A 144179-nucleotide genomic window follows, 5' to 3' on the forward strand; every position below is an offset into this window, starting at 1 on the left:
GATTCAATCCCTGTCACTGACTGAGGATCAATCCCTGTCACTGACTGAGGTTCAATCCCTGTCACTGACTAAGATTCAATCCCTGTCACTGACTGAGGATCAATCCCTGTCACTGACTGAGGGCCGATCCCTGACACTGACTGAGATTCAATCCCTGTCAGTGACTGAGATTCAATCCCTGTCACTAACTGAGGTTCAATCCCTGTCACTGACTGAGATTCAATCCCTGTCACTGACTGAGGATCAATCCCTGTCACTGACTGAGGGTTTATCCCTGACACTGACTGAGATTCAATTCCTGTCACTGACTGAGAATCAATCCCTGTCACTGACTGAGATTCAATCCCTGTCACTAACTGAGGTTCAATCCCTGTCACAGACTGAGATTCAATCCCTGTCACCGACTGAGGTTCAATCCCTGTCACTGACTGAGGCTCAATCCCGGACACTGACTGAGATTGAATCTCTGTCACAAACTGAGGTTCAATCCCTGTCACAGACTGAGATTCAATCCCTGTCACCGACTGAGGTTCAATCCCTGTCACTGACTGAGGCTCAATCCCTGTCACTGACTGAGGTTCAATCCCTGTCACTGACTGAGGTTCAATCCCTTTCTCTGACTGAGTTTCAATCCCTGTCACTGACTGAGATTCAATCTCTTTCACTGACTGAGGATCAATCCCTTTCACTGAATGAGGATCAATCCCTGTCACTGACTGAGGCTAAATCCCTGTCACTGTCTGAGGGTCAATCCCTGTCACTGACTGAGATTCAATCCCAGTCACTGAGAGTGGTTCAGTCCCTGTCACTGACTGCGGTTCAATACCTGTCACTGACTGAGATTCAATCCCTGTCACTGACAGACATTCAATCCCTGTCACTGACTGAGGGTCAATCCCTGTCACTGACTGAGATTCAATCCCTGTCACTGACTGAGATTCAATCCCTGTCACTGACTGCGATTCATTCCCTCTCACTGACTGAGGGTCAATCCCTGTCACTGACTGAGATTCATTCCCTGTCACTGACTGAAGCTCAATCCCTGTCACTGTCTGAGTTTCAATCCCTGTCATTGACTGAGGTTCAATCCCTGTTACTGACTGAGGTTCAATCCCTGTCACTGACTGAGATTGAGTCTCTGTCACAAACTGAGTTTCAATCCCTGTCACAGACTGAGATTCAGTCCCTGTCACCGACTGAGGTACAATCCCTGTCACTGACTGAGGCTCAATCCCTGTCAATGACTGAGGCCCAATCCCTGTCAATGACTGAGGCTCAATCCCTGTCACTGACTGAGGTTCAATCCCTTTCTCTGAGTGAGATTCAATGCCTGTCACTGACTGCGGTACATTCCCTGTCACTGACTGAGGGTCAATCCCTGTCACTGACTGAGGGTCAATCCCTGTCACCGACTGAGAGTCAATCCCTGTCACTGACTGAGGGACAATCCCTGTCACTGACTGAGGTTCAATCCCTGTCACTGACTGATGGTCAACCCCTGTTACTGACTGAGGTTTAATCCCTGTCACTGACTGAGATTCAATCACTGTCACTGACTGAGGGCCGATCGATGTCACTGAATGAGATTCATTTCCTGTCACTGACTGAGGGTCAATCCCTGTCACTGACTGAGATTCAATCCCTGTCACTGACTGAGGATCAATCCCTGTCACTGAATGAGGTTCAATCCCTGTCACTGACTAAGATTCAATCCCTGTCACTGACTGAGGATCAATCCCTGTCACTGACTGAGGGCCGATCCCTGACACTGACTGAGATTCAATCCCTGTCAGTGACTGAGATTCAATCCCTGTCACTAACTGAGGTTCAATCCCTGTCACTGATTGAGATTCAAACCCTGTCACTGACTGAGGGTCAATCCCTGTCACTGACTGAGGGTCAATCCCTGTCACCGACTGAGAGTCAATCCCTGTCACTGACTGAGGGACAATCCCTGTCACTGACTGAGGTTCAATCCCTGTCACTGACTGAGGGTCAACCCCTGTTACTGACTGAGGTTTAATCCCTGTCACTGACTGAGATTCAATCACTGTCACTGACTGAGGGCCAATCGATATCACTGAATGAGATTCATTTCCTGTCACTGACTGAGGGTCAATCCCTGTCACTGACTGAGATTCAATCCCTGTCACTGACTGAGGATCAATCCCTGTCACTGACTGAGGTTCAATCCCTGTCACTGACTAAGATTCAATCCCTGTCACTGACTGAGGATCAATCCCTGTCACTGACTGAGGGCCGATCCCTGACACTGACTGAGATTCAATCCCTGTCAGTGACTGAGATTCAATCCCTGTCACTAACTGAGGTTCAATCCCTGTCACTGACTGAGATTCAATCCCTGTCACTGACTGAGGACCAATCCCTGTCACTGACTGAGGGTTTATCCCTGACACTGACTGAGATTCAATTCCTGTCACTGACTGAGAATCAATCCCTGTCACTGACTGAGATTCAATCCCTGTCACTAACTGAGATTCAATCCCTGTCACTGACTGAGGGTCAATCCCTGTCACTGACTGAGATTCAATCCCTCTCACTGACTGAGATTCAATCCCTGTCACTGACTGAGATTCATTTCCTGTCACTGACTGAAGCTCAATCCCTGTCACTGTCTGAGGTTCAATCCTTGTCATTGACTTAGGTTCAATCCCTGTTCCTGACTGAGGTTCAATCCCTGTCACTGACTGAGATTGAGTCTCTGTCACAAACTGAGGTTCAATACTTGTCACAGAATGAGATTCAGTCCCTGTCACCGACTGAGGTTCAATCCCTGTCAATGACTGAGGCTCAATCCCTGTCAATGACTGAGGCTCAATCCCTGTCAATGACTGAGGGTCAATCCCTGTCACTGACTGAGGTTCAATCCCTTTCTCTGAGTGAGATTAAATGCCTGTCACTGACTGCGGTTCAATCCGTGTCACTGACTGAGATTCAATCCCATTCACTGACTGAGGATCAATCCCTTTCACTGAATGAGGGTCGATCCCTGTCACTGACGGAGATTCAATCCCTGTCACTGACTGAGATTCAATCCCTGTCACTAACTGAGGTTCAATCCCTGTCACTGACTGAGATTCAATCCCTGTCACTGACTGAGAATCAATCCCTGTCACTGACTGAGGGTCAATCCCTGTCACTGACTGAGGAACAATCCCTGTCACTGACTGAGATGCAATCCCTGTCACTGACTGAGTCTCAATCCCTGTCACTGACTGAGGGTCAATCACTGTCACTGACTGAGATTCAATCCCAGTCACTGACAGAGATTCAGTCCCTGTCACTGACTGCGCTTCAATACCTGTCACTGACTGAGATTTAATCCCTGTCACTGACAGAGATTCAATCCCTGTCACTGACTGAAGCTCAATCCCTGTCACTGACTGAGGTTCAATCCCTGTCACTGACTGCGTTTCAATCTCTCTCGCAGTCTGAGGGTCAATCCCTGTCACTGACAGAGATTCATTCCCTGTCACTGACTGAAGCTCAATCCCTGTCACTGTCTGAGGTTCAATTCCTGTCACTGACTGAGATTGAATCTCTGTCACAAACTGAGGTTCAATCCCTGTCACAGACTGAGATTCAATCCCTGTCACCGACTGAGGTTCAATCCCTGTCACTGACTGAGCGTCAATCCCTGTCACTGACTGAGATTCATTCCCTGTCACTGACTGAAGCTCAATCCCAGTCACTGACTGAGGCTCAATCCCTGTCACTGACTGAGATTGAATCTCTGTCACAAACTGAGGTTCAATCCCTGTCACAGACTGAGATTCAATCCCTGTCACCGACTGAGGTTCAATCCCTGTCACTGACTGAGGCTCAATCCCTGTCACTGACTGAGGTTCAATCCCTGTCACTGACTGAGGTTCAATCCCTTTCTCTGACTGAGATTCAATCCCTGTCACTGACTGAGGTTCAATCCCTGTCACTGACTGAGGCTCAATCCCTGTCACTGACTGAGATTCAGTCCCTGTCACTGACTGAGGGTCAATCCCTGTCACTGACTGAGAGTCAATCCCTGTCACTGACTGAGGGTCTATCCCTGTCACTGACTGAGATTCAATCCCTGTCACTGACTGGGGTTCAATCCCTGTCACTGACTGAGGTCAACCCCTGTTACTGACTGAGGTTTAGTCCCTGTCACTGATTGAGATTCAATCCCTGTCAATGCTGAGATTCAATACCTGTCACTGACTGAGATTCAATCCCAGTCACTAACTGAGGTTAAATCCCGGTCACTGAATGAGATTCAATCCCTGTCACTGACTGAGGATCAATCCCTGTCACTGACTCAGAGTCAATCCCTGTCACTGACTGAGGGTTTATTTCTGACACTGACTGAGATTCAATCCCTGTCACTGACTGAGATTCAATCCCACTCACTAACTGAGGTTAAATCCCGGTCACTGACTGAGATTCAATCCCTGTCACTAACTGAGGTTCAATCCCTGTCACTGACTGAGATTCAATCCCTGTCACCGACTGAGGATCAATCCCTGTCACTGACTGAGGTTCAATCCCTGTCACTGACTGAGATTCAATCCCTTTCACTGACTGAGGATCAATCCCTTTCACTGAATGAGGGTCGATCCCTGTCACTGACTGAGATTCAATCCCTGTCACTGACTGAGATTAAATCCCTGTCACTAACTGAGGTTCAATCCCTGTCACTGATTGACATTCAATCCCTGTCACTGACTGAGATTCAATCCCAGTCACTGACTGAGGTTCAATCCCTGTCACTGACTGAGGGTCAACCCCTGTTACTGACTGAGGTTTAATCCCTGTCACTGACTGAGATTCAATCACTGTCACTGACTGAGGGCCAATCGATATCACTGAATGAGATTCATTTCCTGTCACTGACTGAGGGTCAATCCCTGTCACTGACTGAGATTCAATCCCTGTCACTGACTGAGGATCAATCCCTGTCACTGACTGAGGTTCAATCCCTGTCACTGACTAAGATTCAATCCCTGTCACTGACTGAGGATCAATCCCTGTCACTGACTGAGGGCCGATCCCTGACACTGACTGAGATTCAATCCCTGTTAGTGACTGAGATTCAATCCCTGTCACTGACTGAGGGTCAATCCCTGTCACTGACTGAGGGTCAATCCCTGTCACCGACTGAGAGTCAATCCCTGTCACTGACTGAGGGACAATCCCTGTCACTGACTGAGGTTCAATTCCTGTCACTGACTGAGGGTCAACCCCTGTTACTGACTGAGGTTTAATCCCTGTCACTGACTGAGATTCAATCACTGTCACTCACTGAGGGCCGATCGATATCACTGAATGAGATTCATTTCCTGTCACTGACTGAGGGTCAATCCCTGTCACTGACTGAGATTCAATCCCTGTCACTGACTGAGGATCAATCCCTGTCACTGACTGAGGTTCAATCCCTGTCACTGACTAAGATTCAATCCCTGTCACTGACTGAGGATCAATCCCTGTCACTGACTGAGGGCCGATCCCTGACACTGACTGAGATTCAATCCCTGTCAGTGACTGAGATTCAATCCCTGTCACTAACTGAGGTTCCATCCCTGTCACTGACTGAGATTCAATCCCTGTCACTGACTGAGGACCAATCCCTGTCACTGACTGAGGGTTTATCCCTGACACTGACTGAGATTCAATTCCTGTCACTGACTGAGAATCAATCCCTGTCACTGACTGAGATCCAATCCCTGTCACTAACTGAGATTCAATCCCTGTCACTGACTGAGGGTCAATCCCTGTCACTGACTGAGATTCAATCCCTCTCACTGACTGAGATTCAATCCCTGTCACTGACTGAGATTCATTTCCTGTCACTGACTGAAGCTCAATCCCTGTCACTGTCTGAGGTTCAATCCTTGTCATTGACTGAGGTTCAATCCCTGTTCCTGACTGAGGTTCAATCCCTGTCACTGACTGAGATTGAGTCTCTGTCACAAACTGAGGTTCAATACTTGTCACAGAATGAGATTCAGTCCCTGTCACCGACTGAGGTTCAATCCCTGTCAATGACTGAGGCTCAATCCCTGTCAATGACTGAGGCTCAATCCCTGTCAATGACTGAGGGTCAATCCCTGTCACTGACTGAGGTTCAATCCCTTTCTCTGAGTGAGATTAAATGCCTGTCACTGACTGCGGTTCAATCCGTGTCACTGACTGAGATTCAATCCCATTCACTGACTGAGGATCAATCCCTTTCACTGAATGAGGGTCGATCCCTGTCACTGACGGAGATTCAATCCCTGTCACTGACTGAGATTCAATCCCTGTCACTAACTGAGGTTCAATCCCTGTCACTGACTGAGATTCAATCCCTGTCACTGACTGAGAATCAATCCCTGTCACTGACTGAGGGTCAATCCCTGTCACTGACTGTGGAACAATCCCTGTCACTGACTGAGATGCAATCCCTGTCACTGACTGAGTCTCAATCCCTGTCACTGACTGAGGGTCAATCACTGTCACTGACTGAGATTCAATCCCAGTCACTGACAGAGATTCAGTCCCTGTCACTGACTGCGCTTCAATACCTGTCACTGACTGAGATTTAATCCCTGTCACTGACAGAGATTCAATCCCTGTCACTGACTGAAGCTCAATCCCTGTCACTGACTGAGGTTCAATCCCTGTCACTGACTGCGATTCAATCTCTCTCGCAGTCTGAGGGTCAATCCCTGTCACTGACAGAGATTCATTCCCTGTCACTGACTGAAGCTCAATCCCTGTCACTGTCTGAGGTTCAATTCCTGTCACTGACTGAGATTGAATCTCTGTCACAAACTGAGGTTCAATCCCTGTCACAGACTGAGATTCAATCCCTGTCACCGACTGAGGTTCAATCCCTGTCACTGACTGAGCGTCAATCCCTGTCACTGACTGAGATTCATTCCCTGTCACTGACTGAAGCTCAATCCCAGTCACTGACTGAGGCTCAATCCCTGTCACTGACTGAGATTGAATCTCTGTCACAAACTGAGGTTCAATCCCTGTCACAGACTGAGATTCAATCCCTGTCACCGACTGAGGTTCAATCCCTGTCACTGACTGAGGCTCAATCCCTGTCACTGACTGAGGTGCAATCCCTGTCACTGACTGAGGTTCAATCCCTTTCTCTGACTGAGATTCAATCCCTGTCACTGACTGAGGTTCAATCCCTGTCACTGACTGAGGCTCAATCCCTGTCACTGACTGAGATTCAGTCCCTGTCACTGACTGAGGGTCAATCCCTGTCACTGACTGAGAGTCAATCCCTGTCACTGACTGAGGGTCTATCCCTGTCACTGACTGAGATTCAATCCCTGTCACTGACTGGGGTTCAATCCCTGTCACTGACTGAGGTCAACCCCTGTTACTGACTGAGGTTTAGTCCCTGTCACTGATTGAGATTCAATCCCTGTCAATGCTGAGATTCAATACCTGTCACTGACTGAGATTCAATCCCAGTCACTAACTGAGGTTAAATCCCGGTCACTGACTGAGATTCAATCCCTGTCACTGACTGAGGATCAATCCCTGTCACTGACTCAGAGTCAATCCCTGTCACTGACTGAGGGTTTATTTCTGACACTGACTGAGATTCAATCCCTGTCACTGACTGAGATTCAATCCCACTCACTAACTGAGGTTAAATCCCGGTCACTGACTGAGATTCAATCCCTGTCACTAACTGAGGTTCAATCCCTGTCACTGACTGAGATTCAATCCCTGTCACCGACTGAGGATCAATCCCTGTCACTGACTGAGGGTCAATCCCTGTCACATACTGAGGATCAATCCCTGTCACTGACTGAGGTTCAATCCCTGTCACTGACTGAGATTCAATCCCTTTCACTGACTGAGGATCAATCCCTTTCACTGAATGAGGGTCGATCCCTGTCACTGACTGAGATTCAATCCCTGTCACTGACTGAGATTAAATCCCTGTCACTAACTGAGGTTCAATCCCTGTCACTGATTGACATTCAATCCCTGTCACTGACTGAGATTCAATCCCAGTCACTGACTGAGGGTCAATCGCTGTCACTGACTGAGATTCATTCCCTGTCACTGACTGAGGGTCAATCCCTGTCACTGACTGAGATTCAATCCCTGTGACTGACTGAGGATCAATCCCTGTCTCTGACTGAGGGCCGATCCCTGACACTGACAGAGGGTCAATCCCTGTCACTGACACAGGTTCAATCCCTGTCACTGATTGAGATTCAGTCCCTGTCACTGACTGAGGATCAATCCCTGTCAATGCTGAGATTCAATCCCTGTCATTGACTGAGGTTCAAGACCTGTCACTGACGGAGATTCCATCCCAGTCATTGACTGAGGTTCAAGTCCTGTCACTGACTGAGATTCAATCCCTGTCACTGACTGAGATTCAATCCAAGTCACTAACTGAGGTTAAATCCCGGTCACTGACTGAGATTCAATCCCTGTCACTGACTGAGGATCAATCCCTGTCACTGACTCAGAGTCAATCTCTGTCACTGACTGAGGGTTTATTTCTGACACTGACTGAGATTCAATCCCTGTCACTGACTGAGATTCAATCCCACTCACTAACTGAGGTTAAATCCCGGTCACTGACTGAGATTCAATCCCTGTCACTAACTGAGGTTCAAACCCTGTCACTGACTGAGATTCAATCCCTGTCACCGACTGAGGATCAATCCCTGTCACTGACGGAGGGTCAATCCCTGTCACATACTGAGGTTCAATCCCTGTCACTGACTGAGTTTCAATCCCTGTCACTGACTGAGATTCAATCCCTTTCACTGAATGAGGGTCGATCCCTGTCACTGACTGAGATTCAATCCCTGTCACTGACTGAGATTAAATCCCTGTCACTAACTGAGGTTCAATCCCTGTCTCTGACTGAGATTCAATCCCTGTCACTGACTGAGTTTCAATCCCTGTCACTGACTGAGATTCAATCCCTTTCACTGAATGAGGGTCAATCCCTGTCTCTGACTGAGATTCAATCCCTGTCACTGACTGAGGAACAATCCCTGTCACTGAATGAGATCCAATCCTTGCCACTGACTGAGGATCAATCCCTGTCACTGACTGAGGCTCAATCCCTGTCACTGACTGAGGGTCAATCCCTGTCACTGACTGAGGGCCGATCCCTGACACTGAGAGAGGGTCAATCCCTGTCACTGACACAGGTTCAGTCCCTGTCACTGACTGCGGTTCAATACCTGTCACTGACTGAGATTTAATCCCTGTCACTGACAGAGATTCAATCCCTGTCACTGACTGAAGCTCAGTCCCTGTCACTGACTGAGGTTCAATCCCTGTCACTGACTGAGATTCAATCCCTGTCACTGACTGAGGATCAATCCCTGTCTCTGACTGAGGGCCGATCCCTGACACTGAGAGAGGGTCAATCCCTGTCACTGACACAGGTTCAATCCCTGTCACTAACTGAGGTTCAATCCCTGTCACTGATTGAGATTCAGTCCCTGTCACTGACTGAGGATCAATCCCTGTCAATGCTGAGATTCAATCCCTGTCATTGACTGAGGTTCAAGAACTGTCACTGACGGAGATTCCATCCCAGTCATTGACTGAGGTTCAAGCCCTGTCACTGACTGAGATTCAATCCCTGTCACTGACTGAGATTCAATCCCAGTCACTAACTGAGGTTAAATCCCGGTCACTGACTGAGATTCAATCGCTGTCACTGACTGAGGATCAATCCCTGTCACTGACTCAGAGTCAATCCCTGTCACTGACTGAGGGTTTATTTCTGACACTGACTGAGATTCAATCCCTGTCACTGACTGAGATTCAATCCCACTCACTAACTGAGGTTAAATCCCGGTCACTGACTGAGATTCAATCCCTGTCACTAACTGAGGTTCAAACCCTGTCACTGACTGAGATTCAATCGCTGTCACTGACTGAGTTTCATTCGCTGTCACTATCTAAGGTTCAATCCCTGTCACTGACTGAGATTCAATCCCTGTCACCGACTGAGGATCAATCCCTGTCACTGACTGAGGGTCAATCCCTGTCACATACTGAGGATCAATCCCTGTCACTGACTGAGATTCAATCCCTGTCACTGACTGAGATTCAATCCCTTTCACTGACTGAGGATCAATCCCTTTCACTGAATGAGGGTCGATCCCTGTCACTGACTGAGATTCAATCCCTGTCACTGACTGAGATTCAATACCTGTCAATAACTGAGGTTCAATCCCTGTCTCTGACTGAGATTCAATCCCTGTCACTGAGTGAGGTTCAATCCCTGTCACTGACTGCGATTCAATCCCTCTCACAGACTGAGGGTCAATCCCTTTCACTGACTGAGATTCATTCCCTGTCACTGACTGAAGCTCAATCCCTGTCACTGTCTGAGGTTCAATTCCTGTCACTGACTGAGATTGAATCTCTGTCACAAACTGAGGTTCAATCCCTGTCACTGACTGAGGCTCAATCCCTGTCACTGACTGAGGTTCAATCCCTGTCACTGACTGAGGTTCAATCCCTGTCTCTGAGTGAGATTCAATCCCTGTCATTGACTGCGGTTCAATGCGTGTCACTGACTGAGGGTCAATCCCTGTCACTGACTGAGGGTCAATCACTGTCACTGACTGAGGTTCAATCCCTGTCACTGACTGAGATTCAACCCCTGTTACTGACTGAGGTTTAGTACGTGACACTGACTGAGATTCAATCCCTGTTACTGACTGAGATTCAATCCCAGTCACTGACTGAGGGTCAATCGCTGTCACTGACTGAGATTCATTCCCTGTCACTGACTGAGGGTCAATCCCTGTCACTGACTGAGATTCAATCCCTGTCACTGACTGAGGATCAAGCCCTGTCTCTGACTGAGGGCCGATCCCTGACACTGACTGAGGGTCAATCCCTGTCACTGACACAGGTTCAATCCCTGTCACTAACTGAGGTTCAATCCATGTCACTGATTGAGATTCATTCCCTGTCACTGACTGAGGATCAATCCCTGTCAATGCTGAGATTCAATCCCTGTCATTGACTGAGGTTCAAGACCTGTCCCTGACGGAGATTCCATCCCAGTCATTGAGTGAGGTTCAAGCCCTATCACTGACTGAGATTCAATCCGTGTCACTGACTGAGATTCAATCCCAGTCACCAACTGAGGTTAAATCCCGGTCACTGACTGAGATTCAATCCCTGTCACTGACTGAGGATCAATCCCTGTCACTGACTCAGAGTCAATCCCTGTCACTGACTGAGGGTTTATTTCTGACACTGACTGATATTCAATCCCTGTCACTGACTGAGATTCAATCCCACTCACTAACTGAGGTTAAATCCCGGTCACTGACTGAGATTCAATCCCTGTGACTGACTGAGGATCAATCCCTGTCACTGACTCAGAGTCAATCTCTGTCACTGACTGAGGCTTAATCCCTCTCACTGACTGAGGGTCGATCCCTGGCACTGACTGAGATTCAATCCCTGTCACTGACTGAGTTTCAATCCCTGTCACTAACTGAGGTTCAATCCCTGTCACTGACTGAGGATCAATCCCTTTCAATGACTGAGATTCAATTCCTGTCATTGACTGACGTTCAAGCCCTGTCACTGACTGAGATTCAATCCCTGCCATTGACTGAGGTTCAAGTCCAAACACTGACTGAGATTCAATCCCTGTCACTGACTAAGGTTCAATCCTGTCACTGACTGAGGTTCAGTTCCTGTCATTGACTGAGATTCAATCCCTGTCACTGACTGAGGGTCAATCCCTGTCACTGACTGAGGGTCGATACCTGACACTGACTGAGAGTCAATCCCTGTCACTGACTGAGATTCAATCCCTGTCACTAACTGAGGTTCAAACCCTGTCACTGACTGAGATTTAATCGCTGTCACTGACTGAGTTTCATTCGCTGTCACTATCTAAGGTTCAATCCCTGTCACTGACTGAGATTCAATCCTTGCCACTGACTGAGGATCAATCCCTGTCACTGACTGAGGGTCAATCCCTGTCACTGACTGAGGGTCAATCCCTGTCACTGACTGAGATTCAATCCCAGTCACTGACAGAGATTCAGTCCCTGTCACTGACTGCGGTTCAATACCTGTCACTGACTGAGATTTAATCCCTGTCACTGACAGAGATTCAATCCCTGTCACTGACTGTGATTCAATCCCTGTCACTAACAGAGGTACAATCCCTGTCTCTTCCTGAGGATCAATCCCTGTCAATGACTGAGATTCAATCCCTGTCATTGACTGAGGTTCAAGCCCTGTCACTGACTGAGATTCAATCCCTGTCACTGACTGAGGTTCAATCCTGTCACTGACTGAGGTTCAGTCCCTGTCATTGAATGAGATTAAATCCCTGTCACTGACTGAGGCTCAATCCCTGTCACTGACTGAGGGTCGATCCCTGACACTGACTGAGATTCAATCCCTGTCACTGACTGAGGATCAATCCCTGTCACTGACTGCGATTCAATCCCTGTCACTGACTGAGGGTCAATCCCTGTCACTGACTGATATTCATTGCCTGTCACTGACTGAAGGTCAATCCTTATCACTGTCTGAGGTTCAATCCCTGTCACTGACTGAGATTCAATCCCTGTCACTGACTGAGTTTCAATCCTTGTCACTGACTGCGGTTCAATCCGTGTCACTGACTGAGGGTCAATCCCTGTCAATATCTGAGTGTCAATCCTGTCAGTGACTGAGAGTCAATCCCTGTCACTGACTGAGGGTCAATCCCTGTCACTGACTGAGGTTCAATCCCTGACACTGACAGAGGTTCAACCCCTGTTACTGACTGAGGTTTAGTCCCTGTCACTGATTGAGATTCAATCCCTGTCACTGACTGAGATTCAATCCCTGTCACTGACTGAGGGTCAATCGCTGTCACTGACTGAGATTCATTCCCTGTCACTGACTGAGGGTCAATCCCTGTCACTGACTGAGATTCAATCCCTGTGACTGACTGAGGTTCAGTCATTGTCACTGACAGAGATTGAATCCCTGTCACTGACAGAGATTCAGTCCCTGTCACTGACTGCGGTTCAATACCTGTCACTGACTGAGATTTAATCCCTGTCACTGACAGAGATTCAATCCCTGTCACTGACTGTGATTCAATCCCTGTCACTAACAGAGGTACAATCCCTGTCTCTTCCTGAGGATCAATCCCTGTCAATGACTGAGATTCAATCCCTGTCATTGACTGAGGTTCAAGCCCTGTCACTGACTGAGATTCAATCCCTGTCACTGACTGAGGTTCAATCCTGTCACTGACTGAGGTTCAAGCCCTGTCACTGACTGAGAATCAATCGCTGTCACTGACTGAGTTTCAATCCTTGTCACTGACTGAGGTTCAAGCCCTGTCACTGACTGAGATTCAATCCCTGTAACTGACTGAGGATCAATCCCTGTCACTGACTGCGATTCAATCCCTGTCACTGACTGAGGGTCAATCCCTGTCACTGACTGATATTCATTGCCTGTCACTGACTGAAGGTCAATCCTTATCACTGTCTGAGGTTCAATCCCTGTCACTGACTGAGATTCAATCCTTGTCACTGACTGCGGTTCAATCCGTGTCACTGACTGAGGGTCAATCCCTGTCAATATCTGAGTGTCAATCCTGTCAGTGACTGAGAGTCAATCCCTGTCACTGACTGAGGGTCAATCCCTGTCACTGACTGAGGTTCAATCCCTGACACTGACAGAGGTTCAACCCCTGTTACTGACTGAGGTTTAGTCCCTGTCACTGATTGAGATTCAATCCCTGTCACTGACTGAGATTCAATCCCTGTCACTGACTGAGATTCAATCCCTGTCACTGACTGAGATTCAATCCCTGTCACTGACTGAGGGTCAATCGCTGTCACTGACTGAGATTCATTCCCTGTCACTGACTGAGGGTCAATCCCTGTCACTGACTGAGATTCAATCCCTGTGACTGACTGAGGTTCAGTCATTGTCACTGACAGAGATTGAATCCCTGTCACTGACTGAGATTCATTCCCTGTCTCTGACTGAGGCTCAATCCCTGTCACTGACTGAGATTCAATCCCTGCAACTGACTGAGATTCATTCCCTGTCTCTGACTGAGGCTCAATCCCTGTCATTGACTGAGATTCAATCCCTCTCACTGACTGAGATTGAATCGCTGTCACTGACTGAGATGCAATACCTGTCACTGACTGAGGGTCAATCCCTGTCACTGACTGAGATTGAATCACTGTCTCTGACTGTGTCTCAATCCCTGTCACTGACTGAGGTTCAGTCCCTGTCACTGACTGAGGTTCAATCCCTGTCACTGACTGAGGTTCAATCCCTGTCACTGACTGAGGGTCAATCGCTGTCTTTGACTGATATTCAATCCCTGTCACTGACTGAGATTCAATCCCTCTCACTGACTGAGATTCAATCCCTGTCACTGACTGAAGCTCAATCCCTGTCACTCATTGAGATTCCATCCCTGTCACTGGCTGAGGGTCAATCCCTGTCTCTGACTGTGTCTCAATCCCTGTCACTGACTGAGATTCAATCCCTGTCACTGAATGAAGCTCAATCCCTGTCACTGACTGAGGGTCAATCCCTGTCACTGACTGATGCTCAATCCCTGTCACTGGCTGGGGGTCAATCCCAGACACTGACTGAGATTCAATCCCAGTCACTGACTGAGATTCATCCCTGTCACAGACTTAATGTCAATCCGTGTCACTGACTGAGGATCAATCCCTGTCACTGACTGAGGGTCAATCCCTGTCACTGACTGAGATTCAATCCCTGTCTCTGACTGTGTCTCAATCACTGTCACTGACTGAGATTCAATCCCTGTCACTGACTGAAGCTCAATCCCTGTCACTCATTGAGATTCCATCCCTGTCACTGACTGAGGGTCAATCCCCGTCACTGACAGAGATTCAATCCCTGTCATTGACTGAGAGTCAATCCCTGTCACTGACGGAGATTCAATCCCTGTCACTGACTGAGGTTCAATCCCTGTCACTAACTGAGGTTTAATCCCTGTCACTGACTGAGGGTCAATCCCTGTCACTGACTGAGATTCAATCCCTGTCTCTGACTGTGTCTCAATCACTGTCACTGACTGAGATTCAATCCCTGTCACTGACTGAAGCTCAATCCCTGTCACTCATTGAGATTCCATCCCTGTCACTGACTGAGGGTCAATCCCCGTCACTGACTGAGGTTCAATCCCTGTCACTGACTGAGGCTCAATCCCTGTCACTGACAGTGTCAATCCCTTTCACTGACTGAGATTCAATCCCTGTCACTGACTGATGGTCAATACCTGTCACTGACTGAGTGTCAATCCCTGTCACTGACTGAGGTTCAATCCCTGACACTGACAGAGGTTCAACCCCTGTTACTGACTGAGGTTTAGTCCCAGTCACTGACTGAGATTCAATCCCTGGCAGTGACTGACGGTCAATCGCTGTCACTGACTGAGATTCATTCCCTGTCACTGACTGAGGGTCAATCCCTGTCACTGACTGAGATTCAATCCCTGTGACTGACTGAGGATCAGTCATTGTCACTGACAGAGATTGAATCCCTGTCACTGACTGAGATTCATTCCCTGTCTCTGACTGAGGCTCAATTCCTGTCACTGACTGAGATTCAATCCCTGCCACTGACTGAGATTCATTCCCTGTCTCTGACTGAGGCTCAATCCCTGTCATTGACTGAGATTCAGTCCCTCTCACTGACAGAGATTGAATCGCTGTCACTGACTGAGATTCAATCCCTGTCACTGACTGAGGTTCAATCCCTGTCACTGACTGAATTTCAATCCCTGTCACTGACTGAGATTGAATCTCTGTCACAAACTGAGGTCCAATCCCTGTCACTGACAGGGTCAATCCCTTTCTCGAAGTGAGATGCAATCCCTGTCACTGACTGAGGTTCAATCCCGTGTCTCTAACTAAGGTTCAATCCCTGTCACTGACTGAGATTCAATCCCTGTCAGTGACTGAAGCTCAATCCCTGTCACTGACTTCGATTCAATCCCTGTCTCTGACTGTGTCTCAATCCCTGTCACTGACTGAGATTCAATCCCTGTCACTGAATGAAGCTAAATCCCTGTCACTGACTGATGCTCAATCCCTGTCACTTTTTTAGGTTCAATCCCTGTCACTGACTGAGGGTCAATCCCTGTCACTGACTGAGATTCAATCCCTGTCACTGACTGAGGTTCAGTCCCTGTCACTGGCTGAGGTTCAATCCCTGTCACTGACAGTGTCAATCCCTTTCACTGACTGAGATTCAATCCCTGTCACTGACTGATGGTCAATACCTGTCACTGACTGAGGTTCAATCCCTGTCACTGACTGAGGGTCAATCCCTGTCACTGACTGAGATTCAATCCCTCTCACTGACTGAGATTCAATCCCTGTCACTGACTGAAGCTCAATCCCTGTCACTGACTGAGATTCAATCCCTGTCTCTGACTGTGGTTCAATCCCTGTCACTAACTGAGGGTCAATCCCTGTCACTGATTGAGATTCAATCCCTGTCACTGATTGAGATTCAATCCCTGTCACTGACTGAGATTCAATCACTGTCACTGACTGAATTTCAATCCCTGTCACTGACTGAGATTGAATCTCTGTCACAAACTGAGGTTCAATCCCTGTCACTGACTGAGGTTCAACCCCGTGTCACTAACTAAGGTTCAATCCCTGTCACTGACTGAGATTCAATCCCTGTCACTGACTGAAGCTCAATCCCTGTCACTGACTGAGATTCAATCCCTGTCTCTGACTGTGTCTCAATCCCTGTCACTGACTGAGATTCAATCCCTGTCACTGAATGAAGCTCAATCCCTGTCACTGACTGAGATTCAATCCCTGTCACTGAATGAAGCTCAATCCCTGTCACTGACTGTGGTTCAATCCCTGTCACTAACTGAGGGTCAATCCCTGTCTTTGACTGATATTCAATCCCTGTCACTGACTGAGATTCAATCCCTCTCACTGACTGAGATTCAATCCCTGTCACTGACTGAAGCTCAATCCCTGTCACTGATTGAGATTCCATCCCTGTCACTGACTGAGGGTCAATCCCTGTCTCTGACTGTGTCTCAATCCCTGTCACTGACTGAGATTCAATCCCTGTCACTGAATGAAGCTCAATCCCTGTCACTGACTGATGCTCAATCCCTGTCACTTTTTTCGGTTCAATCCCTGTCACTGACTGAGGGTCAATCCCTGTCACTGACTGAGATTCAATCCCTGTCACTGACTGAGGTTCAGTCCCTGTCACTGACTGAGGTTCAATCCCTGTCACTGACTGAGGCTCAATCCCTGTCACTGACAGTGTCAATCCCTTTCACTGACTGAGATTCAATCCCTGTCACTGACTGATGGTCAATACCTGTCACTGACTGAGTGTCAATCCCTGTCACTGACTGAGGTTCAATCCCTGACACTGACAGAGGTTCAACCCCTGTTACTGACTGAGGTTTAGTCCCAGTCACTGACTGAGATTCAATCCCTGGCAGTGACTGACGGTCAATCGCTGTCACTGACTGAGATTCATTCCCTGTCACTGACTGAGGGTCAATCCCTGTCACTGACTGAGATTCAATCCCTGTGACTGACTGAGGATCAGTCATTGTCACTGACAGAGATTGAATCCCTGTCACTGACTGAGATTCATTCCCTGTCTCTGACTGAGGCTCAATTCCTGTCACTGACTGAGATTCAATCCCTGCCACTGACTGAGATTCATTCCCTGTCTCTGACTGAGGCTCAATCCCTGTCATTGACTGAGATTCAGTCCCTCTCACTGACAGAGATTGAATCGCTGTCACTGACTGAGATTCAATCCCTGTCACTGACTGAGGTTCAATCCCTGTCACTGACTGAATTTCAATCCCTGTCACTGACTGAGATTGAATCTCTGTCACAAACTGAGGTCCAATCCCTGTCACTGACAGGGTCAATCCCTTTCTCGAAGTGAGATGCAATCCCTGTCACTGACTGAGGTTCAATCCCGTGTCTCTAACTAAGGTTCAATCCCTGTCACTGACTGAGATTCAATCCCTGTCAGTGACTGAAGCTCAATCCCTGTCACTGACTTCGATTCAATCCCTGTCTCTGACTGTGTCTCAATCCCTGTCACTGACTGAGATTCAATCCCTGTCACTGAATGAAGCTAAATCCCTGTCACTGACTGATGCTCAATCCCTGTCACTTTTTTAGGTTCAATCCCTGTCACTGACTGAGGGTCAATCCCTGTCACTGACTGAGATTCAATCCCTGTCACTGACTGAGGTTCAGTCCCTGTCACTGGCTGAGGTTCAATCCCTGTCACTGACTGAGGCTCAATCCCTGTCACTGACAGTGTCAATCCCTTTCACTGACTGAGATTCAATCCCTGTCACTGACTGATGGTCAATACCTGTCACTGACTGAGGTTCAATCCCTGTCACTGACTGAGGGTCAATCCCTGTCACTGACTGAGATTCAATCCCTCTCACTGACTGAGATTCAATCCCTGTCACTGACTGAAGCTCAATCCCTGTCACTGATTGAGATTCCATCCCTGTCTCTGACTGTGTCTCAATCCCTGTCACTGACTTAAGCTCAATCCCTGTCACTGACTGAGATTCAATCCCTGTCACTAACTAAGGATCAATCCCTGTCACTGACTGAGAGTCAAACCCTGTCACTGACTGAGATTCAATCCCTGTCACTGACTGAGATTCCATCCCTGTCACTGATTGAGATTCAATCCCTGTCTCTAACTAAGGTTCAATCCCTTTCACTGACTGCGGTTCAATCCGTGTCACTGACTGAGGGTCAATCCGTGTCACTGACTGAGATTCAATCCCTGTCACTGACTGAGGGTCAATCACTGTCACTGACAGAGATTCAATCCCTGTCATTGACCGAGATTCAATCCCTGTCACTGACGGAGATTCAATCCCTGTCACTGACTGAGGTTCAATCCCTGTCACTAACTAAGGATCAATACCTGTCACTGACTGAGAATCAATCCCTGTCACTGACTGAGAATCAATCCCTGTCACTGACTGAGATTCAATCCCTGTCATTGACTGAGATTCAATCCCTGTCACTGACGGAGATTCAATCCTGTCACTGACTGTGGTTCAATCCCTGTCACTGACTGTGAGTCAATCCCTGTCACTGACTGAGATTCAATCCCTGTCACTGACTGAGATTCAATCCCTGTCTCTAACTAAGATTCAATCCCTTTCACTGACTGCGGTTCAATCCGTGTCACTGACTGAGGGTCAATCCGTGTCACTGACTGGGATTCAATCCCTGTCACTGACTGAGGCTCAATCCCTGTCAATGACTGAAGCTCAATCCCTGTCACTGACTGGGGTTCAATCCCTGTCACTGACAGGGTCAATCCCTTTCTCTGAGTGAGATTCAATCCCTGTCACTGACTGAGTTTCAATCCCTGTCACTGACTGCGGTTCAATCCGTGTCACTGACTGAGGGTCAATCCCTGTCAATATCTGAGTGTCAATCCTGTCAGTGACTGAGAGTCAATCCCTGTCACTGACTGAGGGTCAATCCCTGTCACTGACTGAGGTTCAATCCCTGACACTGACAGAGGTTCAACCCCTGTTACTGACTGAGGTTTAGTCCCTGTCACTGACTGAGATTCAATCCCTGTCACTGACTGAGATTCAATCCCTGTCACTGACTGAGGGTCAATCGCTGTCACTGACTGAGATTCATTCCCTGTCTCTGACTGAGGCTCAATCCCTGTCACTGACTGAGATTCAATCCCTGCAACTGACTGAGATTCATTCCCTGTCTCTGACTGAGGCTCAATCCCTGTCATTGACTGAGATTCAATCCCTCTCACTGACTGAGATTGAATCGCTGACACTGAATGAGATGCAATACCTGTCACTGACTGAGGGTCAATCCCTGTTACTGACTGAGATTGAATCCCTGTCTCTGACTGTGTCTCAATCCCTGTCACTGACTGAGGTTCAGTCCCTGTAACTGACTGAGGTTCAATCCCTGTCACTGACTGAGGCTCAATCCCTGTCACTGACAGTGTCAACCCCTTTCACTGACTGAGATTCAATCCCTGTCACTGACTGATGGTCAATACCTGTCACTGACTGAGGTTCAATCCCTGTCACTGACTGAGGGTCAATCCCTGTCTTTGACTGATATTCAATCCCTGTCACTGACTGAGATTCAATCCCTCTCACTGACTGAGATTCAATCCCTGTCACTGACTGAAGCTCAATCCCTGTCACTGATTGAGATTCCATTCCTGTCACTGGCTGAGGGTCAATCCCTGTCTCTGACTGTGTCTCAATCCCTGTCACTGACTGAGATTCAATCCCTGTCACTGAATGAAGCTCAATCCCTGTCACTGACTGAGGGTCAATCCCTGTCACTGACTGATGCTCAATCCCTGTCACTGGCTGGGGGTCAATCCCAGACACTGACTGAGATTCAATCCCTGTCACTGACTGAGATTCATCCCTGTCACAGACTTAATGTCAATCCGTGTCACTGACTGAGGATCAATCCCTGTCACTGACTGAGGGTCAATCCCTGTCACTGACTGAGATTCAATCCCTGTCTCTGACTGTGTCTCAATCCCTGTCACTGACTGAGATTCAATCCCTGTCACTGACTGAGGGTCAATCCCCATCACTGACAGAGATTCAATCCCTGTCATTGACTGAGAGTCAATCCCTGTCACTGACGGAGATTCAATCCCTGTCACTGACTGAGGTTCAATCCCTGTCACTAACTAAGGATCAATCCCTGTCACTGACTGAGGCTCAATCCCTGTCAATGACTGAAGCTCAATCCCTGTCACTGGCTGGGGTTCAATCCCTGTCACTGACTGCGGTTCAATCCGTGTCACTGACTGAGGGTCAATCCCTGTCAATATCTGAGTGTCAATCCTGTCACTGACTGAGAGTCAATCCCTGTCACTGACTGAGGGTCAATCCATGTCACTGACTGAGGTTCAATCCCTGACACTGACAGAGGTTCAACCCCTGTTTCTGACTGAGGTTTAGTCCCTGTCACTGACTGAGATTCAATCCCTGTCACTGACTGAGATTCAATCCCTGTCACTGACTGAGGGTCAATCGCTGTCTCTGAATGAGATTCATTCCCTGTCACTGTCTGAGGGTCAATCCCTGTCACTGACTGAGATTCAATCCCTGTGACTGACCGAGGTTCAGTCATTGTCACTGACAGAGATTGAATCCCTGTCACTGACTGAGATTCATTCCCTGTCTCTGACTGAGGCTCAATCCCTGTCACTGACTGATATTCAATCCCTGCAACTGACTGAGATTCATTCCCTGTCTCTGACTGAGGCTCAATCCCTGTCATTGACTGAGATTCAGTCCCTCTCACTGACTGAGATTGAATCGCTGCCACTGACTGCGATTCAATACCTGTCACTGACTGAGGGTCAATCCCTGTCACTGACTGAGATTGAATCCCTGTCTCTGACTGTGTCTCAATCCCTGTCACTGACTGAGATTCAATCCCTGTCACTGATTGAGATTCAATCCCTGTCACTGATTGAGATTCAATCCCTGTCACTGACTGAGATTCAATCACTGTCACTGACTGAATTTCAATCCCAGTCACTGACTGAGATTGAATCTCTGTCACAAACTGAGGTTCAATCCCTGTCACTGACTGAGGTTCAATCCCGTGTCACTAACTAAGGTTCAATCCCTGTCACTGACTGAGATTCAATCCCTGTCACTGACTGAAGCTCAATCCCTGTCACTGACTGAGATTCAATCCCTGTCTCTGACTGTGTCTCAATCCCTGTCACTGACTGAGATTCAATCCCTGTCACTGAATGAAGCTCAATCCCTGTCACTGACTGTGGTTCAATCCCTGTCACTGACTGAGGGTCAATCCCTGTCTTTGACTGATATTCAATCCCTGTCACTGACTGAGATTCAATCCCTCTCACTGACTGAGATTCAATCCCTGTCACTGACTGAAGCTCAATCCCTGTCACTGATTGAGATTCAATCCCTGTCACTGACTGAGGGTCAATCCCTGTCTCTGACTGTGTCTCAATCCCTGTCACTGACTGAGATTCAATCCCTGTCACTGAATGAAGCTCAATCCCTGTCACTGACTGATGCTCAATCCCTGTCACTTTTTTCGGTTCAATCCCTGTCACTGACTGAGGGTCAATCCCTGTCACTGACTGAGATTCAATCCCTATCACTGACTGAGGTTCAGTCCCTGTCACTGACTGAGGTTCAATCCCTGTCACTGACTGAGGCTCAATCCCTGTCACTGACAGTGTCAATCCCTTTCACTGACTGAGATTCAATCCCTGTCACTGACTGATGGTCAATACCTGTCACTGACTGAGTGTCAATCCCTGTCACTGACTGAGGTTCAATCCCTGACACTGACAGAGGTTCAACACCTGTTACTGACTGAGGTTTAGTCCCTGTCACTGACTGAGATTCAATCCCTGGCAGTGACTGAGGGTCAATCGCTGTCACTGACTGAGATTCATTCCCTGTCACTGACTGAGGGTCAATCCCTGTCACTGACTGAGATTCAATCCCTGTGACTGACTGAGGATCAGTCATTGTCACTGACAGAGATTGAATCCCTGTCACTGACTGAGATTCATTCCCTGTCTCTGACTGAGGCTCAATTCCTGTCACTGACTGAGATTCATTCCCTGCCACTGACTGAGATACATTCCCTGTCTCTGACTGAGGCTCAATCCCTGTCATTGACTGAGATTCAGTCCCTCTCACTGACAGAGATTGAATCGCTGTCACTGACTGAGATTCAATCCCTGTCACTGACTGAGGTTCAATTCCTGTCACTGACTGAATTTCAATCCCTGTCACTGACTGAGATTGAATCTCTGTCACAAACTGAGGTCCAATCCCTGTCACTGACAGGGTCAATCCCTTTCTCGAAGTGAGATGCAATCCCTGTCACTGACTGAGGTTCAATCCCTGTCAGTGACTGAAGCTCAATCCCTGTCACTGACTGCGATTCAATCCCTGTCTCTGACTGTGACTCAATCCCTGTCACTGACTGAGATTCAATCCCTGTCACTGAATGAAGCTAAATCCCTGTCACTGACTGATGCTCAATCCCTGTCACTTTTTTCGGTTCAATCCCTGTCACTGACTGAGGGTCAATCCCTGTCACTGACTGAGATTCAATCCCTGTCACTGACTGAGGTTCAGTCCCTGTCACTGACTGAGGTTCAATCCCTGTCACTGACTGAGGCTCAATCCCTGTCACTGACAGTGTCAATCCCTTTCACTGACTGAGATTCAATCCCTGTCACTGACTGATGGTCAATACCTGTCACTGACTGAGGTTCAATCCCTGTCACTGACTGAGGGTCAATCCCTGTCTTTGACTGATATTCAATCCCTGTCACTGACTGAGATTCAATCCCTGTCACTGACTGAAGCTCAATCCCTGTCACTGATTGAGATTCCATCCCTGTCTCTGACTGTGTCTCAATCCCTGTCACTGACTTAAGCTCAATCCCTGTCACTGACTGAGATTCAATCCCTGTCACTAACTAAGGATCAATCCCTGTCACTGACTGAGAGTCAAACCCTGTCACTGACTGAGATTCAATCCCTGTCACTGACTGAGATTCCATCCCTGTCACTGATTGAGATTCAATCCCAGTAACTAACTAAGGTTCAATCCCTTTCACTGACTGCGGTTCAATCCGTGTCACTGACTGAGGGTCAATCCGTGTCACTGACTGAGATTCAATCCCTGTCACTGACTGAGGGTCAATCACTGTCACTGACTGAGATTCAATCCCTGTCATTGACCGAGATTCAATCCCTGTCACTGACTGAGGTTCAATCCCTGTCACTAACTAAGGATCAATACCTGTCACTGACTGAGAATCAATCCCTGTCACTGACTGAGAATCAATCCCTGTCACTGACTGAGATTCAATCCCTGTCATTGACTGAGATTCAATCCCTGTCACTGACGGAGATTCAATCCTGTCACTGACTGTGGTTCAATCCCTGTCACTGACTGTGAGTCAATCCCTGTCACTGACTGAGATTCAATCCCTGTCACTGACTGAGATTCCATCCCTGTCACTGACTGAGATTCAATCCCTGTCTCTAACTAAGATTCAATCCCTTTCACTGACTGGGATTCAATCCCTGTCACTGACTGAGGCTCAATCGCTGTCAATGACTGAAGCTCAATCCCTGTCACTGACTGGGGTTCAATCCCTGTCACTGACAGGATCAATCCCTTTCTCTGAGTGAGATTCAATCCCTGTCACTGACTGAGTTTCAATCCCTGTCACTGACTGCGGTTCAATCCGTGTCACTGACTGAGGGTCAATCCCTGTCAATATCTGAGTGTCAATCCTGTCAGTGACTGAGAGTCAATCCCTGTCACTGACTGAGGGTCAATCCCTGTCACTGACTGAGGTTCAATCCCTGACACTGACAGAGGTTCAACCCCTGTTACTGACTGAGGTTTAGTCCCTGTCACTGACTGAGATTCAATCCCTGTCACTGACTGAGATTCAATCCCTGTCACTGACTGAGGGTCAATCGCTGTCACTGACTGAGATTCATTCCCTGTCACTGACTGAGGGTCAATCCCTGTCACTGACTGAGATTCAATCCCTGTGACTGACTGAGGTTCAGTCATTGTCACTGACAGAGATTGAATCCCTGTCACTGACTGAGATTCATTCCCTGTCTCTGACTGAGGCTCAATCCCTGTCACTGACTGAGATTCAATCCCTGTCACTGACTGAGATTCATTCCCTGTCTCTGACTGAGATTCAATCCCTCTCACTGACTGAGATTGAATCGCTGTCACTGACTGAGATGCAATACCTGTCACTGACTGAGGGTCAATCCCTGTTACTGACTGAGATTGAATCCCTGTCTCTGACTGTGTCTCAATCCCTGTCACTGACTGAGGTTCAGTCCCTGTAACTGACTGAGGTTCAATCCCTGTCACTGACTGAGGCTCAATCCCTGTCACTGACAGTGTCAACCCCTTTCACTGACTGAGATTCAATCCCTGTCACTGACTGATAGTCAATACCTGTCACTGACTGAGGTTCAATCCCTGTCACTGACTGAGGGTCAATCCCTGTCTTTGACTGATATTCAATCCCTGTCACTGACTGAGATTCAATCCCTCTCACTGACTGAGATTCAATCCCTGTCACTGACTGAAGCTCAATCCCTGTCACTGATTGAGATTCCATCCCTGTCACTGGCTGAGGGTCAATCCCTGTCTCTGACTGTGTCTCAATCCCTGTCACTGACTGAGATTCAATCCCTGTCACTGAATGAAGCTCAATCCCTGTCACTGACTGAGGGTCAATCCCTGTCACTGACTGATGCTCAATCCCTGTCACTGGCTGGGGGTCAATCCCAGACACTGAGTGAGATTCAATCCCTGTCACTGACTGAGATTCATCCCTGTCACAGACTTAATGTCAATCCGTGTCACTGACTGAGGATCAATCCCTGTCACTGACTGAGGGTCAATCCCTGTCACTGACTGAGATTCAATCCCTGTCTCTGACTGTGTCTCAATCCCTGTCACTGACTGAGATTCAATCCCTGTCACTGACTGAGGGTCAATCCCCGTCACTGACAGAGATTCAATCCCTGTCATTGACTGAGAGTCAATCCCTGTCACTGACGGAGATTCAATCCCTGTCACTGACTGAGGTTCAATCCCTGTCACTAACTAAGGATCAATCCCTGTCACTGACTGAGAGTCAAACCCTGTCACTGACTGAGATTCAATCCCTGTCACTGACTGAGATTCAATCCCTGTCTCTGACTGTGTCTCAATCCCTGTCACTGACTGAGATTCAATCCCTGTCACTGAATGAAGCTCAATCCCTGTCACTGACTGTGGTTCAATCCCTGTCACTGACTGAGGGTCAATCCCTGTCTTTGACTGATATTCAACCCCTGTCACTGACTGAGATTCAATCCCTCTCACTGACTGAGATTCAATCCCTGTCACTGACTGAAGCTCAATCCCTGTCACTGATTGAGATTCCATCCCTGTCACTGACTGAGGGTCAATCCCTGTCTCTGACTGTGTCTCAATCCCTGTCACTGACTGAGATTCAATCCCTGTCACTGAATGAAGCTCAATCCCTGTCACTGACTGATGCTCAATCCCTGTCACTTTTTTCGGTTCAATCCCTGTCACTGACTGAGGGTCAATCCCTGTCACTGACTGAGATTCAATCCCTGTCACTGACTGAGGTTCAGTCCCTGTCACTGACTGAGGTTCAATCCCTGTCACTGACTGAGGCTCAATCCCTGTCACTGAGAGTGTCAATCCCTTTCACTGACTGAGATTCAATCCCTGTCACTGACTGATGGTCAATACCTGTCACTGACTGAGTGTCAATCCCTGTCACTGACTGAGGTTCAATCCCTGACACTGACAGAGGTTCAACCCCTGTTACTGACTGAGGTTTAGTCCCTGTCACTGACTGAGATTCAATCCCTGGCAGTGACTGAGGGTCAATCGCTGTCACTGACTGAGATTCATTCCCTGTCACTGACTGAGGGTCAATCCCTGTCACGGACTGAGATTCAATCCCTGTGACTGACTGAGGATCAGTCATTGTCACTGACAGAGATTGAATCCCTGTCACTGACTGAGATTCATTCCCTGTCTCTGACTGAGGCTCAATTCCTGTCACTGACTGAGATTCAATCCCTGTCTCTGACTGTGTCTCTATCCCTGTCACTGACTGAGATTCAATCCCTGTCACTGACTGAGGGTCAATCCCCGTCACTGACTGAGATTCAATCCCTGTCTCTGACTGTGTCTCAATCCCTGTCACTGACTGAGATTCAATCCCTGTCACTGACTGAGGGTCAATCCCTGTCACTGACTGAGATTCAATCCTGTCACTGACTGTGGTTCAATCCCTGTCACTAACTAAGGATCAATCCCTGTCACTGACTGTGAGTCAATCCCTGTCACTGACTGAGATTCAATCCCTGTCACTGACTGAGATTCCATCCCTGTCACTGACTGAGATTCAATCCATGTCTCTAACTAAGGTTCAATCCCTTTCACTGACTGCGGTTCAATCCGTGTCACTGACTGAGGGTCAATCCGTGTCACTGACTGGGATTCAATCCCTGTCACTGACTGAGGCTCAATCACTGTCAATGACTGAAGCTCAATCCCTGTCACTGACTGGGGTTCAATCCCTGTCACTGACAGGGTCAATCCCTTTCTCTGAGTGAGATTCAATCCCTGTCACTGACTGAGTTTCAATCCCTGTCACTGACTGCGGTTCAATCCGTGTCACTGACTGAGGGTCAATCCCTGTCAATATCTGAGTGTCAATCCTGTCAGTGACTGAGAGTCAATCCCTGTCACTGACTGAGGGTCAATCCCTGTCACTGACTGAGGTTCAATCCCTGACACTGACAGAGGTTCAACCCCTGTTATTGACTGAGGTTTAGTCCCTGTCACTGACTGAGATTCAATCCCTGTCACTGACTGAGATTCAATCCCTGTCACTGACTGAGGGTCAATCGCTGTCACTGACTGAGATTCATTCCCTGTCACTGACTGAGGGTCAATCCCTGTCACTGACTGAGATTCAATCCCTGTGACTGACTGAGGTTCAGTCATTGTCACTGACAGAGATTGAATCCCTGTCACTGACTGAGATTCATTCCCTGTCTCTGACTGAGGCTCAATCCCTGTCACTGACTGAGATTCAATCCCTGTCACTGACTGAGATTCATTCCCTGTCTCTGACTGAGGCTCAATCCCTGTCATTGACTGAGATTCAATCCCTCTCACTGACTGAGATTGAATCGCTGTCACTGACTGAGATGCAATACCTGTCACTGACTGAGGGTCAATCCCTGTTACTGACTGAGATTGAATCCCTGTCTCTGACTGTGTCTCAATCCCTGTCACTGACTGAGGTTCAGTCCCTGTAACTGACTGAGGTTCAATCCCTGTCACTGACTGAGGCTCAATCCCTGTCACTGACAGTGTCAACCCCTTTCACTGACTGAGATTCAATCCCTGTCACTGACTGATGGTCAATCCCTGTCACTGACTGGGGTTCAATCCCTGTCACTGACAGGGTCAATCCCTTTCTCTGAGTGAGATTCAATCCCTGTCACTGACTGAGTTTCAATCCCTGTCACTGACTGCGGTTCAATCCGTGTCACTGACTGAGGGTCAATCCCTGTCAATATCTGAGTGTCAATCCTGTCAGTGACTGAGAGTCAATCCCTGTCACTGACTGAGGGTCAATCCCTGTCACTGACTGAGGTTCAATCCCTGACACTGACAGAGGTTCAACCCCTGTTACTGACTGAGGTTTAGTCCCTGTCACTGACTGAGATTCAATCCCTGTCACTGACTGAGATTCAATCCCTGTCACTGACTGAGGGTCAATCGCTGTCACTGACTGAGATTCATTCCCTGTCACTGACTGAGGGTCAATCCCTGTCACTGACTGAGATTCAATCCCTGTGACTGACTGAGGTTCAGTCATTGTCACTGACAGAGATTGAATCCCTGTCACTGACTGAGATTCATTCCCTATCTCTGACTGAGGCTCAATCCCTGTCACTGACTGAGATTCAATCCCTGCAACTGACTGAGATTCATTCCCTGTCTCTGACTGAGGCTCAATCCCTGTCATTGACTGAGATTCAATCCCTCTCACTGACTGAGATTGAATCCCTGTCACTGACTGAGATGCAATACCTGTCACTGACTGAGGGTCAATCCCTGTTACTGACTGAGATTGAATTCCTATCTCTGACTGTGTCTCAATCCCTGTCACTGACTGAGGTTCAGTCCCTGTAACTGACTGAGGTTCAATCCCTGTCACTGACTGAGGCTCAATCCCTGTCACTGACAGTGTCAACCCCTTTCACTGACTGAGATTCAATCCCTGTCACTGACTGATGGTCAATACCTGTCACTGACTGAGGTTCAATCCCTGTCACTGACTGAGGGTCAATCCCTGTCTTTGACTGAGATTCAATCCCTGTCACTGACTGAAGCTCAATCCCTGTCACTGATTGAGATTCCATCCCTGTCACTGGCTGAGGGTCAATCCCTGTCTCTGACTGTGTCTCAATCCCTGTCACTGACTGAGATTCAATCCCTGTCACTGAATGAAGCTCAATCCCTGTCACTGACTGAGGGTCAATCCCTGTCACTGACTGATGCTCAATCCCTGTCACTGGCTGGGGGTCAATCCCAGACACTGACTGAGATTCAATCCCTGTCACTGACTGAGATTCATCCCTGTCACAGACTTAATGTCAATCCGTGTCACTGACTGAGGATCAATCCCTGTCACTGACTGAGGGTCAATCCCTGTCACTGACTGAGATTCAATCCCTGTCTCTGACTGCGTCTCAATCCCTGTCACTGACTGAGATTCAATCCCTGTCACTGACTGAGCGTCAATCCCCGTCACTGACAGAGATTCAATCCCTGTCATTGACTGAGAGTCAATCCCTGTCACTGACGGAGATTCAATCCCTGTCACTGACTGAGGTTCAATCCCTGTCACTAACTAAGGATCAATCCCTGTCACTGACTGAGAGTCAAACCCTGTCACTGACTGAGATTCAATCCCTGTCACTGACTGAGATTCAATCCCTGTCTCTGACTGTGTCTCAATCCCTGTCACTGACTGAGATTCAATCCCTGTCACTGAATGAAGCTCAATCCCTGTCACTGACTGTGGTTCAATCCCTGTCACTGACTGAGGGTCAATCCCTGTCTTTGACTGATATTCAATCCCTGTCACTGACTGAGATTCAATCCCTCTCACTGACTGAGATTCAATCCCTGTCACTGACTGAAGCTCAATCCCTGTCACTGATTGAGATTCCATCCCTGTCACTGACTGAGGGTCAATCCCTGTCTCTGACTGTGTCTCAATCCCTGTCACTGACTGAGATTCAATCCCTGTCACTGAATGAAGCTCAATCCCTGTCACTGACTGATGCTCAATCCCTGTCACTTTTTTCGGTTCAATCCCTGTCACTGACTGAGGGTCAATCCCTGTCACTGACTGAGATTCAATCCCTGTCACTGATTCATTCCCTGTCTCTGACTGAGGCTCAATTCCTGTCACTGACTGAGATTCAATCCCTGCCACTGACTGAGATTCATTCCCTGTCTCTGACTGAGGCTCAATCCCTGTCATTGACTGAGATTCAGTCCCTCTCACTGACAGAGATTGAATCGCTGTCACTGACTGAGATTCAATCCCTGTCACTGACTGAGATTCAATCCCTGTCACTGACTGAATTTCAATCCCTGTCACTGACTGAGATTGAATCTCTGTCACAAACTGAGGTCCAATCCCTGTCACTGACAGGGTCAATCCCTTTCTCGAAGTGAGATGCAATCCCTGTCACTGACTGAGGTTCAATCCCGTGTCACTAACTAAGGTTCAATCCCTGTCACTGACTGAGATTCAATCCCTGTCAGTGACTGAAGCTCAATCCCTGTCACTGACTGCGATTCAATCCCTGTCTCTGACTGTGTCTCAATCCCTGTCACTGACTGAGATTCAATCCCTGTCACTGAATGAAGCTAAATCCCTGTCACTGACTGAGATTCAATCCCTGTCTCAGACTGTGTCTCAATCCCTGTCACTGACTGAGATTCAATCCCTGTCACTGACTGATGGTCAATCCTGGTCACTGACAGAGATTCAATCCCTGTCATTGACTGAGATTCAATCCCTGTCACTGACTGAGATTCAATCCCTGTCACTGACTGAGGTTCAATCCCTGTCACTAACTAAGGTTCAATCCCTGTCACTGACTGATATTCAATCCCTGTCATTGACTGAGATTCAATCCCTGTCACTGACTGAGATTCCATCCCTGTCACTGACAAAGCTCAATCCCTGTCACTGATTGAGATTCAATCCCTGTCACTGGCTGAGGGTCAATCCCTGTCACTGACTGAGATTCAATCCCTGTCACTGACTGAGATTCATTCCTGTCACAGACTGAGGGTCAATCCGTGTCACTGACTGATGATCAATCCCTGTCACTGACTGATGGCTGATCCCTGACACTGACTGAGATTCAATCCCTGTCACTGACTGAGATTCAATCCCTGTCACGAACTAAGGATCAATCCCTGTCACTGACTGAGAGTCAATCCCTGTCACTGACTGAGATTCAATCCCTGTCACTGACTGTGATTCAATCCCTGTCACTGACTGATGCTAAATTCCTGTCACTGACTGAGGTTCAATCCCTGTCACTGACTGAGATTCAATCAGTTTCACTGACTGAAGCTGAATCCCTGTCACTGATTTTGGTTCAATCCCTGTCACTGACTGAGGGTCAATCCCTGTCACTGACAGAGATTCAATCCCTGTCACTGACTGAGATTCAATCCCTATCACTGACTGAGATTCCATCCCTGTCACTGAATGAAGCTCAATCCCTGTCACTGACTGGGGGTCAATCCCTGTCACTGACTGATGCTCAATTCCTGTCACTGACTGAGGTTCAATCCCTGTCACTGACTGAGATTCAATCCCTGTCACTGACTGAAGCTGAATCCCTGTCACTGATTTAGGTTCAATCCCTGTCACTGACTGAGGGTCAATCACTGTCACTGACAGAGATTCAATCCCTGTCACTGACTGAGATTCAATCCCTATCACTGAATGAGATTCAATCCCTGTCACTGAATGAAGCTCAATCCCTGTCACTGACTGGGGGTCAATCCCTGTCACTGACTGAGGACCAATCCCTGTCACTGAATGAAGCTCAATCCCTATCACTGACTGGGGGTCAATCCCTGTCACTGACTGATGCTCAATCCCTATCACTGATTGAAGCTCAATCCCTGTCACTGTTTTAGGTTCAATCCCTATCACTGACTGCGATTCAATAACTGTCACTGACTTAGTTTGAATCCCTGTCATTGACTGATGCTCAATCCCTGTCACTGACTGAGGTTCAATCCCTGTCAGTGACTGAGATTCAATCCCGGTCAATGACTGAGGGTCAATCCCTGTCAGTGACTGAAATTCAATCCCTGTCACTGACTGAGGCTCAATCCCATTCGCTGACAGAGGGTCAATCCCAGTCACTAACTCAGGGTCAATCGCTGTCACTGACTGAGGGTCAATCCCTGTCACTGATTGATGCTCAATCCCTGTCACTAACTAAGGATCAATCCCTGTCACTGACTCAGAGTCAATCCCTGTCACTGACTGAGATTCAATCCCTGTCACTGACTGAGATTCCATCCCTGTCACTGACTAAGATTCAATCCCTGTCACTAACTAAGGTTCAATCCCTTTCACTGACTCAGGGTCAATCCCTATCACTGACTGAGGGTCAATCCCTGTCACTGACTGTGATTCAATCCCTTTCAATGTCTGATGCTCAAACTCTGTCACTGACTGAGGTTCAATCCCTGTCACTGATTGAGGTTCAATCCGTGTCACTGACTGAGGGTCAATCCGTGTCACTGACTGAGATTCAATCCCTGTCACTGACTGAGGGTCAATCCCTGTCACTGACCGAGATTCATCCCTGTCACAGACTTAGTGTCAATCCGTGTCACTGACTGAGGATCAATCCCTGTCACTGATTGAGGCTCAATCCCTGTAACTGACTGAGATTCAATCCCTGTCTCAGACTGTGTCTCAATCCCTGTCACTGACTGAGATTCAATCCCTGTCACTGACTGTGTCTCAATCCCTGTCACTGACTGAGATTCAATCCCTGTCACTGACTGATGGTCAACCCCTGAAACTGACAGAGATTCAATCCCTGTCATTGACTGAGATTCAATCCCTGTCACTGACTGAGATTCAATCCCTGTCACTGACTGAGGATCAATCCCTGTCACTGACTGAGATTCAATCCCTGTCACTGCCTGAGGGTCAATCCCTGTCACTGACTGATGCTCAATCCCTGTCACTGGCTGAGGTTCGATCCCTGTCACTGACTGAGATTCAATCCCTGTCTCTGACTGAGGTTCAACACCTGTCACTGACTGAGGGTCAATCCCTGACATTGACTGATATTCAATCCCTGTCACTGACTGAGATTCAATCCCTCTCAGTGAATGAGATTCAATCCCTGTCACTGACTGAAGCTCAATCCCTCTCACTGATTGAGATTACATCCCTGTCACTGGCTGAGGGTCAATCCCTGTCACTGACTGATGGTCAATCCCTGTCACTGGCTGAGGTTCAATCCCTGTCACTGACTGAGATTCAATCCCTGTCACTGACTGAGATTCATCCCTGTCACAGACTTAGTGACAATCCGTGTCACTGACTGAGGATCAATCCCTGTCACTGACTGAGGCTCAATCCCTGTAACTGACTGAGATTCAATCCCTGTCTCAGACTGTGTCTCAATCCCTGTCACTGACTGAGATTCAATCCCTGTCACTGACTGATGGTCAATCCTGGTCACTGACAGAGATTCAATCCCTGTCATTGACTGAGATTCAATCCCTGTCACTGACTGAGATTCAATCCCTGTCACTGACTGAGGTTCAATCCCTGTCACTAACTAAGGTTCAATCCCTGTCACTGACTGATATTCAATCCCTGTCATTGACTGAGATTCAATCCCTGTCACTGACTGAGATTCCATCCCTGTCACTGACAAAGCTCAATCCCTGTCACTGATTGAGATTCAATCCCTGTCACTGGCTGAGGGTCAATCCCTGTCACTGACTGAGATTCAATCCCTGTCACTGACTATGATTCATTCCTGTCACAGACTGAGGGTCAATCCGTGTCACTGACTGATGATCAATCCCTGTCACTGACTGATGGCCGATCCCTGACACTGACTGAGATTCAATCCCTGTCACTGACTGAGATTCAATCCCTGTCACGAACTAAGGATCAATCCCTGTCACTGACTGAGAGTCAATCCCTGTCACTGACTGAGATTCAATCCCTGTCACGAACTAAGGATCAATCCCTGTCACTGACTGATGCTAAATTCCTGTCACTGACTGAGGTTCAATCCCTGTCACTGACTGAGATTCAATCACTGTCACTGACTGAAGCTGAATCCCTGTCACTGATTTTGGTTCAATCCCTGTCACTGACTGAGGGTCAATCCCTGTCTCTGACAGAGATTCAATCCCTGTCACTGACTGAGATTCAATCCGTATCACTGACTGAGATTCCATCCCTGTCACTGAATGAAGCTCAATCCCTGTCACTGACTGGGGGTCAATCCCTGTCACTGACTGATGCTCAATTCCTGTCACTGACTGAGGTTCAATCCCTGTCACTGACTGAGATTCAATCCCTGTCACTGACTGAAGCTGAATCCCTGTCACTGATTTAGGTTCAATCCCTGTCACTGACTGAGGGTCAATCACTGTCACTGACAGAGATTCAATCCCTGTCACTGACTGAGATTCAATCCCTATCACTGAATGAGATTCAATCCCTGTCACTGAATGAAGCTCAATCCCTGTCACTGACTGGGGGTCAATCCCTGTCACTGACTGAGGACCAATCCCTGTCACTGAATGAAGCTCAATCCCTATCACTGACTGGGGGTCAATCCCTGTCACTGACTGATGCTCAATCCCTATCAGTGATTGAAGCTCAATCCCTGTCACTGTTTTAGGTTCAATCCCTATCACTGACTGCGATTCAACAACTGTCACTGACTTAGTTTGAATCCCTGTCATTGACTGATGCTCAATCCCTGTCACTGACTGAGGTTCAATCCCTGTCAGTGACTGAGATTCAATCCCGGTCACTGACTGAGGGTCAATCCCTGTCAGTGACTGAAATTCAATCCCTGTCACTGACTGAGGCTCAATCCCATTCGCTGACAGAGGGTCAATCCCAGTCACTAACTCAGGGTCAATCCCTGTCACTGACTGAGGGTCAATCCCTGTCACTGATTGATGCTCAATCCCTGTCACTAACTAAGGATCAATCCCTGTCACTGACTCAGAGTCAATCCCTGTCACTGACTGAGATTCAATCCCTGTCACTGACTGAGATTCCATCCCTGTCACTGACTAAGATTCAATCCCTGTCACTAACTAAGGTTCAATCCCTTTCACTGACTCAGGGTCAATCCCTATCACTGACTGAGGGTCAATCCCTGTCACTGACTGTGATTCAATCCCTTTCAATGTCTGATGCTCAAACTCTGTCACTGACTGAGGTTCAATCCCTGTCACTGATTGAGGTTCAATCCGTGTCACTGACTGAGGGTCAATCCGTGTCACTGACTGAGATTCAATCCCTGTCACTGACTGAGGGTCAATCCCTGTCACTGACTGAGATTCAATCCCTGTCACTGACTGAGATTCAATCCCTCTCACTGACTGAGATTCATTCCCTGTCACTGACTGAAGCTCAATCCCTGTCACTGTCTGAGTTTCAATCCCTGTCATTGACTGAGGTTCAATCCCTGTTACTGACTGAGTTTCAATCCCTGTCACTGACTGAGATTGAGTCTCTGTCACAAACTGAGGTTCAATCCCTGTCACAGACTGAGATTCAGTCCCTGTCACCGACTGAGGTACAATCCCTGTCACTGACTGAGGCTCAATCCCTGTCAATGACTGAGGCCCAATCACTGTCAATGACTGAGGCTCAATCCCTGTCACTGACTGAGGTTCAATCCCTTTCTCTGAGTGAGATTCAATGCCTGTCACTGACTGCGGTACATTCCCTGTCACTGACTGAGGGTCAATCCCTGTCACTGACTGAGGGTCAATCCCTGTCACCGACTGAGAGTCAATCCCTGTCACTGACTGAGGTTCAATCCCTGTCACTGACTGATGGTCAACCCCTGTTACTGACTGAGGTTTAATCCCTGTCACTGACTGAGATTCAATCACTGTCACTGACTGAGGGCCGATCGATGTCACTGAATGAGATTCATTTCCTGTCACTGACTGAGGGTCAATCCCTGTCACTGACTGAGATTCAATCCCTGTCACTGACTGAGGATCAATCCCTGTCACTGACTGAGGTTCAATCCCTGTCACTGACTAAGATTCAATCCCTGTCACTGACTGAGGATCAATCCCTGTCACTGACTGAGGGCCGATCCCTGACACTGACTGAGATTCAATCCCTGTCAGTGACTGAGATTCAATCCCTGTCACTAACTGAGGTTCAATCCCTGTCACTGATTGAGATTCAAACCCTGTCACTGACTGAGGGTCAATCCCTGTCACTGACTGAGGGTCAATCCCTGTCACCGACTGAGAGTCAATCCCTGTCACTGACTGAGGGACAATCCCTGTCACTGACTGAGGTTCAATCCCTGTCACTGACTGAGGGTCAACCCCTGTTACTGACTGAGGTTTAATCTCTGTCACTGACTGAGATTCAATCACTGTCACTGACTGAGGGCCAATCGATATCACTGAATGAGATTCATTTCCTGTCACTGACTGAGGGTCAATCCCTGTCACTGACTGAGATTCAATCCCTGTCACTGACTAAGATTCAATCCCTGTCACTGACTGAGGATCAATCCCTGTCACTGACTGAGGTTCAATCCCTGTCACTGACTAAGATTCAATCCCTGTCACTGACTGAGGATCAATCCCTGTCACTGACTGAGGGCCGATCCCTGACACTGACTGAGATTCAATCCCTGTCAGTGACTGAGATTCAATCCCTGTCACTGACTGAGGGTCAATCCCTGTCACTGACTGGGGGTCAATCCCTGTCACCGACTGAGAGTCAATCCCTGTCACTGACTGAGGGACAATCCCTGTCACTGACTGAGGTTCAATTCCTGTCACTGACTGAGGGTCAACCCCTGTTACTGACTGAGGTTTAATCCCTGTCACTGACTGAGATTCAATCACTGTCACTCACTGAGGGTCAATCCCTGTCACTGACTGAGATTCAATCCCTCTCACTGACTGAGATTCAATCCCTGTCACTGACTGAGATTCATTTCCTGTCACTGACTGAAGCTCAATCCCTGTCACTGTCTGAGGTTCAATCCTTGTCATTGACTGAGGTTCAATCCCTGTTCCTGACTGAGGTTCAATCCCTGTCACTGACTGAGATTGAGTCTCTGTCACAAACTGAGGTTCAATCCTTGTCACAGAATGAGATTCAGTCCCTGTCACCGACTGAGGTTCAATCCCTGTCAATGACTGAGGCTCAATCCCTGTCAATGACTGAGGCTCAATCCCTGTCAATGACTGAGGCTCAATCCCTGTCACTGACTGAGGTTCAATCCCTTTCTCTGAGTGAGATTAAATGCCTGTCACTGACTGCGGTTCAATCCGTGTCACTGACTGAGATTCAATCCCATTCACTGACTGAGGATCAATCCCTTTCACTGAATGAGGGTCGATCCCTGTCACTGACGGAGATTCAATCCCTGTCACTGACTGAGATTCAATCCCTGTCACTAACTGAGGTTCAATCCCTGTCACTGACTGAGATTCAATCCCTGTCACTGACTGAGAATCAATCCCTGTCACTGACTGAGGGTCAATCCCTGTCACTGACTGACCAACAATCCCTGTCACTGACTGAGATGCAATCCCTGTCACTGACTGAGGCTCAATCCCTGTCACTGACTGAGGGTCAATCACTGTCACTGACTGAGATTCAATCCCAGTCACTGACAGAGATTCAGTCCTGGTCACTGACTGCGCTTCAATACCTGTCACTGACTGAGATTTAATCCCTGTCACTGACAGAGATTCAATCCCTGTCACTGACTGAAGCTCAATCCCTGTCACTGACTGAGGTTCAATCCCTGTCACTGACTGCGATTCAATCTCTCTCGCAGTCTGAGGGTCAATCCCTGTCACTGACTGAGGGTCAACCCCTGTTACTGACTGAGGTTTAATCCCTGTCACTGACTGAGATTCAATCACTGTCACTGACTGAGGGCCGATCGATATCACTGAATGAGATTCATTTCCTGTCACTGACTGAGGGTCAATCCCTGTCACTGACTGAGATTCAATCCCTGTCACTGACTGAGGATCAATCCCTGTCACTGACTGAGGTTCAATCCCTGTCACTGACTAAGATTCAATCCCTGTCACTGACTGAGGATCAATCCCTGTCACTGACTGAGGGCCGATCCCTGACACTGACTGAGATTCAATCCCTGTCAGTGACTGAGATTCAATCCCTGTCACTAACTGAGGTTCAATCCCTGTCACTGACTGAGATTCAATCCCTGTCACTGACTGAGGATCAATCCCTGTCACTGACTGAGGGTTTATCCCTGACACTGACTGAGATTCAATTCCTGTCACTGACTGAGAATCAATCCCTGTCACTGACTGAGATTCAATCCCTGTCACTAACTGAGGTTCAATCCCTGTCACAGACTGAGATTCAATCCCTGTCACCGACTGAGGTTCAATCCCTGTCACTGACTGAGGCTCAATCCCGGACACTGACTGAGATTGAATCTCTGTCACAAACTGAGGTTCAATCCCTGTCACAGACTGAGATTCAATCCCTGTCACCGACTGAGGTTCAATCCCTGTCACTGACTGAGGCTCAATCCCTGTCACTGACTGAGGTTCAATCCCTGTCACTGACTGAGGTTCAATCCCTTTCTCTGACTGAGTTTCAATCCCTGTCACTGACTGAGATTCAATCCCTTTCACTGACTGAGGATCAATCCCTTTCACTGAATGAGGATCAATCCCTGTCACTGACTGAGGCTAAATCCCTGTCACTGTCTGAGGGTCAATCCCTGTCACTGACTGAGATTCAATCCCAGTCACTGAGAGTGGTTCAGTCCCTGTCACTGACTGCGGTTCAATACCTGTCACTGACTGAGATTCAATCCCTGTCACTGACAGACATTCAATCCCTGTCACTGACTGAGGGTCAATCCCTGTCACTGACTGAGATTCAATCCCTGTCACTGACTGAGATTCAATCCCTGTCACTGACTGCGATTCATTCCCTCTCACTGACTGAGGGTCAATCCCTGTCACTGACTGAGATTCATTCCCTGTCACTGACTGAAGCTCAATCCCTGTCACTGTCTGAGTTTCAATCCCTGTCATTGACTGAGGTTCAATCCCTGTTACTGACTGAGGTTCAATCCCTGTCACTGACTGAGATTGAGTCTCTGTCACAAACTGAGGTTCAATCCCTGTCACAGACTGAGATTCAGTCCCTGTCACCGACTGAGGTACAATCCCTGTCACTGACTGAGGCTCAATCCCTGTCAATGACTGAGGCCCAATCCCTGTCAATGACTGAGGCTCAATCCCTGTCACTGACTGAGGTTCAATCCCTTTCTCTGAGTGAGATTCAATGCCTGTCACTGACTGCGGTACATTCCCTGTCACTGACTGAGGGTCAATCCCTGTCACTGACTGAGGGTCAATCCCTGTCACCGACTGAGAGTCAATCCCTGTCACTGACTGAGGGACAATCCCTGTCACTGACTGAGGTTCAATCCCTGTCACTGACTGATGGTCAACCCCTGTTACTGACTGAGGTTTAATCCCTGTCACTGACTGAGATTCAATCACTGTCACTGACTGAGGGCCGATCGATGTCACTGAATGAGATTCATTTCCTGTCACTGACTGAGGGTCAATCCCTGTCACTGACTGAGATTCAATCCCTGTCACTGACTGAGGATCAATCCCTGTCACTGAATGAGGTTCAATCCCTGTCACTGACTAAGATTCAATCCCTGTCACTGACTGAGGATCAATCCCTGTCACTGACTGAGGGCCGATCCCTGACACTGACTGAGATTCAATCCCTGTCAGTGACTGAGATTCAATCCCTGTCACTAACTGAGGTTCAATCCCTGTCACTGATTGAGATTCAAACCCTGTCACTGACTGAGGGTCAATCCCTGTCACTGACTGAGGGTCAATCCCTGTCACCGACTGAGAGTCAATCCCTGTCACTGACTGAGGGACAATCCCTGTCACTGACTGAGGTTCAATCCCTGTCACTGACTGAGGGTCAACCCCTGTTACTGACTGAGGTTTAATCCCTGTCACTGACTGAGATTCAATCACTGTCACTGACTGAGGGCCAATCGATATCACTGAATGAGATTCATTTCCTGTCACTGACTGAGGGTCAATCCCTGTCACTGACTGAGATTCAATCCCTGTCACTGACTGAGGATCAATCCCTGTCACTGACTGAGGTTCAATCCCTGTCACTGACTAAGATTCAATCCCTGTCACTGACTGAGGATCAATCCCTGTCACTGACTGAGGGCCGATCCCTGACACTGACTGAGATTCAATCCCTGTCAGTGACTGAGATTCAATCCCTGTCACTGACTGAGGGTCAATCCCTGTCACTGACTGAGGGTCAATCCCTGTCACCGACTGAGAGTCAATCCCTGTCACTGACTGAGGGACAATCCCTGTCACTGACTGAGGTTCAATTCCTGTCACTGACTGAGGGTCAACCCCTGTTACTGACTGAGGTTTAATCCCTGTCACTGACTGAGATTCAATCACTGTCACTCACTGAGGGCCGATCGATATCACTGAATGAGATTCATTTCCTGTCACTGACTGAGGGTCAATCCCTGTCACTGACTGAGATTCAATCCCTGTCACTGACTGAGGATCAATCCCTGTCACTGACTGAGGTTCAATCCCTGTCACTGACTAAGATTCAATCCCTGTCACTGACTGAGGATCAATCCCTGTCACTGACTGAGGGCCGATCCCTGACACTGACTGAGATTCAATCCCTGTCAGTGACTGAGATTCAATCCCTGTCACTAACTGAGGTTCAATCCCTGTCACTGACTGAGATTCAATCCCTGTCACTGACTGAGGACCAATCCCTGTCACTGACTGAGGGTTTATCCCTGACACTGACTGAGATTCAATTCCTGTCACTGACTGAGAATCAATCCCTGTCACTGACTGAGATTCAATCCCTGTCACTAACTGAGATTCAATCCCTGTCACTGACTGAGGGTCAATCCCTGTCACTGACTGAGATTCAATCCCTCTCACTGACTGAGATTCAATCCCTGTCACTGACTGAGATTCATTTCCTGTCACTGACTGAAGCTCAATCCCTGTCACTGTCTGAGGTTCAATCCTTGTCATTGACTGAGGTTCAATCCCTGTTCCTGACTGAGGTTCAATCCCTGTCACTGACTGAGATTGAGTCTCTGTCACAAACTGAGGTTCAATACTTGTCACAGAATGAGATTCAGTCCCTGTCACCGACTGAGGTTCAATCCCTGTCAATGACTGAGGCTCAATCCCTGTCAATGACTGAGGCTCAATCCCTGTCAATGACTGAGGGTCAATCCCTGTCACTGACTGAGGTTCAATCCCTTTCTCTGAGTGAGATTAAATGCCTGTCACTGACTGCGGTTCAATCCGTGTCACTGACTGAGATTCAATCCCATTCACTGACTGAGGATCAATCCCTTTCACTGAATGAGGGTCGATCCCTGTCACTGACGGAGATTCAATCCCTGTCACTGACTGAGATTCAATCCCTGTCACTAACTGAGGTTCAATCCCTGTCACTGACTGAGATTCAATCCCTGTCACTGACTGAGAATCAATCCCTGTCACTGACTGAGGGTCAATCCCTGTCACTGACTGAGGAACAATCCCTGTCACTGACTGAGATGCAATCCCTGTCACTGACTGAGTCTCAATCCCTGTCACTGACTGAGGGTCAATCACTGTCACTGACTGAGATTCAATCCCAGTCACTGACAGAGATTCAGTCCCTGTCACTGACTGCGCTTCAATACCTGTCACTGACTGAGATTTAATCCCTGTCACTGACAGAGATTCAATCCCTGTCACTGACTGAAGCTCAATCCCTGTCACTGACTGAGGTTCAATCCCTGTCACTGACTGCGTTTCAATCTCTCTCGCAGTCTGAGGGTCAATCCCTGTCACTGACAGAGATTCATTCCCTGTCACTGACTGAAGCTCAATCCCTGTCACTGTCTGAGGTTCAATTCCTGTCACTGACTGAGATTGAATCTCTGTCACAAACTGAGGTTCAATCCCTGTCACAGACTGAGATTCAATCCCTGTCACCGACTGAGGTTCAATCCCTGTCACTGACTGAGCGTCAATCCCTGTCACTGACTGAGATTCATTCCCTGTCACTGACTGAAGCTCAATCCCAGTCACTGACTGAGGCTCAATCCCTGTCACTGACTGAGATTGAATCTCTGTCACAAACTGAGGTTCAATCCCTGTCACAGACTGAGATTCAATCCCTGTCACTAACTGAGGTTCAATCCCTGTCACTGACTGAGATTCAATCCCTGTCACCGACTGAGAGTCAATCCCTGTCACTGACTGAGGGTCTATCCCTGTCACTGACTGAGATTCAATCCCTGTCACTGACTGAGGTTCAATCCCTGTCACTGACTGAGGCTCAATCCCTGTCACTGACTGAGATTCAGTCCCTGTCACTGACTGAGGGTCAATCCCTGTCACTGACTGAGAGTCAATCCCTGTCACTGACTGAGGGTCTATCCCTGTCACTGACTGAGATTCAATCCCTGTCACTGACTGGGGTTCAATCCCTGTCACTGACTGAGGTCAACCCCTGTTACTGACTGAGGTTTAGTCCCTGTCACTGATTGAGATTCAATCCCTGTCAATGCTGAGATTCAATACCTGTCACTGACTGAGATTCAATCCCAGTCACTAACTGAGGTTAAATCCCGGTCACTGACTGAGATTCAATCCCTGTCACTGACTGAGGATCAATCCCTGTCACTGACTCAGAGTCAATCCCTGTCACTGACTGAGGGTTTATTTCTGACACTGACTGAGATTCAATCCCTGTCACTGACTGAGATTCAATCCCACTCACTAACTGAGGTTAAATCCCGGTCACTGACTGAGATTCAATCCCTGTCACTAACTGAGGTTCAATCCCTGTCACTGACTGAGATTCAATCCCTGTCACCGACTGAGGATCAATCCCTGTCACTGACTGAGGGTCAATCCCTGTCACATACTGAGGATCAATCCCTGTCACTGACTGAGGTTCAATCCCTGTCACTGACTGAGATTCAATCCCTTTCACTGACTGAGGATCAATCCCTTTCACTGAATGAGGGTCGATCCCTGTCACTGACTGAGATTCAATCCCTGTCACTGACTGAGATTAAATCCCTGTCACTAACTGAGGTTCAATCCCTGTCACTGATTGACATTCAATCCCTGTCACTGACTGAGATTCAATCCCAGTCACTGACTGAGGTTCAATCCCTGTCACTGACTGAGGGTCAACCCCTGTTACTGACTGAGGTTTAATCCCTGTCACTGACTGAGATTCAATCACTGTCACTGACTGAGGGCCAATCGATATCACTGAATGAGATTCATTTCCTGTCACTGACTGAGGGTCAATCCCTGTCACTGACTGAGATTCAATCCCTGTCACTGACTGAGGATCAATCCCTGTCACTGACTGAGGTTCAATCCCTGTCACTGACTAAGATTCAATCCCTGTCACTGACTGAGGATCAATCCCTGTCACTGACTGAGGGCCGATCCCTGACACTGACTGAGATTCAATCCCTGTTAGTGACTGAGATTCAATCCCTGTCACTGACTGAGGGTCAATCCCTGTCACTGACTGAGGGTCAATCCCTGTCACCGACTGAGAGTCAATCCCTGTCACTGACTGAGGGACAATCCCTGTCACTGACTGAGGTTCAATTCCTGTCACTGACTGAGGGTCAACCCCTGTTACTGACTGAGGTTTAATCCCTGTCACTGACTGAGATTCAATCACTGTCACTCACTGAGGGCCGATCGATATCACTGAATGAGATTCATTTCCTGTCACTGACTGAGGGTCAATCCCTGTCACTGACTGAGATTCAATCCCTGTCACTGACTGAGGATCAATCCCTGTCACTGACTGAGGTTCAATCCCTGTCACTGACTAAGATTCAATCCCTGTCACTGACTGAGGATCAATCCCTGTCACTGACTGAGGGCCGATCCCTGACACTGACTGAGATTCAATCCCTGTCAGTGACTGAGATTCAATCCCTGTCACTAACTGAGGTTCCATCCCTGTCACTGACTGAGATTCAATCCCTGTCACTGACTGAGGACCAATCCCTGTCACTGACTGAGGGTTTATCCCTGACACTGACTGAGATTCAATTCCTGTCACTGACTGAGAATCAATCCCTGTCACTGACTGAGATTCAATCCCTGTCACTAACTGAGATTCAATCCCTGTCACTGACTGAGGGTCAATCCCTGTCACTGACTGAGATTCAATCCCTCTCACTGACTGAGATTCAATCCCTGTCACTGACTGAGATTCATTTCCTGTCACTGACTGAAGCTCAATCCCTGTCACTGTCTGAGGTTCAATCCTTGTCATTGACTGAGGTTCAATCCCTGTTCCTGACTGAGGTTCAATCCCTGTCACTGACTGAGATTGAGTCTCTGTCACAAACTGAGGTTCAATACTTGTCACAGAATGAGATTCAGTCCCTGTCACCGACTGAGGTTCAATCCCTGTCAATGACTGAGGCTCAATCCCTGTCAATGACTGAGGCTCAATCCCTGTCAATGACTGAGGGTCAATCCCTGTCACTGACTGAGGTTCAATCCCTTTCTCTGAGTGAGATTAAATGCCTGTCACTGACTGCGGTTCAATCCGTGTCACTGACTGAGATTCAATCCCATTCACTGACTGAGGATCAATCCCTTTCACTGAATGAGGGTCGATCCCTGTCACTGACGGAGATTCAATCCCTGTCACTGACTGAGATTCAATCCCTGTCACTAACTGAGGTTCAATCCCTGTCACTGACTGAGATTCAATCCCTGTCACTGACTGAGAATCAATCCCTGTCACTGACTGAGGGTCAATCCCTGTCACTGACTGTGGAACAATCCCTGTCACTGACTGAGATGCAATCCCTGTCACTGACTGAGTCTCAATCCCTGTCACTGACTGAGGGTCAATCACTGTCACTGACTGAGATTCAATCCCAGTCACTGACAGAGATTCAGTCCCTGTCACTGACTGCGCTTCAATACCTGTCACTGACTGAGATTTAATCCCTGTCACTGACAGAGATTCAATCCCTGTCACTGACTGAAGCTCAATCCCTGTCACTGACTGAGGTTCAATCCCTGTCACTGACTGCGATTCAATCTCTCTCGCAGTCTGAGGGTCAATCCCTGTCACTGACAGAGATTCATTCCCTGTCACTGACTGAAGCTCAATCCCTGTCACTGTCTGAGGTTCAATTCCTGTCACTGACTGAGATTGAATCTCTGTCACAAACTGAGGTTCAATCCCTGTCACAGACTGAGATTCAATCCCTGTCACCGACTGAGGTTCAATCCCTGTCACTGACTGAGCGTCAATCCCTGTCACTGACTGAGATTCATTCCCTGTCACTGACTGAAGCTCAATCCCAGTCACTGACTGAGGCTCAATCCCTGTCACTGACTGAGATTGAATCTCTGTCACAAACTGAGGTTCAATCCCTGTCACAGACTGAGATTCAATCCCTGTCACCGACTGAGGTTCAATCCCTGTCACTGACTGAGGCTCAATCCCTGTCACTGACTGAGGTTCAATCCCTGTCACTGACTGAGGTTCAATCCCTTTCTCTGACTGAGATTCAATCCCTGTCACTGACTGAGGTTCAATCCCTGTCACTGACTGAGGCTCAATCCCTGTCACTGACTGAGATTCAGTCCCTGTCACTGACTGAGGGTCAATCCCTGTCACTGACTGAGAGTCAATCCCTGTCACTGACTGAGGGTCTATCCCTGTCACTGACTGAGATTCAATCCCTGTCACTGACTGGGGTTCAATCCCTGTCACTGACTGAGGTCAACCCCTGTTACTGACTGAGGTTTAGTCCCTGTCACTGATTGAGATTCAATCCCTGTCAATGCTGAGATTCAATACCTGTCACTGACTGAGATTCAATCCCAGTCACTAACTGAGGTTAAATCCCGGTCACTGACTGAGATTCAATCCCTGTCACTGACTGAGGATCAATCCCTGTCACTGACTCAGAGTCAATCCCTGTCACTGACTGAGGGTTTATTTCTGACACTGACTGAGATTCAATCCCTGTCACTGACTGAGATTCAATCCCACTCACTAACTGAGGTTAAATCCCGGTCACTGACTGAGATTCAATCCCTGTCACTAACTGAGGTTCAATCCCTGTCACTGACTGAGATTCAATCCCTGTCACCGACTGAGGATCAATCCCTGTCACTGACTGAGGGTCAATCCCTGTCACATACTGAGGATCAATCCCTGTCACTGACTGAGGTTCAATCCCTGTCACTGACTGAGATTCAATCCCTTTCACTGACTGAGGATCAATCCCTTTCACTGAATGAGGGTCGATCCCTGTCACTGACTGAGATTCAATCCCTGTCACTGACTGAGATTAAATCCCTGTCACTAACTGAGGTTCAATCCCTGTCACTGATTGACATTCAATCCCTGTCACTGACTGAGATTCAATCCCAGTCACTGACTGAGGGTCAATCGCTGTCACTGACTGAGATTCATTCCCTGTCACTGACTGAGGGTCAATCCCTGTCACTGACTGAGATTCAATCCCTGTGACTGACTGAGGATCAATCCCTGTCTCTGACTGAGGGCCGATCCCTGACACTGACAGAGGGTCAATCCCTGTCACTGACACAGGTTCAATCCCTGTCACTGATTGAGATTCAGTCCCTGTCACTGACTGAGGATCAATCCCTGTCAATGCTGAGATTCAATCCCTGTCATTGACTGAGGTTCAAGACCTGTCACTGACGGAGATTCCATCCCAGTCATTGACTGAGGTTCAAGTCCTGTCACTGACTGAGATTCAATCCCTGTCACTGACTGAGATTCAATCCAAGTCACTAACTGAGGTTAAATCCCGGTCACTGACTGAGATTCAATCCCTGTCACTGACTGAGGATCAATCCCTGTCACTGACTCAGAGTCAATCTCTGTCACTGACTGAGGGTTTATTTCTGACACTGACTGAGATTCAATCCCTGTCACTGACTGAGATTCAATCCCACTCACTAACTGAGGTTAAATCCCGGTCACTGACTGAGATTCAATCCCTGTCACTAACTGAGGTTCATACCCTGTCACTGACTGAGATTCAATCCCTGTCACCGACTGAGGATCAATCCCTGTCACTGACGGAGGGTCAATCCCTGTCACATACTGAGGTTCAATCCCTGTCACTGACTGAGTTTCAATCCCTGTCACTGACTGAGATTCAATCCCTTTCACTGAATGAGGGTCGATCCCTGTCACTGACTGAGATTCAATCCCTGTCACTGACTGAGATTAAATCCCTGTCACTAACTGAGGTTCAATCCCTGTCTCTGACTGAGATTCAATCCCTGTCACTGACTGAGTTTCAATCCCTGTCACTGACTGAGATTCAATCCCTTTCACTGAATGAGGGTCAATCCCTGTCTCTGACTGAGATTCAATCCCTGTCACTGACTGAGGAACAATCCCTGTCACTGAATGAGATCCAATCCTTGCCACTGACTGAGGATCAATCCCTGTCACTGACTGAGGCTCAATCCCTGTCACTGACTGAGGGTCAATCCCTGTCACTGACTGAGGGCCGATCCCAGTCACTGACAGAGATTCAGTCCCTGTCACTGACTGCGGTTCAATACCTGTCACTGACTGAGATTTAATCCCTGTCACTGACAGAGATTCAATCCCTGTCACTGACTGAAGCTCAGTCCCTGTCACTGACTGAGGTTCAATCCCTGTCACTGACTGAGATTCAATCCCTGTCACTGACTGAGGATCAATCCCTGTCTCTGACTGAGGGCCGATCCCTGACACTGAGAGAGGGTCAATCCCTGTCACTGACACAGGTTCAATCCCTGTCACTAACTGAGGTTCAATCCCTGTCACTGATTGAGATTCAGTCCCTGTCACTGACTGAGGATCAATCCCTGTCAATGCTGAGATTCAATCCCTGTCATTGACTGAGGTTCAAGAACTGTCACTGACGGAGATTCCATCCCAGTCATTGACTGAGGTTCAAGCCCTGTCACTGACTGAGATTCAATCCCTGTCACTGACTGAGATTCAATCCCAGTCACTAACTGAGGTTAAATCCCGGTCACTGACTGAGATTCAATCGCTGTCACTGACTGAGGATCAATCCCTGTCACTGACTCAGAGTCAATCCCTGTCACTGACTGAGGGTTTATTTCTGACACTGACTGAGATTCAATCCCTGTCACTGACTGAGATTCAATCCCACTCACTAACTGAGGTTAAATCCCGGTCACTGACTGAGTCTCAATCCCTGTCACTGACTGAGGGTCAATCACTGTCACTGACTGAGATTCAATCCCAGTCACTGACAGAGATTCAGTCCCTGTCACTGACTGCGCTTCAATACCTGTCACTGACTGAGATTTAATCCCTGTCACTGACAGAGATTCAATCCCTGTCACTGACTGAAGCTCAATCCCTGTCACTGACTGAGGTTCAATCCCTGTCACTGACTGCGATTCAATCTCTCTCGCAGTCTGAGGGTCAATCCCTGTCACTGACAGAGATTCATTCCCTGTCACTGACTGAAGCTCAATCCCTGTCACTGTCTGAGGTTCAATTCCTGTCACTGACTGAGATTGAATCTCTGTCACAAACTGAGGTTCAATCCCTGTCACAGACTGAGATTCAATCCCTGTCACCGACTGAGGTTCAATCCCTGTCACTGACTGAGGATCAATCCCTGTCACTGACTGAGGGTCAATCCCTGTCACATACTGAGGATCAATCCCTGTCACTGACTGAGGTTCAATCCCTGTCACTGACTGAGATTCAATCCCTGTCACTAACTGAGGTTCAATCCCTGTCACTGACTGAGATTCAATCCCTGTCACCGACTGAGGATCAATCCCTGTCACTGACTGAGGGTCAATCCCTGTCACATACTGAGGATCAATCCCTGTCACTGACTGAGGTTCAATCCCTGTCACTGACTGAGATTCAATCCCTTTCACTGACTGAGGATCAATCCCTTTCACTGAATGAGGGTCGATCCCTGTCACTGACTGAGATTCAATCCCTGTCACTGACTGAGATTAAATCCCTGTCACTAACTGAGGTTCAATCCCTGTCACTGATTGACATTCAATCCCTGTCACTGACTGAGATTCAATCCCAGTCACTGACTGAGGTTCAATCCCTGTCACTGACTGAGGGTCAACCCCTGTTACTGACTGAGGTTTAATCCCTGTCACTGACTGAGATTCAATCACTGTCACTGACTGAGGGCCAATCGATATCACTGAATGAGATTCATTTCCTGTCACTGACTGAGGGTCAATCCCTGTCACTGACTGAGATTCAATCCCTGTCACTGACTGAGGATCAATCCCTGTCACTGACTGAGGTTCAATCCCTGTCACTGACTAAGATTCAATCCCTGTCACTGACTGAGGATCAATCCCTGTCACTGACTGAGGGCCGATCCCTGACACTGACTGAGATTCAATCCCTGTTAGTGACTGAGATTCAATCCCTGTCACTGACTGAGGGTCAATCCCTGTCACTGACTGAGGGTCAATCCCTGTCACCGACTGAGAGTCAATCCCTGTCACTGACTGAGGGACAATCCCTGTCACTGACTGAGGTTCAATTCCTGTCACTGACTGAGGGTCAACCCCTGTTACTGACTGAGGTTTAATCCCTGTCACTGACTGAGATTCAATCACTGTCACTCACTGAGGGCCGATCGATATCACTGAATGAGATTCATTTCCTGTCACTGACTGAGGGTCAATCCCTGTCACTGACTGAGATTCAATCCCTGTCACTGACTGAGGATCAATCCCTGTCACTGACTGAGGTTCAATCCCTGTCACTGACTAAGATTCAATCCCTGTCACTGACTGAGGATCAATCCCTGTCACTGACTGAGGGCCGATCCCTGACACTGACTGAGATTCAATCCCTGTCAGTGACTGAGATTCAATCCCTGTCACTAACTGAGGTTCCATCCCTGTCACTGACTGAGATTCAATCCCTGTCACTGACTGAGGACCAATCCCTGTCACTGACTGAGGGTTTATCCCTGACACTGACTGAGATTCAATTCCTGTCACTGACTGAGAATCAATCCCTGTCACTGACTGAGATTCAATCCCTGTCACTAACTGAGATTCAATCCCTGTCACTGACTGAGGGTCAATCCCTGTCACTGACTGAGATTCAATCCCTCTCACTGACTGAGATTCAATCCCTGTCACTGACTGAGATTCATTTCCTGTCACTGACTGAAGCTCAATCCCTGTCACTGTCTGAGGTTCAATCCTTGTCATTGACTGAGGTTCAATCCCTGTTCCTGACTGAGGTTCAATCCCTGTCACTGACTGAGATTGAGTCTCTGTCACAAACTGAGGTTCAATACTTGTCACAGAATGAGATTCAGTCCCTGTCACCGACTGAGGTTCAATCCCTGTCAATGACTGAGGCTCAATCCCTGTCAATGACTGAGGCTCAATCCCTGTCAATGACTGAGGGTCAATCCCTGTCACTGACTGAGGTTCAATCCCTTTCTCTGAGTGAGATTAAATGCCTGTCACTGACTGCGGTTCAATCCGTGTCACTGACTGAGATTCAATCCCATTCACTGACTGAGGATCAATCCCTTTCACTGAATGAGGGTCGATCCCTGTCACTGACGGAGATTCAATCCCTGTCACTGACTGAGATTCAATCCCTGTCACTAACTGAGGTTCAATCCCTGTCACTGACTGAGATTCAATCCCTGTCACTGACTGAGAATCAATCCCTGTCACTGACTGAGGGTCAATCCCTGTCACTGACTGTGGAACAATCCCTGTCACTGACTGAGATGCAATCCCTGTCACTGACTGAGTCTCAATCCCTGTCACTGACTGAGGGTCAATCACTGTCACTGACTGAGATTCAATCCCAGTCACTGACAGAGATTCAGTCCCTGTCACTGACTGCGCTTCAATACCTGTCACTGACTGAGATTTAATCCCTGTCACTGACAGAGATTCAATCCCTGTCACTGACTGAAGCTCAATCCCTGTCACTGACTGAGGTTCAATCCCTGTCACTGACTGCGATTCAATCTCTCTCGCAGTCTGAGGGTCAATCCCTGTCACTGACAGAGATTCATTCCCTGTCACTGACTGAAGCTCAATCCCTGTCACTGTCTGAGGTTCAATTCCTGTCACTGACTGAGATTGAATCTCTGTCACAAACTGAGGTTCAATCCCTGTCACAGACTGAGATTCAATCCCTGTCACCGACTGAGGTTCAATCCCTGTCACTGACTGAGCGTCAATCCCTGTCACTGACTGAGATTCATTCCCTGTCACTGACTGAAGCTCAATCCCAGTCACTGACTGAGGCTCAATCCCTGTCACTGACTGAGATTGAATCTCTGTCACAAACTGAGGTTCAATCCCTGTCACAGACTGAGATTCAATCCCTGTCACCGACTGAGGTTCAATCCCTGTCACTGACTGAGGCTCAATCCCTGTCACTGACTGAGGTTCAATCCCTGTCACTGACTGAGGTTCAATCCCTTTCTCTGACTGAGATTCAATCCCTGTCACTGACTGAGGTTCAATCCCTGTCACTGACTGAGGCTCAATCCCTGTCACTGACTGAGATTCAGTCCCTGTCACTGACTGAGGGTCAATCCCTGTCACTGACTGAGAGTCAATCCCTGTCACTGACTGAGGGTCTATCCCTGTCACTGACTGAGATTCAATCCCTGTCACTGACTGGGGTTCAATCCCTGTCACTGACTGAGGTCAACCCCTGTTACTGACTGAGGTTTAGTCCCTGTCACTGATTGAGATTCAATCCCTGTCAATGCTGAGATTCAATACCTGTCACTGACTGAGATTCAATCCCAGTCACTAACTGAGGTTAAATCCCGGTCACTGACTGAGATTCAATCCCTGTCACTGACTGAGGATCAATCCCTGTCACTGACTCAGAGTCAATCCCTGTCACTGACTGAGGGTTTATTTCTGACACTGACTGAGATTCAATCCCTGTCACTGACTGAGATTCAATCCCACTCACTAACTGAGGTTAAATCCCGGTCACTGACTGAGATTCAATCCCTGTCACTAACTGAGGTTCAATCCCTGTCACTGACTGAGATTCAATCCCTGTCACCGACTGAGGATCAATCCCTGTCACTGACTGAGGGTCAATCCCTGTCACATACTGAGGATCAATCCCTGTCACTGACTGAGGTTCAATCCCTGTCACTGACTGAGATTCAATCCCTTTCACTGACTGAGGATCAATCCCTTTCACTGAATGAGGGTCGATCCCTGTCACTGACTGAGATTCAATCCCTGTCACTGACTGAGATTAAATCCCTGTCACTAACTGAGGTTCAATCCCTGTCACTGATTGACATTCAATCCCTGTCACTGACTGAGATTCAATCCCAGTCACTGACTGAGGGTCAATCGCTGTCACTGACTGAGATTCATTCCCTGTCACTGACTGAGGGTCAATCCCTGTCACTGACTGAGATTCAATCCCTGTGACTGACTGAGGATCAATCCCTGTCTCTGACTGAGGGCCGATCCCTGACACTGACAGAGGGTCAATCCCTGTCACTGACACAGGTTCAATCCCTGTCACTGATTGAGATTCAGTCCCTGTCACTGACTGAGGATCAATCCCTGTCAATGCTGAGATTCAATCCCTGTCATTGACTGAGGTTCAAGACCTGTCACTGACGGAGATTCCATCCCAGTCATTGACTGAGGTTCAAGTCCTGTCACTGACTGAGATTCAATCCCTGTCACTGACTGAGATTCAATCCAAGTCACTAACTGAGGTTAAATCCCGGTCACTGACTGAGATTCAATCCCTGTCACTGACTGAGGATCAATCCCTGTCACTGACTCAGAGTCAATCTCTGTCACTGACTGAGGGTTTATTTCTGACACTGACTGAGATTCAATCCCTGTCACTGACTGAGATTCAATCCCACTCACTAACTGAGGTTAAATCCCGGTCACTGACTGAGATTCAATCCCTGTCACTAACTGAGGTTCATACCCTGTCACTGACTGAGATTCAATCCCTGTCACCGACTGAGGATCAATCCCTGTCACTGACGGAGGGTCAATCCCTGTCACATACTGAGGTTCAATCCCTGTCACTGACTGAGTTTCAATCCCTGTCACTGACTGAGATTCAATCCCTTTCACTGAATGAGGGTCGATCCCTGTCACTGACTGAGATTCAATCCCTGTCACTGACTGAGATTAAATCCCTGTCACTAACTGAGGTTCAATCCCTGTCTCTGACTGAGATTCAATCCCTGTCACTGACTGAGTTTCAATCCCTGTCACTGACTGAGATTCAATCCCTTTCACTGAATGAGGGTCAATCCCTGTCTCTGACTGAGATTCAATCCCTGTCACTGACTGAGGAACAATCCCTGTCACTGAATGAGATCCAATCCTTGCCACTGACTGAGGATCAATCCCTGTCACTGACTGAGGCTCAATCCCTGTCACTGACTGAGGGTCAATCCCTGTCACTGACTGAGGGCCGATCCCAGTCACTGACAGAGATTCAGTCCCTGTCACTGACTGCGGTTCAATACCTGTCACTGACTGAGATTTAATCCCTGTCACTGACAGAGATTCAATCCCTGTCACTGACTGAAGCTCAGTCCCTGTCACTGACTGAGGTTCAATCCCTGTCACTGACTGAGATTCAATCCCTGTCACTGACTGAGGATCAATCCCTGTCTCTGACTGAGGGCCGATCCCTGACACTGAGAGAGGGTCAATCCCTGTCACTGACACAGGTTCAATCCCTGTCACTAACTGAGGTTCAATCCCTGTCACTGATTGAGATTCAGTCCCTGTCACTGACTGAGGATCAATCCCTGTCAATGCTGAGATTCAATCCCTGTCATTGACTGAGGTTCAAGAACTGTCACTGACGGAGATTCCATCCCAGTCATTGACTGAGGTTCAAGCCCTGTCACTGACTGAGATTCAATCCCTGTCACTGACTGAGATTCAATCCCAGTCACTAACTGAGGTTAAATCCCGGTCACTGACTGAGATTCAATCGCTGTCACTGACTGAGGATCAATCCCTGTCACTGACTCAGAGTCAATCCCTGTCACTGACTGAGGGTTTATTTCTGACACTGACTGAGATTCAATCCCTGTCACTGACTGAGATTCAATCCCACTCACTAACTGAGGTTAAATCCCGGTCACTGACTGAGATTCAATCCCTGTCACTAACTGAGGTTCAAACCCTGTCACTGACTGAGATTCAATCGCTGTCACTGACTGAGTTTCATTCGCTGTCACTATCTAAGGTTCAATCCCTGTCACTGACTGAGATTCAATCCCTGTCACCGACTGAGGATCAATCCCTGTCACTGACTGAGGGTCAATCCCTGTCACATACTGAGGATCAATCCCTGTCACTGACTGAGATTCAATCCCTGTCACTGACTGAGATTCAATCCCTTTCACTGACTGAGGATCAATCCCTTTCACTGAATGAGGGTCGATCCCTGTCACTGACTGAGATTCAATCCCTGTCACTGACTGAGATTCAATACCTGTCAATAACTGAGGTTCAATCCCTGTCTCTGACTGAGATTCAATCCCTGTCACTGAGTGAGGTTCAATCCCTGTCACTGACTGCGATTCAATCCCTCTCACAGACTGAGGGTCAATCCCTTTCACTGACTGAGATTCATTCCCTGTCACTGACTGAAGCTCAATCCCTGTCACTGTCTGAGGTTCAATTCCTGTCACTGACTGAGATTGAATCTCTGTCACAAACTGAGGTTCAATCCCTGTCACTGACTGAGGCTCAATCCCTGTCACTGACTGAGGTTCAATCCCTGTCACTGACTGAGGTTCAATCCCTGTCTCTGAGTGAGATTCAATCCCTGTCATTGACTGCGGTTCAATGCGTGTCACTGACTGAGGGTCAATCCCTGTCACTGACTGAGGGTCAATCACTGTCACTGACTGAGGTTCAATCCCTGTCACTGACTGAGATTCAACCCCTGTTACTGACTGAGGTTTAGTACGTGACACTGACTGAGATTCAATCCCTGTTACTGACTGAGATTCAATCCCAGTCACTGACTGAGGGTCAATCGCTGTCACTGACTGAGATTCATTCCCTGTCACTGACTGAGGGTCAATCCGTGTCACTGACTGAGATTCAATCCCTGTCACTGACTGAGGGTCAATCCCTGTCACTGACGGAGATTCAATCCCTGTCACTGACTGAGGTTCAATCCCTGTCACTAACTAAGGATCAATCGCTGTCACTGACTGAGAGTCAATCCATGTCACTGACTGAGATTCAATCCCTGTCACTGACTGAGATTCCATCCCTGTCACTGACTGAGATTCAATCCCTGTCACTAACTAAGGTTCAATCCCTTTCAATGACTGCGGTTCAATCCGTGTCACTGACTGAGGGTCAATCCGTGTCACTGACTGAGATTCAATCCCTGTCACTGACTGAGGGTCAATCCGTGTCACGGACTGGGATTCAATCCCTGTCACTGACTGAGGCTCAATCCCTGTCAATGACTGAAGCTCAATCCCTGTCACTGGCTGGGGTTCAATCCCTGTCACTGACTGCGGTTCAATCCGTGTCACTGACTGAGGGTCAATCCCTGTCAATATCTGAGTGTCAATCCTGTCACTGACTGAGAGTCAATCCCTGACACTGACAGAGGTTCAACCCCTGTTACTGACTGAGGTTTAGTCCCTGTCACTGACTGAGATTCAATCCCTGTCACTGACTGAGATTCAATCCCTGTCACTGACTGAGGGTCAATCGCTGTCACTGACTGAGATTCATTCCCTGTCACTGTCTGAGGGTCAATCCCTGTCACTGACTGAGATTCAATCCCTGTGACTGACCGAGGTTCAGTCATTGTCACTGACAGAGATTGAATCCCTGTCACTGACTGAGATTCATTCCCTGTCTCTGACTGAGGCTCAATCCCTGTCACTGACTGAGATTCAATCCCTGCAACTGACTGAGATTCATTCCCTGTCTCTGACTGAGGCTCAATCCCTGTCATTGACTGAGATTCAGTCCCTCTCACTGACTGAGATTGAATCGCTGCCACTGACTGCGATTCAATACCTGTCACTGACTGAGGGTCAATCCCTGTCACTGACTGAGATTGAATCCCTGTCTCTGACTGTGTCTCAATCCCTGTCACTGACTGAGATTCAATCCCTGTCACTGATTGAGATTCAATCCCTGTCACTGATTGAGATTCAATCCCTGTCACTGACTGAGATTCAATCACTGTCACTGACTGAATTTCAATCCCTGTCACTGACTGAGATTGAATCTCTGTCACAAACTGAGGTTCAATCCCTGTCACTGACTGAGGTTCAATCCCGTGTCACTAACTAAGGTTCAATCCCTGTCACTGACTGAGATTCAATCCCTGTCACTGACTGAAGCTCAATCCCTGTCACTGACTGAGATTCAATCCCTGTCTCTGACTGTGTCTCAATCCCTGTCACTGACTGAGATTCAATCCCTGTCACTGAATGAAGCTCAATCCCTGTCACTGACTGAGATTCAATCCCTGTCACTGAATGAAGCTCAATCCCTGTCACTGACTGTGGTTCAATCCCTGTCACTAACTGAGGGTCAATCCCTGTCTTTGACTGATATTCAATCCCTGTCACTGACTGAGATTCAATCCCTCTCACTGACTGAGATTCAATCCCTGTCACTGACTGAAGCTCAATCCCTGTCACTGATTGAGATTCCATCCCTGTCACTGACTGAGGGTCAATCCCTGTCTCTGACTGTGTCTCAATCCCTGTCACTGACTGAGATTCAATCCCTGTCATTGAATGAAGCTCAATCCCTGTCACTGACTGATGCTCAATCCCTGTCACTTTTTTCGGTTCAATCCCTGTCACTGACTGAGGGTCAATCCCTGTCACTGACTGAGATTCAATCCCTGTCACTGACTGAGGTTCAGTCCCTGTCACTGACTGAGGTTCAATCCCTGTCACTGACTGAGGCTCAATCCCTGTCACTGACAGTGTCAATCCCTTTCACTGACTGAGATTCAATCCCTGTCACTGACTGATGGTCAATACCTGTCACTGACTGAGTGTCAATCCCTGTCACTGACTGAGGTTCAATCCCTGACACTGACAGAGGTTCAACCCCTGTTACTGACTGAGGTTTAGTCCCAGTCACTGACTGAGATTCAATCCCTGGCAGTGACTGACGGTCAATCGCTGTCACTGACTGAGATTCATTCCCTGTCACTGACTGAGGGTCAATCCCTGTCACTGACTGAGATTCAATCCCTGTGACTGACTGAGGATCAGTCATTGTCACTGACAGAGATTGAATCCCTGTCACTGACTGAGATTCATTCCCTGTCTCTGACTGAGGCTCAATTCCTGTCACTGACTGAGATTCAATCCCTGCCACTGACTGAGATTCATTCCCTGTCTCTGACTGAGGCTCAATCCCTGTCATTGACTGAGATTCAGTCCCTCTCACTGACAGAGATTGAATCGCTGTCACGGACTGAGATTCAATCCCTGTCACTGACTGAGGTTCAATCCCTGTCACTGACTGAATTTCAATCCCTGTCACTGACTGAGATTGAATCTCTGTCACAAACTGAGGTCCAATCCCTGTCACTGACAGGGTCAATCCCTTTCTCGAAGTGAGATGCAATCCCTGTCACTGACTGAGGTTCAATCCCGTGTCTCTAACTAAGGTTCAATCCCTGTCACTGACTGAGATTCAATCCCTGTCAGTGACTGAAGCTCAATCCCTGTCACTGACTTCGATTCAATCCCTGTCTCTGACTGTGTCTCAATCCCTGTCACTGACTGAGATTCAATCCCTGTCACTGAATGAAGCTAAATCCCTGTCACTGACTGATGCTCAATCCCTGTCACTTTTTTAGGTTCAATCCCTGTCACTGACTGAGGGTCAATCCCTGTCACTGACTGAGATTCAATCCCTGTCACTGACTGAGGTTCAGTCCCTGTCACTGGCTGAGGTTCAATCCCTGTCACTGACTGAGGCTCAATCCCTGTCACTGACAGTGTCAATCCCTTTCACTGACTGAGATTCAATACCTGTCACTGACTGAGGTTCAATCCCTGTCACTGACTGAGTGTCAATCCCTGTCACTGACTGAGATTCAATCCCTCTCACTGACTGAGATTCAATCCCTGTCACTGACTGAAGCTCAATCCCTGTCACTGATTGAGATTCCATCCCTGTCTCTGACTGTGTCTCAATCCCTGTCACTGACTTAAGCTCAATCCCTGTCACTGACTGAGATTCAATCCCTGTCACTAACTAAGGATCAATCCCTGTCACTGACTGAGAGTCAAACCCTGTCACTGACTGAGATTCAATCCCTGTCACTGACTGAGATTCCATCCCTGTCACTGATTGAGATTCAATCCCTGTCTCTAACTAAGGTTCAATCCCTTTCACTGACTGCGGTTCAATCCGTGTCACTGACTGAGGGTCAATCCGTGTCACTGACTGAGATTCAATCCCTGTCACTGACTGAGGGTCAATCACTGTCACTGACAGAGATTCAATCCCTGTCATTGACCGAGATTCAATCCCTGTCACTGACGGAGATTCAATCCCTGTCACTGACTGAGGTTCAATCCCTGTCACTAACTAAGGATCAATACCTGTCACTGACTGAGAATCAATCCCTGTCACTGACTGAGAATCAATCCCTGTCACTGACTGAGATTCAATCCCTGTCATTGACTGAGATTCAATCCCTGTCACTGACGGAGATTCAATCCTGTCACTGACTGTGGTTCAATCCCTGTCACTGACTGTGAGTCAATCCCTGTCACTGACTGAGATTCAATCCCTGTCACTGACTGAGATTCAATCCCTGTCTCTAACTAAGATTCAATCCCTTTCACTGACTGCGGTTCAATCCGTGTCACTGACTGAGGGTCAATCCGTGTCACTGACTGGGATTCAATCCCTGTCACTGACTGAGGCTCAATCCCTGTCAATGACTGAAGCTCAATCCCTGTCACTGACTGGGGTTCAATCCCTGTCACTGACAGGGTCAATCCCTTTCTCTGAGTGAGATTCAATCCCTGTCACTGACTGAGTTTCAATCCCTGTCACTGACTGCGGTTCAATCCGTGTCACTGACTGAGGGTCAATCCCTGTCAATATCTGAGTGTCAATCCTGTCAGTGACTGAGAGTCAATCCCTGTCACTGACTGAGGGTCAATCCCTGTCACTGACTGAGGTTCAATCCCTGACACTGACAGAGGTTCAACCCCTGTTACTGACTGAGGTTTAGTCCCTGTCACTGACTGAGATTCAATCCCTGTCACTGACTGAGATTCAATCCCTGTCACTGACTGAGGGTCAATCGCTGTCACTGACTGAGATTCATTCCCTGTCTCTGACTGAGGCTCAATCCCTGTCACTGACTGAGATTCAATCCCTGCAACTGACTGAGATTCATTCCCTGTCTCTGACTGAGGCTCAATCCCTGTCATTGACTGAGATTCAATCCCTCTCACTGACTGAGATTGAATCGCTGACACTGAATGAGATGCAATACCTGTCACTGACTGAGGGTCAATCCCTGTTACTGACTGAGATTGAATCCCTGTCTCTGACTGTGTCTCAATCCCTGTCACTGACTGAGGTTCAGTCCCTGTAACTGACTGAGGTTCAATCCCTGTCACTGACTGAGGCTCAATCCCTGTCACTGACAGTGTCAACCCCTTTCACTGACTGAGATTCAATCCCTGTCACTGACTGATGGTCAATACCTGTCACTGACTGAGGTTCAATCCCTGTCACTGACTGAGGGTCAATCCCTGTCTTTGACTGATATTCAATCCCTGTCACTGACTGAGATTCAATCCCTCTCACTGACTGAGATTCAATCCCTGTCACTGACTGAAGCTCAATCCCTGTCACTGATTGAGATTCCATTCCTGTCACTGGCTGAGGGTCAATCCCTGTCTCTGACTGTGTCTCAATCCCTGTCACTGACTGAGATTCAATCCCTGTCACTGAATGAAGCTCAATCCCTGTCACTGACTGAGGGTCAATCCCTGTCACTGACTGATGCTCAATCCCTGTCACTGGCTGGGGGTCAATCCCAGACACTGACTGAGATTCAATCCCTGTCACTGACTGAGATTCATCCCTGTCACAGACTTAATGTCAATCCGTGTCACTGACTGAGGATCAATCCCTGTCACTGACTGAGGGTCAATCCCTGTCACTGACTGAGATTCAATCCCTGTCTCTGACTGTGTCTCAATCCCTGTCACTGACTGAGATTCAATCCCTGTCACTGACTGAGGGTCAATCCCCGTCACTGACAGAGATTCAATCCCTGTCATTGACTGAGAGTCAATCCCTGTCACTGACGGAGATTCAATCCCTGTCACTGACTGAGGTTCAATCCCTGTCACTAACTAAGGATCAATCCCTGTCACTGACTGAGGCTCAATCCCTGTCAATGACTGAAGCTCAATCCCTGTCACTGGCTGGGGTTCAATCCCTGTCACTGACTGCGTTTCAATCCGTGTCACTGACTGAGGGTCAATCCCTGTCAATATCTGAGTGTCAATCCTGTCACTGACTGAGAGTCAATCCCTGTCACTGACTGAGGGTCAATCCATGTCACTGACTGAGGTTCAATCCCTGACACTGACAGAGGTTCAACCCCTGTTTCTGACTGAGGTTTAGTCCCTGTCACTGACTGAGATTCAATCCCTGTCACTGACTGAGATTCAATCCCTGTCACTGACTGAGGGTCAATCGCTGTCTCTGACTGAGATTCATTCCCTGTCACTGTCTGAGGGTCAATCCCTGTCACTGACTGAGATTCAATCCCTGTGACTGACCGAGGTTCAGTCATTGTCACTGACAGAGATTGAATCCCTGTCACTGACTGAGATTCATTCCCTGTCTCTGACTGAGGCTCAATCCCTGTCACTGACTGATATTCAATCCCTGCAACTGACTGAGATTCATTCCCTGTCTCTGACTGAGGCTCAATCCCTGTCATTGACTGAGATTCAGTCCCTCTCACTGACTGAGATTGAATCGCTGCCACTGACTGCGATTCAATACCTGTCACTGACTGAGGGTCAATCCCTGTCACTGACTGAGATTGAATCCCTGTCTCTGACTGTGTCTCAATCCCTGTCACTGACTGAGATTCAATCCCTGTCACTGATTGAGATTCAATCCCTGTCACTGATTGAGATTCAATCCCTGTCACTGACTGAGATTCAATCACTGTCACTGACTGAATTTCAATCCCAGTCACTGACTGAGATTGAATCTCTGTCACAAACTGAGGTTCAATCCCTGTCACTGACTGAGGTTCAATCCCGTGTCACTAACTAAGGTTCAATCCCTGTCACTGACTGAGATTCAATCCCTGTCACTGACTGAAGCTCAATCCCTGTCACTGACTGAGATTCAATCCCTGTCTCTGACTGTGTCTCAATCCCTGTCACTGACTGAGATTCAATCCCTGTCACTGAATGAAGCTCAATCCCTGTCACTGACTGTGGTTCAATCCCTGTCACTGACTGAGGGTCAATCCCTGTCTTTGACTGATATTCAATCCCTGTCACTGACTGAGATTCAATCCCTCTCACTGACTGAGATTCAATCCCTGTCACTGACTGAAGCTCAATCCCTGTCACTGATTGAGATTCAATCCCTGTCACTGACTGAGGGTCAATCCCTGTCTCTGACTGTGTCTCAATCCCTGTCACTGACTGAGATTCAATCCCTGTCACTGAATGAAGCTCAATCCCTGTCACTGACTGATGCTCAATCCCTGTCACTTTTTTCGGTTCAATCCCTGTCACTGACTGAGGGTCAATCCCTGTCACTGACTGAGATTCAATCCCTATCACTGACTGAGGTTCAGTCCCTGTCACTGACTGAGGTTCAATCCCTGTCACTGACTGAGGCTCAATCCCTGTCACTGACAGTGTCAATCCCTTTCACTGACTGAGATTCAATCCCTGTCACTGACTGATGGTCAATACCTGTCACTGACTGAGTGTCAATCCCTGTCACTGACTGAGGTTCAATCCCTGACACTGACAGAGGTTCAACACCTGTTACTGACTGAGGTTTAGTCCCTGTCACTGACTGAGATTCAATCCCTGGCAGTGACTGAGGGTCAATCGCTGTCACTGACTGAGATTCATTCCCTGTCACTGACTGAGGGTCAATCCCTGTCACTGACTGAGATTCAATCCCTGTGACTGACTGAGGATCAGTCATTGTCACTGACAGAGATTGAATCCCTGTCACTGACTGAGATTCATTCCCTGTCTCTGACTGAGGCTCAATTCCTGTCACTGACTGAGATTCATTCCCTGCCACTGACTGAGATACATTCCCTGTCTCTGACTGAGGCTCAATCCCTGTCATTGACTGAGATTCAGTCCCTCTCACTGACAGAGATTGAATCGCTGTCACTGACTGAGATTCAATCCCTGTCACTGACTGAGGTTCAATTCCTGTCACTGACTGAATTTCAATCCCTGTCACTGACTGAGATTGAATCTCTGTCACAAACTGAGGTCCAATCCCTGTCACTGACAGGGTCAATCCCTTTCTCGAAGTGAGATGCAATCCCTGTCACTGACTGAGGTTCAATCCCTGTCAGTGACTGAAGCTCAATCCCTGTCACTGACTGCGATTCAATCCCTGTCTCTGACTGTGACTCAATCCCTGTCACTGACTGAGATTCAATCCCTGTCACTGAATGAAGCTAAATCCCTGTCACTGACTGATGCTCAATCCCTGTCACTTTTTTCGGTTCAATCCCTGTCACTGACTGAGGGTCAATCCCTGTCACTGACTGAGATTCAATCCCTGTCACTGACTGAGTTTCAGTCCCTGTCACTGACTGAGGTTCAATCCCTGTCACTGACTGAGGCTCAATCCCTGTCACTGACAGTGTCAATCCCTTTCACTGACTGAGATTCAATCCCTGTCACTGACTGATGGTCAATACCTGTCACTGACTGAGGTTCAATCCCTGTCACTGACTGAGGGTCAATCCCTGTCTTTGACTGATATTCAATCCCTGTCACTGACTGAGATTCAATCCCTGTCACTGACTGAAGCTCAATCCCTGTCACTGATTGAGATTCCATCCCTGTCTCTGACTGTGTCTCAATCCCTGTCACTGACTTAAGCTCAATCCCTGTCACTGACTGAGATTCAATCCCTGTCACTAACTAAGGATCAATCCCTGTCACTGACTGAGAGTCAAACCCTGTCACTGACTGAGATTCAATCCCTGTCACTGACTGAGATTCCATCCCTGTCACTGATTGAGATTCAATCCCTGTAACTAACTAAGGTTCAATCCCTTTCACTGACTGCGGTTCAATCCGTGTCACTGACTGAGGGTCAATCCGTGTCACTGACTGAGATTCAATCCCTGTCACTGACTGAGGGTCAATCACTGTCACTGACTGAGATTCAATCCCTGTCATTGACCGAGATTCAATCCCTGTCACTGACGGAGATTCAATCCCTGTCACTGACTGAGGTTCAATCCCTGTCACTAACTAAGGATCAATACCTGTCACTGACTGAGAATCAATCCCTGTCACTGACTGAGAATCAATCCCTGTCACTGACTGAGATTCAATCCCTGTCATTGACTGAGATTCAATCCCTGTCACTTACGGAGATTCAATCCTGTCACTGACTGTGGTTCAATCCCTGTCACTGACTGTGAGTCAATCCCTGTCACTGACTGAGATTCAATCCCTGTCACTGACTGAGATTCCATCCCTGTCACTGACTGAGATTCAATCCCTGTCTCTAACTAAGATTCAATCCCTTTCACTGACTGCGGTTCAATCCGTGTCACTGACTGAGGGTCAATCCGTGTCACTGACTGGGATTCAATCCCTGTCACTGACTGAGGCTCAATCGCTGTCAATGACTGAAGCTCAATCCCTGTCACTGACTGGGGTTCAATCCCTGTCACTGACAGGATCAATCCCTTTCTCTGAGTGAGATTCAATCCCTGTCACTGACTGAGTTTCAATCCCTGTCACTGACTGCGGTTCAATCCGTGTCACTGACTGAGGGTCAATCCCTGTCAATATCTGAGTGTCAATCCTGTCAGTGACTGAGAGTCAATCCCTGTCACTGACTGAGGGTCAATCCCTGTCACTGACTGAGGTTCAATCCCTGACACTGACAGAGGTTCAACCCCTGTTACTGACTGAGGTTTAGTCCCTGTCACTGACTGAGATTCAATCCCTGTCACTGACTGAGATTCAATCCCTGTCACTGACTGAGGGTCAATCGCTGTCACTGACTGAGATTCATTCCCTGTCACTGACTGAGGGTCAATCCCTGTCACTGACTGAGATTCAATCCCTGTGACTGACTGAGGTTCAGTCATTGTCACTGACAGAGATTGAATCCCTGTCACTGACTGAGATTCATTCCCTGCCTCTGACTGAGGCTCAATCCCTGTCACTGACTGAGATTCAATCCCTGTCACTGACTGAGATTCATTCCCTGTCTCTGACTGAGATTCAATCCCTCTCACTGACTGAGATTGAATCGCTGTCACTGACTGAGATGCAATACCTGTCACTGACTGAGGGTCAATCCCTGTTACTGACTGAGATTGAATCCCTGTCTCTGACTGTGTCTCAATCCCTGTCACTGACTGACGTTCAGTCCCTGTAACTGACTGAGGTTCAATCCCTGTCACTGACTGAGGCTCAATCCCTGTCACTGACAGTGTCAACCCCTTTCACTGACTGAGATTCAATCCCTGTCACTGACTGATAGTCAATACCTGTCACTGACTGAGGTTCAATCCCTGTCACTGACTGAGGGTCAATCCCTGTCTTTGACTGATATTCAATCCCTGTCACTGACTGAGATTCAATCCCTCTCACTGACTGAGATTCAATCCCTGTCACTGACTGAAGCTCAATCCCTGTCACTGATTGAGATTCCATCCCTGTCACTGGCTGAGGGTCAATCCCTGTCTCTGACTGTGTCTCAATCCCTGTCACTGACTGAGATTCAATCCCTGTCACTGAATGAAGCTCAATCCCTGTCACTGACTGAGGGTCAATCCCTGTCACTGACTGATGCTCAATCCCTGTCACTGGCTGGGGGTCAATCCCAGACACTGAGTGAGATTCAATCCCTGTCACTGACTGAGATTCATCCCTGTCACAGACTTAATGTCAATCCGTGTCACTGACTGAGGATCAATCCCTGTCACTGACTGAGGGTCAATCCCTGTCACTGACTGAGATTCAATCCCTGTCTCTGACTGTGTCTCAATCCCTGTCACTGACTGAGATTCAATCCCTGTCACTGACTGAGGGTCAATCCCCGTCACTGACAGAGATTCAATCCCTGTCATTGACTGAGAGTCAATCCCTGTCACTGACGGAGATTCAATCCCTGTCACTGACTGAGGTTCAATCCCTGTCACTAACTAAGGATCAATCCCTGTCACTGACTGAGAGTCAAACCCTGTCACTGACTGAGATTCAATCCCTGTCACTGACTGAGATTCAATCCCTGTCTCTGACTGTGTCTCAATCCCTGTCACTGACTGAGATTCAATCCCTGTCACTGAATGAAGCTCAATCCCTGTCACTGACTGTGGTTCAATCCCTGTCACTGACTGAGGGTCAATCCCTGTCTTTGACTGATATTCAACCCCTGTCACTGACTGAGATTCAATCCCTCTCACTGACTGAGATTCAATCCCTGTCACTGACTGAAGCTCAATCCCTGTCACTGATTGAGATTCCATCCCTGTCACTGACTGAGGGTCAATCCCTGTCTCTGACTGTGTCTCAATCCCTGTCACTGACTGAGATTCAATCCCTGTCACTGAATGAAGCTCAATCCCTGTCACTGACTGATGCTCAATCCCTGTCACTTTTTTCGGTTCAATCCCTGTCACTGACTGAGGGTCAATCCCTGTCACTGACTGAGATTCAATCCCTGTCACTGACTGAGGTTCAGTCCCTGTCACTGACTGAGGTTCAATCCCTGTCACTGACTGAGGCTCAATCCCTGTCACTGAGAGTGTCAATCCCTTTCACTGACTGAGATTCAATCCCTGTCACTGACTGATGGTCAATACCTGTCACTGACTGAGTGTCAATCCCTGTCACTGACTGAGGTTCAATCCCTGACACTGACAGAGGTTCAACCCCTGTTACTGACTGAGGTTTAGTCCCTGTCACTGACTGAGATTCAATCCCTGGCAGTGACTGAGGGTCAATCGCTGTCACTGACTGAGATTCATTCCCTGTCACTGACTGAGGGTCAATCCCTGTCACGGACTGAGATTCAATCCCTGTGACTGACTGAGAATCAGTCATTGTCACTGACAGAGATTGAATCCCTGTCACTGACTGAGATTCATTCCCTGTCTCTGACTGAGGCTCAATTCCTGTCACTGACTGAGATTCAATCCCTGTCTCTGACTGTGTCTCTATCCCTGTCACTGACTGAGATTCAATCCCTGTCACTGACTGAGGGTCAATCCCCGTCACTGACTGAGATTCAATCCCTGTCTCTGACTGTGTCTCAATCCCTGTCACTGACTGAGATTCAATCCCTGTCACTGACTGAGGCTCAATCCCCGTCACTGACTTAGGGTCAATCCCTGTCACTGACTGAGATTCAATCCTGTCACTGACTGTGGTTCAATCCCTGTCACTAACTAAGGATCAATCCCTGTCACTGACTGTGAGTCAATCCCTGTCACTGACTGAGATTCAATCCCTGTCACTGACTGAGATTCCATCCCTGTCACTGACTGAGATTCAATCCATGTCTCTAACTAAGGTTCAATCCCTTTCACTGACTGCGGTTCAATCCGTGTCACTGACTGAGGGTCAATCCGTGTCACTGACTGGGATTCAATCCCTGTCACTGACTGAGGCTCAATCACTGTCAATGACTGAAGCTCAATCCCTGTCACTGACTGGGGTTCAATCCCTGTCACTGACAGGGTCAATCCCTTTCTCTGAGTGAGATTCAATCCCTGTCACTGACTGAGTTTCAATCCCTGTCACTGACTGCGGTTCAATCCGTGTCACTGACTGAGGGTCAATCCCTGTCAATATCTGAGTGTCAATCCTGTCAGTGACTGAGAGTCAATCCCTGTCACTGACTGAGGGTCAATCCCTGTCACTGACTGAGGTTCAATCCCTGACACTGACAGAGGTTCAACCCCTGTTATTGACTGAGGTTTAGTCCCTGTCACTGACTGAGATTCAATCCCTGTCACTGACTGAGATTCAATCCCTGTCACTGACTGAGGGTCAATCGCTGTCACTGACTGAGATTCATTCCCTGTCACTGACTGAGGGTCAATCCCTGTCACTGACTGAGATTCAATCCCTGTGACTGACTGAGGTTCAGTCATTGTCACTGACAGAGATTGAATCCCTGTCACTGACTGAGATTCATTCCCTGTCTCTGACTGAGGCTCAATCCCTGTCACTGACTGAGATTCAATCCCTGTCACTGACTGAGATTCATTCCCTGTCTCTGACTGAGGCTCAATCCCTGTCATTGACTGAGATTCAATCCCTCTCACTGACTGAGATTGAATCGCTGTCACTGACTGAGATGCAATACCTGTCACTGACTGAGGGTCAATCCCTGTTACTGACTGAGATTGAATCCCTGTCTCTGACTGTGTCTCAATCCCTGTCACTGACTGAGGTTCAGTCCCTGTAACTGACTGAGGTTCAATCCCTGTCACTGACTGAGGCTCAATCCCTGTCACTGACAGTGTCAACCCCTTTCACTGACTGAGATTCAATCCCTGTCACTGACTGATGGTCAATCCCTGTCACTGACTGGGGTTCAATCCCTGTCACTGACAGGGTCAATCCCTTTCTCTGAGTGAGATTCAATCCCTGTCACTGACTGAGTTTCAATCCCTGTCACTGACTGCGGTTCAATCCGTGTCACTGACTGAGGGTCAATCCCTGTCAATATCTGAGTGTCAATCCTGTCAGTGACTGAGAGTCAATCCCTGTCACTGACTGAGGGTCAATCCCTGTCACTGACTGAGGTTCAATCCCTGACACTGACAGAGGTTCAACCCCTGTTACTGACTGAGGTTTAGTCCCTGTCACTGACTGAGATTCAATCCCTGTCACTGACTGAGATTCAATCCCTGTCACTGACTGAGGGTCAATCGCTGTCACTGACTGAGATTCATTCCCTGTCACTGACTGAGGGTCAATCCCTGTCACTGACTGAGATTCAATCCCTGTGACTGACTGAGGTTCAGTCATTGTCACTGACAGAGATTGAATCCCTGTCACTGACTGAGATTCATTCCCTATCTCTGACTGAGGCTCAATCCCTGTCACTGACTGAGATTCAATCCCTGCAACTGACTGAGATTCATTCCCTGTCTCTGACTGAGGCTCAATCCCTGTCATTGACTGAGATTCAATCCCTCTCACTGACTGAGATTGAATCGCTGTCACTGACTGAGATGCAATACCTGTCACTGACTGAGGGTCAATCCCTGTTACTGACTGAGATTGAATCCCTGTCTCTGACTGTGTCTCAATCCCTGTCACTGACTGAGGTTCAGTCCCTGTAACTGACTGAGGTTCAATCCCTGTCACTGACTGAGGCTCAATCCCTGTCACTGACAGTGTCAACCCCTTTCACTGACTGAGATTCAATCCCTGTCACTGACTGATGGTCAATACCTGTCACGGACTGAGGTTCAATCCCTGTCACTGACTGAGGGTCAATCCCTGTCTTTGACTGATATTCAATCCCTGTCACTGACTGAGATTCAATCTCTCTCACTGACTGAGATTCAATCCCTGTCACTGACTGAAGCTCAATCCCTGTCACTGATTGAGATTCCATCCCTGTCACTGGCTGAGGGTCAATCCCTGTCTCTGACTGTGTCTCAATCCCTGTCACTGACTGAGATTCAATCCCTGTCACTGAATGAAGCTCAATCCCTGTCACTGACTGAGGGTCAATCCCTGTCACTGACTGATGCTCAATCCCTGTCACTGGCTGGGGGTCAATCCCTGTCACTGACTGATATTCAATCCCTGCAACTGACTGAGATTCATTCCCTGTCTCTGACTGAGGCTCAATCCCTGTCATTGACTGAGATTCAGTCCCTCTCACTGACTGAGATTGAATCGCTGCCACTGACTGCGATTCAATACCTGTCACTGACTGAGGGTCAATCCCTGTCACTGACTGAGATTCAATCCCTGTCACTGATTGAGATTCAATCCCTGTCACTGATTGAGATTCAATCCCTGTCACTGACTGAGATTCAATCACTGTCACTGACTGAATTTCAATCCCAGTCACTGACTGAGATTGAATCTCTGTCACAAACTGAGGTTCAATCCCTGTCACTGACTGAGGTTCAATCCCGTGTCACTAACTAAGGTTCAATCCCTGTCACTGACTGAGATTCAATCCCTGTCACTGACTGAAGCTCAATCCCTGTCACTGACTGAGATTCAATCCCTGTCTCTGACTGTGTCTCAATCCCTGTCACTGACTGAGATTCAATCCCTGTCACTGAATGAAGCTCAATCCCTGTCACTGACTGTGGTTCAATCCCTGTCACTGACTGAGGGTCAATCCCTGTCTTTGACTGATATTCAATCCCTGTCACTGACTGAGATTCAATCCCTCTCACTGACTGAGATTCAATCCCTGTCACTGACTGAAGCTCAATCCCTGTCACTGATTGAGATTCAATCCCTGTCACTGACTGAGGGTCAATCCCTGTCTCTGACTGTGTCTCAATCCCTGTCACTGACTGAGATTCAATCCCTGTCACTGAATGAAGCTCAATCCCTGTCACTGACTGATGCTCAATCCCTGTCACTTTTTTCGGTTCAATCCCTGTCACTGACTGAGGGTCAATCCCTGTCACTGACTGAGATTCAATCCCTATCACTGACTGAGGTTCAGTCCCTGTCACTGACTGAGGTTCAATCCCTGTCACTGACTGAGGCTCAATCCCTGTCACTGACTGAGATTCAATCCCTGTCACTGACTGAGGTTCAATCCCTGTCACTGACTGATGGTCAATACCTGTCACTGACTGAGTGTCAATCCCTGTCACTGACAGAGGTTCAACACCTGTTACTGACTGAGGTTTAGTCCCTGTCACTGACTGAGATTCAATCCCTGGCAGTGACTGAGGGTCAATCGCTGTCACTGACTGAGATTCATTCCCTGTCACTGACTGAGGGTCAATCCCTGTCACTGACTGAGATTCAATCCCTGTGACTGACTGAGGATCAGTCATTGTCACTGACAGAGATTGAATCCCTGTCACTGACTGAGATTCATTCCCTGTCTCTGACTGAGGCTCAATTCCTGTCACTGACTGAGATTCATTCCCTGCCACTGACTGAGATACATTCCCTGTCTCTGACTGAGGCTCAATCCCTGTCATTGACTGAGATTCAGTCCCTCTCACTGACAGAGATTGAATCGCTGTCACTGACTGAGATTCAATCCCTGTCACTGACTGAGGTTCAATTCCTGTCACTGACTGAATTTCAATCCCTGTCACTGACTGAGATTGAATCTCTGTCACAAACTGAGGTCCAATCCCTGTCACTGACAGGGTCAATCCCTTTCTCGAAGTGAGATGCAATCCCTGTCACTGACTGAGGTTCAATCCCTGTCAGTGACTGAAGCTCAATCCCTGTCACTGACTGCGATTCAATCCCTGTCTCTGACTGTGACTCAATCCCTGTCACTGACTGAGATTCAATCCCTGTCACTGAATGAAGCTAAATCCCTGTCACTGACTGATGCTCAATCCCTGTCACTTTTTTCGGTTCAATCCCTGTCACTGACTGAGGGTCAATCCCTGTCACTGACTGAGATTCAATCCCTGTCACTGACTGAGTTTCAGTCCCTGTCACTGACTGAGGTTCAATCCCTGTCACTGACTGAGGCTCAATCCCTGTCACTGACAGTGTCAATCCCTTTCACTGACTGAGATTCAATCCCTGTCACTGACTGATGGTCAATACCTGTCACTGACTGAGGTTCAATCCCTGTCACTGACTGAGGGTCAATCCCTGTCACTGACTGAGATTCAATCCCTCTCACTGACTGAGATTCAATCCCTGTCACTGACTGAAGCTCAATCCCTGTCACTGATTGAGATTCCATCCCTGTCTCTGACTGTGTCTCAATCCCTGTCACTGACTTAAGCTCAATCCCTGTCACTGACTGAGATTCAATCCCTGTCACTAACTAAGGATCAATCCCTGTCACTGACTGAGAGTCAAACCCTGTCACTGACTGAGATTCAATCCCTGTCACTGACAGAGATTCCATCCCTGTCACTGATTGAGATTCAATCCCTGTCTCTAACTAAGGTTCAATCCCTTTCACTGACTGCGGTTCAATCCGTGTCACTGACTGAGGGTCAATCCGTGTCACTGACTGAGATTCAATCCCTGTCACTGACTGAGGGTCAATCACTGTCACTGACAGAGATTCAATCCCTGTCATTGACCGAGATTCAATCCCTGTCACTGACGGAGATTCAATCCCTGTCACTGACTGAGGTTCAATCCCTGTCACTAACTAAGGATCAATACCTGTCACTGACTGAGAATCAATCCCTGTCACTGACTGAGAATCAATCCCTGTCACTGACTGAGATTCAATCCCTGTCATTGACTGAGATTCAATCCCTGTCACTGACGGAGATTCAATCCTGTCACTGACTGTGGTTCAATCCCTGTCACTGACTGTGAGTCAATCCCTGTCACTGACTGAGATTCAATCCCTGTCACTGACTGAGATTCAATCCCTGTCTCTAACTAAGATTCAATCCCTTTCACTGACTGCGGTTCAATCCGTGTCACTGACTGAGGGTCAATCCGTGTCACTGACTGGGATTCAATCCCTGTCACTGACTGAGGCTCAATCCCTGTCAATGACTGAAGCTCAATCCCTGTCACTGACTGGGGTTCAATCCCTGTCACTGACAGGGTCAATCCCTTTCTCTGAGTGAGATTCAATCCCTGTCACTGACTGAGTTTCAATCCCTGTCACTGACTGCGGTTCAATCCGTGTCACTGACTGAGGGTCAATCCCTGTCAATATCTGAGTGTCAATCCTGTCAGTGACTGAGAGTCAATCCCTGTCACTGACTGAGGGTCAATCCCTGTCACTGACTGAGGTTCAATCCCTGACACTGACAGAGGTTCAACCCCTGTTACTGACTGAGGTTTAGTCCCTGTCACTGACTGAGATTCAATCCCTGTCACTGACTGAGATTCAATCCCTGTCACTGACTGAGGGTCAATCGCTGTCACTGACTGAGATTCATTCCCTGTCTCTGACTGAGGCTCAATCCCTGTCACTGACTGAGATTCAATCCCTGCAACTGACTGAGATTCATTCCCTGTCTCTGACTGAGGCTCAATCCCTGTCATTGACTGAGATTCAATCCCTCTCACTGACTGAGATTGAATCGCTGACACTGAATGAGATGCAATACCTGTCACTGACTGAGGGTCAATCCCTGTTACTGACTGAGATTGAATCCCTGTCTCTGACTGTGTCTCAATCCCTGTCACTGACTGAGGTTCAGTCCCTGTAACTGACTGAGGTTCAATCCCTGTCACTGACTGAGGCTCAATCCCTGTCACTGACAGTGTCAACCCCTTTCACTGACTGAGATTCAATCCCTGTCACTGACTGATGGTCAATACCTGTCACTGACTGAGGTTCAATCCCTGTCACTGACTGAGGGTCAATCCCTGTCTTTGACTGATATTCAATCCCTGTCACTGACTGAGATTCAATCCCTCTCACTGACTGAGATTCAATCCCTGTCACTGACTGAAGCTCAATCCCTGTCACTGATTGAGATTCCATTCCTGTCACTGGCTGAGGGTCAATCCCTGTCTCTGACTGTGTCTCAATCCCTGTCACTGACTGAGATTCAATCCCTGTCACTGAATGAAGCTCAATCCCTGTCACTGACTGAGGGTCAATCCCTGTCACTGACTGATGCTCAATCCCTGTCACTGGCTGGGGGTCAATCCCAGACACTGACTGAGATTCAATCCCTGTCACTGACTGAGATTCATCCCTGTCACAGACTTAATGTCAATCCGTGTCACTGACTGAGGATCAATCCCTGTCACTGACTGAGGGTCAATCCCTGTCACTGACTGAGATTCAATCCCTGTCTCTGACTGTGTCTCAATCCCTGTCACTGACTGAGATTCAATCCCTGTCACTGACTGAGGGTCAATCCCCATCACTGACAGAGATTCAATCCCTGTCATTGACTGAGAGTCAATCCCTGTCACTGACGGAGATTCAATCCCTGTCACTGACTGAGGTTCAATCCCTGTCACTAACTAAGGATCAATCCCTGTCACTGACTGAGGCTCAATCCCTGTCAATGACTGAAGCTCAATCCCTGTCACTGGCTGGGGTTCAATCCCTGTCACTGACTGCGGTTCAATCCGTGTCACTGACTGAGGGTCAATCCCTGTCAATATCTGAGTGTCAATCCTGTCACTGACTGAGAGTCAATCCCTGTCACTGACTGAGGGTCAATCCATGTCACTGACTGAGGTTCAATCCCTGACACTGACAGAGGTTCAACCCCTGTTTCTGACTGAGGTTTAGTCCCTGTCACTGACTGAGATTCAATCCCTGTCACTGACTGAGATTCAATCCCTGTCACTGACTGAGGGTCAATCGCTGTCTCTGACTGAGATTCATTCCCTGTCACTGTCTGAGGGTCAATCCCTGTCACTGACTGAGATTCAATCCCTGTGACTGACCGAGGTTCAGTCATTGTCACTGACAGAGATTGAATCCCTGTCACTGACTGAGATTCATTCCCTGTCTCTGACTGAGGCTCAATCCCTGTCACTGACTGATATTCAATCCCTGCAACTGACTGAGATTCATTCCCTGTCTCTGACTGAGGCTCAATCCCTGTCATTGACTGAGATTCAGTCCCTCTCACTGACTGAGATTGAATCGCTGCCACTGACTGCGATTCAATACCTGTCACTGACTGAGGGTCAATCCCTGTCACTGACTGAGATTGAATCCCTGTCTCTGACTGTGTCTCAATCCCTGTCACTGACTGAGATTCAATCCCTGTCACTGATTGAGATTCAATCCCTGTCACTGATTGAGATTCAATCCCTGTCACTGACTGAGATTCAATCACTGTCACTGACTGAATTTCAATCCCAGTCACTGACTGAGATTGAATCTCTGTCACAAACTGAGGTTCAATCCCTGTCACTGACTGAGGTTCAATCCCGTGTCACTAACTAAGGTTCAATCCCTGTCACTGACTGAGATTCAATCCCTGTCACTGACTGAAGCTCAATCCCTGTCACTGACTGAGATTCAATCCCTGTCTCTGACTGTGTCTCAATCCCTGTCACTGACTGAGATTCAATCCCTGTCACTGAATGAAGCTCAATCCCTGTCACTGACTGTGGTTCAATCCCTGTCACTGACTGAGGGTCAATCCCTGTCTTTGACTGATATTCAATCCCTGTCACTGACTGAGATTCAATCCCTCTCACTGACTGAGATTCAATCCCTGTCACTGACTGAAGCTCAATCCCTGTCACTGATTGAGATTCAATCCCTGTCACTGACTGAGGGTCAATCCCTGTCTCTGACTGTGTCTCAATCCCTGTCACTGACTGAGATTCAATCCCTGTCACTGAATGAAGCTCAATCCCTGTCACTGACTGATGCTCAATCCCTGTCACTTTTTTCGGTTCAATCCCTGTCACTGACTGAGGGTCAATCCCTGTCACTGACTGAGATTCAATCCCTATCACTGACTGAGGTTCAGTCCCTGTCACTGACTGAGGTTCAATCCCTGTCACTGACTGAGGCTCAATCCCTGTCACTGACAGTGTCAATCCCTTTCACTGACTGAGATTCAATCCCTGTCACTGACTGATGGTCAATACCTGTCACTGACTGAGTGTCAATCCCTGTCACTGACTGAGGTTCAATCCCTGACACTGACAGAGGTTCAACACCTGTTACTGACTGAGGTTTAGTCCCTGTCACTGACTGAGATTCAATCCCTGGCAGTGACTGAGGGTCAATCGCTGTCACTGACTGAGATTCATTCCCTGTCACTGACTGAGGGTCAATCCCTGTCACTGACTGAGATTCAATCCCTGTGACTGACTGAGGATCAGTCATTGTCACTGACAGAGATTGAATCCCTGTCACTGACTGAGATTCATTCCCTGTCTCTGACTGAGGCTCAATTCCTGTCACTGACTGAGATTCATTCCCTGCCACTGACTGAGATACATTCCCTGTCTCTGACTGAGGCTCAATCCCTGTCATTGACTGAGATTCAGTCCCTCTCACTGACAGAGATTGAATCGCTGTCACTGACTGAGATTCAATCCCTGTCACTGACTGAGGTTCAATTCCTGTCACTGACTGAATTTCAATCCCTGTCACTGACTGAGATTGAATCTCTGTCACAAACTGAGGTCCAATCCCTGTCACTGACAGGGTCAATCCCTTTCTCGAAGTGAGATGCAATCCCTGTCACTGACTGAGGTTCAATCCCTGTCAGTGACTGAAGCTCAATCCCTGTCACTGACTGCGATTCAATCCCTGTCTCTGACTGTGACTCAATCCCTGTCACTGACTGAGATTCAATCCCTGTCACTGAATGAAGCTAAATCCCTGTCACTGACTGATGCTCAATCCCTGTCACTTTTTTCGGTTCAATCCCTGTCACTGACTGAGGGTCAATCCCTGTCACTGACTGAGATTCAATCCCTGTCACTGACTGAGTTTCAGTCCCTGTCACTGACTGAGGTTCAATCCCTGTCACTGACTGAGGCTCAATCCCTGTCACTGACAGTGTCAATCCCTTTCACTGACTGAGATTCAATCCCTGTCACTGACTGATGGTCAATACCTGTCACTGACTGAGGTTCAATCCCTGTCACTGACTGAGGGTCAATCCCTGTCTTTGACTGATATTCAATCCCTGTCACTGACTGAGATTCAATCCCTGTCACTGACTGAAGCTCAATCCCTGTCACTGATTGAGATTCCATCCCTGTCTCTGACTGTGTCTCAATCCCTGTCACTGACTTAAGCTCAATCCCTGTCACTGACTGAGATTCAATCCCTGTCACTAACTAAGGATCAATCCCTGTCACTGACTGAGAGTCAAACCCTGTCACTGACTGAGATTCAATCCCTGTCACTGACTGAGATTCCATCCCTGTCACTGATTGAGATTCAATCCCTGTAACTAACTAAGGTTCAATCCCTTTCACTGACTGCGGTTCAATCCGTGTCACTGACTGAGGGTCAATCCGTGTCACTGACTGAGATTCAATCCCTGTCACTGACTGAGGGTCAATCACTGTCACTGACTGAGATTCAATCCCTGTCATTGACCGAGATTCAATCCCTGTCACTGACGGAGATTCAATCCCTGTCACTGACTGAGGTTCAATCCCTGTCACTAACTAAGGATCAATACCTGTCACTGACTGAGAATCAATCCCTGTCACTGACTGAGAATCAATCCCTGTCACTGACTGAGATTCAATCCCTGTCATTGACTGAGATTCAATCCCTGTCACTGACGGAGATTCAATCCTGTCACTGACTGTGGTTCAATCCCTGTCACTGACTGTGAGTCAATCCCTGTCACTGACTGAGATTCAATCCCTGTCACTGACTGAGATTCCATCCCTGTCACTGACTGAGATTCAATCCCTGTCTCTAACTAAGATTCAATCCCTTTCACTGACTGCGGTTCAATCCGTGTCACTGACTGAGGGTCAATCCGTGTCACTGACTGGGATTCAATCCCTGTCACTGACTGAGGCTCAATCGCTGTCAATGACTGAAGCTCAATCCCTGTCACTGACTGGGGTTCAATCCCTGTCACTGACAGGATCAATCCCTTTCTCTGAGTGAGATTCAATCCCTGTCACTGACTGAGTTTCAATCCCTGTCACTGACTGCGGTTCAATCCGTGTCACTGACTGAGGGTCAATCCCTGTCAATATCTGAGTGTCAATCCTGTCAGTGACTGAGAGTCAATCCCTGTCACTGACTGAGGGTCAATCCCTGTCACTGACTGAGGTTCAATCCCTGACACTGACAGAGGTTCAACCCCTGTTACTGACTGAGGTTTAGTCCCTGTCACTGACTGAGATTCAATCCCTGTCACTGACTGAGATTCAATCCCTGTCACTGACTGAGGGTCAATCGCTGTCACTGACTGAGATTCATTCCCTGTCACTGACTGAGGGTCAATCCCTGTCACTGACTGAGATTCAATCCCTGTGACTGACTGAGGTTCAGTCATTGTCACTGACAGAGATTGAATCCCTGTCACTGACTGAGATTCATTCCCTGTCTCTGACTGAGGCTCAATCCCTGTCACTGACTGAGATTCAATCCCTGTCACTGACTGAGATTCATTCCCTGTCTCTGACTGAGATTCAATCCCTCTCACTGACTGAGATTGAATCGCTGTCACTGACTGAGATGCAATACCTGTCACTGACTGAGGGTCAATCCCTGTTACTGACTGAGATTGAATCCCTGTCTCTGACTGTGTCTCAATCCCTGTCACTGACTGAGGTTCAGTCCCTGTAACTGACTGAGGTTCAATCCCTGTCACTGACTGAGGCTCAATCCCTGTCACTGACAGTGTCAACCCCTTTCACTGACTGAGATTCAATCCCTGTCACTGACTGATAGTCAATACCTGTCACTGACTGAGGTTCAATCCCTGTCACTGACTGAGGGTCAATCCCTGTCTTTGACTGATATTCAATCCCTGTCACTGGCTGAGATTCAATCCCTCTCACTGACTGAGATTCAATCCCTGTCACTGACTGAAGCTCAATCCCTGTCACTGATTGAGATTCCATCCCTGTCACTGGCTGAGGGTCAATCCCTGTCTCTGACTGTGTCTCAATCCCTGTCACTGACTGAGATTCAATCCCTGTCACTGAATGAAGCTCAATCCCTGTCACTGACTGAGGGTCAATCCCTGTCACTGACTGATGCTCAATCCCTGTCACTGGCTGGGGGTCAATCCCAGACACTGAGTGAGATTCAATCCCTGTCACTGACTGAGATTCATCCCTGTCACAGACTTAATGTCAATCCGTGTCACTGACTGAGGATCAATCCCTGTCACTGACTGAGGGTCAATCCCTGTCACTGACTGAGATTCAATCCCTGTCTCTGAGTGTGTCTCAATCCCTGTCACTGACTGAGATTCAATCCCTGTCACTGACTGAGGGTCAATCCCCGTCACTGACAGAGATTCAATCCCTGTCATTGACTGAGAGTCAATCCCTGTCACTGACGGAGATTCAATCCCTGTCACTGACTGAGGTTCAATCCCTGTCACTAACTAAGGATCAATCCCTGTCACTGACTGAGAGTCAAACCCTGTCACTGACTGAGATTCAATCCCTGTCACTGACTGAGATTCAATCCCTGTCTCTGACTGTGTCTCAATCCCTGTCACTGACTGAGATTCAATCCCTGTCACTGAATGAAGCTCAATCCCTGTCACTGACTGTGGTTCAATCCCTGTCACTGACTGAGGGTCAATCCCTGTCTTTGACTGATATTCAACCCCTGTCACTGACTGAGATTCAATCCCTCTCACTGACTGAGATTCAATCCCTGTCACTGACTGAAGCTCAATCCCTGTCACTGATTGAGATTCCATCCCTGTCACTGACTGAGGGTCAATCCCTGTCTCTGACTGTGTCTCAATCCCTGTCACTGACTGAGATTCAATCCCTGTCACTGAATGAAGCTCAATCCCTGTCACTGACTGATGCTCAATCCCTGTCACTTTTTTCGGTTCAATCCCTGTCACTGACTGAGGGTCAATCCCTGTCACTGACTGAGATTCAATCCCTGTCACTGACTGAGGTTCAGTCCCTGTCACTGACTGAGGTTCAATCCCTGTCACTGACTGAGGCTCAATCCCTGTCACTGAGAGTGTCAATCCCTTTCACTGACTGAGATTCAATCCCTGTCACTGACTGATGGTCAATACCTGTCACTGACTGAGTGTCAATCCCTGTCACTGACTGAGGTTCAATCCCTGACACTGACAGAGGTTCAACCCCTGTTACTGACTGAGGTTTAGTCCCTGTCACTGACTGAGATTCAATCCCTGGCAGTGACTGAGGGTCAATCGCTGTCACTGACTGAGATTCATTCCCTGTCACTGACTGAGGGTCAATCCCTGTCACGGACTGAGATTCAATCCCTGTGACTGACTGAGGATCAGTCATTGTCACTGACAGAGATTGAATGCCTGTCACTGACTGAGATTCATTCCCTGTCTCTGACTGAGGCTCAATTCCTGTCACTGACTGAGATTCAATCCCTGTCTCTGACTGTGTCTCTGTCCCTGTCACTGACTGAGATTCAATCCCTGTCACTGACTGAGGGTCAATCCCCGTCACTGACTGAGATTCAATCCCTGTCTCTGACTGTGTCTCAATCCCTGTCACTGACTGAGATTCAATCCCTGTCACTGACTGAGGCTCAATCCCCGTCACTGACTTAGGGTCAATCCCTGTCACTGACTGAGATTCAATCCTGTCACTGACTGTGGTTCAATCCCTGTCACTAACTAAGGATCAATCCCTGTCACTGACTGTGAGTCAATCCCTGTCACTGACTGAGATTCAATCCCTGTCACTGACTGAGATTCCATCCCTGTCACTGACAGAGATTCAATCCCTGTCATTGACCGAGATTCAATCCCTGTCACTGACGGAGATTCAATCCCTGTCACTGACTGAGGTTCAATCCCTGTCACTAACTAAGGATCAATACCTGTCACTGACTGAGAATCAATCCCTGTCACTGACTGAGAATCAATCCCTGTCACTGACTGAGATTCAATCCCTGTCATTGACTGAGATTCAATCCCTGTCACTGACGGAGATTCAATCCTGTCACTGACTGTGGTTCAATCCCTGTCACTGACTGTGAGTCAATCCCTGTCACTGACTGAGATTCAATCCCTGTCACTGACTGAGATTCAATCCCTGTCTCTAACTAAGATTCAATCCCTTTCACTGACTGCGGTTCAATCCGTGTCACTGACTGAGGGTCAATCCGTGTCACTGACTGGGATTCAATCCCTGTCACTGACTGAGGCTCAATCCCTGTCAATGACTGAAGCTCAATCCCTGTCACTGACTGGGGTTCAATCCCTGTCACTGACAGGGTCAATCCCTTTCTCTGAGTGAGATTCAATCCCTGTCACTGACTGAGTTTCAATCCCTGTCACTGACTGCGGTTCAATCCGTGTCACTGACTGAGGGTCAATCCCTGTCAATATCTGAGTGTCAATCCTGTCAGTGACTGAGAGTCAATCCCTGTCACTGACTGAGGGTCAATCCCTGTCACTGACTGAGGTTCAATCCCTGACACTGACAGAGGTTCAACCCCTGTTACTGACTGAGGTTTAGTCCCTGTCACTGACTGAGATTCAATCCCTGTCACTGACTGAGATTCAATCCCTGTCACTGACTGAGGGTCAATCGCTGTCACTGACTGAGATTCATTCCCTGTCTCTGACTGAGGCTCAATCCCTGTCACTGACTGAGATTCAATCCCTGCAACTGACTGAGATTCATTCCCTGTCTCTGACTGAGGCTCAATCCCTGTCATTGACTGAGATTCAATCCCTCTCACTGACTGAGATTGAATCGCTGACACTGAATGAGATGCAATACCTGTCACTGACTGAGGGTCAATCCCTGTTACTGACTGAGATTGAATCCCTGTCTCTGACTGTGTCTCAATCCCTGTCACTGACTGAGGTTCAGTCCCTGTAACTGACTGAGGTTCAATCCCTGTCACTGACTGAGGCTCAATCCCTGTCACTGACAGTGTCAACCCCTTTCACTGACTGAGATTCAATCCCTGTCACTGACTGATGGTCAATACCTGTCACTGACTGTGGTTCAATCCCTGTCACTGACTGAGGGTCAATCCCTGTCTTTGACTGATATTCAATCCCTGTCACTGACTGAGATTCAATCCCTCTCACTGACTGAGATTCAATCCCTGTCACTGACTGAAGCTCAATCCCTGTCACTGATTGAGATTCCATTCCTGTCACTGGCTGAGGGTCAATCCCTGTCTCTGACTGTGTCTCAATCCCTGTCACTGACTGAGATTCAATCCCTGTCACTGAATGAAGCTCAATCCCTGTCACTGACTGAGGGTCAATCCCTGTCACTGACTGATGCTCAATCCCTGTCACTGGCTGGGGGTCAATCCCAGACACTGACTGAGATTCAATCCCTGTCACTGACTGAGATTCATCCCTGTCACAGACTTAATGTCAATCCGTGTCACTGACTGAGGATCAATCCCTGTCACTGACTGAGGGTCAATCCCTGTCACTGACTGAGATTCAATCCCTGTCTCTGACTGTGTCTCAATCCCTGTCACTGACTGAGATTCAATCCCTGTCACTGACTGAGGGTCAATCCCCATCACTGACAGAGATTCAATCCCTGTCATTGACTGAGAGTCAATCCCTGTCACTGACGGAGATTCAATCCCTGTCACTGACTGAGGTTCAATCCCTGTCACTAACTAAGGATCAATCCCTGTCACTGACTGAGGCTCAATCCCTGTCAATGACTGAAGCTCAATCCCTGTCACTGGCTGGGGTTCAATCCCTGTCACTGACTGCGGTTCAATCCGTGTCACTGACTGAGGGTCAATCCCTGTCAATATCTGAGTGTCAATCCTGTCACTGACTGAGAGTCAATCCCTGTCACTGACTGAGGGTCAATCCATGTCACTGACTGAGGTTCAATCCCTGACACTGACAGAGGTTCAACCCCTGTTTCTGACTGAGGTTTAGTCCCTGTCACTGACTGAGATTCAATCCCTGTCACTGACTGAGATTCAATCCCTGTCACTGACTGAGGGTCAATCGCTGTCTCTGACTGAGATTCATTCCCTGTCACTGTCTGAGGGTCAATCCCTGTCACTGACTGAGATTCAATCCCTGTGACTGACCGAGGTTCAGTCATTGTCACTGACAGAGATTGAATCCCTGTCACTGACTGAGATTCATTCCCTGTCTCTGACTGAGGCTCAATCCCTGTCACTGACTGATATTCAATCCCTGCAACTGACTGAGATTCATTCCCTGTCTCTGACTGAGGCTCAATCCCTGTCATTGACTGAGATTCAGTCCCTCTCACTGACTGAGATTGAATCGCTGCCACTGACTGCGATTCAATACCTGTCACTGACTGAGGGTCAATCCCTGTCACTGACTGAGATTGAATCCCTGTCTCTGACTGTGTCTCAATCCCTGTCACTGACTGAGATTCAATCCCTGTCACTGATTGAGATTCAATCCCTGTCACTGATTGAGATTCAATCCCTGTCACTGACTGAGATTCAATCACTGTCACTGACTGAATTTCAATCCCAGTCACTGACTGAGATTGAATCTCTGTCACAAACTGAGGTTCAATCCCTGTCACTGACTGAGGTTCAATCCCGTGTCACTAACTAAGGTTCAATCCCTGTCACTGACTGAGATTCAATCCCTGTCACTGACTGAAGCTCAATCCCTGTCACTGACTGAGATTCAATCCCTGTCTCTGACTGTGTCTCAATCCCTGTCACTGACTGAGATTCAATCCCTGTCACTGAATGAAGCTCAATCCCTGTCACTGACTGTGGTTCAATCCCTGTCACTGACTGAGGGTCAATCCCTGTCTTTGACTGATATTCAATCCCTGTCACTGACTGAGATTCAATCCCTCTCACTGACTGAGATTCAATCCCTGTCACTGACTGAAGCTCAATCCCTGTCACTGATTGAGATTCAATCCCTGTCACTGACTGAGGGTCAATCCCTGTCTCTGACTGTGTCTCAATCCCTGTCACTGACTGAGATTCAATCCCTGTCACTGAATGAAGCTCAATCCCTGTCACTGACTGATGCTCAATCCCTGTCACTTTTTTCGGTTCAATCCCTGTCACTGACTGAGGGTCAATCCCTGTCACTGACTGAGATTCAATCCCTATCACTGACTGAGGTTCAGTCCCTGTCACTGACTGAGGTTCAATCCCTGTCACTGACTGAGGCTCAATCCCTGTCACTGACAGTGTCAATCCCTTTCACTGACTGAGATTCAATCCCTGTCACTGACTGATGGTCAATACCTGTCACTGACTGAGTGTCAATCCCTGTCACTGACTGAGGTTCAATCCCTGACACTGACAGAGGTTCAACACCTGTTACTGACTGAGGTTTAGTCCCTGTCACTGACTGAGATTCAATCCCTGGCAGTGACTGAGGGTCAATCGCTGTCACTGACTGAGATTCATTCCCTGTCACTGACTGAGGGTCAATCCCTGTCACTGACTGAGATTCAATCCCTGTGACTGACTGAGGATCAGTCATTGTCACTGACAGAGATTGAATCCCTGTCACTGACTGAGATTCATTCCCTGTCTCTGACTGAGGCTCAATTCCTGTCACTGACTGAGATTCATTCCCTGCCACTGACTGAGATACATTCCCTGTCTCTGACTGAGGCTCAATCCCTGTCATTGACTGAGATTCAGTCCCTCTCACTGACAGAGATTGAATCGCTGTCACTGACTGAGATTCAATCCCTGTCACTGACTGAGGTTCAATTCCTGTCACTGACTGAATTTCAATCCCTGTCACTGACTGAGATTGAATCTCTGTCACAAACTGAGGTCCAATCCCTGTCACTGACAGGGTCAATCCCTTTCTCGAAGTGAGATGCAATCCCTGTCACTGACTGAGGTTCAATCCCTGTCAGTGACTGAAGCTCAATCCCTGTCACTGACTGCGATTCAATCCCTGTCTCTGACTGTGACTCAATCCCTGTCACTGACTGAGATTCAATCCCTGTCACTGAATGAAGCTAAATCCCTGTCACTGACTGATGCTCAATCCCTGTCACTTTTTTCGGTTCAATCCCTGTCACTGACTGAGGGTCAATCCCTGTCACTGACTGAGATTCAATCCCTGTCACTGACTGAGGTTCAGTCCCTGTCACTGACTGAGGTTCAATCCCTGTCACTGACTGAGGCTCAATCCCTGTCACTGACAGTGTCAATCCCTTTCACTGACTGAGATTCAATCCCTGTCACTGACTGATGGTCAATACCTGTCACTGACTGAGGTTCAATCCCTGTCACTGACTGAGGGTCAATCCCTGTCTTTGACTGATATTCAATCCCTGTCACTGACTGAGATTCAATCCCTGTCACTGACTGAAGCTCAATCCCTGTCACTGATTGAGATTCCATCCCTGTCTCTGACTGTGTCTCAATCCCTGTCACTGACTTAAGCTCAATCCCTGTCACTGACTGAGATTCAATCCCTGTCACTAACTAAGGATCAATCCCTGTCACTGACTGAGAGTCAAACCCTGTCACTGACTGAGATTCAATCCCTGTCACTGACTGAGATTCCATCCCTGTCACTGATTGAGATTCAATCCCAGTAACTAACTAAGGTTCAATCCCTTTCACTGACTGCGGTTCAATCCGTGTCACTGACTGAGGGTCAATCCGTGTCACTGACTGAGATTCAATCCCTGTCACTGACTGAGGGTCAATCACTGTCACTGACTGAGATTCAATCCCTGTCATTGACCGAGATTCAATCCCTGTCACTGACTGAGGTTCAATCCCTGTCACTAACTAAGGATCAATACCTGTCACTGACTGAGAATCAATCCCTGTCACTGACTGAGAATCAATCCCTGTCACTGACTGAGATTCAATCCCTGTCATTGACTGAGATTCAATCCCTGTCACTGACGGAGATTCAATCCTGTCACTGACTGTGGTTCAATCCCTGTCACTGACTGTGAGTCAATCCCTGTCACTGACTGAGATTCAATCCCTGTCACTGACTGAGATTCCATCCCTGTCACTGACTGAGATTCAATCCCTGTCTCTAACTAAGATTCAATCCCTTTCACTGACTGGGATTCAATCCCTGTCACTGACTGAGGCTCAATCGCTGTCAATGACTGAAGCTCAATCCCTGTCACTGACTGGGGTTCAATCCCTGTCACTGACAGGATCAATCCCTTTCTCTGAGTGAGATTCAATCCCTGTCACTGACTGAGTTTCAATCCCTGTCACTGACTGCGGTTCAATCCGTGTCACTGACTGAGGGTCAATCCCTGTCAATATCTGAGTGTCAATCCTGTCAGTGACTGAGAGTCAATCCCTGTCACTGACTGAGGGTCAATCCCTGTCACTGACTGAGGTTCAATCCCTGACACTGACAGAGGTTCAACCCCTGTTACTGACTGAGGTTTAGTCCCTGTCACTGACTGAGATTCAATCCCTGTCACTGACTGAGATTCAATCCCTGTCACTGACTGAGGGTCAATCGCTGTCACTGACTGAGATTCATTCCCTGTCACTGACTGAGGGTCAATCCCTGTCACTGACTGAGATTCAATCCCTGTGACTGACTGAGGTTCAGTCATTGTCACTGACAGAGATTGAATCCCTGTCACTGACTGAGATTCATTCCCTGTCTCTGACTGAGGCTCAATCCCTGTCACTGACTGAGATTCAATCCCTGTCACTGACTGAGATTCATTCCCTGTCTCTGACTGAGATTCAATCCCTCTCACTGACTGAGATTGAATCGCTGTCACTGACTGAGATGCAATACCTGTCACTGACTGAGGGTCAATCCCTGTTACTGACTGAGATTGAATCCCTGTCTCTGACTGTGTCTCAATCCCTGTCACTGACTGAGGTTCAGTCCCTGTAACTGACTGAGGTTCAATCCCTGTCACTGACTGAGGCTCAATCCCTGTCACTGACAGTGTCAACCCCTTTCACTGACTGAGATTCAATCCCTGTCACTGACTGATAGTCAATACCTGTCACTGACTGAGGTTCAATCCCTGTCACTGACTGAGGGTCAATCCCTGTCTCTGACTGTGTCTCAATCCCTGTCACTGACTGAGGTTCAGTCCCTGTAACTGACTGAGGTTCAATCCCTGTCACTGACTGAGGCTCAATCCCTGTCACTGACAGTGTCAACCCCTTTCACTGACTGAGATTCAATCCCTGTCACTGACTGATAGTCAATACCTGTCACTGACTGAGGTTCAATCCCTGTCACTGACTGAGATTCAATCCCTGTCACTGACTGAAGCTCAATCCCTGTCACTGATTGAGATTCCATCCCTGTCACTGGCTGAGGGTCAATCCCTGTCTCTGACTGTGTCTCAATCCCTGTCACTGACTGAGATTCAATCCCTGTCACTGAATGAAGCTCAATCCCTGTCACTGACTGAGGGTCAATCCCTGTCACTGACTGATGCTCAATCCCTGTCACTGGCTGGGGGTCAATCCCAGACACTGAGTGAGATTCAATCCCTGTCACTGACTGAGATTCATCCCTGTCACAGACTTAATGTCAATCCGTGTCACTGACTGAGGATCAATCCCTGTCACTGACTGAGGGTCAATCCCTGTCACTGACTGAGATTCAATCCCTGTCTCTGACTGTGTCTCAATCCCTGTCACTGACTGAGATTCAATCCCTGTCACTGACTGAGGGTCAATCCCCGTCACTGACAGAGATTCAATCCCTGTCATTGACTGAGAGTCAATCCCTGTCACTGACGGAGATTCAATCCCTGTCACTGACTGAGGTTCAATCCCTGTCACTAACTAAGGATCAATCCCTGTCACTGACTGAGAGTCAAACCCTGTCACTGACTGAGATTCAATCCCTGTCACTGACTGAGATTCAATCCCTGTCTCTGACTGTGTCTCAATCCCTGTCACTGACTGAGATTCAATCCCTGTCACTGAATGAAGCTCAATCCCTGTCACTGACTGTGGTTCAATCCCTGTCACTGACTGAGGGTCAATCCCTGTCTTTGACTGATATTCAACCCCTGTCACTGACTGAGATTCAATCCCTCTCACTGACTGAGATTCAATCCCTGTCACTGACTGAAGCTCAATCCCTGTCACTGATTGAGATTCCATCCCTGTCACTGACTGAGGGTCAATCCCTGTCTCTGACTGTGTCTCAATCCCTGTCACTGACTGAGATTCAATCCCTGTCACTGAATGAAGCTCAATCCCTGTCACTGACTGATGCTCAATCCCTGTCACTTTTTTCGGTTCAATCCCTGTCACTGACTGAGGGTCAATCCCTGTCACTGACTGAGATTCAATCCCTGTCACTGACTGAGGTTCAGTCCCTGTCACTGACTGAGGTTCAATCCCTGTCACTGACTGAGGCTCAATCCCTGTCACTGAGAGTGTCAATCCCTTTCACTGACTGAGATTCAATCCCTGTCACTGACTGATGGTCAATACCTGTCACTGACTGAGTGTCAATCCCTGTCACTGACTGAGGTTCAATCCCTGACACTGACAGAGGTTCAACCCCTGTTACTGACTGAGGTTTAGTCCCTGTCACTGACTGAGATTCAATCCCTGGCAGTGACTGAGGGTCAATCGCTGTCACTGACTGAGATTCATTCCCTGTCACTGACTGAGGGTCAATCCCTGTCACGGACTGAGATTCAATCCCTGTGACTGACTGAGGATCAGTCATTGTCACTGACAGAGATTGAATCCCTGTCACTGACTGAGATTCATTCCCTGTCTCTGACTGAGGCTCAATTCCTGTCACTGACTGAGATTCAATCCCTGTCTCTGACTGTGTCTCTATCCCTGTCACTGACTGAGATTCAATCCCTGTCACTGACTGAGGGTCAATCCCCGTCACTGACTGAGATTCAATCCCTGTCTCTGACTGTGTCTCAATCCCTGTCACTGACTGAGATTCAATCCCTGTCACTGACTGAGGGTCAATCCCTGTCACTGACTGAGATTCAATCCTGTCACTGACTGTGGTTCAATCCCTGTCACTAACTAAGGATCAATCCCTGTCACTGACTGTGAGTCAATCCCTGTCACTGACTGAGATTCAATCCCTGTCACTGACTGAGATTCCATCCCTGTCACTGACTGAGATTCAATCCATGTCTCTAACTAAGGTTCAATCCCTTTCACTGACTGCGGTTCAATCCGTGTCACTGACTGAGGGTCAATCCGTGTCACTGACTGGGATTCAATCCCTGTCACTGACTGAGGCTCAATCACTGTCAATGACTGAAGCTCAATCCCTGTCACTGACTGGGGTTCAATCCCTGTCACTGACAGGGTCAATCCCTTTCTCTGAGTGAGATTCAATCCCTGTCACTGACTGAGTTTCAATCCCTGTCACTGACTGCGGTTCAATCCGTGTCACTGACTGAGGGTCAATCCCTGTCAATATCTGAGTGTCAATCCTGTCAGTGACTGAGAGTCAATCCCTGTCACTGACTGAGGGTCAATCCCTGTCACTGACTGAGGTTCAATCCCTGACACTGACAGAGGTTCAACCCCTGTTATTGACTGAGGTTTAGTCCCTGTCACTGACTGAGATTCAATCCCTGTCACTGACTGAGATTCAATCCCTGTCACTGACTGAGGGTCAATCGCTGTCACTGACTGAGATTCATTCCCTGTCACTGACTGAGGGTCAATCCCTGTCACTGACTGAGATTCAATCCCTGTGACTGACTGAGGTTCAGTCATTGTCACTGACAGAGATTGAATCCCTGTCACTGACTGAGATTCATTCCCTGTCTCTGACTGAGGCTCAATCCCTGTCACTGACTGAGATTCAATCCCTGTCACTGACTGAGATTCATTCCCTGTCTCTGACTGAGGCTCAATCCCTGTCATTGACTGAGATTCAATCCCTCTCACTGACTGAGATTGAATCGCTGTCACTGACTGAGATGCAATACCTGTCACTGACTGAGGGTCAATCCCTGTTACTGACTGAGATTGAATCCCTGTCTCTGACTGTGTCTCAATCCCTGTCACTGACTGAGGTTCAGTCCCTGTAACTGACTGAGGTTCAATCCCTGTCACTGACTGAGGCTCAATCCCTGTCACTGACAGTGTCAACCCCTTTCACTGACTGAGATTCAATCCCTGTCACTGACTGATGGTCAATCCCTGTCACTGACTGGGGTTCAATCCCTGTCACTGACAGGGTCAATCCCTTTCTCTGAGTGAGATTCAATCCCTGTCACTGACTGAGTTTCAATCCCTGTCACTGACTGCGGTTCAATCCGTGTCACTGACTGAGGGTCAATCCCTGTCAATATCTGAGTGTCAATCCTGTCAGTGACTGAGAGTCAATCCCTGTCACTGACTGAGGGTCAATCCCTGTCACTGACTGAGGTTCAATCCCTGACACTGACAGAGGTTCAACCCCTGTTACTGACTGAGGTTTAGTCCCTGTCACTGACTGAGATTCAATCCCTGTCACTGACTGAGATTCAATCCCTGTCACTGACTGAGGGTCAATCGCTGTCACTGACTGAGATTCATTCCCTGTCACTGACTGAGGGTCAATCCCTGTCACTGACTGAGATTCAATCCCTGTGACTGACTGAGGTTCAGTCATTGTCACTGACAGAGATTGAATCCCTGTCACTGACTGAGATTCATTCCCTATCTCTGACTGAGGCTCAATCCCTGTCACTGACTGAGATTCAATCCCTGCAACTGACTGAGATTCATTCCCTGTCTCTGACTGAGGCTCAATCCCTGTCATTGACTGAGATTCAATCCCTCTCACTGACTGAGATTGAATCCCTGTCACTGACTGAGATGCAATACCTGTCACTGACTGAGGGTCAATCCCTGTTACTGACTGAGATTGAATTCCTATCTCTGACTGTGTCTCAATCCCTGTCACTGACTGAGGTTCAGTCCCTGTAACTGACTGAGGTTCAATCCCTGTCACTGACTGAGGCTCAATCCCTGTCACTGACAGTGTCAACCCCTTTCACTGACTGAGATTCAATCCCTGTCACTGACTGATGGTCAATACCTGTCACTGACTGAGGTTCAATCCCTGTCACTGACTGAGGGTCAATCCCTGTCTTTGACTGATATTCAATCCCTGTCACTGACTGAGATTCAATCTCTCTCACTGACTGAGATTCAATCCCTGTCACTGACTGAAGCTCAATCCCTGTCACTGATTGAGATTCCATCCCTGTCACTGGCTGAGGGTCAATCCCTGTCTCTGACTGTGTCTCAATCCCTGTCACTGACTGAGATTCAATCCCTGTCACTGAATGAAGCTCAATCCCTGTCACTGACTGAGGGTCAATCCCTGTCACTGACTGATGCTCAATCCCTGTCACTGGCTGGGGGTCAATCCCAGACACTGACTGAGATTCAATCCCTGTCACTGACTGAGATTCATCCCTGTCACAGACTTAATGTCAATCCGTGTCACTGACTGAGGATCAATCCCTGTCACTGACTGAGGGTCAATCCCTGTCACTGACTGAGATTCAATCCCTGTCTCTGACTGCGTCTCAATCCCTGTCACTGACTGAGATTCAATCCCTGTCACTGACTGAGCGTCAATCCCCGTCACTGACAGAGATTCAATCCCTGTCATTGACTGAGAGTCAATCCCTGTCACTGACGGAGATTCAATCCCTGTCACTGACTGAGGTTCAATCCCTGTCACTAACTAAGGATCAATCCCTGTCACTGACTGAGAGTCAAACCCTGTCACTGACTGAGATTCAATCCCTGTCACTGACTGAGATTCAATCCCTGTCTCTGACTGTGTCTCAATCCCTGTCACTGACTGAGATTCAATCCCTGTCACTGAATGAAGCTCAATCCCTGTCACTGACTGTGGTTCAATCCCTGTCACTGACTGAGGGTCAATCCCTGTCTTTGACTGATATTCAATCCCTGTCACTGACTGAGATTCAATCCCTCTCACTGACTGAGATTCAATCCCTGTCACTGACTGAAGCTCAATCCCTGTCACTGATTGAGATTCCATCCCTGTCACTGACTGAGGGTCAATCCCTGTCTCTGACTGTGTCTCAATCCCTGTCACTGACTGAGATTCAATCCCTGTCACTGAATGAAGCTCAATCCCTGTCACTGACTGATGCTCAATCCCTGTCACTTTTTTCGGTTCAATCCCTGTCACTGACTGAGGGTCAATCCCTGTCACTGACTGAGATTCAATCCCTGTCACTGATTCATTCCCTGTCTCTGACTGAGGCTCAATTCCTGTCACTGACTGAGATTCAATCCCTGCCACTGACTGAGATTCATTCCCTGTCTCTGACTGAGGCTCAATCCCTGTCATTGACTGAGATTCAGTCCCTCTCACTGACAGAGATTGAATCGCTGTCACTGACTGAGATTCAATCCCTGTCACTGACTGAGATTCAATCCCTGTCACTGACTGAATTTCAATCCCTGTCACTGACTGAGATTGAATCTCTGTCACAAACTGAGGTCCAATCCCTGTCACTGACAGGGTCAATCCCTTTCTCGAAGTGAGATGCAATCCCTGTCACTGACTGAGGTTCAATCCCGTGTCACTAACTAAGGTTCAATCCCTGTCACTGACTGAGATTCAATCCCTGTCAGTGACTGAAGCTCAATCCCTGTCACTGACTGCGATTCAATCCCTGTCTCTGACTGTGTCTCAATCCCTGTCACTGACTGAGATTCAATCCCTGTCACTGAATGAAGCTAAATCCCTGTCACTGACTGAGATTCAATCCCTGTCTCAGACTGTGTCTCAATCCCTGTCACTGACTGAGATTCAATCCCTGTCACTGACTGATGGTCAATCCTGGTCACTGACAGAGATTCAATCCCTGTCATTGACTGAGATTCAATCCCTGTCACTGACTGAGATTCAATCCCTGTCACTGACTGAGGTTCAATCCCTGTCACTAACTAAGGTTCAATCCCTGTCACTGACTGATATTCAATCCCTGTCATTGACTGAGATTCAATCCCTGTCACTGACTGAGATTCCATCCCTGTCACTGACAAAGCTCAATCCCTGTCACTGATTGAGATTCAATCCCTGTCACTGGCTGAGGGTCAATCCCTGTCACTGACTGAGATTCAATCCCTGTCACTGACTGAGATTCATTCCTGTCACAGACTGAGGGTCAATCCGTGTCACTGACTGATGATCAATCCCTGTCACTGACTGATGGCTGATCCCTGACACTGACTGAGATTCAATCCCTGTCACTGACTGAGATTCAATCCCTGTCACGAACTAAGGATCAATCCCTGTCACTGACTGAGAGTCAATCCCTGTCACTGACTGAGATTCAATCCCTGTCACTGACTGTGATTCAATCCCTGTCACTGACTGATGCTAAATTCCTGTCACTGACTGAGGTTCAATCCCTGTCACTGACTGAGATTCAATCAGTGTCACTGACTGAAGCTGAATCCCTGTCACTGATTTTGGTTCAATCCCTGTCACTGACTGAGGGTCAATCCCTGTCACTGACAGAGATTCAATCCCTGTCAGCGACTGAGATTCAATCCCTATCACTGACTGAGATTCCATCCCTGTCACTGAATGAAGCTCAATCCCTGTCACTGACTGGGGGTCAATCCCTGTCACTGACTGATGCTCAATTCCTGTCACTGACTGAGGTTCAATCCCTGTCACTGACTGAGATTCAATCCCTGTCACTGACTGAAGCTGAATCCCTGTCACTGATTTAGGTTCAATCCCTGTCACTGACTGAGGGTCAATCACTGTCACTGACAGAGATTCAATCCCTGTCACTGACTGAGATTCAATCCCTATCACTGAATGAGATTCAATCCCTGTCACTGAATGAAGCTCAATCCCTGTCACTGACTGGGGGTCAATCCCTGTCACTGACTGAGGACCAATCCCTGTCACTGAATGAAGCTCAATCCCTATCACTGACTGGGGGTCAATCCCTGTCACTGACTGATGCTCAATCCCTATCACTGATTGAAGCTCAATCCCTGTCACTGTTTTAGGTTCAATCCCTATCACTGACTGCGATTCAATAACTGTCACTGACTTAGTTTGAATCCCTGTCATTGACTGATGCTCAATCCCTGTCACTGACTGAGGTTCAATCCCTGTCAGTGACTGAGATTCAATCCCGGTCAATGACTGAGGGTCAATCCCTGTCAGTGACTGAAATTCAATCCCTGTCACTGACTGAGGCTCAATCCCATTCGCTGACAGAGGGTCAATCCCTGTCACTAACTCAGGGTCAATCGCTGTCACTGACTGAGGGTCAATCCCTGTCACTGATTGATGCTCAATCCCTGTCACTAACTAAGGATCAATCCCTGTCACTGACTCAGAGTCAATCCCTGTCACTGACTGAGATTCAATCCCTGTCACTGACTGAGATTCCATCCCTGTCACTGACTAAGATTCAATCCCTGTCACTAACTAAGGTTCAATCCCTTTCACTGACTCAGGGTCAATCCCTATCACTGACTGAGGGTCAATCCCTGTCACTGACTGTGATTCAATCCCTTTCAATGTCTGATGCTCAAACTCTGTCACTGACTGAGGTTCAATCCCTGTCACTGATTGAGGTTCAATCCGTGTCACTGACTGAGGGTCAATCCGTGTCACTGACTGAGATTCAATCCCTGTCACTGACTGAGGGTCAATCCCTGTCACTGACCGAGATTCATCCCTGTCACAGACTTAGTGTCAATCCGTGTCACTGACTGAGGATCAATCCCTGTCACTGATTGAGGCTCAATCCCTGTAACTGACTGAGATTCAATCCCTGTCTCAGACTGTGTCTCAATCCCTGTCACTGACTGAGATTCAATCCCTGTCACTGACTGTGTCTCAATCCCTGTCACTGACTGAGATTCAATCCCTGTCACTGACTGATGGTCAACCCCTGAAACTGACAGAGATTCAATCCCTGTCATTGACTGAGATTCAATCCCTGTCACTGACTGAGATTCAATCCCTGTCACTGACTGAGGATCAAACCCTGTCACTGACTGAGATTCAATCCCTGTCACTGCCTGAGGGTCAATCCCTGTCACTGACTGATGCTCAATCCCTGTCACTGGCTGAGGTTCGATCCCTGTCACTGACTGAGATTCAATCCCTGTCTCTGACTGAGGTTCAACACCTGTCACTGACTGAGGGTCAATCCCTGACATTGACTGATATTCAATCCCTGTCACTGACTGAGATTCAATCCCTCTCAGTGAATGAGATTCAATCCCTGTCACTGACTGAAGCTCAATCCCTCTCACTGATTGAGATTACATCCCTGTCACTGGCTGAGGGTCAATCCCTGTCACTGACTGATGGTCAATCCCTGTCACTGGCTGAGGTTCAATCCCTGTCACTGACTGAGATTCAATCCCTGTCACTGACTGAGATTCATCCCTGTCACAGACTTAGTGACAATCCGTGTCACTGACTGAGGATCAATCCCTGTCACTGACTGAGGCTCAATCCCTGTAACTGACTGAGATTCAATCCCTGTCTCAGACTGTGTCTCAATCTCTGTCACTGACTGAGATTCAATCCCTGTCACTGACTGATGGTCAATCCTGGTCACTGACAGAGATTCAATCCCTGTCATTGACTGAGATTCAATCCCTGTCACTGACTGAGATTCAATCCCTGTCACTGACTGAGGTTCAATCCCTGTCACTAACTAAGGTTCAATCCCTGTCACTGACTGATATTCAATCCCTGTCATTGACTGAGATTCAATCCCTGTCACTGACTGAGATTCCATCCCTGTCACTGACAAAGCTCAATCCCTGTCACTGATTGAGATTCAATCCCTGTCACTGGCTGAGGGTCAATCCCTGTCACTGACTGAGATTCAATCCCTGTCACTGACTATGATTCATTCCTGTCACAGACTGAGGGTCAATCCGTTTCACTGACTGATGATCAATCCCTGTCACTGACTGATGGCCGATCCCTGACACTGACTGAGATTCAATCCCTGTCACTGACTGAGATTCAATCCCTGTCACGAACTAAGGATCAATCCCTGTCACTGACTGAGAGTCAATCCCTGTCACTGACTGAGATTCAATCCCTGTCACGAACTAAGGATCAATCCCTGTCACTGACTGATGCTAAATTCCTGTCACTGACTGAGGTTCAATCCCTGTCACTGACTGAGATTCAATCACTGTCACTGACTGAAGCTGAATCCCTGTCACTGATTTTGGTTCAATCCCTGTCACTGACTGAGGGTCAATCCCTGTCTCTGACAGAGATTCAATCCCTGTCACTGACTGAGATTCAATCCGTATCACTGACTGAGATTCCATCCCTGTCACTGAATGAAGCTCAATCCCTGTCACTGACTGGGGGTCAATCCCTGTCACTGACTGATGCTCAATTCCTGTCACTGACTGAGGTTCAATCCCTGTTACTGACTGAGATTCAATCCCTGTCACTGACTGAAGCTGAATCCCTGTCACTGATTTAGGTTCAATCCCTGTCACTGACTGAGGGTCAATCACTGTCACTGACAGAGATTCAATCCCTGTCACTGACTGAGATTCAATCCCTATCACTGAATGAGATTCAATCCCTGTCACTGAATGAAGCTCAATCCCTGTCACTGACTGGGGGTCAATCCCTGTCACTGACTGAGGACCAATCCCTGTCACTGAATGAAGCTCAATCCCTATCACTGACTGGGGGTCAATCCCTGTCACTGACTGATGCTCAATCCCTATCAGTGATTGAAGCTCAATCCCTGTCACTGTTTTAGGTTCAATCCCTATCACTGACTGCGATTCAACAACTGTCACTGACTTAGTTTGAATCCCTGTCATTGACTGATGCTCAATCCCTGTCACTGACTGAGGTTCAATCCCTGTCAGTGACTGAGATTCAATCCCGGTCACTGACTGAGGGTCAATCCCTGTCAGTGACTGAAATTCAATCCCTGTCACTGACTGAGGCTCAATCCCATTCGCTGACAGAGGGTCAATCCCTGTCACTAACTCAGGGTCAATCCCTGTCACTGACTGAGGGTCAATCCCTGTCACTGATTGATGCTCAATCCCTGTCACAAACTAAGGATCAATCCCTGTCACTGACTCAGAGTCAATCCCTGTCACTGACTGAGATTCAATCCCTGTCACTGACTGAGATTCCATCCCTGTCACTGACTAAGATTCAATCCCTGTCACTAACTAAGGTTCAATCCCTTTCACTGACTCAGGGTCAATCCCTATCACTGACTGAGGGTCAATCCCTGTCACTGACTGTGATTCAATCCCTTTCAATGTCTGATGCTCAAACTCTGTCACTGACTGAGGTTCAATCCCTGTCACTGATTGAGGTTCAATCCGTGTCACTGACTGAGGGTCAATCCGTGTCACTGACTGAGATTCAATCCCTGTCACTGACTGAGGGTCAATCCCTGTCACTGACAGAGATTCAATCCCTGTCATTGACTGAGATTTAATCCCTGTCACTGACTGAGATTCAATCCCTGTCACTGACTGAGGTTCAATCCCTGTCACTAACTATGGTTCAATCCCTGTCACTGACTGAGAGTCAATCCCTGTCACTGACTGAGATTCATCCCTGTCACAGGCCGAGGGTCAATCCGTGTCACTGACTGAGGATCAATCCCTGTCACTGACTGAGGCTCAATCCCTGTCACTGACTGAGATTCAATCCCTGTCTCTGACTGTGTCTCTATCCCTGTCACTGACTGTGATTCAATCCCTGTCACTGACTGATGCTAAATTCCTGTCACTGACTGAGGTTCAATCCCTGTCACTGACTGAGATTCAATCCCTGTCACTGACTGAAGCTGAATCCCTGTCACTGATTTAGGTTCAATCCCTGTCACTGACTGAGGGTCAATCCCTGTCACTGACAGAGATTCAATCCCTGTCACTGACTGAGATTCAATCCCTATCACTGACTGAGATTCAATCCCTGTCACTGAATGAAGCTCAATCCCTGTCACTGAATGGGGGTCAATCCCTGTCACTGACTGAGGACCAATCCCTGTCACTGAATGAAGCTCAATCCCTGTCACTGACTGGGGGTCAATCCCTGTCACTGACTAATGCTCAATCCCTGTCACTGATTGAAGCTCAATCCCTGTCACTGTTTTAGGTTCAATCCCTGTCACTGACTGCGATTCAATAACTGTCACTGACTTAGTTTGAATCCCTGTCATTGACTGATGCTCAATCCCTGTCACTGACTGAGGTTCAATCCCTGTCAGTGACTGAGATTCAATCCCGGTCACTGACTGAGGTTCAATCCCTGTCAGTGACTGAGATTCAATCCCTGTCACTGACTGAGGCTCAATCCCATTCGCTGACTGAGGGTCAATCCCTGTCACTGACTCGGGGTCAATCCCTGTCACTGACTGAGGGTCAATCCCTGTCACTGATTGATGCTCAATCCCTGTCACTAACTAAGGATCAATCCCTGTCACTGACTGAGGTTCAATCCCTGTCACTGACTGAGATTCAATCCCTGTCACTGACTGAGATTCCATACCTGTCACTGACTGAGATTCAATCCCTGTCACTAACTAAGGTTCAATCCCTTTCACTTACTCAGGGTCAATCCCTATCACTGACTGAGGGTCAATCCCTGTCACTGACTGTGATTCAATCCCTTTCAATGTCTGATGCTCAAACTCTGTCACTGACTGAGGTTCAATCCCTGTCACTGAATGAAGCTCAATCCCTGTCACTGACTGAGGGTCAATCCCTGTCACTGACTGAGGATCAATCCCTGTCACTGACTGATATTCAATCCCTGTCACTGACTGAAGCTCAATCGCTGTCACTGACTGAGATTCATTCCCTGTCACTGACTGAGGGTCAATCCCTGTCACTGACTGAGATTCAATCCCTGTCACTGACTGAGGTTCATTCCCTGTGACTGACTGAGGTTCAATCCCTGTCACTGACTGAGGCTCAATCCCAGTCACTGACTGAGGCTCAATCCCTGTCACTGACAGTGTCAATCCCTTTCACTGACTGAGATTCAAGCTCTGTCACTGACTGAGGGTCAATACCTGTCACTGACTGAGGTTCAATCCCTGTCACTGACTGAGAGTCAATCCCTGTCACTGACTGAGATTCAATCCCTGTCACTGACTGAGATTCCATCCCTGTCACTGACTGAGATTCAATCCCTGTCACTAACTAAGGTTCAATCCCTTTCACTGACTGCGGTTCAATCCGTGTCACTGACTGAGGGTCAATCCGTGTCACTGACTGAGATTCAATCCCTGTCACTGACTGAGGGCCAATCCCTGTCACTGACAGAGATTCCATCCCTGTCATTGACTGAGATTCAAACCCTGTCACTGACTGAGATTCAATCCCTGTCACTGACTGAGGTTCAATCCCTGTCACTAACTATGGTTCAATCCCTGTCACTGACTGAGAGTCAATCCCTGTCACTGATTGAGATTCAATCCCTGTCACTGGCTGAGGGTCAATCCCTGTCACTGACTGAGATTCAATCCCTCTCACTGGCTGAGGGTCAATCCGTGTCACTGACTGAGATTCATCCCTGTCACAGGCTGAGGGTCAACCCATGTCACTGACTGGGGGTCAATCCCTGTCACTGACTGAGGTTCAATCCCTGTCACTGACTGAGATTCAATCCCTGTCACTGACTGAAGCTGAATCCCTGTCACTGATTTAGGTTCAATCCCTGTCACTGACTGAGGGTCAATCCCTGTCACTGACAGAGATTCAATCCCTGTCACTGACTGAGATTCAATCCCTATCACTGACTGAGATTCAATCCCTGTCACTGAATGAAGCTCAATCCCTGTCACTGAATGGGGGTCAATCCCTGTCACTGACTGAGGACCAATCCCTGTCACTGAATGAAGCTCAATCCCTGTCACTGACTGGGGGTCAATCCCTGTCACTGACTAATGCTCAATCCCTGTCACTGATTGAAGCTCAATCCCTGTCACTGTTTTAGGTTCAATCCCTGTCACTGACTGCGATTCAATAACTGTCACTGACTTAGTTTGAATCCCTGTCATTGACTGATGCTCAATCCCTGTCACTGACTGAGGTTCAATCCCTGTCAGTGACTGAGATTCAATCCCGGTCACTGACTGAGGTTCAATCCCTGTCAGTGACTGAGATTCAATCCCTGTCACTGACTGAGGCTCAATCCCATTCGCTGACTGAGGGTCAATCCCTGTCACTGACTCGGGGTCAATCCCTGTCACTGACTGAGGGTCAATCCCTGTCACTGATTGATGCTCAATCCCTGTCACTAACTAAGGATCAATCCCTGTCACTGACTGAGGTTCAATCCCTGTCACTGACTGAGATTCAATCCCTGTCACTGACTGAGATTCCATACCTGTCACTGACTGAGATTCAATCCCTGTCACTAACTAAGGTTCAATCCCTTTCACTTACTCAGGGTCAATCCCTATCACTGACTGAGGGTCAATCCCTGTCACTGACTGTGATTCAATCCCTTTCAATGTCTGATGCTCAAACTCTGTCACTGACTGAGGTTCAATCCCTGTCACTGAATGAAGCTCAATCCCTGTCACTGACTGAGGGTCAATCCCTGTCACTGACTGAGGATCAATCCCTGTCACTGACTGATATTCAATCCCTGTCACTGACTGAAGCTCAATCGCTGTCACTGACTGAGATTCATTCCCTGTCACTGACTGAGGGTCAATCCCTGTCACTGACTGAGATTCAATCCCTGTCACTGACTGAGGTTCATTCCCTGTGACTGACTGAGGTTCAATCCCTGTCACTGACTGAGGCTCAATCCCAGTCACTGACTGAGGCTCAATCCCTGTCACTGACAGTGTCAATCCCTTTCACTGACTGAGATTCAAGCTCTGTCACTGACTGAGGGTCAATACCTGTCACTGACTGAGGTTCAATCCCTGTCACTGACTGAGAGTCAATCCCTGTCACTGACTGAGATTCAATCCCTGTCACTGACTGAGATTCCATCCCTGTCACTGACTGAGATTCAATCCCTGTCACTAACTAAGGTTCAATCCCTTTCACTGACTGCGGTTCAATCCGTGTCACTGACTGAGGGTCAATCCGTGTCACTGACTGAGATTCAATCCCTGTCACTGACTGAGGGCCAATCCCTGTCACTGACAGAGATTCCATCCCTGTCATTGACTGAGATTCAAACCCTGTCACTGACTGAGATTCAATCCCTGTCACTGACTGAGGTTCAATCCCTGTCACTAACTATGGTTCAATCCCTGTCACTGACTGAGAGTCAATCCCTGTCACTGATTGAGATTCAATCCCTGTCACTGGCTGAGGGTCAATCCCTGTCACTGACTGAGATTCAATCCCTCTCACTGGCTGAGGGTCAATCCGTGTCACTGACTGAGATTCATCCCTGTCACAGGCTGAGGGTCAACCCATGTCACTGACTGTGGATCAATCCCTGTCACTGACTGAGGCTCAATCCCTGTCACTGACTGAGATTCAATCCCTGTCACTGACTGAAGCTGAATCCCTGTCACTGATTTAGGTTCAATCCCTGTCACTGACTGATGCTCAATTCCTGTCACTGACTGAGGTTCAATCCCTGTCACTGACTGAGATTCAATCCCTGTCACTGACTGAAGCTGAATCCCTGTCACTGACTGAGATTCAATCCCTGTCACTGAATGAAGCTCAATCCCTGTCACTGACTGGGGGTCAATCCCTGTCACTGACTGAGGACCAATCCCTGTCACTGAATGAAGCTCAATCCCTGTCACTGACTGGGGGTCAATCCCTGTCACTGACTGATGCTCAATCCCTGTCACTGATTGAAGCTCAATCCCTGTAACTGATTTAGGTTCAATCCCTGTCACTGACTGCGATTCAATCCCTGTCACTGACTGAGGGTCAATCCCTGTCAGTGACTGAGATTCAATCCCTGTCACTGACTGAGGGTCAATCCCTGTCAGTGACTGAGATTCAATCCCTGTCACTGACTGAGGCTCAATCCCATTCGCTGACTGAGGTTCAATCCCTGTCACTGACTCAGGGTCAATCCCTGTCACTGACTGAGGGTCAATCCCTATCAATGATTGATGCTCAATCCCTGTCACTAACTAAGGATCAATCCCTGTCACTGACTGAGATTCAATCCCTGTCACTGACTGAGATTCCATCCCTGTCACTGACTGAGATTCAATCCCTGTCACTGACTGAGGGTCAATCCCTGTCACTGACTGTGAATCAATCCCTTTCAATGTCTGATGCTCAATCCCTGTCACTGACTGGGGGTCAATCCCTGTCACTGACTGAGGACCAATCCCTGTCACTGAAAGAAGCTCAATCCCTGTCACTGACTGAGGGTCAATCCCTGTCACTGACTGAGGATCAATCCCTGTCACTGACTGATATTCAATCCCTGTTACTGACTGAAGCTCAATCGCTGTCACTGACTGAGGCTCAATCCCTGTCACGGACTGAGGTTCAGTCCCTGTGAATGACTGAGGTTCAATCCCTGTCACTGACTGAGTCTCAATCCCTGTCACTGACTGAGGTTCAAGCTCTGTCACTGACTGAGAGTCAATCCCTGTCACTGACTGAGATTCAATCCCTGTCACTGACTGAGATTCCATCCCTGTCACTGACTGAGATTCAATCCCTGTCACTAACTAAGGTTCAATCCCTTTCACTGACTGCGGTTCAATCCGTGTCACTGACTGAGGGTCAATCCGTGTCACTGACTGAGATTCAATCCCTGTCATTGACTGAGATTCAAACCCTGTCACTGACTGAGATTCAATCCCTGTCACTGACTGAGGTTCAATCCCTGTCACTAACTATGGTTCAATCCCTGTCACTGACTGAGAGTCAATCCCTGTCACTGATTGAGATTCAATCCCTGTCACTGGCTGAGGGTCAATCCCTGTCACTGACTGAGATTCAATCCCTCTCACTGGCTGAGGGTCAATCCGTGTCAGTGACTGAGATTCATCCCTGTCACAGGCTGAGGGTCAATCCGTGTCACTGACTGTGGATCAATCCCTGTCACTGACTGAGGCTCAATCCCTGTCATTGACTGAGATTCAATCCCTGTCTCTGACTGTGTCTCAATCCCTGTCACTGACTGTGATTCAATCCCTGTCACTGACTGATGCTCAATTCCTGTCACTGACTGAGGTTCCATCCCTGTCACTGACTGAGATTCAATCCCTGTCACTGACTGAAGCTGAATCCCTGTCACTGATTTAGGTTCAATCCCTGTCACTGACTGAGGGTCAATCCCTGTCACTGTCAGAGATTCAATCCCTGTCACTGACTGAGATTCAATCCCTGTCACTGACTGAGATTCAATCCCTGTCACTGAATGAAGCTCAATCCCTGTCACTGACTGAGGACCAATCCCTGTCACTGAATGAAGCTCAATCCCTGTCACTGACTGGGGGTCAATCCCTGTCACTGACTGATGCTCAATCCCTGTCACTGATTGAAGCTCAATCCCTGTCACTGATTTAGGTTCAATCCCTGTCACTGACTGCGATTCAATAACTGTCACTGACTTAGATTGAATCCCTGTCATTGACTGATGCTCAATCCCTGTCACTGACTGAGGTTCAATCCCTGTCAGTGACTGAGATTCAATCCCTGTCACTGACTGAGGCTAAATCCCATTCGCTGACTGAGGGTCAATCCCTGTCACTGACTCAGGGTCAATCCCTGTCACTGACTGAGGGTCAATCCCTGTCACTGACTGATGCTCAATCCCTGTCACTGATTGAAGCTCAATCCCTGTCACTGATTTAGGTTCAATCCCTGTCACTGACTGCGATTCAATAACTGTCACTGACTTAGATTGAATCCCTGTCATTGACTGATGCTCAATCCCTGTCACTGACTGAGGTTCAATCCCTGTCAGTGACTGAGATTCAATCCCTGTCACTGACTGAGGCTAAATCCCATTCGCTGACTGAGGGTCAATCCCTGTCACTGACTCAGGGTCAATCCCTGTCACTGACTGAGGGTCAATCCCTGTCACTGACTGTGATTCAATCCCTGTCAATGTCTGATGCTCAAACTCTGTCACTGATTGAGGTTCAATCCCTGTCACTGAATGAAGCTCAATTCCTGTCACTGACTGATGCTCAATCCCTGTCACTGACTGAGGTTCAATCCCTGTCACTGACTGAGATTCAATCCCTGTCACTGACTGAAGCTCAATCCCTGTCACTGACTGAGATTCATTCCCTGTCACTGACTGAGGGTCAATCCCTGTCATTGACTAATATTCAATCCCTGTCACTGACTGAGATTCAATCCCTGTCACTGACTGAGATTCAATCCCTGTCACTGACTGAAGCTCAATTCCTGTCACTGATTGAGATTCCATCCCTGTCACTGGCTGAGGGTCAATCCCTGTCTCTGATTGTGTCTCAATCCCTGTCACTGACTGAGATTCAATCCCTGTCACTGAATGAAGCTCAATCCCTGTCACTGCCTGAGGGTCAATGCCTGTCACTGACTGATGCTCAATCCCTGTCACTGGCTGAAGGTCGATCCCTGTCACTGGCCTAGATTCAATCCCTGTCACTGACTGAGATTCATCCCTGTCACAGACTTAGTGTCAATCCGTGTCACTGACTGAGGATCAATCACTGTCACTGACTGACGCTCAATCCCTGTCACTGACTGAGGCTCAATCCCTGTCACTGACAGTGTCAATCCCTTTCACTGACTGAGATTCAATCCCTGTCACTGACTGATGGTCAATACCTGTCACTGACTGAGGGTCAATCCCTGTCACTGGCTAAGATTCAATCCCTGTCACTGAATGAAGCTCAGTCCCTGTCACTGCCTGTGGGTCAATCCCTGTCACTGACTGATGCTCAATCCCTGTCACTGGTTGAGGTTCAATCCCTGTCACTGACTGAGATTCAATCCCTGCCACTGACTGAGATTCATCCCTGTCACAGACTTAGTGTCAATCCGTGTCACTGACTGAGGATCAATCCCTGTCACTGACTGAGGCTCAATCCCTGTCACTGACTGACATTCAATCCCTGAAACTGACTGAGGCTCAATCCCTGTCACTGACTGACATTCAATCCCTATCTCTGACTGTGTCTCAATCCCTGTCACTGACTGAGATTCAATCCCTGTCACTGACTGTGTCTCAATCCCTGTCACTGACTGAGATTCAATCCCTGTCACTGACTGATGGTCAACCCCTGAAACTGACAGAGATTCAATCCCTGTCATTGACTGAGATTCAATCCCTGTCACTGACTGAGATTCAATCCCTGTCACTGACTGAGGATCAATCCCTGTCACTGACTGAGATTCAATCCCTGTCACTGCCTGAGGGTCAATCCCTGTCACTGACTGATGCTCAATCCCTGTCACTGGCTGAGGTTCGATCCCTGTCACTGACTGAGATTCAATCCCTGTCTCTGACTGAGGTTCAACACCTGTCACTGACTGAGGGTCAATCCCTGACATTGACTGATATTCAATCCCTGTCACTGACTGAGATTCAATCCCTCTCAGTGAATGAGATTCATTCCCTGTCACTGACTGAAGCTCAATCCCTCTCACTGATTGAGATTACATCCCTGTCACTGGCTGAGGGTCAATCCCTGTCTCTGACTGTGTCTCAATCTCTGTCACTGACTAGGATTCAATCCCTGTCACTGAATGAAGCTCAATCCCTGTCACTGCCTGAGGGGCAATCCCTGTCACTGACTGATGGTCAATCCCTGTCACTGGCTGAGGTTCAATCCCTGTCACTGACTGAGATTCAATCCCTGTCACTGACTGAGATTCATCCCTGTCACAGACTTAGTGTCAATCCGTGTCACTGACTGAGGATCAATCCCTGTCACTGACTGAGGCTCAATCCCTGTAACTGACTGAGATTCAATCCCTGTCTCAGACTGTGTCTCAATCCCTGTCACTGACTGAGATTCAATCCCTGTCACTGACTGATGGTCAATCCTGGTCACTGACTGAGATTCAATCCCTGTCATTGACTGAGATTCAATCCCTGTCACTGACTGAGATTCAATCCCTGTCACTGACTGAGGTTCAATCCCTGTCACTAACTAAGGTTCAATCCCTGTCATTGACTGAGATTCAATCCCTGTCACTGACTGAGATTCAATCCCTGTCATTGACTGAGATTCAATCCCTGTCACTGACAGAGATTCAATCCCTGTCATTGACTGAGATTCAATCCCTGTCACTGACTGAGATTCAATCCCTGTCACTGACTGAGGATCAATCCCTATCACTGACTGAGATTCAATCCCTGTCACTGACTGAGATTCCATCCCTGTCACTGACAAAGCTCAATCCCTGTCACTGATTGAGATTCAATCCCTGTCACTGGCTGAGGGTCAATCCCTGTCACTGACTGAGATTCAATCCCTGTCACAGACTGAGATTCATTCCTGTCACAGACTGAGGGTCAATCCGTGTCACTGACTGAGGATCAATCCCTGTCACTGAATGAAGCTCAATCCCTGTCACTGACTGAGGTTCAATCCCTGTCACTGACTGAAATTCAATCCCTGTCACTGATTTAGGTTCAATCCCTGCCACTGACTGAGATTCAATCCCTGTCACTGACTGAGATTCACTCCCTGTCATTGACTGAGGGTCAATCCCTGTCACTCACAGAGATTCAATCCCTTTCACTGACTGAGATTCAATCCCTGTCACTGACTGAAGCTTAATCCCTGTCACTGATTTAGCTTCAATACCTGTCACTGACTGAGGGTCAATCCCTGTCACTGACTGTGATTCAATCCCTGTCACTGACTGAGGGTCAATCCCTGTCACTGATTGAGATTCAATCTCTGTCTCTGACTGAGATTCAGTCCCTGTCACGGACTGAAATTCAATCCCTGTAACTGACTGTGATTCAATCCCTGTCACTGAATGAAGATGAATCCCTGTCACTGAATGAAGCTCAATCCCTGTCACTGACTGATTCTCAATCCCTGTCATTGACTGAGATTCAATCCCTGTCACTGACTGAGATTCAATCCCTGTCACTGACTGAGATTCAATCCCTGTCACTAACTAAGGTTCAATCCCTGTCACTGAATGCGGTTCAATCCGTGTCACTGACCGAGGGTCAATCCGTGTCACTGACTGAGGATCAATCCCTGTCACTGACTGAGATTCAATCCCTGTCAGTGACTGAGATTCAATCCCTGTCACTGACTGATGCTCAATCCCTGTCACTGATTTAGGTTCAATCCCTGTCACTGACTGAGGATCAATCCCTGTCAGTAACTGAGATTCAATCACTGTTTCTGACTGAGGCTCAATCCCTGTCGCTAAATGAGGGTCAATCCCTGACACTGACTGAGGGTCAATCCCTGTCACTGACTGAGGGTCAAACCCTGTCACTGACTGTAATTCAATCCCTGTCACTGTCTGATACTCAAACCCTGTCACTGACTGAGGTTCAATCCCTGTCACTGACTGAGGATCAATCCCTGTCATAGACTGATGCTCAATCCCTGTCACTGACTGAGATTCAATCCCTGTCACTGACTGAAGCTCAATCCCTGTCACTGACTGATACTCAATCCCTGTCACTGACTGTGATTCAATCCCTCTCACTGACTGAGATTCAATCCCCGTCACTGACTGAAGCTCAATCCCTGTCACTGATTGAGATTCCATCCCTGCCACTGGCTGAGGGTCAATCCCTGTCACTGACTGAGATTCAATCCCTGTCACTGAATGAAGCTCAATCCCTGTCACTGCCTGAGGGTCAATCTCTGTCACTGACTGATCCTCAATCCCTGTCACTGACTGAGGGTCAATCCCTGTCAGTGACTGAGGTTCAATCCCTGTCACTGACTGAGGCTAAATCCCATTCGCTGACTGAGGGTCAATCCCTGTCACTGACTCAGGGTCAATCCCTGTCACTGACTGAGGCTCAATCCCTGTAACTGACTGTGATTCAATCCCTGTCACTGAATGAAGCTCAATCCCTGTCACTGACTGATGCTCAATCCCTGTCACTGACTGAGGTTCAATCCCTGTCACTGACTGAAGCTCAATCCCTGTCACTGACTGAGATTCATTCCCTGTCACTGACTGAGGGTCAATCCCTGTCACTGACTGAGATTCAATCCCTGTCACTGACTGAGGTTCAGTCCCTGTGACTGACTGAGGTTCAATCCCTGTCACTGACTGAGGCTCAATCCCTGTCACTGACTGAGGTTCAATCCCTGTCACTGACTGAGATTCAATCCCTGTCACTGACTGAAGCTCAATCCCTGTCACTGACTGAGATTCATTCCCTGTCACTGACTGAGGGTCAATCCCTGTCACTGACTGAGATTCAATCCCTGTCACTGACTGAGGTTCAGTCCCTGTGACTGACTGAGGTTCAATCCCTGTCACTAACTGAGGCTCAATCCCTGTCACTGACAGTGTCAATCCCTTTCACTGACTGAGATTCAATCTCTGTCGCTGACTGATGGTCAATACCTGTCACTGACTGAGGTTCAATCCCTGTCACTGACTGAGGGTCAATCCCTGTCATTGACTGATACTCAATCCCTGTCACTGACTGAGATTCAATCCCTCTCACTGACTGAGATTCAATCCCTGTCACTGACTGAAGCTCAATCCCTGTCACTGATTGAGATTCCATCCCTGTCACTGAATGAAGCTCAATCCCTGTCACTGCCTGAGGGTCAATCCCTGTCACTGACTGATGCTAACTCCCTGTCACTGGCTGAAGGTCAATCCCGGTCACTGACTGAGATTCAATCCCAGTCACTGACTGAGATTCATCCCTGTCACAGACTTAGTGTCAATCCGTGTCACTGACTGAGGATCAATCCCTGTCACTGACTGACGCTCAATCCCTGTCACTGACTGAGATTCAATCCCGGTCTCTGACTGTGTCTCAATCCCTGTCACTGACTGAGATTCAATCCCTGTCACTGACTGAGGGTCAATCACTGTCACTGACAGAGATTCAATCCCTGTAATTGTCTGAGATTCAATCCCTGTCACTGACTGAGATTCAATCCCTGTCACTGACTGAGGTCAATCCAAGTCACTGACTGAGATTCAATCCCTGTCACTGACTGAGGGTCAAACACTGTCACTGACTGAGGTTCAATCCCTGTCACTGACTGAGATTCAACCCCTGTTACTGACTGAGGTTTAGTACGTGACACTGACTGAGATTCAATCCCTGTCACTGACTGAGATTCAATCCCTATCACTGACAGTGTCAATCCCTTTCACTGACTGAGATTCAATCCCTGTCACTGACTGATAGTCAATACCTGTCACTGACTGAGGTTCAATCCCTGTCACTGACTGAGGGTCAATCCCTGTCATTGACTGATATTCAATCCCTGTCACTGACTGAGATTCAATCCCTGTCACTGACTGAGGTTCAGTCCCTGTCACTGACTGATGCTCAATCCCTGTCACTGGCTGAGATTCAATCCCTGTCACTGAATGAAGCTCAATCCCTGACACTGACTGAGGCTCAATCCCTGTCACTGACTGAGGTTCAATCCCTGTCACTGACTGAGATTCAATCCCTGTCACTGACTGAAGCTCAATCCCTGTCACTGACTGAGATTCATTCCCTGTCACTGACTGAGGGTCAATCCCTGTCACTGACTGAGATTCAATCCCTGTCACTGACTGAGGTTCAGTCCCTGTGACTGACTGAGGTTCAATCCCTGTCACTAACTGAGGTTCAATCCCTGTCACTGACAGTGTCAATCCCTTTCACTGACTGAGATTCAATCTCTGTCACTGACTGATGGTCAATACCTGTCACTGACTGAGGTTCAATCCCTGTCACTGACTGAGGGTCAATCCCTGTCATTGACTGATACTCAATCCCTGTCACTGACTGAGATTCAATCCCTCTCACTGACTGAGATTCAATCCCTGTCACTGACTGAAGCTCAATCCCTGTCACTGATTGAGATTCCATCCCTGTCACTGGCTGAGGGTCAATCCCTGTCTCTGATTTTGTCTCAATCCCTGTCACTGACTGAGATTCAATCCCTGTCACTGAATGAAGCTCAATCCCTGTCACTGCCTGAGGGTCAATCCCTGTCACTGACTGATGCTAAATCCCTGTCACTGGCTGAAGGTCAATCCCTGTCACTGACTGAGATTCAATCCCTGTCACTGACTGAGATTCATCCCTGTCACAGACTTAGTGTCAATCCGTGTCACTGACTGAGGATCAATCCCTGTCACTGACTGACGCTCAATCCCTGTCACTGACTGAGATTCAATCCCGGTCTCTGACTGTGTCTCAATCCCTGTCACTGACTGAGATTCAATCCCTGTCACTGACTGAGGGTCAATCACTGTCACTGACAGAGATTCAATCCCTGTCATTGACTGAGATTCAATCCCTGTCACTGACTGAGATTCAATCCCTGTCACTGACTAAGATTCAATCCCTGTCACTGACTGATGCTCAATCCCTGTCACTGACTGAGATTCAATCCCTGTCACTGACTGAGGGTCAATCACTGTCACTGACTGTGGTTCAATCCCTGTCACTGACTGAGATTCAACCCCTGTTACTGACTGAGGTTTAGTACGTGACACTGACTGAGATTCAATCCCTGTCACTGACTGAGATTCAATCCCTGTCACTGACTGATGGTCAATCGCTGTCACTGACTGAGATTCATTCCCTGTCACTGACTGAGGGTCAATCCCTGTCACTGACTGAGATTCAATCCCTGTCACTGACTGAGGTTCAGTCCCTGTCACTGACTGAGGTTCAATCCCTGTCACTGACTGACGCTCAATCCCTATCACTGACAGTGTCAATCCCTTTCACTGACTGAGATTCAATCCCTGTCACTGACTGATAGTCAATACCTGTCACTGACTGAGGTTCAATCCCTGTCACTGACTGAGGGTCAATCCCTGTCATTGACTGATATTCAATCCCTGTCACTGACTGAGATTCAATCCCTGTCACTGACTGAGATTCAATCCCTGTCACTGACTGATGCTCAATCCCTGTCACTGACTGAGATTCCATCCCTGTCACTGAATGAAGCTCAATCCCTGACACTGACTGAGGTTCAATCCCTATCACTGACTGAGATTCAATCCCTGTCACTGACTGAAGCTCAATCACTGTCACTGATTTAGGTTCAGTCCCTGTCATTGACTGACATTCAATCCCTGTCACTGACTGAGATTCAATCCCTGTCACTGACTGAGATTCAATCCCTGTCACTAACTATGGTTCATTCCCTGTCACTGACTGAGATTCAATCCCTGTCACTGGCTGAGGGTCAATCCCTGTCACTGACAGAGATTCAATCCCTGTCATTGTCTGAGATCCAATCCCTGTCGCTGAATGTGATTCAATCCCTGTCACTGACTGAGATTCAATCCCTGTTACTGACTGAAGTTCAATCCCTGTCACTGACTGAGATTCAATCCCTGTCACTGACTGAGATTCATCCCTGTCACAGACTGAGTGTCAATCCGTGTCACTGACTGAGGATCAATCCCTGTCCATGATTGAGATTCAATCGCTGTCTCTGACTGAGATTCAATCGCTGTCTCTGACTGTGTCTCAATCCCTGTCACTGACTGAGATTCAATCCCTGTCACTGACTGAGGGTCAATCCCTGTCTCTGACTGTGTCTCAATCCCTGTCACTGACTGAGATTCAATCCCTGTCACTGACTGAAGCTCAATCCCTGTCACTGACTGAGGGTCAATCCCTGTCACTGACTGATGCTCAATCCCTGTCACTGACAGTGTCAATCCCTTTCACTGACTGAGATTCAATCCCTGACACTGACTGATGCTCAATCCCTGTCACTGGCTGAGGTTCAATCCCTGTCACTGACTGAGATTCAATCCCTGCCACTGACTGAGATTCAATCCCTGTCACTGACTGAAGCTCAATCCCTGTCACTGACTGACATTCAATCCGTGTCTCTGACTGTGTCTCAATCGCTGTCACTGACTGAGATTCAATCCCTGTCACTGACTGTGGTTCAATCCCTGTCACTGACTGAGGGTCAATCCCTGTCATTGACTGATATTCAATCCCTGTCACTGACTGAGATTCAATCCCTCTCAGTGAATGAGATTCAATCCCTGTCACTGACTGAAGCTCAATCCCTCTCACTGATTGAGATTCCATCCCTGTCACTGGCTGAGGGTCAATCCCTGTCTCTGACTGTGTCTCAATCTCTGTCACTGACTGAGATTCAATCCCTGTCACTGAATGAAGCTCAATCCCTGTCACTGCCTGAGGGTCAATCACTGTCACTGACTGATGCTCAATCCCTGTCACTGGCTGAGGTTCAATCCCTGTCACTGACTGAGATTCAATCCCTGTCACTGACCGAGATACATCCCTGTCTCAGACTTAGTGTCAATCCGTGTCACTGACTGAGGATCAATCCCTGTCACTGACTGAGGCTCAATCCCTGTAACTGACTGAGATTCAATCCCTGTCTCTGACTGTGTCTCAATCCCTGTCACTGACTGAGATTCAATCCCTGTCACTGACTGTGTCTCAATCCCTGTCACTGACTGAGATTCAATCCCTGTCACTGACTGATGGTCAACCCCTGAAACTGACAGAGATTCAATCCCTGTCATTGACTGAGATTCAATCCCTGTCACTGACTGAGATTCAATCCCTGTCACTGACTGAGGATCAATCCCTATCACTGACTGAGATTCAATCCCTGTCACTGGCTGAGGTTCGATCCCTGTCACTGACTGAGATTCAATCCCTGTCTCTGACTGTGTCTCAATCCCTATCACTGACTGAGATTCAATCCCTGTCACTGACTGATGGTCAATCCCTGTTACTGACAGAGATTCAATCCCTGTCATTGACTGAGATTCAATCCCTGTCACTGACTGAGATTCAATCCCTGTCACTGACTGAGATTGAATCCCTGTCACTAACTATGGTTCAATCCCTGTCACTGACTGAGATTCAATCCCTGTCACTGACTGAGGGTCAATCCCTGTCACTGACAGAGATTCAATCCCTGTCATTGACTGAGATCCAATCCCTGTCACTGACTGAGATTCAATCCCTGTCACTAACTAAGGTCCAATCCCTGTCACTGACTGAGATTCAATCCCTGTCACTGACTGAGATTCAATCCCTGTCACTGACTGATATTCAATCCCTGTCACTGACTGAGATTCAATCCCTCTCACTGTCTGAGGGTCAATCCCTGTCACTGACTGAAGCTCAATCCCTGTCACTGACTGAGGTTCAATCCCTGTCACTGACTGAGATTCAATCCCTGTCACTGACTGAGGGACAATCCCTGTCACTGATAGAGATTCAATCCCTGTCATTGACTGAGATCCAATCCCTGTCATGACTGAGATTCAATCCCTGTCACAGACTGAAATTCAATCCATGTCACTGACTGAGTCTCAATCCCTGACACTGATTGAGATTCAATCCCTGTCACTGGCTGAGTGTCATTCCCTGTCACTGACTGCGATTCAATCCCTGTCACTGACTGAGATTCATCCCTGTCACAGACTGAGGGTCAATCCCTGTCACTGACTGAGATTCAATCCCTGTCACTGACTGAGATTCAATCCCTGTCATTTACTGAGATTCAGTCCCTGTCACTGACTGAGGTTCAATCCCTGTCACTGACAGGGTCAATGCCTTTCTCTGAGTGAGATTCAAACCTTGTCACTGACTGAGATTCAATCCCTGTCACTGATTGAGATTCAATCCCTGTCACTGACTGAGATTCAATCCCTGTCATTTACTGAGATTCAGTCCCTGTCACTGACTGAGGTTCAATCCCTGTCACTGACAGGGCCAATGCCTTCCTCTGAGTGAGATTCAAACCCTGTCACTGACTGAGATTCAATCCCTGTCACTGATTGAGATTCAATCCCTGTCACTGGCTGAGTGTCAATCCGTGTCACTGACTGAGATTCATCCCTGTCACAGACTGATGGTCAATCCGTGTCACTGACTGAGGATCAATCCCTGTCACTGACTGAGGGTCAATCCCTGTCACTGACAGAGATTCAATCCCTGTCACTGACTGAGATTCAATCCCTGTCACTGACTGAGGTTCAATCCCTGTCACTGACTGAGATCCAATCCCTGTCACTGACAGAGATTCAATCCCTGTCACTAACTAAGGTTCAATCTCTGTTCCTGACTGAGTCTCAATCCCTGTCACTTAGTGAGATTCAATCCCTGTCACTGAATGAAGCTCAATCCCTGTCACTGACTGGGGGTCAATCCCTGTCACTGACTGATGCACAATCCCTGTCACTGGCTGAGGGTAAATCCCTGTCACTGGCTGAGACACAATCCCTGTCTCTGACTGTGCCTCAATCCCTGTCACTGACTGAGATTCAATCCCTGTCACTGACTGAGGGTCAATCCCTGTCACTGACAGAGATTCAATCCCTGTCATTGACTGAGATTCAATCTCTGTCACTGACTGAGATTCAATCCCTGTCACTGACTGAGATTCAATCCCTGTCACTGACTGAGATCCCATCCCTGTCACTGACTGAAGCTGAATCCCTGTCACTGATTGAGATTCAATCCCTGTCACTGGCTGAGGGTCAATCCCTGTCACTGACTGAGATTCAATCCCCGTCACTGACTGAGATTCAATCCCTGTCACTAACTAAGGTTCAATCCCTGTCACTGACCGAGATTCAATCCCTGTCACTGACTGAGATTCAATCCCTGTTAATGCCTAAGATTCAATCCCTGTCACTGACTGAGATTAAATTCCTGTCACTGACTGAGATTCACTCCCTGTCACTGACTGAAGCTCAATCCCTGTCACTGATTGAGATTCAATCCCTGTCACAGGCTGAGGGTCAATCCCTGTCACTGACTGAAGCTCAATCCCTGTCACTGTTTGAGATTCAATCCCTGTCACTGGCTGAGGGTCAATCCCTGTCACTGACTGAGATTCAATCCCTGTCACTAGCTGAGGTTCAATCACTTTCACTGACTGAGATTCAAGCCCTGTCACTGACGGAAGCTCAATCCCTGTCACTGATTTAGGTTCAGTCCCTGTCACTGGCTGAGGGTCAATCCCTGTCACTGACTGAAGCTCAATCCCTTTCACTGATTGAGGTTCAATCCCTGTCACTGGCTGAGGGTCAATCCCTGTCACTGACTGAGGATCAATCCCTGTCACTGACTGAGGCTCAATCCCTGTCACTGACTGAGATTCAATCCCTGTCACTGACTGAGGGTCAATCCCTGTCACTGACAGAGATTCAATCCCTGTCATTGACTGAGATTCAATCCCTGTCACAGACTGAGATTCAATCCTTGTCACTGACTGAGGTTCAATCTCTGTCACTAACTAAGGTTCAATCTCTGTCACTGACTGAGATTCAATCCCGTTCACTAACTGAGATTCAATCCCTGTCACTGACTGAGATCCCATCCCTGTCACTGACTGAAGCTGAATCCCTGTCACTGATTGAGATTCAATCCCTGTCACTGGCTGAGGGTCAATCCCTGTCACTGACTGAGATTCAATCCCTGTCACTGACTGAGATTCAATCCCTGTCACTAACTAAGGTTCAATCCCTGTCACTGACTGAGATTCAATCCCTGTCACTGACTGAGATTCAATCCCTGTTATTGCCTGAGATTCAATCCCTGTCACTGACTGAGATTCAATTCCTGTCACTGACTGAGATTCAATCCCTGTCACTGGCTGAGGGTCAATCCCTGTCACTGACTGAGATTCAATCCCTGACGCTGACTGAGATTCAATCCCTGTCACTGAATGAAGCTCAATCCCTGACACTGACTGAGGTTCAATCCCTATCACTGACTGAGATTCAATCCCTGTCACTGACTGAAGCTCAATCCCTGTCACTGATTTAGGTTCAGTCCCTGTCATTGACTGACATTCAATCCCTGTCACTGACTGAGATTCAATCCCTGTCACTGACTGAGATTCAATCCCTGTCATTGTCTGAGATCCAATCCCTGTCGCTGAATGTGATTCAATCCCTGTCACTGACTGAGATTCAATCCCTGTCACTAACTAAGGTTCAATCCCTGTCACTGACTGAGATTCAATCCCTGTCACTGACTGAGATTCAATCCCTGTCACTGACTGAAGTTCCATCCCTGTCACGGTCTGAGGGTAAATCCCTGTCACTGACTGAGATTCAATCCCTGTCACTGACTGAGATTCATCCCTGTCACTGACTGAGTGTCAATCCGTGTCACTGACTGAGGATCAATCCCTGTCCATGACTGAGATTCAATCGCTGTCTCTGACTGAGATTCAATCGCTGTCTCTGACTGTGTCTCAATCCCTGTCACTGACTGAGATTCAATCCCTGTCACTGACTGAGGGTCAATCCCTGTCACTGACTGAGATTCAATTCCTGTCACTGACTGAGATTCAATCCCTGTCACTGACTGAAGCTCAATCCCTGTCACTGACTGAGAATCAATCCCTGTCACTGGCTGAGGGTCAATCCCTGTCACTGACTGAGATTCAATCCCTGACGCTGACTGAGATTCAATCCCTGTCACTGACTGAAGCTCAATCCCTGTCACTGATTTAGGTTCAGTCCCTGTCATTGACTGACATTCAATCCCTGTCACTGACTGAGATTCAATCCCTGTCACTGACTGAGATTCAATCCCTGTCACTAACTATGGTTCATTCCCTGTCACTGACTGAGATTCAATTCCTGTCACTGACTGAGATTCAATCCCTGTCACTGACTGAAGCTCAATCCCTGTCACTGACTGAGAATCAATCCCTGTCACTGGCTGAGATTCAATCCCTGCTAGTGAATGAAGCTCAATCCCTGACACTGACTGAGGGTCAATCCCTGTCACTTATTGATGCTCAATCCCTGTCACTGACTGAGGTTCAATCACTTTCACTGACTGAGATTCAATCCCTTTCACTGACTGAGATTCATTCCCTGTCACTGACTGAGATTCAATCCCTGTCACTGAATGAAGCTCAATCCCTGACACTGACTGAGATTCAATCCCTGTCACTGACTGAAGCTCAATCCCTGTCACTGATTTAGGTTCAGTCCCTGTCATTGACTGACATTCAATCCCTGTCACTGACTGAGATTCAATCCCTGTCACTGACTGAGATTCAATCCCTGTCACTAACTATGGTTCATTCCCTGTCACTGACTGAGATTCAATTCCTGTCACTGACTGAGATTCAATCCCTGTCACTGACTGAAGCTCAATCCCTCTCACTGACTGAGAATCAATCCCTGTCACTGGCTGAGATTCAATCCCTGCTAGTGAATGAAGCTCAATCCCTGACACTGACTGAGGGTCAATCCCTGTCACTGATTGATGCTCAATCCCTGTCACTGACTGAGGTTCAATCCCTTTCACTGACTGAGATTCAATCCCTTTCACTGACTGAGATTCAATCCCTGTCACTGACTGAGATTCTATCCCTGTCTCTGACTGTGTCTCAATCCCTGTCACTGACTGAGATTCAATCCCTGTCACTGACTGAAGTTCAATCCCTGTCACTGTCTGAGGGTCAATCCCTGTCACTGACTGAGATTCAATTCCTGTCACTGACTGAAGCTCAATCCCTGTCACTGACTGAGATTCAATCCCTGTCACTGACTGAAGCTCAATCCCTGTCACTGACTGAGGGTCAATCCCTGTCACTGACTGATGCTCAATCCCTGTCACTGACTGAGTTCAATCCCTGTCACTGACTGAGATTCAATCCCTGTCACTGACTGAAGCTCAATCCCTGTCACTGATTTAGGTTCAATCCCTGTCACTGACTGAGGGGCAATCCCTGTCACTGACAGAGATTCAATCCCTGTCACTGACTGAAGCTCAATCCCTGTCACTGAATGAGTTTCAATCCCTGTCACTTACTAAGGGGCAATCCCTGTCACTGACTGATGCTCAATCCCTGTCACTGACTGAGGTTCAATCCCTGTCACTGACTGAGATTCAATCCCTGTCACTGACTGAAGCTCAATCCCTGTCACTGACTGAGATTCAATCCCTGTCACTGACTGAGATTCAATCCCTGTCACTGACTGAGATTCAATCCCTGTCACTGACTGAAGCTCAATCCCTGTCACTGACTGAGATTCAATCCCTGTCACTGACTGAGATTCAATCCCTGTCACTGACTGAGATTCAATCCCTGTCACTGACTGAGGTTCAATCCCTGTCACTGACTGAGGTTCAATCCCTGTCACTGACTGAGGCTCAATCCCTGTCACTGACTGAGATTCAATCCCTGTCACTGACTGAGGTTCAATCCCTGTCACTGACTGAGGTTCAATCCCTGTCACTGACTGAGGCTCAATCCCTGTCACTGACTGAGGTTCAATCCCTGTCACTGACTGAGATTCAATCCCTGTCACTGACTGAAACTCAATGCCTGTGACTGACCGAGGGTCAATCCCTGTCACTGACTGAGATTCAATCCCTGTCACTGTCTGAAGCTCAATCCCTGTCACTGACTGAGGCTCAATCATTGTCACTGACTGAGATTCAATCCCTGTCACTGACTGAGATTACAGTGGATGACTCTCTTCCTCAACCCAACGATGGAAAACAGAAAGCAGGAAATAATCCATGTGTTAGTCTAACATTTATCATGGGGAAAACATTGCTGAAATGCCCTTTGAGGGAGGTTGGTGCAGGATATGTTGAAATGAAGCAAAGTGATCAGTGTTTGATGAAAAATACAGCATGATGACCATTAGCCCGTATCCTATGGGGATAAATCAAGCAGGATGGATAAGGGGAGGTCTGCAGATGCAGTAGGTTTACATTTCTAAAGGAGTGTATAATATTCCAGAAATAATGTTACAACCCAATATGAGAACACATGGTGATGGGGTTATTACTTTAGTTTAGAGTGAGAATTAAATCATGACGAGAAACAGATTCAGGAAAGAATGGGTCAATTTCAGGTCATCAAACTATAACAAGGAGAGTGTCAAATGTCAGTGCTGGGCCCTTCACATTTACAAACTGTACTCACACTAATACAAAGTCAAAAAGGAAGTGAATGAGTTGGACAGTAAGAGTCTGCAAAGGGAACACGGTGTTAAGGTGAGTGAACAACATAAATGGCAGATGGTATGAGTATACGACTGTATATTGTCCATCTGGTATACTGCATGGAAAAGTGAAATATTCATTAACTGAAGATGGTTGGAGAATGTTGTGATACAGGGCAGTCTGGGTGATCTATACAAATAAAATATAGTTCTCACACAGGCACAGCAAACGGTTCGGAAGGAGAAAGAAAAGCCTTTGCTTGATGAGGTTGGAGATTAGCTGGAGTTGAGAGTTCCTACAACTGAACAGTGTTTTGGTGAGATGGCACAGAGGAAACACTGCAGAGTTTTGGATCTTTACTTCAGGAAGAATGGATTTAAAGGGAAATAGTTTAGCACGGAGCGACTCGGTTGGTTTCCATGATGATGGGTTAATCTCTGTTAACAGGGGGCTCAATAACAATGGGCCTGAGATGTAAGTATTAGAAGGCAGTTGAAAATGATTATTCACCTCACAGGGAGTAAGTGTTTGGAACTCACTGCTTCAAAGCTAACAAGACCCTCACTATGTTTAAATAAAATCTTGGATAGGAGCCTAAGGGTCATAACTTTACAGGCTCCATCCCAACAGCTGGGAAGTGGGTGAGACTGGTGCCCTGCTTTCTGTTAGTACCAAGGCATTGGGCTGAAAGGCCTCCTCCTGCACTGTACATTTCCTCTGTTCCTGTGAGCTGTTTATTACCTTCTCCTCTCTGGACAGACTGAGCCTGAGATTGTTACTTCGTACTGGCACGTTGGCTTCTCCTGACCTAAACCAGATACAAACACTGGTTCATGTCCAAGGGACACAACTGGATTCTTGCCCGAGGGTAGATCTTCTGCAACATTATTTTTAAATTCCTGTGTAATCTTTGACATCTGAAACAAAACTCATTCATAAAGATGGGCTGATATTTCTTTCTGTCCCAGTGTTTGCCTGCGGTTCAGCAGGAACACAATAACTTCTGATCGTTTCACTCAGGTAACGGTGAACTGAAGGTATCCAGATACAAATCCAAGGCTCAGTCTGTCTAGAAAGGACAAAGTTAAAAATCACACAACACCAGGTTATAGTCCAACAGGCCGATTTGGAAACACTAGCTTTCGGAGCGTTGCTCCTTCATCAGGTTGTTGTGGATTTGAATATCAGAATTTATAGACAAAGGAGTCCAGTGTCATGGGGATGTGATACATTCAACAATTTTAAATTAAATCTTTCAACTTTTAGAATGGGATTTGCTGGTTTCTGTTCTTTGAAATGTAAACCCCAGAAGTTCTTTTTAATTTCATTCTCAAAATAGCTCAGCTTTTCTAACAATAGGTGTAAAGTCTAGCCGTATTTACTGTGTTCCTGAACTTCACTCTGAACCGAGACAAAGTTGCTGCATAATTAAATGTTTGGTGGGTGGGGTCTGATGATGTCATGTGATCACCTGCCACTATTTGTCACATTGAGACAGCTCATAGGTGGCTGTTTGTGGCAGGAGTGTGGGGGTCTGTTAAATTGTTGCTGAGAAGGGAGACCATGTGTTTAATAGTCAACCATTTTCTGATGAACTATTCTATCTAATTACAGCGGAACACTCCAAAGGATTTGATTTTGATGGAGATTTACACAGGGTTTCAAGCTGACAGGAATTCCCCAGTGGGAAAGGCCATTGTCCCTGACAATTCCACTGGGTTGTGCTCCGATGGGGAATCAGCAGGATCCCGCACTGGGACAGGGACTCTCTGTCAGGAATGTGATGGAATAGCCCCCCATTTGCCTGGATGGGGGCAGCTCCAACAACACTCAAGAGCTCAACACCAGCCAGGACAAAGTGGCCTCGGTTTGATTGGCACCACATCCACAAGCATCCACTCCCTCCACCACTGACGCTCCATGACAGCAGTGTGTACCAGCCACAGGATTTCTCCAGAAATTCACCTATGATCCTCAGCCAGCACCTTCCAAACCCCCAACTACTTCCATCTAGATGGACAAGGGCAGCAGATACATGGGAACACCACCCCCTACAAGTTCCCCTCCAAACCACTCACAATCCTGACTTGGAAACATATCGCTGTACCTTCAGTGTCATTGGGTCAAAGTCCTGGAACTCCCTCCCTAAGGGGCACATTGTGGGTCTACCTACATCACATGGAATGCGGTGAGTTCAAGAAGACAGCTCACCATCACCTTCTCAAGGGGCAACGAGAGACGGGCAAAAAACGCTGGCCCAGCCAGTGCTGCCCATATCCCACAGGTCAATGAAAAATATCATTCCACAGTCTGGGAACAATGGGACCACCCCTTTGGCTTCAATGAAGAGTTTTATTTATTCAGAAGGTAATGAATTTGTGTAGCCAGAGGTTTTACTGTGTTACTGATCTTCCCTCTGAACGTAGACAGCGTTGCTGCATAAATAAATCTGTTTGTACAACAACGTAACCTCTGCAGCATGTAACCAACAACACTGAACACTAACAGAAACGGTGGGCAATCATCAGGATTGATGCCTCGAATGACATAATCTCAGAAATCTACAACATTGATGAACCACGGGAGGGTGAAGCTCCCAGAGATGGTGAAGAGCAGAATCACAGCCTTCCTTCTGCTCTCCATCTCTGGGTCTCTGCAGGTCTCTCCTTTGTTCTCATCCTTCAGCCTTTTAGTGATCAACTGGTCACTAAAATAGAGGATAGAACATTAGAGCGCAGAACAGGCCCTTCAGCCATCGATGGTGCGCTGACTTGTGGAACCAATCTGAAGCCCATCTATCTGACACTATTCCATTTTCATCCATATGTTTACCCAATCACCATTCAAATGCCCTTAAGGCTGGTGAGTCTTTAACTGTTGTAGGCAGGATGTGGGCCTTAGTGAAGAATGGACTTATAAGAGCCAGGAGGGGGCATGAAAAGGCTTAAGGAGGTGGGATGTAGGAAAACCCCAAGGTGTTGCACACTTATGTGAGGAACAAGAGGATGACCAGAGTGAGGGTAGGGCCGATCAGGGAGAGTGCAGGGAATTTGTGTCTGGTGTCGGAGGAGGTAGTGTCGGTCCTCAACGAATAATTTCCTTCAATATTCACTACTGAGAGGGAACTTTACGTTTGTGAGGACAGCATGAAATCTTGGGAATTACAGACCAGTCAGTTTTATGTTTGTGTTGGGCAAATTATTGGAGAGGATTCTGAGAGACAGGATTTATGATTAATTGGAAAACCATAGCTTGGTTAGAGATAGTCAGCATGGCTTTGTGAGGGGCAGGTCATGCCTCACAAACCTTATTGACTCCTTTGAAGATGTGATAAAACACATTGAGGAAAGTCGAGCAGTGGATGTGGTGCACATGGATTTTAGCAAGGCATTTGATAAGGTTCCCCATGGTAGGCCCATTTAGAAAGTAAGGAGGCATAGGATACAGGGAAATTTGGCTGTCTGAATACAGAAAAGGCTGGTCCATAGAAGACAGAGGCTGTTATAGATGGAAAGTATTCAGGCTGGAGCTTGGTGATCAGTGATGTTGTACAGAGATCGGTTCTGGGACCTCTGCTCTTTGTGATTTTTATAAATGACCTGGATGAGAAAGTGGAAAGTTGTTTAGTAAGTTTGTTGATGACATGAAGTTTGGTGGGGTGGTGGATAGTGTGGAGGACTGTTGTAGGTTACAACGGGACATTGACAGGATGCAGAACTGGGAGAAAGTGAGGACTGCAGATGCTGGAGATCAGAGCTGAAAAATGTGTTGCTGGAAAAGCGCAGCAGGTCAGGCAGAATCCAAGGAGCAGGAGAATTCCTGATGAAGGGCTTATGCCCAAAACGTCGATTCTCCTGCTCGTTGGATGCTGCCTGACCTGCTGCGCTTTTCCAGCAACACATTTTTCAGGATGCAGAACTGGGCTGATAAATGTCAAATGGAGTTGAACCTGGAAAAGTGTGAAGTGATTCATTTTGGAAGGTCAAATTGGAATGCAGAATGCAGGGTTAAAGGCAGGATTCTTGGCAGTGTGGAGGGACAGAGGGATCTTGGGTTTCCATGTCTATAGATCCCTCAAAGTCATCCCCTCCACCCCTCCCCACAATTGTTAAGACGACGTATGGTGTGTTTGTTTTCATTAGCAGATGGATGGAGTTTAAGAGCCGTGAGGTTATGCTGCAGCTCTACAGAGCCCTGATTAGACCATACTTGGAATATTGTGTTCAGTTCTGGCTGCCTCATTATAAAAAGGATGTGGGAGCTTTCAAGAGGGTGCAGAGGAAATTTACCAGGATACTGCCTGGACAGGAGGGCATGTTTATGAAGAAAGGTTGAGGGAGCTAAGGCTTTTCCCACTGGAGTGAAGAACGATGAGAGCTGACTTGGTAGAGGTGTACAGGATGATGAAAGGCACAGATAGAAGGAATAGACAGAGACTTTTTCCTTGGGCGGAAATGGTCATCATGGGGGGACCATAATTTTAAGGTGATTAGAGGGAGGTTTAGGTGAGATGTCAGAGGCAGATTCTTAACACAGACAGTGGTGAGTGTGTGGAATGTACTGCCAGCAGTGGGAGTAGAGTCAGATACATTAGGGACATTTAGATCATCGAACATAGAACATTACAACGCAGTACAGGCCCTTCGGCCGCTGATGTTATGCTGGCCTGTGGAACCAATCTGAAGCCTATCTATCCTGCACTATTCCATTTTTATCCACATGTTTATCTAATGACCATTTAATGCCCTTAAAGTTGGCGAGTGTTCCATGCCCTTACTACTGTCTGTGTAAAGAAACTACCCCTGACATCTGTCCTATATATATCACCCCTCAATTTAAAGCTATGTCCCCTTGTGCCAGCCAACACCATTTGAGGAAAAAAGCTCTCACTGTCCACTCTATCTAACCCTCTGATTATCTTATATGTCTCAATTAAGTCACCTCTCAGCCTTCTTCTCTCCAACAGAAACAGCCTCAACTTCAACAGCCTGGGTGGCAACTTTCAGGGATCTATGTACATGGACATCAAGATCTCTCTGCTCATCTACACTAACAAGAATCTTATCATTAACCCAGTACTCTGTATTCCTGTTCCTCCTTCCAAAGTAAATCACCTCACACTTTTCCACATTAAAATTCATTTTCCACCTTGCAGCCTAGATCTGCAGCTTATCTTTGTCCCTCTGTTAGCTGCAATATCCTTCAGCACTATTCACAACTCCTTAGTGTCATCTGCAAATTTACGAACCCTCTTTCTACCCCTCATCCAGGTCATTTATAAAAATGATAAACAGCAGTGGACGCAAAACAGATCCTTGTGATACACCACTCGGAACGAACTCCAGGGTGAATATTTCCCACCAGCCACCACCCTCTGTCTTCTTTCAGCTAGCCAATGTCTGATCCAAACTGCTGAAACTCCCTCAATCCCATGCCTCCGTATTTTGTGCAATTTAAGCGACTCTTGGATAGGCACATAGAGGAGAGAACAATAGAGTCAGATAAATGGTCGGCACAACATCGAGGGCTGAAGGGCCTGTACTATGCGGTATTATAGTATGTTCTATGTTAACAGCACAGGTTCAATCCCCACACTGGCTGAGATCATCATGAAGGTCCTACCTTCCCAACCTCACCGTTCCCCTGAGGCACGGTGACCCTCAGGTTAAACTCACGGCCAGTTGTTTCTCACTAATGAGAGAGCAGTCCTATGGTCCACTGGGACTTCAGGGACTTTACTGAAGGAATATACATCCAAGTCAGGATGGTGAGTGGCTTGGAAGGGAACATCCAGGTCATGGTGTTCTCATGCGTCTTTGTCTTTAGGAAGGTAGTGACCATAGATGTTGAAGATGATGTCTACGGAGCATTGGTGAGTCTCTGCAGTGTGTATTGTCAATGATACTCAGTGCTGCTACTGAACACCGGTGGTGGATGGACTGAATGTTTGGAAATGCGGTGCTAATCAAACTGGTTACTTTGTTGTAGAAGAGAAAATGTTGGAGAAACTCAGCAGGCCTGGTGTACCTGTGAAGAGAGAAAGTGAATGAATGTTTCTAGTCTGACATGATTCCTGATCAGCACTGTTCTGAATAAGAGTTATATTGGACTCAAAAGGTTAACTCTCTATTTCTCTCCACAGGTGCTGCCAGGTTTGCTGAATTTCTCCAGCACTTTCTGATTTCATTTCAGGTTTTGAGTGTCTGCAACATTGTGCTTTTATATGGCTGCTTGGTCATGCTGGGATCCCATTTCTTGAGGGATCTTGGAGATATTTCCATCCAGGCAAGTGGGGAGTATTCCATCACACTCCTGACGTGTGCCTTGGAGATGGTGGAGAGGCTTTTGGAGCCATGAGGTACATCCCTCACTGCAGTGTTCCTGCCCCCTGACCTGCTCTTGTAGCCACAGTACTTACATTGTAAACCCATTTCATTTTCAGCTCAATGGGAACTCCCAGCTTGTTGATTGTGGGGGATTCAGCAACAGCAAAGCCTTGAATGTCACAAGGCGTTATCGATGTGATCTCTTCTTGGAGGTGATAATTGTTTTGTATTTGTGTGGCACGCATGTTAATTGTCATTTGTCAGCCCAGGCCTGGAACATAGAACATAGAACATGACAGCACAGTACAGGCCCTTCGGCCCTCGATGTTGTGTCGACTTGTGAAACCAATCTCAAGCCCATCTAACCTACATGACTTCGTTATCATCCATATGTTTATCCAATGACCATTTAAATGCTGTCAAAGTTGGCAAGTCTACTACTGTTGCAGGTAGGGCATTCCATGCCCTTACTACTCTCTGAGTAAGGAAACTACCTCTGACATCTGTCCTCTATCTATCACCCCTCAATTTAAAGTTCTGTCCCCTCATGCCAGCCATCTCCATCTGAGGAAAAGGGCTTTCACTGTCCACCCTATCTAATCCTCTAATCATCTTGTATGTTTCTATAAAGTCACCTCTCAACCTTCTTCTCTCTAACAAAAAACAGCTTCAGGTCCCTGAGCCTTTCCTCATAAGTCCTTCCCTCCATACCAGGCAACATCCTGGGAAATCTCCTCTGCACCCTTTCCAATGCTTCCACATCCTTTCTATAATATGGCGACCAGAACTGTACCACATTTCAAGTGCGGCCACACCAGTGTTTTGTACAGCTGCGACATGACCTCATGTCTCTAAAGCTCAAATCCTCTACTAATAGAAGCTAACACACTGTACACCTTCTTAACAACCCTATCAGCCTGGGTCGCAACTTTCTGGGATCTATGTGTATAGACATGGTGAAACGGTGGCACAGTGGCGCAGTGGTTAGCACTGGTGCCTCACAGCACCAGAGACCTGGGTTCAATTCCCGCCTCTGGCGACTGACTGTGTGGAGTTTACACATTCTTCCTGGGTTTGCTCCAGTTTCCTCCCACAGTCCAAAAATGTGCCGGTTAGGTGAATTGGCCACGCTAAATTGCCTGAAGAAGGGCTTATGCCCGAAACGTCAATTTTGATGCTGCCTGACCTGTTGCACTTTTTCAGCTCTGATCTCCAGCATCGGCAGTCCTCACTTTCTCCATGCTAAATTGCCCATAGTGTTAGGTGAAGGGATAAATGTAGGGGAATGGGTCTGGGTGGATTGCGCTTCGGCGGCCCGGTGTGGACTTGTTGGGCTGAAGGGCCTGTTTCCACACTGTAAGTAATCTAAGACACTGAGATCTCTCTGCTCACCACACTACCAAGAATCTTGCCATTAACCCAGTACTCCGTATTCCTGTTCCTCCTTCCAAAGTGAATCACCTCACACTTTTCTGCATTAAACTCTATTTTCCAGCTCTGCAGCTCACCTATGTCCCTCTGTAACCTGCAGCATCTTTCCACACTACCCACAACTCCACTGACCTTCGTGTCATCCGCAAATTTAACAAACAGATCCTTCTATATCCTCATCCATGTCATTTATAAAAATGACAAGCAGCAGTAGACCCAAAACAAATCCTTGCGGTACACCACTAGTAACTCCCCGTTAAACATTTCCCATCAACCACCACCCTCTGTCTTCTTACAGCTCACCAATTTCTGAGGCAGAAAGGCTAAATCACCCTCAATCCCATGTCTCTGTATTTTATGCAATAACATACCGTGGAGAACCTTATCAAATACCTGACTGAAATCCACATACACCACATCAACCACCTTACCCTCATCCACCTGTTTTTCATCTTCTCAAAGAACTCAATAAGATTTGTGAGGCACGACCTACCCTTCACAAAACCATGTTGACTATCCCTAATCAACTTTGTCCTTTCTGGATGATTATAAATCCTAACTCCTATCACCTTTTCCAACACTTTATCCACAATCAAAGTAAGGCTCACTGGTCTATAATTACCAGGGTTGTCTCTACTCCCCTTCTTGAACAAGGAGACATTTACTATCCCTCAGTCTTCTGGCACTATTCCTGAAGACAATGACAGCATAAAAATCAAAGCCAAAGGCACTGCGATCTCCTCACTGGCTTTCCAGAGAGTCCTAGGATAAATCCCGTCTGACCCAGGGGACATATCTATTTTCACACTTACTAGAATTGCTAACACAATTGAGGTTCCTCCTTATTCAATTGCTAACACAATTGAGGTTCATAAGGAATTCCTCCTTATGAACCTCAATCCCATCAAGTCTAATAGTTTGTACCTCAGTATTCTCCTCAACAACATTGCCTTTTTCCAATATGAATACTGATGAAAAATATTCATTTAGTGCATCTCCTAACTCCTCAGATTGACTGGTCCTAATCTTACTGCAGTCATTCTTCTTTTCCTGATATACCGATAGAAAGCTTTAAGGTTTTGCTTGATCCTACCTGCCAAAGATTACTCATGTCCCCTCCTGGCTTTTCTTAGCTCTCTCTTTTAGTCTTTCCTGGCTAACTTGTAACTCTCAAGCACCTTAACTGACCCTTCACGTCTCATCTTTGCATAAGCCTCCTTCTTCCTCTTGACAACAGATACAACTTCTTTAGTAAATCACGGTTCCCTCGCGCAACCTCTTCCTCCCTGCCTGACAGGTACATACTTATCAAGGACACACAGTAGCTGTTCCTTGAAAAAGCTCCACATTTCAATTGTGTCCATCCTCTGCAGTTTCCTTCCCATCCTATGCATCCTAAATCTTGCCGAATCACATCGTAATTGCCTTTCCCCCAACGATATCACTTTCCCTGCGATATATCCCTGTCCCTTTCCATCACTAAAGTAAACATAACCTAATTGTGGTCACTGTCACCAAAGTGCTCACCTACCTCCAAATCAAAACCTGGAGGGGTTTATTACCCAGTACCAAATCCAATGTGGCCTCGCCCCTTGTTGGTCTGTCTATATACTGTGTCAGGAAATGCTCCTGCAACATGCTTTCCTTTGGAGTTTGCACATTCTCCCCGTGTCTGCGTGGGTTTCCTCCGGGTACTCCGGTTTCCTCCCACAGTCCAAAAATGTGCAGGTTAGGTAAATTGGCCATGCTAAATTGCCCGTAGTGTTAGATGCAGGGGTAAATGTAGGGGAATGGGTATGGGTGGGTGCGCTTCAGCGGGTCGGTGTGGACTTGTTGGGCCGAAGGGCCTGTTTCCACACTGTAAGTAATCTAATCTAATCTAATCTAATCACACATTGGACAAAAACTGACCCATCTAAAGTACTTGAACTACAATGTTTCCAGTTAATATTTGGAAAGTCAAAGGCCCCCATAGCAACGACCCTGTTACTTTCTCTCCTATCCAAAATCATCTTTGCAATCCTTTCCTCTACATCTCTGCAACTTTTTGGAAGCTTATGGAAAACTCCCAAAAGGGGGATCTCTCCTTTCCTGTTTTTAACCTCAGCCCATTCGACCTCAGTACACAAGTTCTCATCAAATGTCCTTTCTGCCACCATAATACTGCCCTTGACTAACATAGCCACACCTCCCCCTCTTTTACCACCTTCACTGTTCTTACTGAAACATCTAAACCCCGGAACCTGCAACAACAATTCCTTTTCCTGCTCCATCCATGCCTCTGAAATTGCCAAAACATCGAAGCCCCAGATGCCAACCCATGCTGCAAGGTCACCCACCTTATTCTGGATGCTCCTGACGTTGAAGTGGACACATTTGAAACCACCTTCCTGCCTGCCGATGCATTCCTGCCACCTTGAAACCTTATTTCTGACCTCACTATTCTCGCCCTCCTGGACACTGGAGCTACAATTCAGGTTCCCATCCCCCTGCTGAATTAGGTTAGACCCTCCCGAAGAGCATTAGCAAACCTCCTCCCCAGGACAGTGTACCCCTGTGGTTTAGGTGTAGACCATCCTGTTTGTACAGGGCCCACCTACCCCAGAATAAGCCCCAATTATCCAGGTATCTAAATCCCTCTCTCCTGCACCATCCCTGTAGCCACATGTTCAACTCTTCTCTATCCTTTGCTAGCATGTGGCATGGGTTACAAACTGGAGATGACATCTCTGTTTGTTCTAGCACTAAGCTTCAACCTAACTCCCTGAATTTCAGCCTTAAATCCCCATCCCTTTTCCTACCTATGTCGTTGGTGCTTATGTGGACCATGACTTGGGGCTGCTCCCCCTCCCCCTCAAGGATCCCGAAAACACGATCCGAGACATCACGGAACCTGGCACCTCGGAGGCAACTAAATCAAACGTGATTCTCTCTCGTTTTCACAGAACCTCCTATCTGTTCCCCCAAACTGTTGAGTCCCCAATGACTAATTCTCTGCTTCTTTTTCCCCTTCCTTTTTGAGCAACAGGGACAGACTCTGTGCCAGAGACCTGTACCCCATGGCTTACCCCTGGTAAGCCATCCCTCCCAACAGTATCTAAATCAGTATGTTGTTAATGAGGGGAACAGCCACAGGGGGTCCCTGCACTGTCTGCCGGTTCCCTTTCCGTCCCCTGACTGTAATCCATCTACCTTTCCCCTGTACCTGAGGTGTGACTACCTCCCTGTAACTCCTCTCAATTACTCCCTCAGCCTCCCGAATGATCCGAAGTTCATCCAGTTCTGGCTCCACTTCCCTAACGCCGTTTCTGAGGAGCTGAAGTTGCCAGGATCTTGCTGCAGAGCCACATGGAGTGCTTCAGTATCTGAGGAGGGAAGAATGCTGCTGAACATTGTGTGAGTATTAGCAAACCCTCTGACCCATGACATTCTGCCTGAGGGAAGGTCAGTTATACAGTCACTAAAGATAGTTAGGGCTAGGACACAATCTTGAGGACCTCCTGCTGTGAGGGCCTGGAGCTTAGATGGCTGACCTCCACCAACCGCACTAATTGCTGTGGGTCTGGAGTCACGTGTAGCCCAGACAAGACAAGGACAGCCCTAATCCCTAAAGGGCCTTAGAGAACCAGATGGGTTTTAACAACAATTGACAAGGGTTTTGTGGTCACCATTAGAGTCATAATTCCACATGTTTATTAAATTGAAGTTCTGACATCTGTCATTGACAGGATTTGACCCGGGTCCACGATAAGAGTTGGGAAGTATCTGAATATGAGCCAGTTCGATGGCTGGCCTCCTGGCTGATTCAGAATCCAACTTGACATTTCTGAACCAATTATGAAATAAAAGTTTAAGTTTTATTATTTATCATTGAGTGTCATTTTAATTTGTCTGTACTTGGTCCCTTGAAAATGGGAACACAGACAGACTGAGTGAGGGCTGTCAACTCCATGAACTTGAATCCTATCTGAACGATTGTGAGATCACCCAATCTGATCCTGATTGAGATAGATTCGTGACTTCACTTAGTACATTGTTTAAAGGAAATATAGATGAACAGAGTAAATTGTTTTCCCACGCAAAGGAAAGTATCACGTAGAAAGGCGGAAACATTATTTATATGTGTGTAATGTATATCTTGTCTGTGTGTGAGAACGTGTGTGAGAGGGAGAGAGAGAGAGAGGGAGAGAGAGAGGGAGAGTCGGAGAGAGAGATCTAGAATCATAGAGTTGTACAATACAGAAACAGTCCCTTTGGTCCAACTCATCCAGGTATCCTCAGTTAATCACATCCCATTTGCCAGCACTAAACCCTTATTGTTTGTATACCCTTCTGGATGCCTTTTAAATGTTGCAATTGTACCAGCCGCCACCACTTCCTCTGTTAGCTCATTCCGTACTTGCACCACTCTCTGCATGAACAAGTTGCCCCTTAGGTCTCTTTTGAATTTCTCCCCCGAGCCCAGGTAAAGTCCTTGTCTATTTGTCCTATCTATGCCCCTCATGATTTAATAAACCTCGATAAGGTCTCCCCTCAGCCTCCAACACTCAGGGAAAACAGCCCCAGCCTGTTCAGCCTCTGCCTACAGTTCAAATCTTCGAACCATGGCAACATGCTTGTAAATCTTTTCTGAACCCTTTCAAGTTTCACAACATCCTTCCGATAGGAGGGAGACCAGATTTGCACACAGTATTCCAAAAGTGGCCTAACCAATGCCCTGTACAGATGTCACATGACCTATCAACTATTATAGTCAATGCACTGACCAATAAAGGAAAGTATATCAAGTCCCTTCCTCACTATCCAACCTGCCTGTGACTCAACTTTCAAGGAACTATGAACCTGCACTCCAAGGTCTCTTTGTTCAGCAACAAAATCCCAAGACATTACCATGAATGTCTAAGTCCTGCTCTGATTTGTCTTTCCAGAATGGATTTACACTGAGGTCACATTGATGGCCCTGGCTGGTCTAGAAAGTGTTTCAGAAGACCACCTTCTCACTGTGGTAGTTCACAGCCTGCTATCGGTCAAATGGGTTTGTAACAACCCACCTCGCAGTGACACCTGGTGTTTCCATTCCTTGATGGAAAGGGATTGTGTTGGTGGATCTTGTTCAGGCAGCTCGCTCCAAATGGGAGCCCAGATACAGCAGGGCAATGGGTGGGTTCAGCAGGTCATTAGGAATGAGGAGACAGTGGGGGCTGCAGATAGACCGTGGTGCTGGAAAAAGCACAGCAGGTCAGGCAGCATCTCAGGAGGAAGATAGTCAAGGTTTCAGGCAGGACTCTTCTTCAGGACAGTTACAGTGATCAATAGATGGATTCAGATTTTATTTGTCTGAGGGCTGTGCTGTACCACCGTTGGCTGGGGGTGGGGTGGGGGGGATTCTCCGGCCCGAAATGTCGACTCTCTTGTTCGTGGGATGCTGCCTGACCTGCTATACCTTTTCCAGTGCCATGCTCTATCAGGTCAGGTCATTAGCGGGGATAAGTAATGGTCAGCACGGATGATGTTAACCATCTTGTGTGTTTTCGTCAGTCTGTGGATGTTTGGGGGCATAGTATTTGTGAGGACAGATCACTGGGAGGGATGTTGAGCACAGGGGTCCAACTATGATGTGTATTGTTGAATTATTGAATTGTCAGAAAGACGTGTGCAATGTGCCATTTGTAAAATGATGCAGCGTGCCGTGGTGCAGTGTCTCATCGGACAAACACTGAGATCTGGAGTATCGTGGCAGCAGCTCGTCAAAAAAGGATAAAACATTTCGTCCAACAGGATGTTTCCCAAATTGCCCTTAGGTGCTGTTATCCCTTGATGTTCCCCAAACAATAATGGTGTGCATGAAAGTGCTTTCATTTGGGATTATTATTTTGTCTTTGGCTATCAATTTTGATCAATATTCATTAGGCTGCAACGCCAAGCTGTGGTACAATTCGAGTGATCTCCATGGAGAATGCTGGGTAAACTGTGGGGTTGTCTCGCCCCAGCGTGCACTCCCAATCTGGGAGAGGGAATCTCCATTCACAAGGAGAGAGATGAGAAGAGGAGCTTGGGAGCGTGAGCCTGGATATCAGGCAGCAAGCTTTGCTTCAACCCAGATAAAATGTCTGCTTTCTAAACCAGAGCGTTACCATGACCAGTGTTGTGGGGATTCAGATTTTATTTGTGTGAGGGCTGTGCTGTTCCACATTGGACAGGTAGAAGGACTCGTATCAAATGTTGAAGTTTTTCTGATTGAGGTGGATATCCAATCTGGCACATGATGATGGATCCACTGCTGAATACCTTCATGACTCAATGCCCTATCATTTGCTCATCCATATCGCAGCGACCATCCCTTCCTGGATACTGTGGGGTGATTCAATGCCCTGTACTGTAGTTCATACAGTGTGGGAAAAGATGTCTGGTGGCAAATTGAACTATGGAGACTCCAAAACCAAATACAGAAATTTTGCGATCAATGTCCATATTAGGTGTGTCCGATTCCTTGTTTTCCTGATCCCAGGTGTCTTTGTGTGGGTGCTGTGGGCAATGCCAGCTAGTCAGAGTTACCTGGAAAGCAGGTGAAATCAACTGCTGCTGACCCAAAACCACCTTGAGTATATGACCGTGTTTCTGTGAGTAATCTGCTGCTCATGTTCTTCCCTATGTCCTTTAAATGTGCAAATGATTCATTTAGAGAGAGTTTGCTGATGTGGTTCAGATTCATTAAACTTCATATGACATGGAACAACCATTATCTTTGTGTCATTACCTACAGTCTGGGCTCAGGCACGGAGAATGTTTGAGTCATAACTTCAAGACTCTTTTTTTCCTTTCTCTTACAGTAAGTCTAGCAGTGATTACAATCTTAGCTCAGGGCAAATGTGGCCTTTCTCCATGGAGCACTTGCTATCTGGTGGCCATGACAGTGTCAGATCTACTGTTCATCGTTTTTTTTTATCTCATCCTTCGCCAATTTCAACGTTATTATTATCCACTGTGTTTCCTGCAAATCACCCCTGTTTGTGGTGCTCTCTATGTCCTCATCCATTTGACCATTGATTGTTCTGCGTGGTTCACCATTGCTATTTCCTTTGATCGATTTGTTGCCATTTGTTGACATGAGATGAAAACTAAGTATTGCACAGGGAAAACTGCAATGAAGGTTCTAGCAACAATCTACATCTTCTTTTGTTTCAAGAACATTCCCAACTTCTTCATGCATAAACCTGGAAAGATGATCAAAAATGTTAGGTGGTACTGTTGTGTCACATACAGTTATCTTTATGACTCTCAGTGGATAAGTTTTAAATATTTTCAGACTTTTTTAACACCAGTGTTCCCATTCTCTTTTATTGTCTTTATCAACATTCTGACTGTCAGACATATCTTCGAGGCCATTAAGGTGCGGAACACTTCAGTCACTTGCCCTGCCTTATTTCTCAAGAGAAGGTCAAGTTTTGATCTGTGTCTCATTGGAAGATTTATATATTGATAAAAGAACATTTTCTTGCAATTGAACAATTCTTCACCATCAAAACCTTTAACACCATGGCAGTCTGAGACAGCATTTGGAAAATTAAAATCCCATACTATTATAAACTTATTATTCTTCCATATATTTGAGATCTCTCGACATTTTTGCTTCTCAATTGCCCTCTGACTATTGGGGAGCCAATAGTACAATCCCATTAAGGTGATCATCCCTTTCTTATTTCTAATTTCAACCCATATATTTTCACTAAATGATCCCTCAGAAATACCTTCCCTAATTACAGGAGTAATATTTTCATTAATCAAAAATGCCAGTCCTTCGCTGCCTTGCCCTTTCTGTCCTTCCTGTACCATCTAAAACCCAGAACACTGAGCTGCCAGTCTTTTCCATTCCTCAGCCATGTTTCTGTGATAGCGATGACATCCCAGGCCCATGTTCCCTTACAGGCCCCGGGTTCATCAGCCTTATCCATGAGACCTCTTGCATTGAAATAAATGCAGTTTAAGTGTTCAGTGTTCCTTTGTTCTCTGACTTGTTCTTGACCGGCCTTTATAAAGAACGTGCTGTTTTCTGATTCAGAATCATTGTCATCTTTCTTTCTATTTTCACTGTTGTTTAAAAAGCCCCGCCCCACCTCTCTCAAATCTTATAATCTCCTGAAATAGAGCGAGCAAATCTCCCCACCAGGATATTGGTCTAGTTCAGGTGAAACCCATCCTTTTAAACAGGTCTTTTCTGTCCCAGAAGAGATCCCAATGTTCCAAGAAAGTGACTCCCTGCACATTGCAGCACCTCGTCAACCATTGATTTATCTGTCCTGTCCTTTTATTCCTTCCCTCATTAGAACTTGGCACCAGAAGTAAACCAGAAATTATTACTTTTCATATTCTGTTTATGAACCTGATACCTAACCAGTTATACTCACTCTGTAAAGCCTTACCCTTTCCCTGACTATGTCATTCCTATCGATGTGTACAACAATTTCCAGCTTCTCACTCTCCCCTTTGACAATCTGCTTCAAACGTTTTGAGAATCTTTTACCCTGGCACCAGAAAAGCAACGTACTCTCCTAGAGTCACACTCACTACCGCAGAATCTCCTGTCTGTGCCCCTCGCAGGAGAGTTCCCGAAAACAATTATTCTTTTCAATCTTGACAAACCCATTTAACATAAAATTCATTGTTAGTGCCCAAGATCTGTTGACCACTTCTATTTTTCTCATTCAACAATCCCCAAAATGGAATATCTGTCTGAGAGAGGAATAGCCACAGGAGACTTCTAAACCACCTTCATCCCCTTCCTGACGGACAGTTATCGATCTGAATGATCCTGCTGTGTAATCACTTCACTGTATGTACGAGTCATCACACTCACTATCCCTTACAGGTCATCAGTAACAGTTATTATAAAAAGAAGAAGCTCTCAATAGCACCTTATATATTAAATGAAACTATTTTTCCTTCTTTATTTAATATGAAGCATGCAAAGAAAAATTAAAAACGTAAATATTAAAAAGAAATCAAAAATTTAACTGAACAAATGAAAAAAAAATTCCTCCTCAAATGATCCAACATTCAGCTTTCACTGTCCGGATACAAAAACCTCTCCTGAGCCGTCCCTATTCGGGCCTCTCCACAAGCTCCGTGTATAAACAATCGGTCCTTCTTCATCTACTTTTCTAACTGAGTTTTTTTTCCACAAAACTCACCCACCACTGACAACAGGTTCACCAGTCTATAGTTCCCTGGCTTTTCCCTACCACCTTCTTAAATAATGGCACCATGTTAAGAAGGGATTAGATTAGATTACAGTGTGGAAACAGGCCCTTCGGCCCAACAAGTCCACACCGACCCGCCGAAGCGAAACCCACCCATACCCCTACATTTACCCCTTACCTAACACTACGGGCAATTTAGTATGGCCAATTCACCTAACCTGCACATCTTTGGACTGTGGGAGGAAACCGGAGCACCCGGAGGAAACCCACGCAGACACGAGGAGAACGTGCAAACTCCACACAGTCAGTCGCCTGAGTCGGGAATTGAACCCGGGTCTCTGGCGCTGCGAGGCAGCAGTGCTAACCACTGTGCCACCGTCCCCTTTCTCCTTCCTGGGCCTCTCCATCTCCTTTTCCGGCAACAGACTCAACACAGACTTCGACTTCAAACCCAGTGACTCCCACAGCTACCTGGATTACATCTCCTCCCACCCCACTTCTATAAAAACACCTTCCCTGATTCCCAATTCCTCCGCCTCAGCCGCATCCGCTCCCAGGAGGACCAATTCCACCATTGAACATCCCAGATGGCCTCCTTCTTTAAGAACCACAGTTTCCCCTCCCACGTGCTCGATGATGCCCTCCAGTGCATCTCCTGCACTTCCCACACCCCAGCCCTTGAACTCCATGTCTCCAAACGCAACAAGGAGAGAACCCCTCGGTCCTCACCTTGTACTCCACTATCCTCGGATACAACATCCTCATCCTCCGCCATTTCTGCCATCGACAAACAGACCCCACCACCAGGGATATATCAAATTTTGAGAAGACTTGTAGCTCAGGTTGAGGTTCTAAATTGGAGTAAGGCCAATTTTGAGAGTATTAGACAAGACATTTCAAAAGTTGATTGGGGCAGATGTTCACAGGTAAAGGGAATGGTTGGAAAATGGGAAGCCTTTGAAAATGAGATAGTGAGAGTTCAGGGACAGTATTTCCTGTTAGGGTGAAGGACAAGGACTGTAAGTGGAGGGAGTGCTGGATGATCAGGAATAATAACATGCTTCCCTATCAATATAACCTTCTCCAGGACCTGCACTCCTCCACGTTTCTGTGACATCACCCTGCCCCGAAACACCACCCTATCATTGTAACCACTCCAGACCCTGCCTCCCTTCCCTATCTCTGTAATCTCCTCCAACACCTCCACCCCTCCCTCTCTCTGTATCCTCCAGGCTCTTCACCACAAACTATCTCTGTCGTGTCCAGTGCACATGTAGGAGACATGTCACGTGCACAAAGATTGCTCGTCAGTGACAGACTCTTTGTTTCATGCGAAGTTCTCAGGATCTGAGAGGAAGGGTCCATCACATCAACAGCCAGAGGACATTTCCCTGTGTCTTCCCACTGAAACTGGGCTGGAACAGAATTTCTGTAAATCCAATGAATTGGTTGCTTAACTCCAGGTCCGTTTGCTGAAACAAGATCCTTTAAAACTGAGAGAACTGGCAATGCGAGAGTTAATGATGAGAAAACAGATTCATTCAGAATCTGAGAATAAATGTGTATCCTGTAAACAGTGAAGGGGGACATGACAGAGTACCTCACCTTCTTATCTCTGTCACCATTTTCTTTCGCTTTGTTTGTTTTTAGATGACAGTTAGTGAGGATCAATTACACCCCAATCTTTTGTTTCTTCTCTTCTCCCATTCTCCTGCCTCGCCTCCACCCTGTTCCTTGCACCATTTTGGTCAATATTGTTACTCTGTCATTTCAGCCTCTCCTGCCCTCCAGCCCATCATAGCCTTTCCCTTCTGCTCTTCTTCCCACCTTCCAGCAGAGACACAAGTAACAATGCAGGCAGTTCCCTCTCACACACACTCACATTATCACTGACAGAGATAGAGAGACACAGAAGGGTCATCACTCCCACAGGCTCAGACAGTCCCACTCTGATCTCACCTTCCAGTGATATGTTTTATTCTAACACTCAAACAGAGCAAGAGATAAAGAAATGATTTATATTTCTCTCCAAACTGGTCTGGAAACAATCCCAATCTCCAAATCACATTGACAATAAAATTGAAAAGGACTGTGTTAATCTCTCAAGAGTAACCTACAGCACCCAATTGAATAACATGTCGAATGGCCATCTGGGGTGTGGATGTAGACTGTAATGTTAACATTTAACTTTATTTTTCTACACAGTAATTCTTTCCACAGTATGGGAGTGTACATGTGAGCGTATGAGAGAGGTTTGCATGAGTGTATGGGTCTGTCTATGTGCGTGTGTATGTATATGTGTGTATATGTGTGTGTGTGTGTCTGTGTGTGAGAGTGTGTGTGTGTGTGTTTGTGTGTGTGTGTGTGTGTGTATGTGTATGTGTGTGTGTGTATATCTGTGTGTGTGTCTGTGTGTGTGTGTCTGTGTTTGAGAGTGTGTGTGTGTCTCTGTGTGTGTGTGTGTGTGTGTGTGTAGTGCAGTGGGGTCACCTGTCGTGTAACATGAACCCAAGATCCTGGTTGAGGCCAGCCCTGTGGGAACCGAACTTGGCTATCAGCCTCAGCTCAGCCACTTTGCGTTGTTTCCTGTCCCGAAGTCTGCCTTGGAGGATGGTCATCCGAAGGTCCGGAATGCTGAAGTGTTCTCCGACTGGGAGGGAATACTCCTGTTGGTTGATTGTTGCCCGGTACAACAATCGACATTTGATTATCCGTATATTGGATTATCCAGAAAGATCGCAAAAACCCTGCCCGGACGGAATTTCACAATGTCCCCAAGGTCCTGTACTTCCTGCAGGAGCCTGTGCCCCACAACCTGAGCCATCTCCAGAATTTTAGTTTTGCCCCTTTTAGGGACATAAAATGGTGGGCCCTGTACCGACTGCTGCTGCACACCGTCCACCTCTATTCCCTCATCCACCAACCGGACACGCCTTGGTGTGCCCCTTTGCCACTCGGTGGTGGGGATCCTCAGTGGAGAGCTCTCCAGGTGGGAGTCCTCCCCCTTTCTCTCGGGGATCTAGAGTGGAGGGTGCTGCATGCAGCTGTCCCCTACAACCACATTACGGTGGCTCATGGACTCCCAGCCCAACTGCTTGTTCTGTGGTGCTAGAGAGTCCAGAGACCATGTATATTTGGGGTGTGGGCATTTGCACTCCCTTTTTGATTTTCTTAAAAACCTTCTCCTCTGTTTCTGGTTGCACTTCAGCCCCCCCGCTTCTGATCTTTGGGCACCCGGTGTGGAGGGGGGAGGGTAGGTCAGAGGACCTCCTCGTGGGTCTGCTCCTGGGCCTGGCCATAAGTAGGTCCAGGCAGTGGGCCATGGAGGGGGGCGTTAAGGCCGATTGCCTGCTCCTCTTCCTCGGGTATGTTAGAGCCCGGGTGTCCCTGGAGAAGGAGCACGCGGTGTCCACCAACACTCTCGAGATTTTCAGGGAGAGGTGGGCACCACAGGGAGTGGAGTGTATTATTTCCCCCTCCAACTCTATTTTGATTTAATCCTTACCCTCCCCTTCACTGTTTGATCACGCAGCATTGCCCTTTGATGAGAAGGGCACTGCTTGTCACTGGTCACTCAGTGTTTCCTTTCTTCCTGATGGTGGAATATAAATAAAGATTGAAGCAATTGTTGTGCTTCACAGGTTCTGACACCTGCACGCAGGGGTGCTGGGGAAAAATAAGCACTACCGCGATTGGGTGGTAGTGTGGGGGGGCGGAGAAAGAAAAAGAAATCTCTTTGAGTTCTCCCTCACCCTATTTGCCAAAGCTATCTCATGTCCCATTTTTATTTTCCTGATTTCCCTCATGTATACTTCTACTGCCTTTATATTCTTTTAGAGATTCTCTCGATCCCTGCTGTCTATATCTGACATACGCTTGAACAAAACCTTATTCTTGAACAAACCTCATTTTCTCTGGTCATCCAGCATTCCCTTCACCTACCAGCCTTGCCCTTCACCCTAACAGGAACATACTGTCTCTGGATTCTCATTATCTCATTGTTGAAGGCTTCCAACTTTCCAGCCGTCTTTTACCTGTGAATACCCACCTCCAATCAACTTTTGAAAGTTCTTGCCTAATGTCATCAACATTGGCCTTCTTCTAAATTTAGAACTTTAACTTTTAGATCCGGTCTGTCTTTTTCCATCAATATTTTAAAACTGCCTGATTTGGAGGTGCTGGTATTGTACTGGAGTGGACAAAGTTCAAAATCACACAACATCAGGTTATAGTCCAACAGGTTTATTTGGAAGCACTAGCTTTCGGAGCACCACTCCTTTATTAGGTATAACCACCTGATGAATGAATGCTGCTCTGAAAGCTAGTGCTTCCAAATAAACCTGTTGGACTATAACCTGGTGTTGTGTGATTTTTAACTTTATTTTAAAACTAATAGAATTATGGTCCCTGGCCCCAAAGTGCTCCCCCACTGATACCTCAGTCACCTGCCCTGCTTTATTTCCCAAGAGTCGGTCACGTTTTGCTCTTTCTTCAGTAAGTACATCCACATACTGAATCAGAAAATATTCTTGTACACACTTAACAAATTCCTCTCCAACCAAGTCCTTAACACTATGGCAGTCCCAGTCTAAGCTTTGGAAAGTTAAAATCCCCTACCATTACCACCCTATTATTCTTACAGATAACTGAGATCTCCTTACAAGTTTGCTTCTCTATTTCCCACTAACTTTTGGGCGTCGACAGTAAAATCCTAATAAGGTGATTATTCCTGTGAGTACATCCAGGGAAATTATTCCCTCCCTACCAGCATTGTGGGTCAACCCACAGCAAGTGGACTGCAGTGATTCAAGAAGGCAGCTCACCACCACCTTCTCAAGGGGCAAATAGGGATGGGCTATCAGTGCTGGCCAGCCAGAGACACCCATGTCCCATAAATGAATAAAAAAGAAGCAATTTGGGTGGAACCAAGAAATAAGAAAGGGATAATCACCTGAAGTACAGCCGTAATATTATCCCTAATCAAAAAAAACGCCACTCCCTCCCCTCTCTTGCCCCCTTTCAATCCTTCCTCTTGCATATATTACCCTGGAACATTAAGCTGCCAGTCCTGTCCATCCCTGAGCTACGTCTCTGGAATTGCAATGATATCCTAGTCCCATGTTCCTAACAATGCCCTGATTTGTAATGCCTTACCTATTAGGACACTTGTATTGAAATAAATGCAGTTTAATTTCTCAGTCGTACCTCGTTCTCTGCTCTGTTCCTGCCTGCCCTGGTGTAATTGACAAGCTCATCTTCCCAACTATACCAGTCTCAGACTGATCTCTTTCCCCACTATCTCCCTGGGTATCAATTCCAAACCCCTCCGCCCCCAACCCAAGCAGCTCGAGCAAATCTCCCCATCAGTATATCAGTCCCCTTGCAATTCAGGTGCAACTGTCCCTTCTTATACAGGTCTCTTCTACCCCAGAAGAGATTCCAATGATTCAAAAATGTGAATCCTTTTCCCCTCCACCAGCTCCTCAGCTACACATTCATCTGCTCTACCCTCCTGTTCCTACTCCCACTGGGACACGGCACTGGGAGTAATCCAGATATCACTGCTGTAGGAGTGACCGCTGTCTCTGAGGCAAGAAGACTCTGAAGGCCTGGGCAATTCAGCAGGAACAGCAGTTTATTCCAGCGGGAATCGATTACAGCCAGGAGAGGAACTCCAGACCATCACACAGGACAATCCAGCTCTCTCTGTCAAACACCCGCACAATACCATTCTTACACTTTCTGACATCAAAGTTATGTCAGTCTACAAACTAACTGTTATTGTGCAGTTGATCATATCAAGTCCACAAGTCAACCAACTGGGTGGTGATTACATCAGGTCTGTAAATCAGTTGGCCAGGCAGTTAATTCCATCAGGTCTGTAAATTAATTACATCAAATTAATAATCCAATTAACTCGGCATTTTGATGACATCAGGTCACTGTCTATTACATACCTACCGGTCAGATTCAAACACACGGTGCCTGTTCGCTGATGTGGTCACTTGTTTATCTTGTAACCTTTGTCCCTGAATATCCTGTGATCTGCTGAGGTTCTGCCCTGCTCACCCATATCAGTTAATCATTCCCAATGTCTCCGTGGGCGAGCTGGCGGGTCTTTACTGATGCAGAGAGTCAATCACCTTCAAACATCTTATTTTATGGTTGTGTGAGATATTGTACTGTATGTTTCTTTATTTTTATATTAAGGCCCTTTATTTGCCAACCCACTCACAATCGCTCGGTATTTACTCCTTCCGCATTTCATTCAGTCATTCATCAAACTGTGGTCTCCCCACTCCCCAGCGCACTATCTCACCCGAAACTATGAAATGATGAGAATACTAATCCCCCTCAGAACCATCTACCGGGACTTGAACAGCTGGCAGGACATCAAACAAGTTGTCTCCATCAGCACGGACCTGTTAGATACAGATTGAATGGGGTCCCTGTCCCCTTTAAGAAAGTTACTGTCAAATAGCGCCTCCGTGAAATGGAATGAATGAGGGAGGAGACCGGCAATAGGGAGTGAAATCTCAAAACCCAGCCGCGGGAATCCGTTTACTCAGCCCTCTGCTTTTATTAAGTACATCTATAATTTCTGATTTGGTTAAATCATATGAGCCTGATATTCTTTCTCGTACTGTATACCCTAAAAGGACTCACACCCTCACCCCCTCCTACAACTACCCTCCGGGATCGACTTTTTAAGTTCCTGCCTAAATTCCTATTTTCTCTCCTCAGGACCTCGTCCTTTTCCCATCCTGTATCATGGGTTCCAATGTGTCCAGCAACATCCTGCTGGTCCCTCTCCCCTTTCGGAATATTCTGCACCCTCTCTGAGATAGTTCTGAATTGTCTGTAGTGAGGGGATATTTGAATAACTGCCTGGATCCAGTTTGGAAGCTCTCTGGACAGATTTCAGATCCCATCATTGACTCACTCTTTATTGGAGGGACAGTGTGGTGCAGCAGCACTATATTTGAATTCAGGCCTTTCCCGAAGCCGTTTTCAATGTATTTGGTCGGGCAGTGTGTTGGGAAGGTGACTCAGCTGGTTACTTTAGTTACTGAATTGAGAAATAATCAGGTGTGTACTCTGATTATTGAAGCAAACGAAAACTAAATTTAGTTCCGCTTGATTTTATAATTGAAAGAAATCAAGAGGTGTTAACTCTTTCTTGTATAACACTTAAAACTGACCTGCAGTATATTCCTCACAAACTAATCGAGCAACAATCGAACATGGTCACACTCACAGAATCCCACTTTACAGACAATGTCCCAGACAACACAATGATCATCTCAGGGAAGGTCCTGTCCCACTGGCAGGACAGAGCCAGCAGAGGGAACAGCTCCGTGGGATACAGTCAAGAGGGCTGTGCTCTGGAAGTGCTCAGCATTCATGCCAGACCCCATGAAGCCTCATGACATCAGTTAAACATGGACACGGAAACATTCTGTGTGTCTTAAAAAGTATTAAGGTAAATAAGTCCCTGGGTCCTGATGGGATCGATCCCAGAATATTGAGGGAGACAAGAGAACACATTGCTTGAGCATTGACAGACATCTTTGTATTCTCTCTGGCCACAGGTGAGGTCCCAGAGGCCTGGAGAATAGCTGATGTTGTCCCATTGTTTAAGAAGGGTAGCAGGGATAATCCTGGGAATTACAGGCCTGTGAGCCTTATGTCAGTGTAGGGAAACGATTGGAAAATATTCACACGGACAAGATCTATTTGCATTGAGAAGAAAATGGATTTATTAGTGACAGACAGCATGGTTTTGAGGGAGAGGTCGTGCCTTACTAACTTGACCACGTTTTTTAAGGAGATGATGAAGATGATTGATGAGGGAAAACCAGTTGATGTTGTCTACAAGGACTTCAGTAAAACCTTTGACAAGGTCCCTCATGGCAGACTGGTACAAAAGGTGAAGTCACATGGTATCGGGGGTGAGCTGGCAAGATGGATTTTCCTATTTAGAACTGACTCAATCATAGGAGACAGAGGGGAGTGGTGGAGAATGCTTTTCAGAATGGAGGGCTGTGACTAGAGGTGTTCACAGGGATCAGAGCTGGGACCTCTACTGTTCATGGCCTTTATAAATAATTTGGAGGAAAATGTGACGAGTCTAATTAGTACGTTTGTGGAAGATACAAAGATTGAGATGATACAAAGATTGGTGGACTTGCGAATAATGAGGAGGATTGTCAGAGGATACAACAGAACATAGATCAGTTGGAGGCATGGGCAGAAAAATGGCAGATGGAGTTTAATCTCAACAAATGTGAGGTGATGCATTTTGAAAGGTCAAATACAGCTGGCAATTATATAGTGAATGGCAGAACCCTTCGGAGCATTAACATGCAGAGAGATCTGGGTGTACACATCCACAGATCACTAAAGGTGGCAGTGTCACAGTGTCATAGAGTCATAGAGATATGCAGCATGGAAACAGATCCTTCCATCCAACTCGTCCATGCCATCCCAAAACAATCTAGTCCCACCTGCCAGAACCTGGCACATATCCCTCCAAACCCTTCCTATTCACATACCCATCCAGATGCCTTTTCAATGTTGCAATTGTACTAGCCACCACCACTTCCTCTGGCAGCTCATTCCATTTACGTAAACCCTCTGAATGAAAAAGTTGCCCCCTAGGTCTCTTTTATATCTTTCCCCTCTCACCCTAAACCTATGCCCTCTAGTTCTGTACTCCCATACCCCAGGGAAAAGACTTTGTTTATTTATCCTATCCATGCCCCTCATGATTTTATAAACCTCCATAAGATCACCCCTCAGCCTTCGACGCTCCAGGGAAAGAAGTCCCAGCCTATTCAACCTTTCCCTATAGCTCAAATTCTCCAACCCTGGCAACATCCCTTCAAATCTTTACGAAACCCTTTCAAGTTTCACATCTTTCCAATAGGAAGGAGACGGCAATTGCACACAATATTCCAGCAGTGCCTTAACCAAT

Source organism: Chiloscyllium plagiosum, unplaced genomic scaffold (assembly GCF_037043375.1).
Source record: "Chiloscyllium plagiosum isolate Xiang-an unplaced genomic scaffold, Cpla_swu_hap1 HiC_scaffold_22, whole genome shotgun sequence".
NCBI classification, from domain to species: Eukaryota; Metazoa; Chordata; class Chondrichthyes; order Orectolobiformes; family Hemiscylliidae; genus Chiloscyllium; species Chiloscyllium plagiosum.